Source organism: Mauremys mutica, chromosome 7, assembly GCF_020497125.1.
Source record: "Mauremys mutica isolate MM-2020 ecotype Southern chromosome 7, ASM2049712v1, whole genome shotgun sequence".
Classification (NCBI taxonomy): domain Eukaryota; kingdom Metazoa; phylum Chordata; order Testudines; family Geoemydidae; genus Mauremys; species Mauremys mutica.
The window spans coordinates 85994306-86134094 of record NC_059078.1 but is presented as its reverse complement, the minus strand read 5'-3'; the positions used below and the strand labels follow the sequence as shown (position 1 = coordinate 86134094).

The window sequence follows — 139789 nt, the reverse complement described above, 5'->3', positions numbered from 1 at the left end:
CCTGGTATAGTCCTTGTTAGTTCCAGCAGGCATCTTAGGTGGTAAACAGGGGCCCTCTCATGACTGATCTCCTTTTGTCCTGTTCCACCCCCTTTTATAGCTTTTGCACCAGGCTGGAATCTTTTGTCTCCCTGGTTCCACACCCCTCCTTCTAAATGGAAAAGTACCAGATTTAAGATGGATTCCAGTATCATGTGACATGGTCACATGTCCTGTGAGACCCTAGTCTTCATTCTTCCTAGGCTGGCCCGCATGTTCACAGGAAGGCTTGCAAGTAAACAGAGCCATTTACAGTTCATTGATTCTGAAGCCCCCTTAATGGCTTCTTATTCTCCTAAATCCAGACATAGAAATAATACATGCAAACAAATAGGATGAACACACTCAGTAGATTATAAGCTTTGTAATGATACTTTACAAGAGACCTTTTGCATAAAGCATATTCCAGTTACATCATATTCACATTCATGAGCATATTTTCATAAAAGCTATTTTCATGTCACACTGGGTCAGACCAAAGGTCAATCTAGCCCAGTATCCTGTCTTCTGACAGTGGCCAATGTCGGGTGTCCCAAAGGGAATGAACAGAATAAGTAATCCTCAAGTGATCCATCCCCTGTCACCCATTCCCCATGTCTGGCAAACAGAGGTTAGGGACACCATTCCTGCCCATCCTGGCTAATAGCCATTAATGGACCTATCCTCTGCTGGAATGTTCTCCTTACCCAACCAAAGCTTCAACTTATTTCTTCTGAGCATTCATCACTCTGGGTAATGGGAGCTTTGCATCTCAAAATTCTGCACACAGGAACTTGGGTATATGCAATGTTGCATACAGAAGGTTGCCAACCCTCCAGGATTGTCCTGGAGTCTCCAGGAATTAAAGATTAATCTTAATTAAAGATAATGTCATGTGATGAAACCTCCAGGAATTTGTCCAACCAAAGATGGTAACCCTATTCATACACAAAGCTGTAGGTTGAGTTGAAGTCACAGGAGTGGGAAAGAATCCACTGATTGTCCTTCATGTGGGAACAAATGCTACGGCTAGATTCTCACTGGAACGAATCATGGGAGATTATGCAAGGCTGGGGAAGATGCTTAAGGAATTTGAGGCTCAGGTGATCTTCAGTGCGATTTTGCCTGTTCCTAAAGAAGGGCAACAAAGGTGTGACAAGATTATGATGCTCAACAGATGGCTCAGGCAGTGGTGCTATAAGGAGGGCTTTGGGATGTATGGCCACTGGGAGGCATTCATGGACAGAGGACTGTTCTCTCGGGATGGACTTCACCTGAGTAGGGAAGGAAATAGACTTCTGGCACAACTGATTAAGACAGCTTTAAACTACGAATTTGGGGGAGATGGTTGGGAGATGTACAGTAATCTCCACGCCGGATTTTAACATTGAGAGGGAAGAAAACGAAGTAAGAAAGGATACAGCCATGGGTAGGAGAATGGACATAAGGAGGAAAGGTAGTGGAGATACCAGTCTAATAGGTGATACTGGCAGTAGAATGTCAATGCCTAATTGGGTAAAGAATTTGAGCGAAGCCAAACAGCAAAAATTAAGATGTTTGTACACCAATGAGAGGAGCCTAGGTACAAAATGGAGGAACTAGAGCTACTGGTGCAGGAAGTGAAACCAGATATTATAGGGATAACAGAAACATGGTGGAATAGTAGTCATGACTGGAGTACAGATATTGAAGGGTATGTGTTGTTTAGGAAAGACAGAAATAAAGGCAAAGGTGATGGAGTAGCATTGTATATCAATGATGAGGTAGACTGTAAAGAAATAAGTGATGGAATGGATAAGACAGAGTCTGTCTGGGCAAAAATCACATTGGGAAAGAAAGCTACTAGAGCCTCCCTTGTGATAGTGCTTGGGGTGTGCTATAGACCACCAGGATCTGATTTGGATATGGATAGAGACCTCTTTAATGTTTTTAATGAAGTAAATACTAATGGGAATTTTGTGATCATGGGAGACTTTAACTTCCCAGATATAGACTGGAGGACAAGTGCTAGTAATAATAATAGGGCTCAGTTTTTCCTGGATGCGATAGCTGATGGATTCCTTCACCAAGTAGGCAAGAGTTGTAAACCAAGCTGGATGAGCAAGCATCTCAGAGAGGTGATTAAGAAAAAGCAGAAAGCCTACAAGGAATGGAAGATGGGAGGGATCAGCAAGAAAAGCTACCTTATTGAGGTCAGAACATGTAGGGATAAAGTGAGAAAGGTCAAAAGCCATGTAGAGTTGGACCTTGCAAAGGCAATAAAACCAATAGTAAAAGTTCTATAGCCACATAAATAAGAAGAAGAAAAAGAAGGAAGAAGTGGGACTGCTAAACACTGAGGATGGAGTGGAGGTTAAGGATAATCTAGGCATGGCCCAATATCTAAACAAATACTTTGCCTCAGTATTTAATGAGGCTAATGAGGAGTTTAGGGATAATGGTAGGGTGACAAATGGGAATGAGGATATGGAGGTAAATATTACCATATCCGAGGTAGAAGCCAAACTTGGACAGCTTAATGGGACTAAACTGGGACTAAACTGGGGGACCCAGATAATCTTCATCCAAGAATGTTAAAGGAACTGGCACATGAAATTGCAAGCCCATTAGCAAGAATTTTTAATGAATCTGTAAACTCAGGGGTTGCACCGTATAACTGGAGAATTGCTAACATAGTTCCTATTATTTTTAAGAAAGGGAAAAAAGTGATCCCGGTAACTACAGGTGTGTTAATTTGACATCTGTAGTATGCAAGGTCTTGGAAAAACTTTTGAAGGAGAAAGTAGTTAAGGACATTGAGGTTAATGGTAATTGGGACAAAATACAACATGGTTTTACAAAAGGTAAATCATGCCAAACCAACCTGATCGCCTTCTTTGAGAAGGTAACAGATTTTTTAGACAAAGGAAATGCAGTGGATCTAGTATCAGAGGGGTAGCCGTGTTAGTCTGGTTCTGTAAAAGCAGCAAAGAATCCTGTGGCACCTTATAGACTAACAGACGTTTTGCAGCATGAGCTTTCGTGGGTGAATACCCACTTCTTCGGATGCAAGTGCAACTTGGTGCAGGAAGTGAAACCAACTTGCATCCGAAGAAGTGGGTATTCACCCACGAAAGCTCATGCTGCAAAACGTCTGTTAGTCTATAAGGTGCCACAGGATTCTTTGCTGCTTTTGCAGTGGATCTAATTTACCTCGATTTCAGTAAGGCATTTGATACGGTTCCACATGGGGAATTATTAGCTAAATTGGAAAAGTTGGGGATCAATATGAAAATTGAAAAGTGGATAAGAACTGGTTAAAGGGGAGACTACAATGGGTCATACTGAAAGGTGAACTGTCAGGCTGGAGGGAGGTTACTTGTAGAGTTCCTTAGGGATCGGTTTTGGGACCAATTTTATTTAATCTTTTTATTACTGACCTTGGCACAAAAAGTGGGAATGTGCTAATAAAGTTTGTGGATGACACAAAGCTGGGAGGTATTGCCAATACAGAGAAGGATCAGGATATCATACAGGAAGATCTGAATGACCTTGTAAACTTGAGTAAAAGTAATAGGATGAAATTTAATAGTGAAAAGTGCAAGGTCATGCATTTAGGGATTAATAACAAGAATTTTGGTTATAAGCTGGGGACGCATCAGTTAGAAGTAACAGAGGAGGAGAAGGACCTTGGAGTATTGATTGATCACAGGATGACTATGAGTCGCCAATGTGATATGGCCGTGAAAAAAACTAATGTGGTCTTGGGATGCATCAGGCGAGGTATTTCCAGTAGAGATAAGGAGGTGTTAGTACCATTATACAAGGCACTGGTGAGACCTCATCTGGAATACGGTGTGCAGTTCTGGTCTCCCATATTTAAGAAGGATGAATTCAAACTGGAACAGGTACGGAGAAGGGCTACTAGGATGATCCAAGGAATGGAAAACCTGTCTTATGAAAGGAGACTCAAAGAGCTCAGCTTGTTGTTGAACCAAAAGAAGGCTGAGGGGAGATATGATTGCTCTCTACAAATATATCGGAGGGATGAATATCAGGGAGGGAGAGGAATTATTTAAGCTCAGTATCAATGTGGACAAAAGAATAAATGGATATAAACTGGCCATCAGGAAGTTTAGACTTAAAATTAGATGAAGGTTTCTAACCATCAGAGGAGTGAAGTTCTGGAACAGTCTGCCAAGGGGAGTAGTGGAGGTAAAAGACATATCTGGCTTCAGGACTGAGCTTGATAAGTTTATGGAGGGGATGGCATGATGGGATAGCCTAATTTTGGCAATTAATTTATCTTTGACTATTAGCGGTAAATATGCCCAATGGCTTGTGATGGGATGTTAGATGGGGTGGGATCTGAGTTACTACAGAGAATTCTTTCCTGGGTGTCTGGCTGCTGAGTCTTGCCCACATGCTCAGGGTTTAGCTGATCACCATAATTGGGGTCGGGAAGGAATTTTCCCCCAGGGCAGATTTTGCCTTCCTCTGTAGTGTGGGGCATGGGTCACTTGCTGTAGGACTCTCTGCACCGTGAAGTCTTTAAACCATGATTTGAAGACTTCAGTGGCTCAGATATAGATTAGGGGTTTGTTACAGGAGTGAATGGGTGAGATTCCGTGGCCTGCGTTGTGCAGGAGGTCGGACTAGATTATCATAATGGTCCCTTCTGACCTTAAAATCTATGATTATATGATTAATCTTTAATTAAAGATAATGTCATGTGATGAAACCTCCAGGAATTTGTCCAACCAAAGATGGTAACCCTAGTCATACACAAAGCTGTAGGTTGAGTTGAAATCACAGGAAACTTGGTCCACTGTTATTGATTTCTTAATCCCCTACTGTTCCATTTAGTTAGTCTTTATAAAATATTTGAACATATAAAGTCCTACAAATGTGCTAAATATTATTATTCCTGAGAAATTTATTAGCTCTTCAAAACAAAACCGGAAAACAAAAGAAAACAAAGCTTCTCAGCTGAGCAGCCCAACAATAACAATTATTTCCCGACATGGGTACATGAATACACAAATTGCATTATTCCTCCATTTTGCCAGATTTCTCTGTTCTCCAAAGCAAACAGGATATTAATATTTACAAAAACCCTGTTTTCAAATATAAAGCTGACTATCCAAATATTAAGCCTAAAAGACATAATAACAACTGAGTTGGTTAGAGAAACTTCAGCAGGAACATATTCTGTCAGAATATGCAGGTCTGTCTAAATCAAAATGCTTTGTGAAATTGACCTAATTTTGCTGGAATTTCATTTCAGAAGAAACAAACAAGAATAGTTCCAACAATGTTGAAACATCCCATTTTGACATTTTTTTGCATAAAATATTTTTAAATAACTTTTCAATTTTTTTTATCTTGTATATATAATATTATGTAAAAAAGTCAAACTCGAAATGAAACTTGTTAAAACCAAACATTTTGTTTGACCTGAAACAAATTTTTTTTCCAGAATTTTCCTTCAGGAAATCTCAAATTTTTTGGTTTTCATTCCAATTTAGAACCAAGCCAGATTTCAAAATCTCAAAACCCATCATGAAATGGAATGTGCATCATCCACAGAGCTTTAGTAACTGTACAGCAGTGTTTCATGAGTTTAGCAATATAGCCTGTGCAGTTGACAGTTAGCTGTTTTAAGACACTATCAACACAAATATTTGAGGCCAAATTTTCAGCTATACCCTCTGCTTTTCCCACCAAAAATATATACATTAATGTTTGCACCTAAAAACTACATCCACAAACACAGGTACACATCCAATTTTGTGAACATAAACATTTAGAACATAAATGTATTTTTGTGATCTAAAATTTATGGGTCAGCTTGAGGTCAACTGAACTTGGCCCCACATATTTGAAATCTTGTAAGCACAAGAAATTTACTTCAATGGGACCACTCGGTGCATAATGCTAAACATGTACCTAAGTCTCTGTAAAATAGGAAACTTTGATTGTAAGTTCTTTGGAGGAGAGACACTTCTTTTGTTAGGTGTGTGTAAAATGCTTGCTCCAATGGATCCTCTAAGCACTAATGCAATACAAATAACCATTGATCTTTCACTATTATTGTGCATTATAATATGTAATAATGTTTGCTACTCTACATAACAAATAAAAGGCACCAATCCTGTAATTTACAACATGTGGGCGCAGCAGTCCACCAACACCTTGTAAATTGAAGGATTGGTGCCAAAGTTACTAGTTTGGAGCCACAGCAATTGTACTGAGGTCGTGTGCTCTAGCATTCTGGGCTAAGCAGATGCTTTTCCAAAGGCTTACTAATGTGAGAAATAGCAAGCATTAACAGTTACACAATAGGCATCCAGTGCTGACACACCACATAACTACTATACATAAAATTGAGGAGAGAGATTAATACTTTATTCCAATTGCCATACAAAAGACTTTTTTGGGGAGGAGGGGAGAGCATGGCTCATTCAGAACTGACAATCATCATAGAATTTGTTCTTGTCCACTGGCCAAGAAACAGAGAAAGAATAATAAAGGATAAAGGATAAAGGTCTCACACTGCAAAAGCTGAAGTTTTAAGACCCCTTCTGAAATTAAAAAGGTTCAATATTTTCATAATCTCTTTCCCTTTCATCAAGATTTGCATGTCAGTCATTATCACTGTCATATACTTATGACAAACTGGTAGTATTAAAGACCTTATCTGTTAACGCTACAAAATCATTAGCTATGTATTACGCTGTATGTTTATAGATTAATCAGTAATGTAAAATCTCAATAATTTCCCTGGAATCCGTTGGTCCTAGCTACAATACTGAATCATGTTTGCTTCTGGAAGAAGAACAACCCTGCCTGCATGCCAGCCAACGAATAGGTCATCCATTTATATAGATCTATCAATAAGATGTAATACAGCTTTTTTATAAGCATTCATCTAAAATTTCAAGAACAATAATTTTCAAACTAATGCACAAAAGATTTACCTGTATTTCTCCTATTATTTTTAGTGGAAATTACACTTTGAAATCTCCCATACATTTTTGGAAAATATGTGAAATGTAGCATTGGTATGTATGTTAAAGTTCTAGTATTATTTTAACCATTATGTTACACACACACACACCCACACCCCCCACAAAAAGTAAGGCTTCCAGATCACATTCTTAATCTTTTATTCAATTATTATGCCTGAAATCTGCCAGTCAGATGCTGGAGGTGGGGGCAGTGTCACTCCCTGTCACAGTGGCAGGACAACTGGTGCAAGCCCAGGATGCAGCAACAGCTGTCAGTCAGCACCCCCCTGCGGGACCCCTTCCTCAGGGCTGAGAGCTGGGGCAGGATGGGGGGTGGGATCCGGCAGCTGTGGCTTGCAGGGGAATGGACCAATTAGATGCAAATGCAAGGAAGGGACCAATCAGGAAGCAGACCAATTTGGGATAGCTTGTCTGGTCTGCAAAAACCCTGGACTTTGCCTGTTATTTTTAAAATCCCTCCCATACCTCCACCTCCACCCCCCGCCCTGGACAGAGAAAGGTGGCTACAAAAAGAGGCTGTGTCTGGGAAAACCCAGATGTATGATAACCCTATCTGTGACATAAGAATACCAAGAATCACAGCAATTCAGGTTACTCATAATCCTAAGGACCAGTTACTTACCCCAGCTCAACTGTGTTTTAGTCTCACACCAAAGATGACAGCGGTAGCCAATCCTATAGTAAATAACATGAAAACTTATTAAATAGGAAAAGGAAATTAAGGAGTTATTTATAACGTTAAAGCAAGCAGACACACAAATAAGTTATAGTCTTAGGGCATGTCTACACTGTCAGAGTTACGGCGCCAGCAGTTACAATGCCGCTCAGAAAGCACTGAAGGGAAACTGCTGTTGTGTGTTCACACTGTCAGCTGCCTGTGCAATAGCATGTTCACACTTGTGGCACTTGCAGCAGTATTCAGAGCGGTGCATTCTGGGGAGCTATCCCACAGAGCATTTCTTCCTCATCTGCCGCTAAGAGTTGTGGGAAGACGGGGTTTGTGTACTGCATACCTTGCCTTTTTGGGCTGCAAGAATGGATCCTGAACTGTTGACCAGTATGCTGCTCACTCTGACCAACACTTCACGAGTGGCAGTGGAATTATTCCTTAAACTACAGAGGCAAAAGGAGTGTTACATTGATCTCGCCACACGTAGTAGCTATGACACGAGGTTGCTTGTGGCATTCACAGAGGTGTTGACCACAGTGGAACACTGCTTTTGGGCTCGGGAAACAAGCACTGAGTGGTGGGATCACACTGTGATGCACATCTGGGATGACGAGCAGTGGCTGCAGAATGTTTGGATGAGGAAAGCCACATTCATGGGACTGTGTGTTGAGCTCGCCCCAGCCCTGAGGCACAAGGACACGAGAATGAGAGCTGCCCTGCCATTGGAGAAGTGCATGGCGATTGCACTGTGGAAGTTGGCTACTCCAGACTGCTACCAATCAGTCACTAACCAGTTCTGACTGGGAAAGTCGACCATTGGACTTATGTTGATGGAAGTGTGCAGGGCCATTAATCGCATCCTATTCCGAAAGACCATGACTCTGGGCAACGTGCATGACATTGTGGATGGCTTTGCACAAATGGGCTTCCCTAACTGCGGTAGATGGCATGCACATTCCAATTCTAGCACCAGAGTACATTAATCGGAAGAGGTATTTCTCTGTGGTTCTCCAGGCACTTTTGGATCACGTGGGTGTTTCACAGACATTAATGCAGGCTGATCTGGAAAAGTGCATGACACACGCATCTTTCAGAACACTGGCCTGTTCAGGAAGCTACAAGCAGGGACTTTCTTCCCAGACCAGAAGATCACCATAGGGGACGTCAAAATGCCCATTGTGATCCTGGGAGACCCTGCCTACTTCTTAATGCCGTGGCTTATGAAGCCATATATGGGGCAATTTGATAGCAGCAAGGAGCAGTTCAACAACAGGCTGAGCAAGTGCAGAATGATTGTTAAGTGTGTTTTTGGCCATTTAAGGGCCCTATGGCATTGCCTCTAGGGGAAGCTGGACCTGGCCAATGACAACATTCCTATGCTGATAGCCACATGCTGTACGCTCCATAATATTTGTGAAGGGAAGGGTGAAAGCTTCATTCAGGCCTGAACCACAGAGGCTCAGCACCTGGAGGCTGAGTTTGAACAGTCAGAGACCAGGGCTATTAGAGGGGCACAGGGGCAGGGCTATAAGGATCAGGGATGTCTTGAGGCAGCCATTTGAAGCTGAAAACCACTAATATTTGTTGCTATGCTAGAAGGTGATTGTGATTGGTGCAGACGATGCAATACGAAGGTTTGCAGGGCTCTGTTTGCTTTCAATTAGTAGAATAAAGCTTGCTTTCAAACCCACACAATTCTTTTATTAAAAAACAACCGGAGGAGAGAGTCAAACAAAAAACCATCAGCAGTAAGAGGGACGGGGGAAGGGAATGTCCCAGGAGGAGGTGGGGTCCCGAGACGGCTAAAGATTTGTATATGTCCAGGGATCATATCCAAACTTCTCCTTTAGAGTACAATGCAGTGGGTGCTGTACTTCAGCAGGGCCAAACTTCAGAGGGATGGGTGTTGAGTGCAGTGGGTAGTGGGAGTCCACAGTGCTGGACTGTGAGGGGGAGAAATGGAATGCCACGGGTATAGACTGGAGCCAGGAGGTTGATAAGAGAGTGGTGGTGGCAGCACCAGGGTGGGGGAGGGGGGAAGCATGGGAAAGAGTTTTGCGACAGCGGCTGCAGGGGAGGGCGGGCACAGAGCTGCTCGGTTTGCAGAGCTAGTGGCGCCTAGAGCAATGGTCCCCAACCTTTTTCATCTGGCGGGAGCCAGATGACAAGCCACCGAGGACTGTGGCCGGTGGACGAGCATCCGTCGAAATGCTGCCGACAAGCAGCAGCATCCAGAGGCATCGCCACTGAAATGCCGCCGAAAATCAGCGGCATTTCAGCGGTGACGCCTCTGGATGACACTGCTTGTTGGCGGCATTACAGTGGATGCTTGTTCACTGGACAGTACGCAGGTGCACACAGATGCCCTGGCAGGCGCCATGGCTCCTGCAGGCACCACATTGGGGACCACTGGCCTAAAGCATGTCTACTTGGCACTCCATAACCTTTAAGAGCCGCTCTGTGGCTTCATCCTGGTGTGCCGCGTTCTCCTTTCGGTCCCTCTTCTCACTGTCCTGCCACTTCTTCAATTCCTGTTTCTTGGCGGCGGAGTGCATCATAACCTCACACAGAAAGTTCTCCTTAGTTCTTCTTGGCCGCTTTCTAATTCTGCACAGCCATTCAGCCACCGATAAAGAGGGAGGCTTGGCTCCCAAGGTCATATCTGTGAAGTTTAAACACAACCTTTTTTCAGAAGCAGTATTGTTTGCAACACAGAGAACAGTGATTCACTGATTTAAAACACAGCCAGAACTCACACACCTGTCACTAACTGGCTGACCCCAGGCAAGCACACATGAGCCACAAAACCCCTAAAATGGTGAGTAGCTGCAGGGGCAGAGAAAATCACTCTTCCCTGACCCTGTTGTACACTGGGCACGTGGCTGTTGGGGAGAGCCAGCACTGTAGGGGCAGCCTAATAATCATTCCTGTCCTCACACTTTCCACAGGATGTGATCATTATGGAAGATATCTTGCTGCTGAGGGTGAACAGTGAATCACAGGAGGATCTTCTCCAAGACTGCGGCTTCCGCCCTGGCCCCTATGCAGCTCAACTGTGTGCAGCAATGGGTCCCTGCCACCATGACTGCACAATGGTGTGGGAAAGTTACCATTAATGTGGTAAGAAATAAAGCAGCTCTGCCAAAGAACCTGCAGCAACAGATTGCCCAGTCTCTCCAGGAGAGTTTCCTGGAGATCTGAGGGAGATTCCCATGAAGTGAGGGAGTCAATCAACAGCCTGTTCCACTGCTAAGAATAGGTGTGTGGTGGGAGACAAGCCTGCTTTCTGCAACCCTCTGCCCCCAACAACTCACTTCAGCGATTCCCAAAATCAAATCCACTTACCGAGGGCCTCCTCTCCTGTTTGTGTTTTGCCAACATCTGACAGCTGTGACTGGCTAACCTCCTCTGGGGTAGAGAAGAGCTCCTGTCTGTGTGCATCTCTGAGTCATCCTCTGCGTCCCCCTTCCCCTCTACATCCTTGTCCAAGATTTCCTCTTCCTGTCTTGGTCCACTCTTGACTGGCATGTGAGCCACTGAAGTATCCACAGTAGTTGTGGGGTTGTTGCTGAGTATTGAAACATAGAATAACAGGGTTGGAAGGGACCTCAGGAGGTCATCTAGTTCAACCCCCTGCTGAAAGCAGGACCTATCCCCAATTTTTGCCCTTGATCCCCAAATGGCCTCCTCAAGGATTGAGCTCACAACCCTAGGTTTAGTAGGCCAATGCTCAAACCACTGAGCTATCCCTCACCCCGCCCTTTATCCAGCTCTTTGTAGAACTGGCAGTTTGTGGGTGCAGCACCGGAGCAGCGGTTTGCCTCCCGTGCCTTGCGGTAGGCATTCTGCAGCTCCTTCACTTTGACCCTGCACTGCAGTGTGTCCCAGTCATGGCCCCTTTCTGTCATACATTGTTAAATCTGTCCATATAGATCACAATTCCTATGGCTGGAGCACAGGTGGGACTGGACAGCCTCCTTTCTCCAAATGCTGATGAGGTCCAGCAGTTCAGCATTGCTCCAAGCAGGGACTTGCCTGGTGCATGGAGCAGGCATGCACACCTGGAAAGATGCGCTGACACCACTGCATGCATTACTGAGCAAACAGGAAGGGGACTTTCACAATTCCAAAGGAATTTACGGGGTTGGGATGACTGTTGGTCACCTGAGGGCAGGGCAGTAGAGTTCCAACCAATGACCAGAGAGGCAAGAACAAGCATTGTGGGACACCTCCTGGAGGCCAATCGCTACACTGTAATGGACCACGGGGTCTACATTGGCACTGCAGTGCTGTAGCCCCGGTGCAGAAAGCTGTATGCCTCTCATTGGGGTGTTTTTTTAAAAGCATTGCAACTGCGCAGTTTCTCCGTACTAAGTGGCTTGGCAGTGTGTACACCCCGGGAGTTACAGTGCAGAAAGCTGCTTTACTGCGCAGAAACTTGCCAGTGTAAACAGGGCCATAGGCTTCAAAAGGTAATATAACCTTTAATCAGACAGCTCTATTGAAGCAGCTGGAGATCTCTTGCTTATCCCTAGAAACACCTTGCCTCTCCACCCCCCCCACACACACCCCCACCCCCCGAGTCCAAGCAGCATAGAGATCCTTAGTTCCTTTGGTTGGGAGGAGAGCAGACCAGCAATAAGAATCTTGATTCTTTTGTTGATGGTTTCTCAATCCTGATATAGGGAGTTTCCAGTTGAAAGATCCAGCCATAGCCTAGTATTGATAGGTCTTCTCTTTCAGGGCGGGTGTGTGTGCATAACAATTTCTGTAGAAGAGCTGCTCTTCACACTAATTAATCTCCCTCTCCTGTGTGGCAATTCATACAGTTGCAGAGGCTCACAATACAATCACTCAAATATTATATTACAATATGGAACACAGAAGTTACAAGTAAGATCAATTCATGCAATTCACAAGCATTCAAGAGAGTCTCAACAATAAACACTTTCTTGTAATTCAAATACCTATTTTATCAATATTAACCCACTCCAATTACTTATCTGTTAGTGTTCAGCTGAGACGTGGGGACCTTGGCATGAGCTGGCACCTGATCTGCCAGGGTCACAATTTTGAAGTACTTTCTCCTCATTTAAATTGTCTCAATCTTATCCAGATTAAGAATGAGCCAACTACTTTCTAGTGAAATGCTTATTGTCTGTTACAGATATTGGGGCAATTGTGTCATGTTATTGTCTGCTCCTTATGAGAAAGATATATATGGCTGGACACCATTCATAGCCTATTGGCATTTGAGCTCATGATCTGATAGTTTTCCCTGCTAGCCTGTATTGGATGTGAATAGCCAAAAAGCTATGTTTAAGCTTGGAAGGATTAGATTTTTAATTGGTAAATGTCAATAAATGTCAATTTCACTGTACACTCACAAACTGATCAACAATATTTCCAGTGATGATCATCAAAAATTACAGCTAAGCAAAGTAAGAAAAATGCTGCTTGAAAACTTATTAGAGTTTGAGTTAAGGCTATTAACGTTACATATTTTGACATATTATGACTATTTACTTTAATGGTTATAAAGCTTTAACTTTCTGAATCTCAATATATACTGTAATTAAATAATTATAGTCTGACCTCCTTCCATTATTTCCCACACCTGTCAAAATTTAAATTGATAATAAAAAATGCTTAAAACCCATAATTTTTCAGTGAAAATTTAAATTGATAAAAATTGAAAAAATGCTTTAAAATCATCAACTGTCAAAATTATTTAAAAAAATTAAAATTGAATTCTGCCAAACCTACCTTCATTCAAGCCTTGTGGGACTCCACATGTAAGAACATTCAAAGTGAAGAAGCAGCTGTCAGTCAAAGCCTTTGGCATTTGTCAAAAAGGAATAAACAGAATCAATTTAACTTCATCCATCCCTGCCGTATAGCACAAGGATTGGCTGTGTTAAAAGAGGTTAAAAAGTCTAGTAATATCACCATGAGATTTTGGTGGAGGGAGGGGTTGCCTTCCCTCCATGGCTTGAGGTCATTGCTAGCACATATTCTGCATGGCACAATCTGTAAGGGCATCCAGCATAAGGAAATGATCAATGAGTTTTTCTGACCCCTTTGCCATCTGAGATAAAGCTTGCATGCCCTTACCATTTATGAAATGGCTCCTGGATGTTGAGAGAGCTCCTGAAATATTATGGTCAAATTGCAGCTGGTCCTTTGCTAGTGAACAAGTGTGGAAGAGGTCATCAGGGGTGCTCATGACCCTGTTCCTTGTGCTGGCACAGTTCAAGAATAAGGGGCAGTGTTAGTATTGCCAAATGCTCCAAAAGAGGTATGGGCCTGGCCTCAACTTTTTCTACAATGGCTGATAGACTCAAGGGGAGGAGCACATGGTACTCCTCAAAACGTTGTAGGAGCAGCCTATTAGAACACTGTGGTAGAGGGCACAGTGGTGCATAAGGGTTACAGGGCTCCCCTGCGTCTGCTATTTACACACTTGCTCACCAAAGAGTCTCATGTAAGGTCTTTATTATAAGTCTGTGTTGCACTGGTCATTGTAATCTTTGCAAAATGTACATGCAGATAATATGTAAGGAGATTTTATATATATATATATATATATATATATATAAATAATGGAATTATGTTCTTAAATCCTTGAAGTTAAAGGCAGGTCACCCAGAGGTTCCACCAGACAGGAGAAAGGAGACACTTATATATTATGTGTATAGCATGTGTCTTAGAGTGGAAGTCTATTTGCATACTGAGTCAAATGCAAATGAAGAGATTGCGGGGACTCCATGAGAATAAATTAACAGGAAGAGGAAAGAGGTGACCAGTCAGGACGGGAAGGGGACAGTTTATAGGTGAAGAACAAAGGACTGGTCTAATATAGCTAGGGGGGTGCAGAGCAATGGCTTGGCTTCCTTCTGGGGATACAAGCTGCCAGTGGGCTCGGTTTTAGGAAAGGATGGTCTCCGCCATCTTGTTGAAAACATTATGAGATGGCCTTTGTGTAAGCAGTACTTTATTAGACAAAAGGGCATCTTGTTAGATAAGTTTAGATTCTAGAGTGCATGTTATGATTTTGTTTTATATGTAACCATTTGTTTCCAGTATTTCTACTTGCTATCACTAGTATCTCTGAACTTTGTTAAATAAACTTATTCTTGTTTTTGCTATAAACAAATCTAAGTGCTGTGTGTTAAGCAGAGCTCTGTCCTTTGGTGTATCTGGTAAGCTGTGGTGTACTGTTCCTTTGGGAACAGAGGATCTGGAAATTGAGTATCTAGTGCAACAGGGGCTGGGCACTTTAGGGAAACACTCAGAGAACTCACGTGTGGGAGTGTGCCAATTGCTTAACTGAAGCGCTGCCTGGGCAGTGTTTGTGTTCCTTGTAGCTGATATAGTCAGGGAGCTGATCCCTGGCATGCAGACAAGGCTTCCTCATGCCAAGGGCAAGTGGTAGTGAGGTGCCTCTCAGCCCTGGGTATCACTGGAAAGCATTACACACAAACACACACGTACACACATCTCCCTGCTAGCAAAAATACTCTGCCTGTCCTCAGGAACTACCGGTAGTGCAGTGGCTCGTCTACTGTCTTCCCCCCAGCACAGCTCTGACTCAGACAGCCACAATCAAACTCTATTTTGCCACACCCAAGGTGGATTTCGGCTGATAGGAGGTTAATGTTGCTTAGGTCCTGCTTTTGTAGCTGCTACATGTACAAAGTTCTCACTGAAGTCAACAAGAGTTCAATGTGTGTAACAGCTATAGGAACAGACTCTACTTCCTGTAATATCTTGTATTATTTTTCCAGAATAGAAAACATGTAAGACACATGCTTCACGGCTCAACCACTAATCTTTTTACAAGCTTGCAGTTCTTTTTCTTGAGATAATCTCTAGAATTGTTACTTATTTAATACTGTTCAAGATTTAAACATTCTTGCAATGAAAATAAATAAATACTACTACTACTACCCAGCTGTTATGGCTCTTTTCATTAGTAGATCACAAAGTGCTTTACAAAGGAAGTAAGTATAATTATCCTCATTTTACAGTAAATTTTCAGTTCTTCTGAGAAGGACCTTCTTTGTGTTATAAATAATATACTAACCAGGAGGTTTGGGCTTCTGTGAAGAATTTAGAGGCATGTTTTAAATTAATTACTACAGTTTTCAGTGCACAAGCCATAAGAACATTTGGTCCATTTAAAAAAGAAACAAAAAACAATCTATGCAACTGGCAGGACTCTTGTGTGATAATATAGGCACTATACAAATAGAAAATGAATGAGAAGGCGGGAGTGTACTAATGAGAATAAAGGTATGAGGTGGCTAATATAATATGCTGAAGTGTTGACACAAGGATGGGTGTGATCAGATTAAAAAGCTTTGTAATGGAGCATTATGTGGGCGGAAGAAGTCTTATCATGTTTGTGGAGCTTAATGAGAGAGACTGACACCATGGTCACTTTAGAATTTCAAGTAATCCATATGGATTTAGTTTCATCTTGAAATTGCACTGTCTCTTTTATTCTATTCTGCAATCTGTAGGTACAATTAACACAGCACTTTTCTGGGGTTTTGTTTTTTTTTGAGAGGGGGTTGGGTTTTTTTTTTTAAATCAGGAGAGAATCTTGCTCAGATTATCTTTGGAATTTAATGAGACTACAATCAGGCCATGAAAAACCTTGAGGAATACTATTAACAGTTGAAACTATCTTGCAGAATAGATAAAAGTTATGCTGTATGGTCTGCAGAGAGTTGTGGGTTGCTAAGTTGTTTGGTGAGGTTTGAGTAGAACAGGTTTTTGAAAAGCCTGGGAAGGGTGTGTAAAACTGTATGATAGGACATCTAAAAATGTATTGTTGTATATGTGTTCCTATAGAAGGAAAGGGAAGGAGTGAATTAAGGTAGATTTCATTATGAAGAGAGAGTGATATTTTCTTGGGAGTATAACAGATACATAGAACCTCAGAGTTATGAACACCAGAGTTACAAACCGGCCAGTCAACCACGCACTTCATTTTGAACTGGAAGTACACAATCAGGCAGCAGCAGAGACAAAAAAACAAACATATACAGTACAGTACTGTGTTAAATGTAAACTATAAAAAAAATAAAGGGAAAGCAGCATTTTTCTTCTGCATAGTAAAGTTTCAAAGCTGTATTAAGTCAATGTTCAGTTGTCAACTTTTGAAAGAACCACCATGACGTTTTGTTCAGCGTTACAAACATTTCAGAGTTATGAATAGCTTCCATTCCCAAGGTGTTCATAACTTTGAGGTTCTACCATAACAGCACAAGGCCTGGTATGCATAGTTCGGTAAGCATTTTTTTATACATAATTATACTTTTCCTTCATACTGTCTCACAGAACACCTGCTTTAAAAATTTGCTGTGATGATGCAATGAGTTAAATGGAGGCTTTCTTCACATCTTAATGCAGTAAGAGAGAGATCATTTGATTCTATATGGTTGGCTCTGCTGGTAAAAAAGATCATGAAATAATACCAACTGCTCCATTGCAGAGGAGCCTGAAAGGGGCATGTATGGAACCTCACAAACTATTATTGCTTGGATAGTATCATTATGACAATGTGGAACTCAAATGGAAAGTTTTTCTTTGCATTTCCCCACCGTAAATGATTATCCAAGGGAAGTGTATGCTGTGGAGGGACAGAAGGACAACAATTTCTACCTGCAGGCCTATTTACATCAAGGGGAGCAAAGTTAGGCCAATGCTGAGCCCTCTTTAAAATCCCATCCTACACATGTGGTGCCTTAAGATTGAAGGGTTTTTTTGAGGCAGGACCTATAAAACACAATAAGCATATTGTCTCAGTGTATGCCTACAGTACGAGCGCTACAGCGGCAAAACCACTGTAGTGTAGCCACTACAGTGACAAAGTGTTTTTCCATTCTTGTAGTAAATGCACCCCTGCACGAGGGGATAGCTAGGCAAACAGAAGATTTCTTCCATCACTCTAGCAGCATCTACAGTGGGAGTTAGGTCGATCCAGCTACATCACACAGTGCAAGACATTTTTCATAGCCCTGAGTGATGTAGCTACGTCAACCTAGGTTTTAGGTGTAGACCAGGTCTCAGTAATGTAAAGTATAAACCATTTGAAAAATATAAAGTACTGAACATTAAGATCAAGATAACTCCATATCAGGCAATAATGGATGGGTTTTATCCCAGCAGTGTCTGGGTTCATTCTGGGACTCCTATTTTACAGATCGGGAGCTGAGGCACAGAGAGGCTCAGTCACACATGATGTCCCTAGTGGCATAGAGAACTGAACCCAGGTCTCTCATACCCCAGGCTAGTGTCCATCAGAGACAGATACTACCTTTCACAAATTATTGTTCCCCTTGGCTAATTGTATTGAATTAACTTCCCATAACTTTTAACTTTCTTCTTTTGGCTACAAAACTATTCTAATGTCTTCTGTAGATTTTTGCTTTGGTATTGTTCACTTCCATTTACATCTGTAGTATTCCACTGGCTCATTTCTGCACTCCTTGAACACTGAAGTGACCACTAACGTCAAGAGAGTTTTGGAAGCAAAAGGAATGCAGGATTAGTAAAATGCTACCATCTACATCTAGGGTTATAAAACTTGACAGGAATAGACTAATCTCAGAGATTATTTGAAGAACCCACACAGAAAAGTTTAAGCACCACCTCATGAAATTTCATTTGATGTCAAATTTTTTGTTTAGCTCTTGTATGCAGTAGACTCCACCTCCTCTCAAAAATCCTTTTAGCCCTTGTAGAAAATTTATAACACAGAGAGATGACAACAAAATACCATCACTCCTACCACAGAGTCTTTGTATTTCTATCATTCTCTAATATCAAGGATTCACTTTTCAGAACCAGAAGGATTTCCATTTGGATTAGAACTTTTGATGATTTGACACTTTTTTTTTTTTTTACCTCTGAAAATCTAAAGAAAGTAAAAGAGATTCTCAACCACAGGTCTGGAATTGTTAAAAAAAATACAAAAGAATCTCAAATCGCCTTGGACTTCCTTTTTTTTCTTTTTTTTTTTTTAATATCTTTTCAAATATGTCATAAATTAAAGGGCTGGGTAGGAGGTATTTCATATATAACATTTCCTCTTGGAACTATATTATATTACTTGTAAATCAGGGCAAAAGGATGTTGTGTATTGAATTCTGATACATTTTGTTAATTACTTCTAATTATTATCTAAATAAGGAATTCAGAACACCAATGACTATTGTAAGAAATCATCAAATGCTAAACAGGTTTTCTACATTTAGCTGAAGAAAGAAATGAGCACAGCTTCCTTTTTAAACTTGAACAATACTTTGCTGGCTGACTCTCCTGAGGATGATGGCAATTGGACTGCAACAACGTTTACCCAGCCTGGATGGCAAATAGCCCTTTGGGCTATCACTTATTCTTTCATAGTTACTACATCAGTTATTGGCAATGTGACTGTCATCTGGATTATTGTAGCACACAAAAGAATGAGGACTGTTACCAATTATTTTATTGTTAATTTGGCTCTTTCTGATCTACTTATAGCTGCTTTCAATACACTTTTCAATTTTATTTATGCCAGCCACAACGTCTGGTATTTTGGCAAGGAATTCTGCAGGTTTCAGAACTTTTTCCCTATAACTGCAATGTTTGTGAGTATTTATTCCATGACTGCAATTGCTGCTGACAGGTAAGAGATGCAATGGAAAGGTAAATAAAAAAAATTTAAGATAAAGGAAGATTATTTTATTGCAAGACTTTGATTATGGAACAGTTTCACAACTGGCCACTTCAGTGGTTTATTAACAAAAAGGATTAATAGCTGCATATTTACTGAGGGATTAGATGGTTAGGAGATTGGTAATGGGATATAGACCCTTTCACCTCTAGGTCACTGATCTGACTCAAACCTGGGTTAATGTAATGAATGAAAGTGACTTGTATTTCTGAGTTTTGCTTTGTTTTAAATGTTAAATATCATAGGAGGTTCCTAAATCTTCATGTAAATAGAAATAATTTTTTTCACCCCAGAAAGACCCATCATTTGTTTGGAGGTGGAATTTATATAATCTCTTACTGAAAATGTCATAATCCACAATGCTATTTCTGAATCAAGATGCAACAACAAAGAAAAGGCAAAGAAATATACTTCAGATACTAAACTTAGCATCCACAAATTGTTAGGATTTATTATTCAAGAACAAAACATAGATTATATTCATTGTGATTTTGCATGTCTTCGATAAGTAAGAGGCAATTTAATATTTTCAAAATGCTCCATTAGATTTGCAAAATTTATTTCACAACAGGAGCAACTTGCAAGATTTTGGTACATTTATGGTCCAAATGCTAAATGAGAACACTTTTCTTTACTAGGAAATAGTCTAAATTCAATGGAAGTTATTTTTCCTTGTCTGTAAGAAAGGAAAAGGAGTGAAAGCAGCTAAACTGACTCTCAAACTCTCCAGTTCCCTCCGGGCCTTCTCCAGCCCTATTTGATCTTCTCCTTGATCCTTTTTCAATCAATCTTCTCCCCAATCTCCTCCATTCTCCACCAGGCACTAGAAACACCTTTAATCTTTCCCCTTCTACCTTCTCTGACTCTCCAATCTTCCCCAAGTCATCTCAAGGCAGTGACTCCGAGTTCACAATTCAGGAAATATCTGGGTTTCACTGATTCTTCTCAATGGAACTGCAATGTCCTGACAAAAATTTTTCTCCTATCAAACAAGGGCAACATATAAGTCTCTTGCCAACTGTCTCTGCCAGAAATATCGTTTATCTGCAAGGGTAAGACATGCTTCCCTCTGGAACCCTTCCAAAGGCATTATTTAATCAATCACCAGGAGTTGCAGTACTGTTCAGAAGTGAGAGTAACTGTTGTGACACACTCAGTCCCCGCCAACCTTGTGATAGAAAAATCAAGTTCAGGATAAACAGATTTGCTTGCATAATATCCTGCAAAATAAGTCATTATGCCCTTGCAGTACACATTGCACATTCAATGTATGCTGAAAATTATACTTGAAAATAGAAATATGTCCTGATTAACCGTTACCAAATTTTAACAAAGAATGGTGCTGTTGATAATTAGCCCAGAGTTAGTACAAATAGAAGTAAATATGATTTAAGAGGGAACAGTATTTTGATTTTAGAATTCAGACACAGGTTGCTTTTCTGGCTTTAAATCAAAGATTTTTGATAACTCTTATGTACATCCTTAGAACTGGTCAAAAAACACTTAAAAATACATTCCACCTCAGCCCATTCTCATCTGTATCTACTTTTACTCCTTAGGGATTCTTGGTAAAAATATCTATAAAGCTAAAACCTTTTTAGTCATATGGTAAGGTTCAAAAACAAAACTTGGCAGCTCTGCCTAACCATGTTTAGCTGTCCTTTACTTGACCTTAAATAGATCCTGACACTGTCGCCTGGAAACTGAAAGATTCTGTTTCCATTTATTGTTATAGATGTTAATGTTTGCTCAAGCTCAGTTGTCTCACCTCGAGGAAACACACTAATTTAAGACAGTTTATCCTAAAGTAGCAAGCTAAAAGTGGCATGTCTAAAAGTCACTTACCTTACTGCTAGTCATTACTATGGGGAAAGACCCCAGTCATTTTGCCTTTGTCACAATGATTAGCACTGAGCTGTTTCTTTCTTGCCAGCCAAAGGATCTGCTGATATTTCCAGCTGCACTGTATATAATAATACCTGAAGAACCTGCACAGTATCACTAATGCAGACAAGCTACATGTAGGCCTTCAGGCAGAGATGTATCAGTAGCTGGAGATTCAAATTCCAGATAACAAACCCCTCCAGGCTCCCTTGGAAAAGTTCATAAGCACATAATGTTCATACTACAGTTTGTGCAATTGATCCAGTTGTTTTGTCTGCGTAGGGAGGAAGTCACATAGAGTGAGGCATGATTGAAGCCTGTAGGAAGTGGGAGAAGAGAAAGAGAAGGGGACCTCAGGGACGTAGCAAGGAGGGAGGGAGAAGAAATCTCTAGATTTGGGATGAGTGTCTAAACTTGTTGGTGCTTATCTAAAACCATCATCTCACTCATCTGCTCTGCATTGCTGTAATACCTTCCTTAGTTCCAACTCTTGGTTAAATTTCAATTCCTCATTGACAGCTCAGGCAGTGCCATAATTGACAGTTATATTTCAGAGTTGCTTTTCATCATGAGAAATGGAATAGAACACAGATAGATGCATAAACTTTTGTAAGCAAACACTTAGGGGATTGTTTACTGGTTGACTCTTTCCCGGCCAGGTTCTAGCAAAGTATAACTCAATATACTGTAGACTAAAGAAACAAAGTATCACAGGAATTGTACATTACTTCTCGCTAAATAAGGCTCTGACAGATATGCAATACTTATGGTGCTTGTGTTCATGTATTCTTTATCATGTCTATATTATATGAAGACCTGGACAGAATTCTCTTCAATAGCCAATTTTTCTTTGCTATGAAAACAAGGAAGTAATTGGAGTTTTCCACTCTAAGGGTAGGTTTACACTTACCGGCCGGGCCGACGCGGTGAGTTCGACTTCTCGGAGTTCGAACTATCGCGTCTGATCTAGACGCGATAGTTTGAACTCCGGAAGCGCTGCAGTCGACTCCGGTACTCCACCACGGCAAACGGCGGTGGCGGAGTCGACGGGGGAGCCGCAGAGTTCGACCCCGCCGCGTCTGGATGGGTGAGTAGTTCGAACTAGGGTACTTCGAATTCAGCTACGCTATTCACGTAGCTGAATTTGCGTACCCTAATTCGAACCCCCTTTTTAGTGTAGACCAGGCCTAACTGGACTTTGAAACAACCATGATAAAGAATAAGGCAGATATGAATAATTGATTATATAGTCTCTAGGATACAACTGCATTTTTACACAGAGAAGTTAAAAACAAGGCATTGCTCTTCCAAGTAATTTTATAGTCAGCTAGATACATGACATGATTGTTCTGAACAGGTGTGGGAGAAAAGGATCAACAGTATACCACTTAAACTGCTAACACAAGTGCTAGAATGGTCACAGAAAGAGGAGGAGGGTGACACAAGGAGCTTCCAATGCTAAAATCAACAATTCAGATCCATGACAAATGACTTGCAAGACCACGATCTGTGGCTGAGAATAAAATAGGAGGCTTTGGTGGAGACCCTGCTTTAATTTAATCTTCCCGGATAGCGGGAAATAGATTCCCTGCAACAAAGCAGTATGTAACTCAAAGCTTTAATAGGAATAATATATATACACATTTGCTACTGAAAGTGTGAATGCAATTCATGCTACCAAAATTCAGACCAAACGCATATCACAGTTTCAGTACTTTTTTCTGGCTTCAGTGAGAGACAGCTGCAACGATGTAGCAAATCATTCTTGTGGACTGAGCTGGCTTTGCAATTATTCAGCTGGGCCTAACACCAGTTCCACAACAGCAGCACATTCAGCTGTCTTCGTTATTTAAGGTGGACTGTGTTCATTCCTGGACAATAGTTTGTTTTAGTCTTTGCAGAAAGTTTCATTTATCTTAGTTCATTCAAGCTTTCCAAATTAGTAAATTATAACATACAGCGAGGAAGCAGTAATTAATTATGCAGGTACTCTTATACAAAAGAATAGCTCTCTATGAATGTTATTGTACTAACTAAGGCTAAGGGTCGGCGGGTAGCGTTCGACTTCTCGGAGTTCGATATATATTATAATATTTAATATATATATTAAAACATTTTATAACAAGTCACTGCTAGTTTATCCCAAGGGAATGCATTATTGTGTGTAAAACTTCTTATACCTTGTATCAACAGTGTCTAAGGCCTGGTCTACACTGGGTGGGGGGGTCGAACTAAGGTACGCAAGTTCAGCCTCGAAGTACCTTAGTTCGAACTACTCACCCGTCCAGACGCCGCGGGATCGAAGTCCGCAGCTCCCCCGTCGACTCCGCCACCGCCGTTCGCGACGAGACGCGATATATCGAACTCCGAACGCGCTCCTGTCGACTCTGGAACTCCACCACCACGAACGGCGGTGGCGGAGTCGACGGGGGAGCTGCGGACTTCGATCCCGCGGCGTCTGGACGGGGACTTCGATCCCGCGGCGTCTGGACGGGTGAGTAGTTCGAACTAAGGTACTTCGAGGCTGAACTTGCGTACCTTAGTTCGACCCCCCCAGTGTAGACCAGGCCTTAGACACTGTTGATACAAGGTATAAGAAGTTTTACACACAATAATGCATTCCCTTGGGATAAACTAGCAGTGACTTGTCATAAAATGTTTTAATTTTTCCTTCCAGTGGAAGTTACTCAACCAAACCAAACCTAACAAAAAAACCCTGCACCAATTGAAATATGTACAGTTTTGGTTATTTATTGATACATGATTTGGGATATTTTTGCCCTCATTATATTTTTTGACTAGTTTATTGGTACAACAATAACAATGATGTTACCCCATTTTTCTCCTAGGTACATGGCTATAATTTATCCCTTTAAGCCCAAACTTTCTGCTGTGAGCACCAAAGTAATTATAGGAATAATATGGTTGGTGGCTTTTGGACTCGCCTTCCCGCAGTGCTTTTATGCTGAGATCATGACTGATAATGGAATGACTAAATGTATTGTTGCCTGGCCAGATGATGTTGGACGGAAGCATCAACTCACGTAAGAACTCCTCAATTGTATAAAATAGAAATGAGAAATCTATACAGCATCACTTGAAAGTTTGCTGAAAGTTTTTTTTAATTTCAGTACCCTTGGTTACAAGAGCTATAAGCAATAAGGAAGTAATATCCTTCTGACTCCATGAGGCAAAGAGGAGGACAACTGTAACCTTAAGCACCCCTTGTTAGCCAGCAATAAAACAGCATTGCAACCTAGGAGAAGGCTGTTCATCTCCTTGATCAGAGAATTTGTGCTGTAACCCAGCTGATGTTGCAGAGGGAGACAATCAAGGGGATGGAAATGGGGGTTATATTGTGTGAATGTGATAAGAGAAAACTGAATGTAAAGTCTGCTAAATAGACAAATCTTGGTTCCAGTGAATCCCCTGCACCCCCTGCTTCAGGCAGGAAGAATCCAAGTATTTTTATAACCTGATGACCATATAATTAGCTAAACACATAATCTACTTTGATGTAGCAAATAAGTACATAATGTCATCATTCCGAGAAGACACACATACATAGCCTTTTGTGGTTAATGCCAGAAATGTGTGCCAAAGGCTTCGTGCATAATCCTCCTTTTACAGAGTTTATGTGAAAATGACATCTGCTGTAACTGAGTAAATCAGTTGTTCCCTCCCCATAAAAGGTGGTTGCTTAAAATAATCATACCAAGCATAACATTTATATTTTCCTTACATGAGATGAAGCTTGTTGGATAACATTAGATAGCTGTTATTGCCCAAAAGGGTCCGAGGTACTCTGCAAGAACGAGACCGACTCCACACTGAGAGTAATTGGCTTTAATGAAGGTAAAGTGACACATCTGCAACGGGGACCCCAAGCGTTGCTGTCACTGAGACGGGGACCCAGCACCCTGTAGCTCGGCCTGGGGTGAAGTCCTAAAACAAACACAAAGCATGCTCATTTTATACAAACAGCAGCATATCAGCTCATACATAATGCAATAGACACTCTCCGCCCTCCGGGGCTGCCTCCCTGGCCAACAGCCAGGGACTTACCACACAGCAGTCCCAGCCGGCTACAGCAGGTCAAAGCTAGCATGCTGTGTCCTACAATAACCGGAGGCCGAGAAAGCGGAATTGCCTGAGCTAAGCCATAACAAAATCTTCCAAGGTTCCCTAGACTGCTACATTAGCTGGGGGGGGGGGGCAAGGTGGAGGGCTGGTTAACCTCTCCCTTGTCCACTGGCAGCCCCCATTGTGTCATTGGATTCTTTTGAAAGAAGCAAAACCATTACAGGGTGATGTGCTGGTGACCTTACCCCTGAAGAGACTGGAGCTGAACCACGACTGTGTTGGGAAAGAAGGAGAAACACCCAAAAAACCCACGCCATTGAAATGACTGGAGCCTCAATCCAGCACTTTCTGACCAGGAAGGACATTGAGAACTGACCCTGGTGAAGAAACGAAGAATTGTACACAGGCAGGCAGGCAATAGACAGAGAACTTGGAAAGGAAAAAAGGATCGGGCCCAAGCGGCCAGGCTACAGCCAACAGCTTGGGAATTTCAAATATTCAGGGGGATACTTGGAATGGTGATTTAGCTGAAGAATGTATATAGTGCTATGTACTTGTAATTGTATTAGGCTTAAGAGCATATAAGTAGTGATGTTTTCCTTTAGTGTTAAAAAGTAGGAGTTAATAGTAAGAACCCTTAAGCTGTGAATAGCTTTGAATTTAGAAGTAAGCCAGGATGCAATTGTATTATTGTAAATGATTTAATTGATAATGTAATTTTCCTTTTTTTTGCCTGATGGTAATACGGGTATTTGTATATTGTATGTAATGATTGTTTGCCCAGTAGGGGTAGTTTTGTTTTTGTTTTTTAGATATTAAGAAAATTAGTGTTAGCTGTATAGTATTTAATGTATTATGTATTTATTTAGAGTTTATATTTATGTTTTATGTTTGTTTTGTGGTGTTTGTTTTTTTGGCCAGAATTATTGTTGTGTTGTTAAGGTTTTTATGTGGTTTATGTTGTATTTTCTTTAGGATTCCCCCCCTCCCTCAGTGTCAGTTTGATCACCTGACACATGAGGGATGGATTGGTAACAGAAATTTGTCACAGTTTGGTGAGCAATAGAGAAGGGGGGGAACCCTGCAGAATTTATGTTATTTATTTTGTTTTATTTTTGTTGATTTGTGTTTGTTGTGTTTGATGTTGTTGGTGTTGTATGTTATGAATTGTATGATTAAAGGTGAGCCCTAATAGATTAAGGAAATATTATTTGGTTTTGGTGCACTATTTAGCTTTGGCTTTGTTTTGTTTAACCGGTTATTGTTGTTTTTTCTGCTCTGTTCATTTGGGCGTTGGGGGTGTGAGCGGAACTGAACTTCTCGTTCGTAATTCCTCAGGGTGGAAGCCATGTGTGCGATGAAGCTCTGAGGTTGTCCTGAGATTTTACAGTCCCGCCCCCCCCCTGTAGCGGATAATGTAATGGAAGTAGGAAAAATCTGGCTTAGACTGTAATTTTTCTCTGCTCTTTGTGTAATTTTTTGTTCTGTTTAAGCGCAAGCAGACAAATGGGAATGCTGGTGTTTGTATTGCTAGATTAGCTCAAGGTTATGCTGCTGTTGTGGTACCGGAGCGCTGAGAAGGCGAGGGGGGGAATGTAGCAGTCTAGGGAACCTTGGAAGATTTTGTTATGGCTTAGCTCAGGCAATTCCGCTTTCTCGGCCTCCGGTTATTGTAGGACACAGCATGCTAGCTTTGACCTGCTGTAGCCGGCTGGGACTGCTGTGTGGTAAGTCCCTGGCTGTTGGCCAGGGAGGCAGCCCCGGAGGGCGGAGAGTGTCTATTGCATTATGTATGAGCTGATATGCTGCTGTTTGTATAAAATGAGCATGCTTTGTGTTTGTTTTAGGACTTCACCCCAGGCCGAGCTACAGGGCGCTGGGTCCCCGTCTCAGTGACAGCAACGCTTGGGGTCCCCGTTGCAGATGTGTCACTTTACCTTCATTAAAGCCAATTACTCTCAGTGTGGAGTCGGTCTCGTTCTTGCAGAGTACCTCGGACCCTTTTGGGCAATAACAATAGCGCTCTCATATACAGTCGAACCAGATGCTATTGGTTTTGGTGGTAGCGACAGCTGGGTAGCCTGCTTTGACAGTTGGTTTAAGTATTTATTTTTGTGTTTGTAAATAAAAAAACAATATAAATAATAATCTAAGTTTGAATGCCATTCACTTATCAAAACTTTACAAAGAAAGATTCCTGGTTATCTTTCTTAAAAATCCAGCCACACTTGCTTCCAATACATCAAAATTTGAAGTATTTAAACCAACAAAATTCCCATTGACTTCAACAGGAGTTTGCATGATTAAGAACCTCAGAATTCAGCCCAGTGTCCTTGTGCACTGGAAGGTACTTTATGATTTTATAGCATTTTGATTTTATATCTTCCATAATTTGTGGCTAACTTTTTTATAGACACAAATGCTGTAAATCCCTCTGTCATGACCCCAGTAAGGCAATGAACCCTGAACAAGATGACATGAAATCTAAGGCACTGTTAAAAAGATAAATAATGTTGTCCTTAAAAAGAGCCAAGACTTCAGTTTGAGGAAAGATCACTAGAACATGAAAGAAATGCATTTTTACAGTTTGTGGAAGTTCCTTCCATCCGCATTGAGGCTTTAAGGTGAAATTCTGTTCTCAGATGCAGGTGCACAGCTCCCATTGAAATTAATGGACACCATGCAGACACATCCATGGCAAATATTTGACACTTGGACAAAAGCTCTTTGAGACACACATTAAATGTGAAGATGAATCTGTTTTTCTTTTTCAGGTATCACATCATAGTGATTGCCTTGATTTACCTGCTGCCTTTAATAGTGATGTTTGTCGCATATAGCATTATAGGAATTACTCTTTGGAGTAGTACAGTCCCCGGAGACCACACTAATAGAGTCTATCATCACCATCAAGTTACTGCCAAAAAAAAGGTTAGAAGTGAAACTTAATAATTATCTTTTATCTTGCCAGCGATTTTGACATATTAAGGATGTATGAAAAAGTGGCAAAATATTTTAGAAGGAGGGTGTGACATTCCCCTCTGGTGTTATCTGGACCAGTGATCTGCTAGGTCACTCAAATCCTTGATGCTGGGAGCCAGCCTTACCCTGCTCTGCTGTGAGAACCCCCACTCCTGGGCTGTTCACACACAGCCTCTGACATGTAAGCTGCTCCTTGGATTTGCAACTGAATGACACTAGCCAATATTTCTGGTCCCAGACACAACCCTAGAAACCTCCATCTTGCAGTGTCCAGTTATGCCCGCTGGACACTAATATGAGTGTCAATTTAACAAAGAAATTGATATGTACCAGGCTTGTTATCTCAAAGGGGGGGTCTCTGACATGCTTCAAACCAAATGCACTGCTTCAGGTAGACTAAACAAACAGATTAACTACAAAGATAGATTTTAAGTGATTATAAGTCAAAACATAAGTTAGATTTGGTCAAATGAAATAAAAGCAAAACACATTCTAAGCTGATCTTAACACTTTCAATGTCCTTACAAACTTAGATGCTTCTCACCACAGGCTGGCTGGTTGCTCTTCAGCCAGGCTCTCCCCTTTGATCAGCGCTTCAGTACCTTGGTGTGGTGTCTGTAGATGTAGGTGGAAGAGAGAGAAAGAGCCTGGCAAATGTCTCTCCCTTTTATCATGTCCTTTCTTCCCTCTTGGCTTTGCCCCTCCCACCCTTCAGAGTCAGGTGAGCATTACCTCATCACAGTCCCAAACTGACCAAAGGAAGGGTAGTGACTCCCTCCAGAGTCTAACAGATCCTTTTGCTGCTGCCTAGGCCAGTGTCCTTTGTTTCTGTGAGGCTGGGTGGGTTTGTCCCATACCTGCCCTGATGAGGTGTGAACAGCCTCTCTGCTCTTGGAGATTTTTTTGCCTGGGCTTGCTTTAAGCCATGAGGGTACATTTTCAGCCTCATAACTATATACATGAAATTATAACCTATACCATTACTATAACAATACTGTAACAGTTACTATAACATCACTATAACAACCATGCTCAGTGCATCATGAGCCTTCCAAAGACACCCAACATGACAAACTTTGCATTGAATTCCACACAATCATTTTATAAAGATGAACATGGGGCTGGAGGGTGTTCCCCCCAAGATACAGAGTGTCACAGAGGGGGTGAGGTGCTCTTTTCACAGACTTCCTAACGAGTGTGAAATGCAATAATTTGTCTACAAGAGAGAGCTTCCAATCAGGAGAATGTACTGATTTGCTCAACACTACATTGAGTGGAGGAGGTAGTGTCCAATGGATTCATGCTTCAAGGAATAGATCTATGTATGCTGCAGACAGGAAGAAATTTCTCTTCCCATTATACACCACCACCAGTTCAACTGATGGTGTCATTACCTACCCTTTCCCTAATATTTCCAATTTGACTGTAAACAATTCCTATGGAGCAGGCTACCTTAATATGCTAAAATGTATTAATGCAAAGAAACATATAAAATCTACTGTAACTATATGCCCTTGCACTTTCTGCGCTCAGAACTCCCATCAGCATCAATAGTGTAGGAGTTCTTCTCATTGATCTAGGGCATAATAAGGCCCCTAATATATGATAAAAATATGCACTGATTTAATAATTCAGGAGGAAGAACAATATTGTTTTAAATCAGTTAAACATGAAACTTCAGATAATTGCACAGAGACAATGAAGTAAAATATTCCTTTTATTTTTCTAGTTTGTGAGGACCATGGTCATTGTTGTGATAACTTTTGCTGTCTGTTGGTTACCTTATCACCTCTACTTCATCCTGGGGAGCTTCAGGGAAGACATCTATCAGCAAAAGTATATTCAGCAAGTATATCTTGCAGTCTTTCTGCTTGCTATGAGTTCTACGATGTACAATCCAATTATTTACTGCTGCCTTAACCAAAGGTTAGTAGCAAAAAAAAACAAAACACCACCATCCTATAGACAAGTGGCTAAATTCTCTAGGTGTGAATGGGAGGAATTCTATTGAACTCAGTGGAGCTGTGCCCATTTAGACCCACAGAGAATTTAGTCCGGTGTTCTCTGAACACGCTCTGCATGTTACCAGCCATTTTAAATCAGCTTTAAAACGTTTGGCCCTAGGGAAAGTTCAGAAAGTTACTATGTGATCAAATGATCAGAACTTGCATCCACTCCCGTGGTGCAGGATCATTCCATAATAGGCATTTGCATTATCTGCCTCTTGTTTGCCTACCTGATGCAGTAACACCTGACATTAGTGTGTCTAGCTATGGGCTGCCTACAGCATAAATCACAATTAATTCTATAACAAAGCTTTCCACATTTAAAATTAATTATTAGTTTCTTCTGACTAGCAAAAAAAGAAAGCAGGCAAGGGCAGAGAAGCAGTAGTCATCCTGATTGCTTATTCAGGTATCCACGTAAGCAGGCTTGCAAAATGAAGACCTAATGAATTAATAACAACTCTTCTTTATTCAAAACAACTCCTCTAACGTACTAACTGGAATTTTCTCAGTACAGCTCACGGTCATTTAGCATTTACTAAGAGTGACTATATTAAACACACAAGGGACCTACATGAACATCCCATCTGTAAATATCAGAATGAAAAACTAGCTACCAAGTACAATCTTGCCACAGCCCAAACTTGTAGGGGTTTTTAGGGGCTTCTGTGTTGGGAGGAGCACTCTTTTAGGCTCTGATAGTGCATTGCATAAAATAGAAAGAGACATGATCACTGCCTCATACTGCTTTGTCCATCTGAGCAGTGAAAGTTTCTCTTTTTATGCATTCAATCCCCCAACAGCCAAATTCTTCCCTCAGACAAGTGCATAGGGCTCTCATTGACTTCAATGGAAGCCTTTCATATCCCCATGCTCATTCAAGGGTGGAACACGCCCCATCTCTCTCTCTCTTTGCAGTTAGGATGATCATTGTATCATTTAATTTCCTTTTTGTGTTTGTGCACATTTGCAGGTTTCGTTCTGGCTTCAGATTAGCTTTCCAATGGTGCCCATGTATAAAAGCAACGGAGGGAGACAAACTTAAACTTATTTACCCATCAACTTCACAGCTGATCCGCAACTAGCCAGCCAAACAAAGCTAATTGAAAAACAGACACACACTGAAACGAGAAACAGAAGACATCATTAACCTGCATGCATTTAACACTTGGATTTTTATTTTGATGCTCTGGAATATTGTTCAAAATATAGTCTCTAAAAGATAGTGTCGTAGATTTTAGAAGCCTGGGATCGATTCTTAATTGATTATTTTGTACCATGCTCTGCCAGGTGCCATCAACATTGAAAATAGGATAAGAGTAGTTGGTATTTATCAGTTTCAGAGCTGGGTGGACTTTTTCAGCCAACCCTTTCCTCTGCCTTCCCATCAAAAAATGCAGGTTTGAGTCAATCAAAACATATCACAAATTTATGTGGATTTTGTCAAATTGTTTGAGCTGAAACAAACAAAAAATATGTTGGAAATGTCTAAGTAGGTTGTTTCAGCAATAGTGAGACAGAGGGGATTTAGGCATCATTCACAAAATGGAGATGATGGCAGGAGCAATGGTACCCTTATACCCAGTAGTTAGGGCACTCACCTGGGATGTGGGAGATCCCACGTTTGAATCCCAGCTCTAGAGAAGGGATTTGAACCCAGGTCTCTCCCACCAACATGTGAGTAGCTACCAGGCTCTACAATCATTCTCTTGTGTTCTCTCTCTCACTCTCTCTGGCTAGTCAAGTATTTAATACAAAGTGGGCAACCAGTTGCCTGGTATTTAGCTGAGAGAAAGCAAACCTGGGTTCAAGTCCCTGTTCCAGAGTAGGGATTCAAACCTGGTTCCCTAGGTAAGTGCCCTAGCCACCTCCTCCTCTCTTCTGTGACACTAGCCCCTCGCTTTCTTTGCCTTTATCCAAATTAAATAAATAAATTTGTTAAAATGCCTGAAATCAAAACAAAAATTTCATTTTGTGTCAAATAAAACATCTCCTTTGCTCCAAAACAATTTTTCTGAATTTCTCCATACACCAAAAAATTCTAAAAAAATTCAGTCTTGGTTTGACCCAAACTGAATTTGTTTTTGATATTTTTAAACTTCCAGTGTTACTGAGAAATCAATTATTCACACAACTCTACTTGCACCATGATACGGTGTCCGTAAGCTGTACAGGCACGTATTTTCCAAATACCATCTTCGACTTAAGAATTTCATATCAGCCCATCCCAGGATTGAAAATCATAATAGGGAAGAATTAAATAAAAAAATAGAAATAAATAAATTGGGTTAACAAAAGGGTTAAATAAAAATGTCCTGATGGAAATGTCCTTTCTTTTTCTGTTCTTTAAGAAACTTTTCTATGGAAAATAACCAACCTACAGCTATAGGTCCCAGTTCCACAATCAGATCCATTCAGCTGGACTCTCACTCACACAGATCAGGAGTACACCCACACAGATGAGATTGCAGGATTGGGCCATAGGACATATTTATAACTAAGACAAATTATAAACCATAAATTAGAGCTTGACCCAGGCTGCAAAGTTTGGCTTTGAACTTTTCCAGAGTTCTGGGGTGTTTGGGATTTTGTTCTGATATGGCCTTATAGTGTATCAATAAAAATTGGGAAGCCATTCCTTAAAGAATCTTTATTGCTGGAATTCTTATTTATAGGAAGTAGGACCAAAATCTCAGCATTATTTCTTTATAAACTTATCACCGAAATTAAACATTTAATAGACCTTATTACACAAGAAAAACATAAGTTACCAACATGGACTTTAATTAACACCCATGTTAACAGAATAAAGTACCAAGATCCTCTATAGATCTCAAAACATTTTGCAAATGAAAATATAATTATCCCAAATTTATAGGTGAAGACATGGTGGTACAAGAAGCTTTTACCCACGGGCACACAGCCAGTTCAGTGGCAATGCTAGATACAGAACACAGATCTCCTAACCCCCAGTCCAGTGCCCTATGTATTGGCCATGCTGTCTCCCATGCAAACATCATATGGGCTTGTAACAGTACTTGTGCACTGAAGGAAGCAGGTGAAGCTTGAGTGACATTGGCTGTTATCTTTCAGTTTAATACTTCTCAGGAGCACAATAGTTCTGTCTGAGTCCTTCACAACTAGAGGAAGAAACCTCTCTAAGCAGAATCTGTACAGCTAGAGCCTCTCTCTCCTTACTAGCAGTTATTTCAAATGTATTTCATCTGATTCATTGGCTGAGAATTGCTTGTATGATTAACAACATTTAGTAGGAATAGTATGTCCCCAGCCCATGCCTCAAGCTAACACATACATGCAAATGCAACCAGTGCTAGAAGCTAGGTTTAATATAAAATGAATAGTCCATGCAGAGAACTGTTTTAATCCTTCGAACCCAACGTGGCACTGGGACAGACTGACCATTTCCTACAATACCCTGAATGAACTTGATTAGGTTAAACCTTATTGAATTAGGGTTCATACCTTTGGAGTCCATTGAATTAAAAATACAATAATGTATGTACTATTGTGGCATTGTATGTACCTGCTCTAGTAGGAGGGGGAAAACTGACCAGAGAAATTACATTTCAGCCCTTTAAAGCCAGCCCCCCTGGAGAGATTTAACTTGATTCTCCAGCGACCAACAGACAGACAAAGGATTTTTGGACAAATAGCCTGGTTTTAAATAAGCTAAGGAGCTTTTTCCTGATCCACTGAATGGACAGGACCCCTATCCACAGAAATCCCCAATCATTAGGGAAGGCTTGGCACGACTTGGCCGACTGAGGCCCCGTTAGACTGTGTGCTTCTTCTGACCCCAAGCTGTAATGAACTTGGAACCACAAGGACTCCCCTTGGGTGGGGAGTTGAAGGTCTGCTGCTGCCAGCGTCCGTGTTAGGGGGGTGATCTCTGGTAAGCTTATTAGCATGTGTGTAGGTTCTTTTTCCGTTTTTAATCTTTTCTCTGTAATCTTTTTACCTTAAGAATAAAGTAGGCTTGCATAGGAAGTGCTGTGTGGTAACTTGTAACTGTAGCAATTACACCTGTTAATTGTCTCTGAAGACACAGCAAGCAGGTCTATCTAGGCACTCTGTCTTTGCTGGGAATAACACAGTGAAGGCAGGGACCTGTGGGGCCTGGAAATATCCCAGTAAGAAGAGAGAAAAACGTGCATCTCCAGCCAAGAAAGCCAACAGCTGCAGGAGCAGGAAGCCTGAGATTGGGTGCCCGTGCTGGACCACTGAGGGGAAATGCATGTGTAGTTGCCCTGAATTGGCATATCCACTTTAATCATCCAAGCGCCTGGACTGCCTAACTCACTTACTCCCACCCCTACTCACATCTCAGCTCCCTTCCCATGTTAGTTATTCACACCATTTCTCCTCCCCCATATTAAAAATAAAAGCAAGGGTGAATAGGGGAATGATGTCATGTTAAAAGTTTGAGAAATTAAGCACAATAAATGCAAGACATACAAACACAGTGAGTGACTGATAAGGGTTTAGAATAGACACACCTTCTCCATCATAAGCACAGTGTTCTCTAATATTAAAGAGCCTTACCATGACTGTAGATGGAACACCTGGTGAGACTTAGCTCCTTCTTTTCTATTACACCCTCCTTTTGTCAGTCATTTGGAAATATTCCACCTTTGCTCTAAGAGCTTGGTAGCTATGAAGTGTTGGGCTGGATGGGAATTAGAGGACCAGCACCTCCCCTTCCTCCTCTGCTCAACTGGAGCAATGGGAAGAGAGAAAGGAGGAGAAAGAAAGAAAACTTCAAGGCTTAGTGCAACGGAAAATATGAAGACGTATTTCCTGAGGCCCCTATAAGCAGTGGAGATAGGACACATACCTAGCTGGAGTCCCTGAATGTGTGGGGAGGAAAGAAAAGATTTCTGATGTACTGCCAGGTCCCCAACATTCACAGTGATAAAAGGTGACATCAGAGATGCTCACTTGCAAGCAGTGTTTGAAGAGCAGTTTGAAAACAAGGTAGTTCCAGGAAGAGGGTTGAAAATCCACACCCACAAACAGTAGGCTAGTGAAATACTTAGACTTCACTATACATTTCATCACACACTACATTAATCTGTAGTTTCATTGCCTGTTTATAAAAGTCAATATATGCAACTGTCTTGAATAATGTTCAGATTTTCAGTTACTTGTCTAATCACCATTTTTGAAATTTGGTGAAATATCAAACATTTGAACAAATGACTAAATGTTTCAATCATTTAATCAAAAGACTAGTTTGCGAGTAAATGTTGTACAGATATATATTGTTTATATTTATATAGTCACATCCAGTTACATTCATGATTTTTTTGGGTGTTTGTTTTGGTTTGCTTATATCGTGTGCAATGAATGGATGGATGTTAACTTTGGAAAATAAAAAATAAGAAAGGGAAAAAGCAATCTTATTTGCTACTTTAATTTGTGTTACCTCCAAGTTTTACCAATCCCTTCATTCTGCAAAAACAGAATTACTAAATTCATCCAAAACCCATTTGAGTCAATGGGATTTCTTTCTATTGACTTTAGTGGGCTATAATCAGGCTCATAATGAATAGAGAGTAATAAAGCCATGTTTGTAAATAAAATTGAAAGAGTAGACAGGGACAATTGTTCTTCCCAGTTTTGTTTTAGGCAGGGGAATGGATGGGTAACTCTTCAATATCTGCCTAATAATCCCAGTTATGCACCCTATAGAAAATTCTGCTCAAAATTATACCAGTGTGACCCCATAGTTCTGTGGGTTCCCATCACTTTAACTGCAGTTTGGCACTGTGTATCTCTTTCATCTTTCAACAGTTCCATTTTGTTTTTAAAGATTTAAAAATATTCCCAAAAGCTGTTCCTAGTCCTGACACTAGTCAACTGTCCCTTGACTGTACAGCTTGATTTTTCCAGAGACCGCATTTCTCATCCACATGTGGCAGTCAGGGCTATTTCTGGTGGCACTAATTCCCAGAAAACTGTAGCACGTGATGGGCAACTGCAGTAAGGAACAGGGTTTTAAAACAGTACAATACCATTCAGATGTTTAATCTGGACATTATTTAGCTGGTTTTTGGGGACACGCAAGGGTTTACCATTATTTTAAGAAAATGAATGGGAGTTGGAAAAACTGAGAGCACTAGTTCACTTACTGTGCCTGCCAACCTTTTCAGATTCCAAGGCCAGAAGGAACCATTGTGATCCAAAATAATTCCTGGAATGTATCTTTTAGAAAAACATCCAATCTTGATTTTAAAATGGTCAGTGATGGAGAATCCATCATGACCTGTGTCCATTCTTCCAGAAAGCTAGTTCATGTTCCATCTCTTCTTGACATATAACCAGATTGTTTCACTTTTGGTGACTACCTTGAGTTCTCCTCCCACTAAACAGCTCTACAATACCCTAGTAAGGAACTGAAAGGTTGCTGTATTGAGGGATATAGATTACCCTTCTGGGCATCAGGCTGTTCTTTTTCTTGAAGGGCTGAGATAGCATGTTGCAGAGCTAGCATCACCATCCTTCCTTGACCTGTATGGCTATGAAGGTTGCAGCTATTTTCTGATCGATCAGATCACTGACGTTTTTTGTTAGCCTGTTTCTGGTTCATATTTGGAGAAGGTCTTCTAAAACTGAAGAAATCATCACTAAATTTCTATGCAGGAATCAGAATATGATCTCTGGTAAGATCTGTCATGTCACTGATGCAGTAGTTGAAAGTGGAGACTCTTTCCCCATCGGTTCAGTAGGCACAGCAATAAGACGGTGGAGTGTAAGGCAGGTTGCATTATTTAGAGCAATTCATGAAGTAACAAGATGGCTCTCCATAATAATAAATAAAATCCTTCATAATATATATAGAAATGATTAAATATTAAACTGTAGTTAAATATCCAGCTACTGAGAACTGCCATTTAAAGTTATTTTTGTTTTTAAATACCAAAAAAAATGAGTACCCTGTATTCATTAAGGAAAAATTGTCTGAAGAATCTCATCATTCCAACAAAAAGAACAAAAAGCACAAAATAGTTTCAGAAATTAGGAAAACTTTATTTTTACCTTCTGCTAATTTAAAAAGAACGAAAATTGCTTGTTTTAAACCATTAAAATGCCAATGAGACCATTGTAAGAGAAACACTAAAGGACCCTCAACTCAGTATGAGCAGATGACAGCATAACATAGGTATGTAAATGACACTTTTTCCATGAAATAAGGTTTATATGATCATTTTTAAATAAACATCTTACAAAGCAAGGATCATAGTTTTATTCTTCAAGCCACAAACCTTTAAATAATGCACTGTCAGACATCTCAATTACTGCTTGGTCAACATGGAATTTAAGACATTTTTTAAAATACAATCAAGACTTGCGCTTCACTCTTAACACACTTCTCATGGGTAAGAAGCAGTTTAGAGATTAAAATCCTGCATACGTCTATCTTCTGCTTCGAAAAGAACTAGGGCTTCTCATCTCACGTCAACTATCCTCCATGACAGAGAAAGTTCCAGTGTTATAAACACAAAGCCACCTCCATGCTTATTGTCATCCCCTTTTTATTTATTATAAATTATGAAGATTGGCCCAACCAAACATCCACGTATCCAAGCACCTCCAAATTTAGTGGGAAAAGGTTTCACAATCTAAACTTTGATCCAGATTTGAATTTTGCTGCCATTCAGTCTCTCTATACTGAACCAAATTCTCAGATTCAAACAGACCTAAATTTACTAGTGCTCAAAAGTCAGATCCAAATTTTATGGCTCAAGCCATCTCCAAAAGATTGCTGACATCATAAATAAGATTTGTGCAATTAAAAGGATAAAAATGTAACATACTAACAAGCAAACAAAAACCTTGTTCAGCATAGCAAGCTTCTCACTTTATTTTGTCTATCATTTTGGATTACAGATGCATATCTGGGCCTTGGCAGGCTGACAGCTGTGCAGAGATGATGAGTAGTAGTTTCAGCTAGAGGCACAATTGGCACACCTCTGAGAGCACAACATTTGTGCACACAAACTGACATTTCAACATACAAATCAGGTAACTGCATATGCAAACCAGTGGATGTGTGTAGTTACCTGACATATGTGGGTGTACAAATGTCAGATGGTGCGCACAAACAAACAAGGAGGTTGTGGATTCCTCGAGTATGTGCAGTTTTGCAGAGGTGCATCTATCGTACCCTGGACTGAACAGCTGGCCAAATGTATTTCTAAGCAGGTTTGCTTTAGTACAATAGGCCAAGTCTTTGTCATGCCTGTGGACTCCTTCTTAGTAATAGAGTATATAGGAATAAAAAAACCCTGACATTGCTGTGATTAGGTTTTATACCTTTATAAAACAGCAGAGCTTTGCAAAGTACCAAGCCATCATCCAACAGAGCCTCTTCCAGAAAGAATCACGGGACACCAGTTAACACACATCAAAAAAAGTTTAATATTTTCACAAATATCACTTAACACTAGTATAACTATTACTAGTGTGCAAAGTAAAGACTTTCTACCTTTGCAAAACCAGTTAGGCATGCAATTCTTCAGGTAGACACACACACACTTAAAGCTGCAAGTACTGCTTGTGACTCACATGTTACCTTACAACATTCAATCACAGTGCATCATAATGCATACTGAAATGTTATCAATAACTAGGGCAATCCAAATCTTGGGGGGGGGGGGGGTGACACAAGAAGAGGGAACAGCAAGCTGCATATCCAGATTTTTGCAGGAAAAAAAAAAAACATGCAGAGACCTCAATTCATTTCTGGTAGAAAAGGAGGAATTAACTACAAAGGACGCTCCTTTTTTTGCAGGAGAAAAGTGTGACATGCAAAAGTTATTTAATGTAGACTGGCTTAACTTGCTTCTCGGTTTAAAAAAATAGATGTGCTAAATACTTATAATGACAGAATCGATCCAACATGGGAAGGGATACTCACTATGTATATAATCTTTGTCGTAGTTGTTTTAGTCCATGGAATAACTGGGCCTGGCGTTTTTGTGGTTTATTTGTTTTATGCACCTGGGTCCTTAACGTCCAAACCAAAGCCAGACCCTGGTATTTCCTTAGGATCATTAACTTTAGCTGGGTGTTTGTGTTTTGAGAAGGTGTTTAAACATTAAAACTTGCTTTGAAGCAAAAAAAAAAAAAAAAACCTCTTTAAAGTAAGAGGGGGAATTTTACACTTCTGTATGATGCTGTTCCAGTCTGTTTAGCTACAGACTCAGCAAAACAGCAGCAGTGTGCTGATTTATTTAGTTTAAAAAAAGGATAGAAAACTTTTACAAGAAATCTTAGACTCTGAACAATACAGCAAAATCTGCTAAAGACCACAGATTTCCCATGTCCAGAGATTTGGATTACCCCAATCAATCACTTGATTTTACTAGAAAAGATTTTCCTCTTTAAACAATACATATTGTACTTGGTAACACAACACTATTCACAGAAGCAATGGGAAATGCCAGTGATACCAGATTTGTGGGACAGAGCCATTTACTTTTACTGTAATAAAACATGAACTGAGGAGGCAAAAAGGTCATATTCTAAATCCCACTATAGAGTTACATGAGCACCCAGTGCTGACACACTGTAATATTTCCAGAGTCATTTTAAGTGAAACAACGTTAGGCAGAAATGCAGGGGGGAATTACTACTTCTGCTTCTATAAGCATAAACACCTTGATTTTATGTTCAGCATATCAGTGGTGCATTTAACATGGACGTAGTATCTGCTGGAGAGAATACATTTCATACAAAGTAACAGTAGCTCTCATTAATGTATATCGTTTGGCTGTAATTTTATCTCAAACAATAACTTATTTTGACAGCTGAATAAATAATAAACTGATTTTCATGACCTAGAGATGGGGAATGTATGTACCAACCAGGTGGAAAAGAAACATGCAGATTGGGGGTCCGGAGATGGGTGATATTATCAACGCACACACTCTATTTTGTATCCTATTTTTTACGTCATTAGTTGTACTTTTCAATAAAGCAGTGAATTCTGGTCTTCTACCAGTTCAGACTACAGAGTTGCAGCTTTATAAGAAAGTGCTCAAAAGGCAGAATTAAAGCCAGTGTTCTGGAGTTTAGTTTTGCTCAGCATCACGAAGTCTACATCCCACAGCAGTAATGAGAGCTGCCCCTTTCCCACTGCCATCTTCCGAAAGGAGGAATGTCACATTGCATTTCGGTGCGAGATCCTTTACTGTTTGGTGCATGATCCTTGAAAAGCTACAAAACAAACAGATTGGGATGTAAGTGTAATCCAGCAGCATCGCTACAGGATTCTGCCATGAGGAACACAGTCCAACAAAATTCTGAACACGGGCTAGGCACATAAAAGAGAGATGAAGAACATTGCTGGAGAGTGCAGATGATTGGGAGACAATATAACAATGGTAGTTATGAAAGGAAAAAGCAGTTTAAATGATAACTATTTAGTTCTACCCCTTAGCTGTAGGGAGCATGGTTGCCTGAACCTATGCTACCTCTGCCCTTCCCTCCTACCATCATTAATGCAAGACTGAGACTCAGGAGTTTATCCTACCTCTCCATACACTCACTGGCTCTGGGAGGTCTACGGGGAAGCTCCCTTAAGCCCCACAGCTGATGAAGAGTCGTCTTTACCACCTGGCTGCTTGCTTCTCCCTCCCACCACTGCTATGAGGTAACTGTACCAAATGCACCCCTGTAGTCACACCCTACACAACACTACTGTAATAATCTTTGTACAAAATACGCCTTTGAAAACTTATAACTCACTGGTCATTAATATCATGATGAAATGTGTGTAGTAACATTATGTGTAAAGTTATAAACAGAAGCTGAAATTAACTCTGAAATGTGTTTCTCTTTGAGAGACTTGTCTGGTAAAGAACAAGCTGACGCCTCTAGCCAGGTGTCATCAAAGCTGATGAGCAATCACCTATCAAGTGGCTATTTTTTGGCAAGGAGGAGAGTTCAGGAACAAATGGATCTGCATGGAACCTCGTACCACAATACTCCATGACTCCAACCCCACAGCGGGAATTAACTTTATCTAGGGGTAACCGTTGGAAAAATGCATTTCAAAGGAGGACTGAACTATAAAAGGGGGGGGGGAATACCCCAAGGTATCTCTCTCTCTTTCACCTAAGATGACAAAAGAAACAGCCACTGGACTTTGGGAGCAGGTCCTGGCCTGAGAGTTTTTTCAGCAACGTTACTGGAAATGTGTGGTATTAGACTTAAACTAGACTTGGTTTCAAGGTGAAGTTTTAGTCCTACGAAGAGTGTTTTCTTTATTTCTCTTGTAAGCATTTCTGGATTTAATACCTTACACTTGTACTACCTTAAGATCTCTCTCTTTGTAGTTAAATAAATTTATTTTATTCTTTAATCAAAATGAATCCACTGTTGTGAACTGTGTGGGTAACTCCATTTAGGGAGATAAACTGTTGTATATGGATCCCCTTAAAGAGGCAAAGCTCAGTGGTTTGAGCATTAGCCTGCTAAACCCATGGTTGTGAGTTTAATCCTTGAAGGGGGCATTTAGGGATGTGGGGCAAAAATCTGTCTGGGGCTTGTCCTGCTTTGAGCAGGGGGTTGGACTAGATGACCGCCTAAGGTCCCTTCTAACCCTGATATTCTATGTATGTGTCTGGACTGCCGAGGAGAGGGGTGGACAGTGCAGAACACACATTTGGGGAGAAAACCCAGACTGGGAGTATGTTCGGGTCACCCTGCAAGTGGTAACCAAGGCTGGTGGAAGCCAGAGTGTGGCTGTGTATAGCTGCAGCCTGCCAGCCACACATCAGACACTTAGGGTATTACCTGCATGCTGGAAGGCTGTTCATGAGCAGCTTAGGTGGGAGCTACAAAGCACTGTGAGGCACCCAAAGTTTGCAGGGCAGGGGTGACAGCCTCTCATTGGTCTGGACTGCACCCTGGAATGTCACAGTAACCCTAGGAGCTCTCCTCTCTGATGTCACAGCAGGGAGTGGGGTGATGGAAGCAGGGGATTTGGGAACCCATATATGTACATATATTTTCAAAAGTATACAAGATATGGGAAATATACGACCTAGACCCTAAGCTACATGTTTCCACAAAACATGGGTTGAGAATCACTAGTATTTTACTAATTTATTACCTATCCCCACTATCAGATACTTCATATGATAATCTGTCAGGCCCACACTTGACTGTCGAGATGTACTGAATCTACTGGTTCCTCACAGCCCTGCAAGAGTCATGACGTTTTCCAACACAATTTATCTTTCACAAATCCACAGTGACTTACACACTGTATTATCTCTAAAACCTTTTCCTAATATATACATTAGACTTGCAGTGTGCAATGTTTAGCTTCTTTTAAATACTGGAACTATATTTACCATTTTCCAGTCACCTGGAATATTCTCAATATCAAATGATTACTTAAAAGGCTCTTTGGAGCAGGGACTGTCTCTTCATTCCATGTGTGTGGACAATGCCTAGCACAATGGTGTTCCAAACCCTGACTGGGGCATCTAGACACAACTGCAACACCATTATTAACTTAGCAGCAGTCAATGGTTGAGCTATTTGATAGCTTATGCCACATCTTTCATGGAAGTAATCTTTATTTTTGCCTACCACTGTTTCATTAATGTCAGTCTCTATAGTTCTTCCTCATTACTACACACAAACACCCTCCAAAGTTGCAACATCAAACACTGATGCAAAGAAACCATTCTTCTGTAATTTCTTTTTCAGGACGCAATAATTCTTTGCTTTTCTCCCCTATTTTGCTCTCACCTGTACTTCTGACCTCCACCTTATTTAATGAGTTTCATTACTTTTTATTTGGCATACTACTGCTAACTATTTGTGCTTTATTATTCCTTCTACAGTCTCTTATTCCCCTTATAAAGCTACAACCATAATTGTTTTTCAAGCTCTGGTTTTGCTTAAATGACTATTTTTCCTCTAACAGAGACCAGAATCTGACACTTCAGAGAAAGGCCAAACCTACATCAGTGTAGCACTCATTACAAACAAATGCAGAAAAAAAATAATACTTACTGTGGATGTAGTTTATACAGAGTCCCATCTACACCAACTGTTACTTCCAGGTGGTCTAATCCTCTGTTCTCTCTTATTTTATCTACAACTGCAGCCATTCCAGCTCCACACACCTGAGCTGCTCTTCTCGATACTGCTCCACAAACTGTCTTTACAATTATACTGTCATCACAAGTACCGTTCAAGCCCAGCTGCTGGAGGATTGTTCGTACCTGAAGCAATGCTAACCTGTCACTGAAAAAAAAGGAGAACAAGATGTTTGACCAGGTCACTGAATGAAGCCTTTAACAATAACAATATTTAGTATTTATACCACAATTAACACCTAATAAATTCTCACAACCCCTCTGTGAGGCATAGTGAGCTTAGGAGCCCATGAATGCCAATGGGCAGAGGGCACACCATACCCTGGCTTACATTAGGCCTGACACATTCACTGCTGCAACACACTATTGTCATAATCTGTATCTAAAATATGTGGAAAATACCATATACAAATTGGTGACACACTGGTTCCAAAACCATTGTGTGATGTATGTATGGGGTGAGTACAATGAGTTATAAATGTAGGATGAAACTATGTCCTTAAAATGTGTTTGACAGGCAGCCCATAAATCCCAGCCTGCCCTAGACAAAGGAACATGTATTTACTTGTCTACCCACTTGATCACAGAGGACAATGAAAAGAACATTTACATGTAAGGTAAACAAAGCCACCAAACTAAAGTTGGGGAGATGACAATAGGAGATAGAGTCTGTACACCCAGGAAGCCTTCCTGGCTCTTGAAACAGAGACAAGGAACTTTGGGGTAATATTGGGGGGGAGAGGGGGAAGAAGGAAAGAAACATTTGAATAATCTATCACCCGAGAGAACAAAGAAGCCAGTGCTTTGTATCTATAAAAGCTAGATCCTCCTGTTAAATCAGGGCCGAGAATGCTGGCAGTTTGGAGTGAGCAAGAAACTACATAAGGCCGCGCTATTTCTTGCTAGAATTAAGTGTTATTTTTGTTTTGTTTATAACCCTTTGCTATCTTTTGCTCTTAAATCCATGTTCTTTGTTAATAAACGTATTCTCACTTTGACTACAAGCTATCTCAGTGTGTGTATAAACACAGCTCGGCTAACAAGCTGTTATGTGTACTGGAACTTCGGAGGCCACAAACTTTGTGTTACCTCTGTGAGCACCCAGTAAGAGGGACAGGACACTGCAGGGTAAACAGTTTGGGGGAGACTCAGGACCAGAAGAATCGTTGGTGTCACTCTGCAAAGAGTAACTGGGCTGGTGGAAGCGAGGATGAGACCACTGTGCTATGGGCATGCTGCTAGTGTCAAGGCTCTGAATCATAGCTACATTAATACAGAGGTACCCACGGTTACAGAGCAGGCAATGACAGAACCTCTTATTGGTCTGGGTGAACCCACAAATCATCATAGGCACATCTGGCAAATATTTGCTGTTGGAGCCAGGTTAGGACTCACGAGAGTGTCTCACAATCTTGAGCTCATTTCTCCACCCTATGCTGCTGCATTCAAGCATCAATCATCATATAAAGAGTCAAGGCAAACACTGAAGCATGTTCTATTTAGAAGTAATATAGGTTCAACAGACTGGATTTTTTGCATGTCTCTTCTCTCATCATTTGTTCTAAAGGATATTTCCACGAGAAAAGTATTTATAAGTCTCTATTATACTAGGCTTTTCCTTGAAACATCAAGTGGCCTTTAAATCACTTTACAATATACTACCTTGGTACTAATAGTACAATACAAATAAATGATCAGTGAGTAGCTATTGCTAGTATAGCTTAATAATTATATCTCTACTACTACATACTACCGTATGTATTCAATAAGAACAAGGAAATTGTTTGTTTTTATTTTTAAACATACAAACAATAAAATGAAACAGCAAAAACATCTTTGATTACTATCACTATGACTCAGGCTATGTCTACACTAGAGAGCTTACAGCTGCAGCTGTACCAATGCAGCTGTACCACGCTAAGATCTCGTGTAGCCATTCTATGCCGACTAGAGAGCACGCCCGTCAATAATTACAGCATCTCCTACAAGCAGCAATAGCTATATCAGCGAGAGAAGTTCTCCTGGGCTGACATAGCGCTGTGCACACTACCATTTATGCTGGCGTAACTTACATTGCTCAGGACGGTGTTTTTTTCACACCCCTGAGCAACATACATTTTGTCAACATAAGAGGTAGTGTTGACATGGCCTTAGTTGGAAATACTCCTATGAACTGAGAAGACATTCTAAAGAATTCTTCTTGCAGCCCTTATAGGCCTCCGGTACAGATAAAAACAAAATATTTTTCCTTGTATTTACAGAAGTATTTGAGCACAAAATCATTTTTCTGTTTCCTGACCCCATTATTTCCCTACTTAAAAGTCATATAGTTCTAAGGTGAACATCCCATTTCATTATTGTGGTCTATAAATAGTTTTGCTAATCTGGCATGAATCTTTTTTTCCCTTCCAGGTTATCATGTGCACACTCAATTGGACAGGTAAAACTACTGTATGACACTTAAAAATGAAAAACGTTGCATTTTATAAATGTTAGAATTCCTAAATTGCTAGAGGATCTTATTTTCAGAAAAGGTAAAAGAAGCCAAAACACATTATTAAGTTTTAAACATATGTTATAAGGGCAAGTTAAACAGTTTAAAATTCTGTGAGCTGAGGCAATTAGCCTGAATCTCACTAAAGTATGAAAAGGAAAACAGTAACATCTAGCTTACATAAATATACACAAAAGATATAGGTCAAATCTGTAAGGCTATCCACGACCACTGACATTTGTGCCATTTAACAGTTACCAATGGGTATAAGTTTTGACATCAAAGAATCTGAGAGCAACACAATTTAGGCCTTGATCCTGCAAACACTTGCTTAGGGATCAACTTTACTCATGCAAGATGAGACACTGAATTCAGTAAGGCTACTCAAATAAACTTAACCAGATACGTGAACGTTTGCAGAAGCAGGGCCTTACAGTTTACAAGCCAATGCCAAGCAGTTGCCAAGCAGTTGCTCAGATTTAGTTAGTGAGGACACACGTTGTATAATCTATCACAGTTTAATTCTAGAAAAATTCGATCTGCTGATATTAAATTGCTCTTTAATGAAGATCATGGTGCAGATACCTTCCAATGACAAGCAGAGTTGAACTGCACTCCTAGATGTTTCCTCCCCTTAAACACCAGTACTAAATTAGACATGCGCTATTTCAACTGGAGCAATTCTACCGGGCGTCAATCTTACCTCTCAATCTGTGAAAGGAACTTGGTTTCAAAGATACCTCTGGTCTTCAGTGACTCTGAAATTTGACCTCTGAACAGGAATCCCCTTTTAGTGAAGTCAATCAAAATATTGCGAACGATTTCTCCCAGGTACATTCCACTAATCATTTTCTCATACCTGGAATTAAAGACAATGGTACAGTTCAGAAGGAATGTTATTTATAAATAAACCAGTTAGTTTACATGAATATGCCAAACAGTAGTGAAGAGTTTGATAACTGTCTCATAACTGGAGTTTTAGAACATTAAATGGAGCTGCCTCGGTGTTAGTAGGTTACACAGACAATGTGCGTTTAGAGCTGAGTTTCAATCCCTGGAGCATTACCTATTTTCATAGAGGAGTTCTACAAAGAGCAGAAACTACTGGATAACACACATTTTAAAAAAGTATCAGAAGGGTAGCCATGTTAGTCTGGATCTGTAAAAAGCGACAGAGTCCTGTGGCACCTTATAGACTAACAGATGTATCGGAGCATAAGCTTTCGTGGGTGAATACCCACTTTGTCAAAGCTTATGCTCCAATACGTCTGTCAGTCTATAAGGTGCCACAGGACTCTTTGTCGCTTTTTACACTGAAAAAAGTAAGTGCATGAACAATGGCAAAAGTAATAGTACATGTTCATAAGTATTTCCAGGAGTATAGCTTACTTACCATTATTTATTGGTTTCATTATGGATGAATTCATCAGTACAGAGAGTAGGGCTATTTATACTGTATCATTGAAGGTTTTATTTCATTGTTTGGCTGCACTTAATCTGTTGCACGTGTCCAGATGTGGAGGCAACAGTAAATGTGCCAAAATGCATAACAAATCCTTGCATTAAAAAAACAACCCAATACATCTTGATCCAAACATTGCATGTTGGGACTTGCAATTTCTCAAGGACATGCCTCTATACCAAAGATTATGGAAAATGCAATGTGTTCCATTTTATCCATATTATCTTTGCCTCCTTAGAATTCTGGCCAAGTTGTTAAGATCATGCTCAACTGGGCAGAATTTGAGCATTTCTGTCCTAAACTAGCTATTTAATAATATTATAGCTGTTTACAATAAACAGTTGTGACAGACCTTGAAAAGGAATAACTGAATTATCTGAGGAAACTCTTTTGTATTAAATTTGATCCCCCTTTCTTTGGATATACACACAGCCAGAGCAGTATTTTATTTATCCTCATCCTTCACACGGGTGTTGTGAAGTGTAATTAGGTGTACTCAAATCATGCTAGGTTCTTGAGATGAACGGTGTTATACAAACTCAAATACTGTATACTATTGGAATCTATGCTTACCAACCCTCTTTGCCCAGCTCCTGTAACTAGCTGTCAATTTTGCCCCCAGACGCGAGTACGACAATGCCTGTTAACAATTCAACAATAGCTAGGCGAGCTAACATGATTCTCAAACGTTTAATGTATTTGACAATTACTAATTTGTTAGAATTTTGCTAATTCACACTTTCTTCATACACAAACACAGAAGCCAGTGGTCAATTCCCATTTCTCAGCATTGATACAGTAACAGAGACAATGGAGTACTGAGGTCCCATATTATTAAACTTTTCTTTTAAAATGCAGGGGATCTGATATACATCTCTTGATTTGTAACACCATTTTTATTGCTGTCAGGTGCTCAGCTGATAGACATTGATAAACATTTCTAAAAGAACATTTACTGGTTTAGAATGAAGTATTATTTTAATAATTAAAACTAAACATAGGAACACAGGACATAGCACTGGATGGGACCTCCTGGAAGGCCACTCCCATGCTCTCTCATCATATAATCCCATTAATTAATTTTGAGGCAGAGCTTGATAAATTTGTTATGTTATTTGCCCCCACTAGTGCTATTGGGAGGCTGTTCCAGAACCTCATTCTTCTCATAGTTAGAAACCATCTTCAAATTTCCAGTCTACGCTTGTTCATGGCCAATTTATACCCATTTGTTTTTGTGCCAACATTGGCCTTTAGCTTAAACAGCTCTTCTCCCTCCTTGGTGTTTACCACCTACCCCTTGTGTATTTATAGAGAGCAATCATATCCTCTCTCTCAGCCTTTGTTGTACTTGGTTAAACAAGCCAAGCTCTTACAGGGTAAGTCTACACAGCAAACAAAGGTGTGATGGGGTGTGAGTATACTCATGCTACCTTTACTTCAGCTATTAGCAGTAACAACAGGCCTCAGCTATGGGTTAGCTATGGCAGCACAGGCCTCAGCATGGGTTAGCTACCACAGCACCAGTGCACTGGGGATTCTGGGTATGTACTCGGATTGCTAGCCCATGCAGAAGCCTGGGCCACCAAGTCTTCACTATGATTGTTACCCGTGCTAGATAGATTAGCACTGGTATATTTACTTGTGCTACAATCACACTTTCATTTGTTTTAAAACATACTGCCCAGTCTCCTCTTGTAGAATATTCTCTCCATTCCCATGATCATCCTAGCCGCTCTTCTCTGCAGCTGTTCTAGTCTGAATTTATGTTTCTTTAACATGGGTGACTAGAATTATACACAGTACTCCAGGCTCCACATCTGTTAATTCACTGCAAGGTACATTTCGCTTTTCTTTGTTTAATCAATAATTCACTACATTACAGTGTCTTTCTCAGTCCTTTGTGCAAATCTGAGATTTTACTGGCTCCTCTATCCAAACCTAGGTACAAAGTAACATTTCACATTGGAAGGGGGCCGTATAGTCCAATTATGTCCATGAACAGTCTTGTATCCTATACATGGCCTCTCTCTTAAATGTCTAACTCTCTTTGAATTATATACTCCTTTGGCAGTTCATTCCATGCTCTCTTTGCTGTCATTGCAAAATGCATCTCCCAGCTTCCTCAGTGCCTGATCCTTTATGGACTTCAAATTGTACCCTCACATTTTGGAGCTTCCCAAGCAGTCTGCCACCTTCTCTGTATTCCTTGTGTGTTTTTACACTTCAATTATATTTTTATAAATTACTGTATGTTTATATGATGGCTTGTGTACACAGCAAGTTAGTGTGCAGCAAGCTACAGCGTGAATCTGCAGCGCACTAGCTTGCCACATGTTAACGCATTGTGCAGACCCTGCTACTTAAAAGGACAGTACAGCATTCTGAGCTCATGTTCTGGGCATGTAACAGCTCACCGCACTTAACAAGCAGACAGCTGCATTCTCAGGTAGCTGAAATTTCCAGATAATCGTGAAAAGCTAGTCCCAAGCAAAGTGCGGTGCAGTTTAACAACTTGGGAGGTGACGAAGAAAAGGATGACCAACACAGAGTTGACATTAGAGAAAAGACTGCAACCACTTGACCTGTCAGAGATGGAGAAAGTCATCCATCTGGGAAATCAGGAACAAGGGAGCTCCAACAGGGGACAGTGATGGTGCAAACTATTATGTCCTCTTAATCCCTCCATTTTCCATAAATGGAGATCTAATTACACCACTTTTAAAATCAGCTGAAGGCAATATCACTTATTCCTAGCACATCAGTATTCCATAAATTTTGCATCAGATTTCTTGCTAGATTTCAGTATTAAATACCTTTGTTTTCCAGCATTTAATGAATAATCATCGACAGCTTTGTCATAAATTGTCCTGATGTCGTCCAAGCATCCACTGTCTCCAAACGCACCCCATTCCATGTTCACACACATTCGTCCTTGATCTCCCTCTACCATCTCTACATTTCTCATTTCCTCCATGTAACATGCATTGCTGCCAGTGCCTAAAACAAGTGAATGAACAGATTATTTTTTTTAAATACCAGAACAAGCATCAGAACCCTTTATGGGCTTTTTCCATATTTATAAAATAATTTCATATTGTAATAATGATAAATCTTCAGTACTTATAAAGAGATGGAACTAAATAATCCCCTCACTGGTACAGTGAGGTGCAGGGATATTACCCATGCAGTGCCTCCTCTGCAAGAAGTCTCCGGCTGGCCAGGGCTGAATTGCATATGGGAAGGCAGAGAGGAGCACGCTTTGTGCAGTACAGGGTACAGTTAGCAGAAGATGAACCTATGCTCTTCAATTCCAATTGGGCTAGTGCTTCCTAAGAATTTTTAATACACCTCTACCCTGATATAACGCGACCCGATATCACACGAATTCGGATATAACACGGTTAAAGCAGCGTTCTGCGGGGGCGGGGCTGCATGCTCCGGTGGATCAAAGCAAGTTTGATAAAACGCGGTTTCACCTATAACGCAGTAAGATTTTTTGGCTCCCGAGGACAGCGTTATATCAGGGTAGAGGTGTACAAGAGGGAAGCAGCACAATATCTGACAGAAGATTAACATGCAACTCTAATTAATGTGCATCTGAAACCAAAATCGCAATCCTGAAATTATTAGGTAGCTTTGACTCACTAAGCCAAAACTCCCACTGGATTCAATAAGAATCTTGCCTGAATAAGGACCTCAGTATTTGGCCTAATATTAGGATATTTCCCCAAAGTTCTGACATCCATCTAAATTTAAAAACAAAAGAAAATTACAGGGATTGTACACCTGCCAATGTTAATGGATAACTGTTGGATTATTCTGTAGCTGCAACCCCTTCATATTGCTGCCCAATTCTAATTTGAGAAAGAAGAGAAAAAAACATTTTCAAAAAGCCCACTGCTCAGTGAAACAAAAAAGAAATCCATTTCACATGTGGTAGAGTTTTACTGACACTCATAGAATACAACTCCCATAAATCCCATACCAGAGAACGCCATGTGTTAATGTTTCCCTTTTCTCTCTAGTTAGCCTGACAAAAATCATAATATTAAACTTGACCTGCATAACTCTAAATATATTAATAATTTGTCTCTGATTCATCTAAACAATCTTTCTATGGGTCTGCATGACCCACTGAGATTGTATAGTTCTCCTAGCCTCATTGCACTCTTTTATTGTGTGAATCACCTTTTTTTCTCTATCATATTACTGACCAATTCTTGATTTTTTTTTATTTTTATTTTTTTTAAAAAGAAAACAATGGTAGTTCCAGAAGCAACTGAGAGGCAGTTCCACTCTATTCTCCCATAAAGCGCCACTCTCCAAAAGGCTCCACCTGCAAAGAGTATCTATCTTGTGATTGCAACCCATATTAGTTTCCATTTTAAACAATCAAATTGGCAACACCAGATATATATAGAAGCTCAAAAGGTCATATCAATATGGAAAGAAACCTGCCCTACAGGTCTGTCCATTTCTAGTTCTGGAAACCACACATTTTACTATACATTCAACCACATATTTTACTATACATTACAGAATGACTTGACAGAGGAAGTAATCTGATTGGCCGATGGGACTGTATTAACAGAGATGGAATAAGTTAGTTACATTATGTTGCCCCAGAGTCCAACCAACACTGAAGAAACCCATCCTGGATACTAATTCTAATCAGTTCTAGCCTACTAATGTCCAGTATCAAACTCCCCTTCCTGAGCAAGCTAATAGAGATGTTAGATAAAGGCCGACTGCAAGCCCATCTAACTTAATCTGATATTTTAGACCAGGCACAATCTGGATTAACACAAGGCTACAGGACTGAAACCATTTAGTGGCACTGATGATCTCCTGTTGTCAATGGATAGAGAACAGATATCTTCCTGAGTTTCTGCAGCATTTGACACTCCTGCCCATTTGACACTCCACTGCTTGCTGCCCTGCCTGAGAGTAGTGACAGGAGTCCAGGGGAATGTGCTAATATCATTTGAGTCCTTCCTGGAGGGATGCACCCAAAGAATAATTTCCCATTACCAAAGAGTAGTAATGGGAAATTGCCTCTCCACCACTTAATCCCTTCATTTGTGGATTCACAGGGATAAGTTCTTTCACCTATCATATTCAATATTTACAAGAGTCAATAGGTGACCTGCCTAGCAAGATCTGCTGAACTCCTTCTGAGCAGACCCATTCTTCAGAGTTCAGCCTGCTATCAGAATAACTTGTGCATTGTCCTGTTTGATTTTTAGGAGGACCTTGTGAACCAAGGGGATCGGGAAAAAGGAATAAAGTAGGTGGTCTGTCCATGAAAGCAGGAAGGCATCGGAAAGGGAGCTCAAGCTGTGTCCGCACAGCAAACAAAACTAATGGCATTTGCTGTTCTGCCTGGTGGCAAACAGGTCCACTTGGGAAGGCCCCCACCTTTGGAAGATGAATCTGGCGACTTCCGGATGAAGGGGCCAGGATCTGCAGAGGTGATCCACCAGTATATTCCAGGCTCCCAGGAGATGTGACGCCGCGAGATGAATGGAGTGCTTTTGCACTGTCCCACAGACAGATGGCCTCCTGACACAAGCATAAAGATCGAGCCCCTCCCTGCTTGTTGATGTAAAACTTGGCCGCAGTATTGTCTGTCAGGACTTGCACCACCTCACCGGAGATCCTGGGGCAGGAACACTTGGCATGCTAAGCATACCACCCTGAGCTCCCTGACGTTTATGTATCTTAAATAGTGACAGGTACAGCGCTCTCAGGCATACCTTCAAAAGGTCTACTTGGGACCACCAGAGTCTCTCTGGAACCCCAACTGGGAAGTTGAGGTGGACAGGATGGTGAGCGCCATTTTCTTTTGAAGGGCTCCTGTCTTGGAGCTGCCGAGAACTGAGGAGGCTGAAAGCTGATGGAACATAAAGGCCTAAGGATCATAGGGTGGCCCTCAAGTCCTTCAGGCCATGAAGTCTCATGTCTGTCTGCTCCAAGAAAAGAAAGTGGCCTTCAAAGAGGAGTTCTTGGATGGACTGTTGGACCTCATGAGGAAGGTCAGAGGACTGGAGCCAAGAACAGTGCCTCATGGTGGCCGCAGAGGCCATTGTCCTGGCTGCCAAGTTGGCAGCATCCAGAGCCACCTGGAAAGAGGCCCCGACTACATTCTTATCCTCTTGCAAGAGGGCCGCAAACTCCTTCCTTGGGGGCAGGAAGTCTTTGAATTTAGTCAGGGAGCCTCAATGATTAAAACTGTATCTCCCCAGCAAAGCTTGCTGGTTGGAAACGCGTAGTTGAAGGCTAACCATTGAATAACCCTTTCCTCCAAAAATGTCTAGTCTCTTAGCTTCTTTTTGTTTCGGAGTAGCGCTCGACTGCCCGTCTTTTCCCTTTTGTTCGCTGCAGATACTACCATGGACCCTGGGAAGTGTGGGGAGGGGCGAGAGTACAGGGGCGAACCTACTTGCCAGCACATAATACTTCTTTTCTGCCCTCTTTGAGGTGGGGGCAGAGAAGAAGTTTGCCACAGAGTCTTGACTGGTCCCATCATGGCCTCATTGACGGGCAGGGCCACCTTGGATGGAACTGCTGCAGCCAGGATATCAACAAGGCTGTGTGATCTCTCTTTGAGATCCTGAATTTCCAGGCCCAGGTTCACAGTGACCCACTTCAGAAGATGTTGATGGGCCCTGAAATCATCCTGCAGAAGCCGTCTCTTAGGATCCATGATGGCCTCATCTGGAGAGGATGAGAAGGAGGCTTGCACCATAGGAGGGGCTCCTTCCTCTTCTTCTGCCTCAACTATGTCTACCAGAGCCACCTCCTGGATGTCGGGACCAGGGTCAGTAGCAGAGTCGGGATCCGGTGCTGAGTGGGAAGGTGCGGTAGCCTGTCTCTTGGAGATCATCGAATAGGAGCATTGGGAGGGAGGACTTGGTACCAGGGGAAACCGCAGGGATCCCAGTAAGGCCACTGGATTGGCCAGTGACCCGCTGGCCAGGTGTGGGCTGAGGAACCGGTACCAAAGTCTGGTGGTGCATACACTGGGTACCAGTGATAGGCTTTCAGCGGCACATAAGGTTCCCCTTCAGACTCTGAAGAGGAGTCTTCTTTCGGTGACCAAAGTGGAGCAGCACCCACTTCCACCTCCATATGGTGCCAGGGTTCCAGGGACAGGTGACGCACCAGAGATTAGGATACTGGAATCAGGGAAGGTTTGCCCCTAGAAGGTCCCAGAGGGCCCAGTGCCAGGAAAGCACCCAATGTTCCTTGTTCCCTCCTGCTTCCGGATATCAGAACTGACAGGTGTCCCATTGGGGTTGGCGGGACCAATAGAGAAAGAAAGTCCCTAGCTGCCTGGAAAGCCTCTATGGTCAATGGCACCGTCAGACCACTGGCACCGTGGTAGCTTGCTGGTGTCAGTGAAGGGTCCCACTCCAGACTCAACACTGTAGGCAGAGTTGATGGTGCCGATACGATCCAGGAGCAAAAAAGAGTGGCCGAGCACAGGTCTCACTATTCTGCCTTTTCCCCGCTTGTCTCTCTTCCGCATCAGTGAGCGCTCTCTGTTGTCGTGCTGCTCCTTGTGCTTCTTCCTTGGCACCGGAGACAGAGAACGGTGACAGGAAGAGCTCCATGCTGGGGGAGCACTTTGGACCGATGCCGAAGTACTCGGTGCTGAATCAGAGCCGCTCGGTTCTGAGACTGGTCTGAGGGTGGCTTCCATGAGGATAGCCTTCAGCCCAATGTCCCTGTCCTTTTTAGTACAGAGTCAAAGTCCCAACAGATCTGCCACCTGTCGCTCACATGGGTTTCCCCAAAGCACTTTAAGGAGCTGGAGTGCAGGTAACTCATGGTTTGCCACAATTGGCACAAGGCTTGAAGCCTGGGGACCAGGGCATGCCCAACACCTGGAGTGAAGAAGTCCTTCAATGACAGGGACTAACTATATACATTAACACTACTTTTAAAAACTGTATCCACTGAAGTACATAAGAACATAAGAAAGGCCGTACCGGGTCAGACCAAAGGTCCATTTAACCCAGTATCTGTCTACCGACAGTGGCCGATGCCAGGTGCCCCAGAGGGAGTGAACCTAACAGGCAATGATCAAGTGATCTCTCTCCTGCCATCCATCTCCATCCTCTGACGAACAGAGGCTAGGGACACCATTCTTACCCATCCTGGCTAATAGTCATTTATGGACTTAGCCACCATGAATTTATCCAGTCCCCTTTTAAACATTGTTATAGTCCTAGCCTTCACAACCTCCTCAGGTAAGGAGTTCCACAAGTTGACTGTGCGCTGCGTGAAGAAGAACTTCCTTTTATTTGTTTTAAACCTGCTGCCTATTAATTTCATTTGGTGACCCCTAGTTCTTGTATTATGGGAATAAGTAAATAACTTTTCCTTATCCACTTTCTCAACATCACTCATGATTTTATATACCTCTATCATGTCCCCCGTTAGTCTTCTCTTTTCCAAGCTGAAGAGTCCTAGCCTCTTTAATCTTTCCTCGTATGGGACCCTCTCTAAACCCCTAATCATTTTAGTTCCCTTTTCTGAACCTTTTCTAGTGCTAGAATATCTTTTTTGAGGTGAGGAGACCACATCTGTACACAGTATTCGAGATGTGGGCGTACCATGGATTTATATAAGGGCAATAATATATTCTCAGTCTTATTCTCTATCCCCTTTTTAATGATTCCTAACATCCTGTTTGCTTTTTTGACCGCCTCTGCACACTGCGTGGACATCTTCAGAGAACTATCCACGATGACGCCAAGATCTTTTTCCTGACTCGTTGTAGCTAAATTAGCCCCCATCATGTTGTATGTATAGTTGGGGTTATTTTTTCCAATGTGCATTACTTTACATTTATCCACATTAAATTTCATTTGCCATTTTGTTGCCCAATCACTTAGTTTTGTGAGATCTTTTTGAAGTTCTTCACAATCTGCTTTGGTCTTAACTATCTTGAGCAGTTTAGTATCATCTGCAAACTTTGCCACCTCACTGTTTACCCCTTTCTCCAGATCATTTATGAATAAATTGAATAGGATTGGTCCGAGGACTGACCCTTGGGGAACACCACTAGTTACCCCTCTCCATTCTGAGAATTTACCATTAATTCCTATCCTTTGTTCCCTGTCCTTTAACCAGTTCTCAATCCATGAAAGGACCTTCCCTTTTATCCCATGACAGCTTAATTTACGTAAGAGCCTTTGGTGAGGGACCTTGTCAAAGGCTTTCTGGAAATCTAAGTACACTATGTCCACCGGATCCCCCTTGTCCACATGTTTGTTGACCCCTTCAAAGAACTCTAATAGATTAGTAAGACACGATTTCCCTTTACAGAAGTACATACAAAGTATGATAACTACAACAAAGAAGGAATCCAAAAACCATTGGGAAGAAGTCTTGCCGCAGCAAGAAAGGTTGTTCCAGCAACCATCATGGGCGGTAAGTGTGCGGCATAAGTGTGTGGCTCCAGAGGGCACTAGAGCTGGCCCAACAGATACCACTGAGGGAAAAATCTCCATCAAGGGTGCACATGGCGCACGCACATCTTACATGGGATGGACATAAGCAAGCACTCGAACACATATTTCAAGGGACCATTCAAGGTGAAGTGGCCCATTAACACGCCACCAGTCATAGGGGAAAAGGGGGGGGACAGGGAAGACAACTGATGTGTGGGGGCGTGTTAGTGGGTTATAGATTGTTGTTATAAACCATAATTCCAGTGTCTTTATTCAGTCCATGATTTTTAGTGTCTAGCAAAGTTGTGAATTTAAGCTCCCAGGCTCATCTTTTGAAGGTGTTGTGCAGGTTTCATTTGGTGTGCATTGCTTTACAATTCTGTCTTGGGCAGACCACATGTTCAAGGAAAAGTTGTGGGTCATCATACTAGTGAATTAGGGATACGTATTACAGAATAAACTAATAGGTAACCATGTACTGGCAACTTTATGTGCTCACTTTTGCATTAATTCTGTGAAACAGATTGATTTTCAAGTTAAAATATTCAGTATTGGTTCATATTTATTAGACAATATTTCTGATGCTCAAACAAAAAAACTAATATATTTGTTGATTTTTTTTCACCTAACCGACTTAAATAGATGTTCTGGGGAATGTCTATTAGTCAAACGCTATATTTCACTTCTGTATTCTCTGAATTAAAATGAAACTGTCAAAAATAGTAATGGGGGAAACAGAACATTTTTCCTGTTAATAATATATATCCAGGTCTAGGTTTTAAAACTATCGTATGGATTCAGATTACACTTTTCAAGGAAACTATTATCCTATTCATCATAAGAAGAAACATTAAGTCAGGTTTGAAGAAACTCCACAAACATCCCAGATACAGGTTTAGTTAACAATAGGAATTAGAGGAAACACATCCGATCATGTGTCCTAATAGTCTTAATTGAACAAAATTATTTGTTTATAAGGATATACTACAGTTGAAATAAAAATAAAAAGTAATTAATACCTACCCACAATGAGTCCTATTTCACAATTTGGATCTTCATATGCACAAGTCATCATAGTGCCAACTGTATCATTCACCACTGCCACAACATCTAAGTCAAATTCCTTTGAAGAAAAAAAATATATTTCTATAGAAAAAAGTATTGCTTTGTTTGCAATATATCAAACCAACCCTTGCAATGTTTGTTAGATTGCAAGGAATTAACAAACTGTCTAAAATGTGTTGAGTACAAATGAATAAAAATATAAACTTAATATGCAAGAAACAAAAGATTTTTTTCTTTTAAAACAATAAGTAATATAATTTGCATGCAGGTATCATGACTTACTGGCATACTGTGCTGGAGCTGTACAGTATACTACTTTATTGCAGTGCAAATACCAATTTAGGTTAGGACATGTTTAATATTAACTGCTTATATAGGAATGAGATAACACTCACTAGTCACACACGCACGCACTCTATAGGCAGTCACATAGTCAATGTTGCTCAAAGCTTTTCATTATAGGACCCTATTTTCAGTTGTTTGTAACTGTGTCAAGCTTAAACCATGCAGGCTGAAACTTTCCATGCCTGCTGGTTTTCTCAGGCTGAATTGTTCTGGAAAATTTTGCCTAGAAAAGTTCTGCCATTTCCAAGAATACAATAGGGAAAAATATGTTGTTTTGCCTAGTAAAGAAAAAAAAAAACCACCACAACAACAAAAAACACTCTTACTAGAGTTTCTCAACAAAATGCTTGTATCTCCATTCTTTGGAGCAGGGACCTGAAATTTGACAGGGGTATTGCGTTGGTGTCAGGGATGTGCCTTTTGTCATCCCAATGAAAACTCACATAAATTTAGCCGAATTACATGCCTCTGAAAAATGTCAGTTCACACATGCTCAGTAGAGATGTGTTAAAATTTGGCAAATAAATTCCCTGAAGATTCCATCTGCACTGAGCATGCTCCATCCCCTCATAGCTCCTACATACCAACTGCACTCTACATACGCTATCCCCACAAAGCAACCAACATGGAGAAACATGCAGTTTTGTTTGGCAAGAATCTTTCTTTTGTGTATTTCCTAGCCCCTTTGTAAGATGTGTACCATTTGTGTAAATACAAAAGCAAAGTGCATCCAAATTCATCAATGACAGAATGCCAGAGGCATAAGAATTCTATCACACACAATCAAGTTAACGAATACATTCAAGAAAATAATAAAATATTGAAATGTCACCTCTCTCCTTCTAATTCCTTCCCTAAGCAAATACACTACATCCTCTCCTTCACAATCAGTAGCTTTAAAGCCTTTGGTCCAGTTGAGGAGGATACCCTAAAAAGAAGAAATTTTCATTACTAAGTTTCTGAGTATGTCTTTCATTAGAACGTATACGTTTTTAAAAAAACATTCTGAAACACGTACACAGGTTTAAAAGATTGAATACATACACGTACATAAAAGCACACACATATCAGTTGCAAACTGCAGTTAAACCCTTGGGACAAAACAACAGTGTTCCACTGCGAGAGGTTGTACATTCTAACCCTAATGCCACATTATATGCAGATGGCAGTGGTGATCTCACAGACGTGACCATGACTCTTACAGATTGGAACCCAGTTGTTGGATTGTACACCTGTGAACCACAGATATGGAGCGCTGAAACAAGGAAGAGCATCTCCAGCATTCTCTGGGAAAATATAACACAAGTATAGGAATGTACCACAACCCTCTACTGAACAGCATATACTGTGTATTTCAGTCATGCTCAGGTTCTCTCTCCCAGCTGGAACAGCATTTTTAACTCATTTGGTAAAAGGATCATTTTTCAAGCTGAAGGTGATTAATTCTATTCCCTGATACTGAAGGTGGTTCACCCCTCAACCATAGTTTTTGGACAGAGCTCACCACGTTATGGCTTTGTTTTTAATTTTAAAAATGCTTACCTGACATAGACAAATACTCACTTTACATACTGTAAAGTATGTACTTTAGAGTGAAAAAAAAGTCTCTTAAAGATTCAAAAGGAGTCACGGGGCACCTATTATTGGTGCACTCCTTTACATATGAATATTACTCTTATTTTCAATATGAATTTTCTACTTATTCCAAATTTCAAATATTTTACTGTGAAGCTACATTTAGAGAGGTGGTCTCTTTGCTTCTCCAAAATTTGCGTCAACTTTTTAATGTGGACTAAAGCAACTAATTCTAATTGAATGACAAAATCTCCAGAATTAAAAAGCAATCTGCTAATTAAATCATTTCATATTCAGCTCAACACTGAAAATGCAAGTGAAAAAAAAAAGTGAAATGTGGGTGCCATTGTCCCAGATAAAGGACCATTTGCACTTTGAAGATGCTACAACCTTAGCCAAAGAAAAATCACATTACAGGGAAAGAATGCTACTACCCAGAATGTTACCACACGCAGTAGATGTTGAATTCAATATGAAAATGTGATAGAGAAAGCCATCTTTCTAACACAGTGTTGAATAGAATAAATGTTACTCTACTATAGAAGTCAATATTATATTCAAGGCACATAATTCTGCAACTCTTTCCACAGACTTAGTCACACAAGCATTCCCACTGCAACCTTTAATAGAACTGCTCATGTGAGTAAGTATTATGCAGCCTGTGTGAGGGTGGAGAATCAGGCCCAGAAGAAGCTCTAACGGACAGATTCAAAAGATACAAGATATTATAAAACTTACAGCATCTAAACTGGTCTGCTTGCAAGGGAAGGAAAACGTAAAGCCAAGGGGAAGTCGTGCGCCTTTTATTCCCATGTAATCCAGGAAGTCTGAGATACAGCTAACAATGTGATCAAACAGCTTAAAAAAGAAATATATAAACATTATTACAATTAGTCATATTTATTTAAATATATATTTATACATTCTTTGCAAATAAGTGATAATGCTAAAAAGAAATTGAAATGCTCACTTCTTCTCCAGTACCCTGCATGACCTCTATAGGAATAGCGTATATTTTATTGTGCATTTCAACTGTTCTCCTTTTACCACTACGGATCTTCACAAGCAAAACTCTGAAGTTTGTTCCTCCCAGATCGAGAGCCAGAAAATCTCCATTCTCTGTAACAAAATATGTATACATTTTAGGAACACAAAAACAAAGCATAAGCAGGTGTCCATTTTTCATTTTCCAAGCCGGCGTTTTGGCATAAGGCTCTGAAAGTTCTCTCAATTGTCTGAAGGCTTTTAAGATTTTTCATGTTCATTCTAAGCCCTCTCTCTGCTTATTGAAAAGAACAGAAGAAATACATTGCCATATAGCTGCCACTCCTTCAAAAGGACAACAATGACTGGGTGGTCTTTGCCACTGCACATGCTCAACTCAACTACACATTCTCTAAAAAGTGAAGAATTCTCCAGGAAGTCAGCAGATGGTGCTATGTTCCTGCTTCAGCAATTGCAGAGTGTGGTCTTGAGCTGTACATATACTTGAGACAGGCATGGGGAGGTGAGGAAAGAAAAAAGGGAGTGGCCATTCTCTCTCTGCTGTGTATGGAAGACAAGAGAAAGCATGAGGCTGCCTCATATCTATTCCTATATATACGGTGACCAAATGTCCTGTTCTTAAAGGGACAGTCCCATTTTGGGGGACTTTTTTGTATATAGGTGCCTATTACCCCCTACCCCCATCCCATTTTTTCATAGTTGCTATCTGGTAACCCTACCTATATAGGAACGATGAGAATGGAACCAGCCACTTTTCATGGACTGGAGTCAAAGCTCTCTGAAACACTCCCACTGTTTTTTTGCACCAAGTACTAGATGAGGCAAAAGTACCTGTAAGCTCTCAACTAGTCGAAAGCAGTGGGGCAGGGAGCTGCATTTATATTTATGTATAGGCTCACAACTGCCACTCTAACTTACAGAAGATGTTGTGTTAAAAGAGGACTTATAACCTTGACTCAGAATTTCTTCTTTTTGGTGGTTTAAGAGTTTTGTAGTGAACACAGACTCTACTCCAGACACAAATCCATTAGCTGGATCCAATTCATTAAATTACAAACTAGCATTTCAGCTCCAAGTTTATGTTTTTTGTTTTCTTGCACCACAGCATCCTGCTTGGCTGGAAGTACAGTCTGCTATGTAGGGCTTTACTAGGCTGTCAAGCAATTAAAAAAATTGATCACGATTAATCGCGTGATAAAAAATTAATTGCATGATTAATCGCACTGTTAAATAATAATAGAATACCATTTATTTAAATCGTTTTGGATGTTTTCTACATTTTCAAATATATTGATTTCAATTACAACACAGAATACAAAGTGTACAGTGCTCGTTTTATATTTATTATAAATATTTGCACTGTAAAAATCAAAAGAAATAGTATTTTTCAATCCACCTAATACAAGTACAGTAGTGCAATCTCTATTGTGAAAGTTGAATTTACAAGTGTAGAATTATGTACAAAAAAAAAAACTTCATTCAAAAATAAAACAATGTAAATCTTTAGAGCCTACAAGTTCACTCTGTCCTACTTCTTGTTCAGCCAATCACTAAGACAAACAAGTTTGTTTACATGTGCAGGTGATAATGCTGCCCGCTTGTTTGCAATATCACCTGAAAGTGAGACCAGGTATTCGCATGGCACTGTTGTAGCCAGTGTTGCAAGATATTTATATGCCAGATGCACTAAAGATGCATATGTCTCTTCGTGCTTCAACCACCGTTCCAGAGGACTCTAAAGTTTTACACTGTAGACTCTAAAGTTTTACATTATTTTGTTTTTGAGTGCAGTTACGTAACAAAAAAAACCTAGATTTGTGAGTTGCACTTTCATGATAAAGAGATTGCACTACAGTACTTGTATGAGGTGAACTGAAAAATACTATTTCTTTTGTTTGCCATTTTTACAGTGCAAACATTTGTAATAAAAATAATATAAAGTGAGCACTGTCAACTTTGTATATTGTGTTGTAATTGAAATCAATATACAGGTATTTAAAAATGTAGAAAAACATCAAAAACGTAATACATTTCAATTGGTATTATGCTGTTTAACAGTGCGATTAAAACTGCGATTAATCACAATTAATTTTTTTAATAGCAACTAATTTTTTTTTAGTTAATTGCGTGAGTTAACTGCGATTAATCAAGAGCCCTAGTATTTACCATGCTGCTCTTGCATCAATTATAATGAAACTACCTGTTCCATCTGGTGTGCTGCGAACAAAGGTAGGCAGCATTTTTACTTTTGCATTTTCATGAGTTTTCTTCCTCAGCCCAGCTTCTATTTCTGTTCGCATCCTTTTTTTAATCTGCAACAGCTGCTCGTGAGTAAGCTTGAATTCAGCCAGAGTCTCATCTATCAGCCTGTGCTGCTCGGACAACCTGTATGCTACTGCTGTGACCATTGCAGCACCCTTTCCGCTGCCACTCTCAGACAGAAGGAATCGCACGTCAGAGTCAGGAACTAATCGCCTCGTTGTTTTCTGCAAGCGTCTGGCATATCTGTAAGAGAAGATCATAAAACCGTAATCTCTCTCTGGTCAGCTCAAAAATCTGCACTGGTCACCACTGGCTATAAAACATGAAAGGAGCATGGGAAATAGCTTTTCTATCTTTGAAATTTACCAGTCCCTGTTTTCTGCTGCACAATGGGTTTTTCCTTGCAAGCGTCCCAACCAAGCATGCACCAGCCCCAAACCTCCTTGGGCAGTGCTTTCCTCATATCACACAAGCTGACGTATGTCTTCCCACGTAAAAGGAATCATCATGACAAAAGGGTAGAGTGGAAAAGTATTTATCCCATAGACAGATTTTTTTTCCTGAATTCAGATAAAATCCTAGCAAAAGCCAGGGAAAAAACCCTCTCAGAATACCATCCTCCTAAGAGGACATATCAGGGTCAAACTGCATCACCCTACGGTGTGAGCTACTATAGCATCTCTTATGTTATTGCAGATTCCCTTTAGCTGGAATCACAATATTCTTGATTTTTCTTTTTAATACTTAAGTGGAAACATATAAAATTAATTTAAAAACTCAAAATATTAGCTTATGAATTAAAAACAACAGAATAAACAAACAGCATGCACTAGATACCCAATATCTAGTAGAGGTGATAAAAATAATGGTGTTTTTCCCATAACAAAATACTTTCAGGGAATATTTTCATTTTGAACAAAAAATTAAAAAAAATATTCACCAAAATACCAGAAAATTTCCACAAAAAAGATTTAAGAAATGCAAACATTTTTGTTTCTTCCAAAAATACTCCACACAAAATATTTATCCTCCTCCATAGGTGGCGAGTTCTATGGGCCGGTGGTGCCCATGCTCTGCCAATATTTAGGAACATGGGCCTGGCTCCACCAATGTTTGGGCTTACTGCACATTGGGGGCCACGCACTTCATGGGGACGTGGGGTCCAGGGCAGCCTGGGGGGCTAGTGGGTGTCCTGGCACTGGCAGCAGTGAGTGACCTGGCCCGAGCCCACCCCGCTCCACTGGTTCCTGGCATCACTTGGGGGAGGGGACGGAAGCTGGAAAGAGGCAGGGCGGGGCTTCAGGGAAGGGGTGGAATGAGGGCAGGGAGGGGCCAGAACAGGGATGGGCTGGGGCGGGTCGCTCGCTGCTGCTGGCATCAGGCCCCCCACTAATCCCTCAGGCTGCCCTGGACCCCACATCCCCCTGAAGTGTGGGGCTCCCCAAAGTGCCCCGGTTATTCCTATGGACAGGACGGCTCTGCTTGGACCCGTTCTGGGCACTACCAAAAATTATACAAATCTGGCGCCCATGTCCTTCTCCTTTATGTTCCATCTACAATAGATCTATACTATATGCTCCACCCTCAAAGCAGTAACAAAATATTTTAAGTAATTAACTTTTCCAACTAGATACTGTTCTTTAGAGGTAGTACACGCTTCCAGCTTTTGTGTACACCAAAATTCTGATGTGTGATGACAATGGTATTGAAGACCAGAGTAAAACCATTTGTTAGGACTAATTTATGAAACAGATGATCACTTCATTATGAAAAACATGCTAGCCTCTGCACATGAAGGATACTAAAGAAATTAAGCCTGCACCCTTGTTATTTCTGTCAGTTTTGTGGTTTTGGTGCTGATCCTGCAAACGCTTATGCACATGCTGAACTCTAACCCATGATGTCACAGGTAAGTGTCTGCAAGACCAAAGCCTTGGACATTGGTTTAATTGTTAGAACTAGAATATCTTCAAGTGACTAAACAAGCCAAATGGTAACTTTGATATGCATTTAAAAAATAAGACTGCCTCCTCTATGAAGTTTACATAAATCTGAACTAGTACATTATAAAAATGCAGCTTAGAAACAGAGGAAAAAAGTAAGCTGTTTTTATAAGGACAAGGAAAGGCAGACACTATTTTTTCCTTCTAACTTCCAAGTATAAGCAAGGGAACACTGGAAAAATGGGGTTATCAAAGTCATTTTCATGACAATTCAATTTAAATGGGTAATAAAGAATAACATTCTATTACTGGGGTTTCCTCCTCAGAGCCCAGCCTACAGGCACAAAAGTACAGTCTTTGGATATTTAACTATATTGTTGATCAAATAAATTGTCCTTTACAGCTGGGACTTTCAAAGGCATATAAGTGTGTCAGGCATCCAAACCTTACTTTCAATGAGAGTTCGTTACCTACTTCCCTTAGACTCCTTTGAATTACTAACGTAATCCTACAGTTAAAGGCAACAACATTTCTCCCTAGAGATTTTTACTTCTCAATATACATATGCGCACTCATAACTTCTGTTTCCTTATCTCATTCGTGACTGCACGTCAAGATGCTGGCCTCATGTTACATGTCTGACCTTTGCAAAAGATGAATCCTAACAGATGCCAAATGTTAATTATAGAAAGAGCAGGACTTACTGTGGATGCATCTTGTAAAGGGAACCATCCACACCCACCGTGGTGCGCAGCCTGGTTACTCCTTTATTATCACGCAATTGATTCAGAATTGCGCCCAGAGTACTAGCCACCAGATTAGCAGAACGGAATGAAACAATTGTACAGACGTGATGGACAGCAATGCAGTCTTCATGGGATGGTTCTACCCCAAGGCGTGTCAAAATTTCTTTGGCTTTATTCAGACCTTCTTTGCTTCTACAGACAGGAATTTAAACAGTGAACTCTTTAATATTAAATTATAAAATGCATAATTAAGTAACATGATCTGATGTCAGGTGCTTTGCCACATGACAATGTTCTGAAAGTCTGAGAAGGGTCTTAGAAAAAGCAGTTAAGGGCAATATCAGCCCATGTCAATCTCTCTATTAACTGGACTACAAAATCACAAAGTACAAAACAAGGGAGAGCAAAGCCAAAATAATGTTTGCTAAGAATATACAGCTTTTCAGTCAAGCCCAATGGAAATATACAGTCTATGAAATCATTTCTATCAGTGGTATAATGTAGTTTCAACAATTTTGTTAGCACCAGTTCTGTCAGTACTATTCTGCTCATGAGTATAGATATGTAAAATGCTGGATTACTCACGTATCTATATTTAAGATGCTGTTCATCCCCTCAAAATTTGTTTGCCATTGGGCATTAAGTACATTTTTTGACAGAAAATGTATCACGTCTTAATGAAGATGAGTTTATAAGATTCACCTCCAACAGCGAGCAATTTTGTTCACTGTGCCAGATTGTCTGAGCAAGTCTACTTTCTAGTGACTTTGCCATAATTCAACCACATGTGAAGCCAAACCAAAACTGCGGACAATCATATTTATATTGCTATTGCCAAGTGTTACCTGATAACATGGCATGTACATGTAAGAGCAGGATGGTAAAAAGATATGGAGAAGCCTGTGGAAGCCAGTCATTTGTCACCTCCAAAGCAAAAAGAAAGCAGCAACGCCATTAAAGTTCCTTTGGTTAGTTGCCCCAGGGAACTAGTAAGCATCTCAGCTGTACACCTCTACATGCCTGGAGAAATTAAATTTCTTTATGCCTTGTTGACTTTTTTAAATTATAAACTAATTCACAATTTTGAATGATAAGCAGAGGCCACCATTCAGCAAGCTACTTAAGCATGTGCCTAACTTTGAACACACGAGTAATTCCATACTCACATGCTTTAAATGTCTCCTGAACTGGGGCCAGGGTGAACAGAGATAGCTATAGCTAAGGGTGTCTAAGCGTTTTTCATTCTAAAGCATGTTTTTCAGACTTTTATAACTTTGCCAAACTTTTACCTTTTGTGCTGAAATTTTCTACAGTGGTTCTCACTGATGGTTTTTAAACACCACAAAAGCTTAATTCTCTTCACTCACCTTTCTATTGACTATACATGCACGTGAATGTAAGTTGGATCCATTTTCACTTTTAATGTGGAGTTGCTTATGGAGTATGATGTAGGGAGGTGTGTAGGGAAAGAGGGTTGGCTCCACAGAAGTTGCAGAAATTACTGATTGTTCCCACAATATCGCACCAAAAATTGTAGACCCAAAAATCAGAAACAGATTTTTAAAAATTTGGCTTAAGGAGAGTATTATGCAGTAATACACATTTTTAAAAAATCGGTAGTGAAAGCCATAATTATCAACTGAAAAGGTGCTGACATTGTCACATTCAACACCTCATATTTTACAGGTCAGTGTAATATTTATTGTTCTTTACTGGACAGGATGCTCTGTATACTTTTCACATTTATTTACTTTCTACATGACAGTAATATGGAGATGGGAGGGGGTGTCACAGAAACATTTACTGGTATGCACTAAGCAACGCTTTTAGCAGGTTTAATTACATGGTAGGAGAATATGTTTCTGGTACACCACGGTGGAATACATGGTAGTTGCAATGTTCTAGATAGTAGAGATTAGGTTTTAGTAGAAACACCATCGCCAGACAGGACTTGATAGCACTTCAAAAATATTCACACCTCCACAGGCATGCCGACAGACCATGCGTCACTATCATTCCTACCCCAGAAAGCACAGTGGTTTAGAATGGCAAAGTGCATCAGCACATCGGTATTTCTAGTTTCTATTTTTGACCTCTCATTCCTGAAAGGATGACAGTCAGCAAACTGCCAGATGTGCTGTCAAAAATGCATGATGCCAACACAAACAAGAGGCGGCACTGGTAGCAAACCACTCACTCAGGTAGTCAGGTCTGGGAAAAGGCTCTGCTTGGAAATAGTGGAGTGCACCAGGCAGCAATAGCTATTGATGGCAGTGGTGCTTGAGCTCCCAATGAGATTAATAAATGCCCTTTGAGTTAAAAAAGTGGGTTAGTAAACTGGAGCTTCCATATCAAGTTGGTGAACAGATTTGAAGTCTGATTCTCATATACACTAAGGTCCCCTTTACACCATTCAGGCAACGTAAATGGACTTTAAAGTGGATGCGAATGTAATTACCTTTAAACCAACTTTAAGGTCCCTTCGCACTGCCCAGAGTGGTGTAAAGGGGGTCCTCATGTAAATAAGAATCAGATCCTAGATCTAATTTTATACTTAAGTTTTAGGTTCATTTGAGATCAACGTCCCACCTTCACTTTACACATTTGGCAATTGCGACCCAGAACTCTAAGTGTAGGAACATTAACCAATAGGTTAGACTAAATACATTTATAGTCTACTGCTATTGGACACACTACTTGTTCACACTGCAGTAAGAAAGCGGCTGTTTGCAACAGCTCATCTAAGAGCCCGCCCTGAAGCTCCTTGTTCACACAGCAGCCATCAAGATTATTATATCCCACTTTCCTAGCCACTGCCAAATAAAAAAGAGGCAGCAAAGAATTAAGAAAGGAAGAGGTGGCCACAAAACTGCAACATGTGCTGATGCCTTTACAAATCCCAGAAAGAAAAAAGGAGAGAGAAAGAAAGCAAGAAATGAGTTGCTCACTTTTCTATGGCAGACACATGTTTCGTTTCAAATTTTCCTTTGGTTAAAAGCTCTGGAGTGATTCGCCCCTCAAACAGTAGCCCCTCTTTGGCCATCTTTACAAGGATAAGCCTGACCAGCTCACCCATGTACAGTCCGCTGACCATCTTCTCGAACCTGTAACAACAACAAAAAAAACACACAAGTTAAAAGTTTTCACAGTGAACTCTCAGATTTAGACTTTTTATCTAAAGTTCAGAAGTAAGTCACCTTGGATGCTTTTCGACCTCCCATCTTTTCTGCTAAGCAGAATATGGTTTCCCCTCTATTTGCTACAACTCTGGCAATATCATTTATTGAATTAAGACCGTTCAAATATGCAACAGACACAGGATCAAAGTTCTGAGTGAAAAGTGCCCTCATTATACAGAGAAACCTCAGAGAGGCCAAAAACGCATCTGCAAATAATGGTGGGTGAAATTCTGTCACTTAGATGGTTAAGTACAGTACCTGATTTGCATCTATAAGTCACCTGCTTGATCTATAATGCTTAGTGGTATGGTACGGTATGGTCTGCACCTGCAAATACATGCAAAAGTAGAACTGGTCTTGCTAGAAGAGAAGCTGGGCTAAGGTCCGGCTGAAAATCTGGTCCGTTAAATACATAAATGCCCCCACCATATGACAATAAGAATTTTTGAGTCAAGTAATAGTTCTGAAAATAGCACTAATAATGTCACTGGAGAACATTCAAAAGGAAACTCAATAATTTCTTACATACAAATATTAGTTTCAGGCCTTTATCCACTTGTCTGCTCTGCAACAGACCAAGTAGGAAAAGCCAAAAGACGGACAGTGCTGCCTAACATACTAGTTTCTTTCCTTTTCAAATAAGAAGTCACTTTTCTTGAAAAGTGGCAAGTGCCACTGCTACACAGAGGTTGCAGCAGCTGTCAGGGAAAAGTAATAAATGTAACCAAATACCCCATTTTACATATAAACTTAATCTCCCCTTCTTACTGAAATGCACAAAAACAGCTCAGAATGTAAATCTGAAGATGCTTCGGTAACATGACATGTTGACTGTGAACTTTCCACTGCGCTCTGGTATTTATGCTAGTCTATGGAAGGGACATGTCCCCACCACAACTTGGTAAAATCTTACTGCTGCCCCACTCAGTGCACTCGTGCATACTCGTCACCTGATCCCAACTAACTTTTGGATGCAGTTGCATATATGACCCAGTGTGTGTACACTGTAAAAGACAAAAAAAATGTCGAGAACCACCAAGAGCAGAAGTTCCAAAGGCAACATCTGAACACATCAGCAGAACAGCCAAGGAGGATCAGGATTCAGGATAGGTAGTGCTGGCTAACTTTGGACTCTTAATGCAGGAAATACTACTAAATTAGAGCTGACAAGAAACAGTCAGCACAACATCTGATGATACTGAGGATAAGCACTGTCAGCAAAGGTGAGACAAAAGCAAGGTGAAGGATTCAGACAAGATTCAGGGTAAAGTAGCAGCAGGGGGTGCTAACAGAACCTCACAAAATCGTCATGAAAAGGTACCTGTTCAGGCAGTGTCTACTCATCCAACCTTACCAGCATGATAATTCAGATAATGAACAAGCTAATATGATTTTATTTTAAATTAGCTGCCTCAGACAAGACTGGGCAAACAGAATTTCACAAGGTTGTGGTGATACAGGCTGACTGCAGGAAATTAGACTGAACTGAAACTGACAAGTAAAGTCAACATCAGCAACAATGATATCCATAACTCATGCTATGTCTCCACTTCAAACGCTGCAGCTGCACTGCTGCAGCTGCGCCACTGAAGTGCTTCAGTGTAGATGCTTACTACAGTGACTGGAGGGGTTCTCCTGCTGCTGCAGGTAATCCACCTCTTCAAGAGGCGGTAGAATTCTTCCACTGACCTAGCACCATTTATACTGGGGGTTAGGTTGACTTAACTACATCTCTCAGGGGTGTGGATTTTTCACATCCATGAGAGATGTAACTGTGCCAATGTAATTTTGCAGAGCAGCCCAGCCCTCAGACAAAATCCTGCACCTCAAGCTCACTGGGAAGTTACCCTTTCCAATGGCCTACAGGATAGTTTTGAAGTAAAGAGAAAACTAACTGGGTTTTATGTGATCCAGTTAAAATACTGATCTGAGTAGCTTTAAACAAAATCACAGAGGCAGATTTTACTGAACTCTCACTGTACTCTTCTAGCAAAGAGACAAGTGCTTCTTCATTCCCCTTTTTAACTATTGTTTTATAACCCTTCCAAGTGCATGGCAGTATGCAAAATGTTTCTCTAACTTCTTAAGCCTAGACTAAGTACCAACTATCAAAACAGAAATTTATAAATATTCTTCCATATGAAACCAAATAACTTAGGAGTCATTCTAATTAACTTTAGCACATTAGCCAGCATTCTATACCAAGTATTGTACTGTAACAGGGCTGTTTAATACTGTAAAATGGACTCCTTCAGTGATCACTGAGACAAGCCTGGAAAATGAACATGCCAAGACAGAAATAAAGTACTATACCCATTATTATTTATCAAGGACCAACCCTGACAATATTGCTATTACCAAGGGGGTAGTAAAATGAATGAATAGTCTATTCCAGTAACAAACTCTCAAACAATCAGGCTGGACGGAGTGCTGTAACCACACCCAGCCCGTCTAGTAAAGCTACTTGGGTGGGTGCGCACACGCGTGTTTACAAAGAATCCTATTGCCTGAGATTTTTCCATCTGGACCAAACCACGATCAGTTCTGAGAACCAAAAGACCGTGCAGTAATGAAAGGGAGGAAAGGCATGGCTTTGTGGTAGAGGGCTTCCAGGCTACAGTACAGGGGAATCAGAGATATTCCTGACTAAAAATGATGCTGAATACAACATCAGTCTCAGGCAGTGATTTCACAGGTGGTAACAAAAGTTCAGTGGATGGAGTGTCCCCTCCTCCTTTTCTATGGTTCACAAACATGCAGTGCTAAACCTCCCTTAGCCCCCCTGCTCAATGGGCATATTATCAGCTAGCTCCAGTGCCCCTGCTCAATGGGCATATATAGCTAGCTCCAGTGCCTCCACCTACTGCAGTCCCCATCTTAAATTAATTACCAGATAGTAAAACAGAGCTATCTTGCTTCCCTCTGCCCAGTTCAGACAGCCCACATTTGTTTTACGAACCATGACCCAAATCCTCTGCTGCTCCCAGTCTCTCCTGGGAGTCATAACCAGCTGGGCAAGTTTAGAGCAGCCAGCAGGCAGCAATAAATTCCAGCAGGAAAGCTGTAAATCCAGCCCGAAGATCAGAGAGACATCAAAAGCTAAAAGACCTTAGAGCCAGACAAAGTACAACTTGATTTGTTCTCCTTCACCAACCTAGACTCACCGAAATTCTCACATCCTGCTGCAGAGAGGTGATTTACATGGGACAAAGGTTCAAGAGCCTGCTGAAGGTGCAGGAAGTTTGAAAGGGAAAACAGTTATATGGGATAAGCCATATACCTGTGAGAAGAGAGGTGGTGTTGGGGACGGAGAAGAAAAAAAAAAATCACTGGTTTCACTGAGAGCTCTCAGTACAAGATATTTAAATTCATTGGAGTCAAAGCACAGCAGCAAGTGCCTGAGTTTTTGGGCCTGTAAACCAAACTTTAACAGGTTAACGGTGTGGTGAAGTGGGAATTTGGGCCTACTGAAGTATTAAGGGAAGAAAGGAGTTGAGACCTGTTGGAAGTTCACAGCAAGGGAAGAGGAAAAAAGGGGAATTTGCTTGGAAACTTCTGGATTGGAAAAGAATGAGGCCCAATCTTATTGAAGACCTGTGATGGTGAGGACAGCCAGTGTAAGAGCAGGACTTTAGAATAAAAAGGCTTTGGATCAATTCACTTGAGCCACAGGCAAGAGTCCAGGGGTGTGTGGGGGGGTTATATTTCCATTTTGTCCATCCCTCAGTAAGATCTCAAAGTTTCCCCCGGCCTATGGTTTGTAGACTACAAGGTGGAATAGTTTTAAATGTGACAGACTTCACAGGGCTGCTTCCCATAATTGCCTCACTAAATTGCCTAATCCTGAGATTGCTCTACTATTAGTTTATAGATTAGTCTCAATCATTTTGTGCCACTAAATAAGCAAATGAAAGTCTCACTTACAGTTGTTTTCCAGGATTGAGGGATCCACGGTCAATCTCCCTGTCAAACTCAGTTCTGATATCTTCTAGTGACCCATCATCTCCAAAGGCTCCCCACTCAGTGTTAATGCACATCCTCCCCTCATCACCTTCCACCAAATCAATATGCCTCATTTCTTCCATGTAGCAGGCATTTGTGCCAGTACCTTTAGGAAAAGATACTAGCAGATATTAACAAAACAAGCCAACAAAAACCAAAATGCAATATGTCCACTGTAGCAAAGGAATGAATGTCACCTATAATCAAGCCAACTTCACAACGCTGGTCATCAAACCCACAGGTCATCATTGTTCCTACTGTGTCATTTACAACAGCCATGATGTCTGCATCATAGTCCTGAAGGACAAAACAGAATTTTACTTATATCACACACTTTCCTTAAAAAAAAAAAATTTAATATCAATACGTCAATGTAAAATGTCACTGACCATAGAACTTTGAAAAACATTATATTTAAAGACAACTCTGCTTATACCAATCAATTTCTCTATTACTACAGATACAATATTTGCTTGTAAACAGGAATTTTGTTAGTAAGAAATCACCCCTACTCTTCCTATTGTCCATCTGCAGTCACAATCTTGCGTTGGTAATAAAGTTTATTTGGAGAAGATTGCAAGAGCACTAGAAGCAGATTAATGTTCCAGGTGAAGAATAAGTAACAGTAACAGAGTAATTCCTAAGGAATCAAGATTCATCTTAATATAAAGTCTCTAGTAACTGAAAAGCAGAGATCAAATTGTCTTACAATAGAATGTTTTGCTAAGTTTTTCTTGAGGAGTCCGTGAGTCTCCAAGAGTCCTTTTGAATGTCTGATGTAAAGATTTCTTTAATTAATATTAATTGAAAACTTTGAGTAAAGATTTTAATGTATGCATGTAATCGGTAAATAATAAAATAAAAAGAATTTACCAAAATTACATAAAAATCAAACCATTTCCATTAATCAGTTAATTTGGGGTGTTATTTATCTTTCCCAAAGTCTGAAAAAGTAACTGATTACATAGTGGCATGTCTTAGTGAAGATAAAATCAACTCAAAGGTTTTCCTGCTGCTGAAATAGAACAAAAAGTGTCCAGTTCCAACAGAGAGTTCCATTTTCAGACCAAGTCACACTTTATGACATCAACAGGCTCACCTGATTGTAATAGTCATATGATCTGTAAGTAGTTGCTCAGGAAGAGAATTTACAGAGCTACAGGGTGACCTTGCTAGAGAACTAGCATGGTGATACATGTAATTTCACATTTAACGAGAGTGATAACATTACTTGAGCTTTCAGGTTAACTATTGTGAGACACAGTAACTTAATTTGCTTCATGGGACAAATGGTGTTATGATGAGATGTGTAACCTTATTAAAGTTGTTGTAAATTTCACATAGTAACTATGAAATTATTCTGTTTCCCCACTGTATATCACATTACGGACTCTAGAAAATCTCTCTCTGTCTGTGTGTGTAAAAAACACACACAGATATTTTCTAGAGCCCATAATGTGATATGCATATGCATGTATGTAAAAGACTAAACAAATTTACCCCACGTTTCTTGATTGCCTTGTTGAGCAGCTTTACTACATCTGCTCCCTCAACTCCACTTGCTTTGAAGCGTTTTGTCCAGGTTATCAGAACACCCTAATGAAAAAGGAGAGTAATATTAAGTACAATATTAAACCAAAAACACAAAAAGATTATCTTTTTCTCTAAAACAAAACATTAGCACTCCAAATGAATCTACAAATCCCTGGGTTTGGATGGTCAATCTTTTTCCCCCACAATGCCATCTTAATCTGATGCGACTGGCAGTCTTTGTTTCTTACTATAGCAGGTTGAAAAATGGGGAAAGTTTTTCATCAAAGATCTTGTGTGAGAGAAAGAGTGAGACAGCGTGGCTGAAGTTTCAAATTTTCTACCAGCTCCACTGATTATTATTGTTCCTGAATGGTTTGCTTCTCTAAGACCCATTCGGTTTCCCATTTCTCCCGTTAAGGAACTGGGACCCTGCAGTTCCTAAAGAGGCTTCATGTGGAGGGAAAGAGAAAGACTAGATCAGTGGAGATGGTGCCAGGAATCAGACTGGTCTGCATCCGTCATCACTGATTCGCATCAGGAGGGAGAGAGGAGGATGAGCATCTTGCAATTGTAAAGAAAATGTTCTTCAACTGAAATATTAGAAATGTGGCAAGGGTTAAAAACAATTTTTTAAAAGGTAATGGGCTAAAATATTTTCAGAAAGCTAAATATGCACGGATCAATTATAAATTTTAAAAAAATCACAAATGACTATGCTAAAAAATCATTTAGAAACACAATATGCAAGGGTTACTTAGAAAGAAAAGCCTTAAAACAATAAGGGTTAAAATAATTTACACATTGAAAAGGAATGGACTCAAGAGGAATAAAAAAAAATAAGAAAAAAGGCAAGGGTTAAAAATAAAATATTAAACAGAATTAAGCAAGAATAAGGTATAAAATACATAGATACATTTGAATAAATGTTAGGGTTAAATTATTTAACAATGGACAATTGTCTAGGCTCAATAAATAATCAAGGCGGTGATGGCTAAGTATGGGATAAAGTAACAAAAGTGGTAATGAAGCAAGAATCAAATAAATAATAATAATAATAATAATAACAACAACCACCCCTCCCTTGTATTGCATTCCCTAACCCATCACCTTGTCTGCAATTGCATTAATTAGACTGTAAGCTCTCCTGGGTAAGAACCATGTCTAATTTTTTGTATCTGGATGGCGCCTAGCTCACTTTGGGGCATTCAATGAATAAATAATAAATAATAATGAAAGGAAGGAAGGAGACAAGAGCTGCTGATCAACAGAAGAGAAAAGAAGATACAAATTAGCACCATTTAATTTCCCCTCTCTCTCACATGCCCAAGCTATCCAGGCTTTTATAACAGCACCCAACACAGCAGAGTCTGAGTGCCTTCCAAAGAGTTAAAATACAATCTACAAATGGCCTGTGATCTAATACTCCTGCATGTTTGCAAGGTTCTCCTCTTAAAAGCTGGCTACCACTTCTTCCTATAAATTCTTTCAGAAGGTTAATTTTTCTCCCCTCAAAATTGGACAGTATTTATTTCAGTGGATACAGGAGAAAGGTTTCTCGTTGTGGCTCTGCTTACATCAGTGCTCTTTTCACAGCAAGATGTATAGTCTGTCTCTAACTCCTAAATAATTGCTCTTGCCCACAAGTCATTAAGGAACCTGTGTGACTTAGGGAGCCGTTGGTGCCAACAGCAGAGGGCACAGGGATGCATAAGGGTTACAGAGATCAGTAGTGAGGTGTCTCAGAATCCTAAGAAGCATCACAACCTGCGACAAAATCCTCCAGAACCCAAGTAAATGGGCCTCCACGTGAGTGCAGGGGTCCAGCCTTGCATATTCCAATGCAAGACCACAGCCTGTAAGTATACGCTCCTCAGTTCTTGTTCAGGTACTCTGTTCTCGGACTCGAACTATACAGCACCATGTACAACACTATATAAATAATCCCACCACCCTCCGCCCTTCTGTTGTGTCTCATGGGTTATACATTCCTACTATCCATTTTATTCAGTGCCTTGCCGGGGGAAGCACTGAATATACAGTTGACATTTCTCAAGCTCAGATACTATCCATGGGACTCTTCAGTCACATGCCTGCTTCTAATTCTCATTTGATGATTGACATAGGATACAGCTTGATGCAGTTGCTTCTTTTATTGACAGGCTTCCAGCTGCTGTTTGAACTCCATAAACCCCTTAAAGCCTGCTCTCATTACAAGGACATTATCTGGAAAAGTATATTCCTTCTGGACCTTCTAATTATACCTAAACTCAGAGACTAAATGATCCTCTGCCTGCCAGCACAGGCCCCATTCTGCGATGTGAAATGCACTATGAATATTAAAAGTAGGGCAATTTCCATCCAAAGAGCTCTTAAAAACATTAGTGAATAACCTTCACAACAACAGCCCTGAGAGATAAATATTATCCCCATTTTACAGATTGGGGACATACACAGGAAGGGTAAATTACTTGCCCAAGGTCACACATTGAGACCAAGTCTACACTACAAACTTCTGCTGGAACCTCCACATCCATGAGGGATATGACAAGATGTGTGATTTGTTGTATTCTCCATAACATTTAGCCCCTTAGAACTAGTACTGATGTCATGTTTAGAATATTGAAGGCCTATCAATATGTGCACTCTCATTGCTTCTTAGTACACGGTTTCTATAGCAATACTGTATTAGCAAGTCGCTGAGTCTTTCTACTTATCTGAAGTAAAAGATGGGAAATAATACAGAAATACAATACTGCAGAGCACTCTGTGGTTCAGGGAATCACATAACAACCATTATGCATTCAGAGTAACAACACAACCAGACAGATTTCATTTTGTAGCCATGTTTGTTTTTGGGTTTTTTTTGTTTTTGTTTTTGTTTTTTCAATCTAGTGGTCTGATTCTCGGCAGTGCTGAGCACCTCACGCTCCAGTTTTTGCTCAAAGAGAGCTAAGAGTGCTCACTACCTCTCAAGATTAGGTCCTAAATTAGGACCCATTTCTGCAATTTTTACTCACAATGAGTAAGTGCTAGTCAGTATGAGCAAGCATTGGTGAATTGGGCCCTCAAAATTATAACCTGTATACTATACTATACTTTAAATTAAAGCATCATCAATCAATCAAAATGTTAACACAAAATAGTAAAAACTGTTCATTTGTTAAAAAGCATTATTAAATAATTTTGAGATGAAGTATTACAATGAAATATACAATAATTGATTCTTACACTGAAAGTCAGGCCAGCTAGAATACTGCTTGTTTGCTGACACGGAGGAGAGGAGGGAAGGGTTAATAGCACAGTGTCTCTGCTGTACATTAATAAAATTTTGAAATATTCTTACCTCATCTAGCTTGGATTGTCTACATGGGAAAGAAAATGTAAACCCAACTGGCAATTTCTTGTCCTTGATTTGTTGCTTCTCCATGAAATCTCCCAGGCATTCAGCAACATGATCAAAGAGCTGTAAGAAAAAGAGGAACATAAAACGACACTAGTCAGAAAGACAGTTTTAAGAAAAAAATATGCCTTGACCCTCACAAGAAACACTAGAAAGAATTAAAGTGACTATTATAAACAACCAATTCCAAATTTAGAGAGACATTTTCCGTGTCATTTAGAACTGATAACATGTTAAAATTAAGGCAACATAAATACTTCAATATTTAATAAGGAAAAGAAATTGTTCTTTTAGCAAATTCTACTTAACTTATTTTTCCACCGCCCTTTAAAAAATGCAAAACCTAAAATGATGGTAAGTGCCTCTTTAGCATATTATAACACATCTATTAATAATTTGAGGAAACAAAAAATCAGTTTCTTTTAAGAGATTATTAATAATATATTATGAAAATGCAGCTACCTGAAAGGGCTTATATTTGGTGTTTGATCATACAAGAAGCTGACCCAGCAAATCAATACAAGCTTAGCTTTAAGCAGGTAAAACAATCGTATTAGTCAGTTAAAATATTCATATTCCTTGAAGTGTTGCTAGATTGAGACCATAAAGAGAAGAACCTTGCAGGACTGAACCCTTGAGTAACATCATCTAATTTAAAAAAAAAAAAATGTATGAAAAAAACAGATTTTTAAAATACCGCACATGCTTCAAGGGACAAACATCGATGGAAACACAATTTTTAAAATGCGAAGCTACGCAGGCAGGGTACATTCTGTGAACTGACTAAATCTCCAGTACTGTAGCATCTTAGATGTGACAAGCACTACAGCATTACTGCAGACCAATGAGAAAAGCCAGGACAGCACAGCAAGACAAGATGGCCAGGGCAGACAACACTAGAAAACCTCTCTTTCCCCCCTTAGTGGGGTTCTTACTCTGATAGTTCAACTCTCCAATCTCAAACCAGGTAACACCCAAAGCACTTCATAGGCTTTTCAAAATAAAAAGCACTGGTGCTCCAGTCTGGCTTGAGCATACCCATACACCCGCTCCCTGTGCTGCAAAACAGGCCAGTGACTGATGCTCCATCTTTTAACAGATCTCTCCTTTTCAGATGACACCTAACAAGAGAGCCCAGAACACTATCAGTGGCCAAACTCCATCTGCACGCTGAAATGATTAGCCGACCGTATCAGTGGTCAGTCAGTTACAAAGAGGATATTATGAACTTTATTGGTTCGAGTGTCATTTTCTGCAGCAGCAATGATATCAGCAAACAAATCTACATCTAATACAATGGCTTAGCTGCTAAAATGACAGTCATTTGGGACTGCTAGCCAGGATGCAGGACACCATAAATGAACATTCAGGTTTGTTTGTCCCAGAAAAAGCCAGAAAAATAGGAGTAGATGGGCTGAAAGAGGTGCAGCATTAATGAAAGCGGCTCTGGAAGCTTTAACTTACACTGGGCTTTTTTGAGGGGATAGCAGGTGACACTTGCCGTTGCCATTTTCATCCCCACCCTTGGCGTTACTCGCTCATTCTTGTGGCTCCTGCGGCTATTTACTTCTGGGTTTAGTGACATCAGAGTGTGTGTGTGTGTATGTGTGTGTGTGTGATCACTCTTCAATTACTATGAAACCTCCAGTTATATCATCAAACACACAGTCTACTAAGGACCATTGCACCAGCCACAGTGACTAACTATACAGCACTACACAAAGCATACCACAGGGCTGACTTAAGCCCCTTGGATTGAACTGTAAAAAATACATTCATATCTACCAGTACAAAAGGCTGGCTGTGCCTCAAGTTGACCTATAACAAATCTCTCTCCTTGTACCAGCTGATTATATTTCTTTCACGTTGTGACTCAAACATTGTGACACAAACCTAGAAAAATACCAGCATTCTAGGGCTACTGACAGACTACAAAATAGCCTTTTTATCACTCATGGGTTGCCATGTACTTACCTAGCTCTAATCAAAATAATTTACAAGATCCCACAATGATAGAGGAAATATTACAGACAGCAGCAAATACGAAACTTAAAAGGGGTTTTTTGTTTTAAAAAAACAAGACTAAAAAGTGGTTTACATGACATTTCTACTTACTAGACCAGTGGTTCTCAAACTTGTTCCGCCGCTTGCGCAGGGAAAGCCCCTGGTGGGCCGGGACGGTTTGTGTAGCTGCCGCATCCGCAGGTTTGGCCAATCGCGGCTCCCAGTGGCCGCGGTTCGCTGCTCCAGGCCAATGGGAGCTGCTGGAAGCGGCGCAGGCTGAGAGACATACTGGCCCCCGCTTCCAGCAGCTCCCATTGGCCTGGAGCAGCGAACCGCAGCCACTGGGAGCCACAATCGGCCGAACCTGTGGACGCGGCAGCTACACAAACCGTCCCGGCCCACCAGGGGCTTTCCCTGCACAAGCGGTGGAACAAGTTTGGGAACCACTGGATTAAACTAAAATAAGAGCTAATCTGATTAAGCATTACTATGGTAATTTCAGAGAGGAAACTGCAATTTATAGTCTTTTGCAATTGAGAACACCAGTACCCTCATATACAACTAGAAAGTGAAGGAAATCAAAGAGGCTTCACTTTTGTAACATCATGCTCAGCGGTCCAAATGAGAGATAAAAAGTTATAAAAAGAGGAATTATAATTAAACAAAAAGTATGACAGTTCATATAAAATGAGTTGTTACAGTAATAATACATTATACATCTATATAGTGTCTTCCAAGTAGAAGTGCTTTGCAAACTACACATGCCACCACTAAAATGTTGCCCCACTAGGGTTAAAGGTGACAGTCAGATGAACAACAAACAGAAAGCCCATTAAATTACTGTCCAGGAAGAGGAAATTTTAGCCAAGGACACTGGTGCAAACTTAGGGTGAACAGGTGTCTGGTTTTCGGCCAGAACACCCCATTGAAAAGGGATCCTGGCAGCATCACTGAGCAGGCCGTTGATTGTCCGGTCGTCGACACTGCACAGCCAGAATGTCCCCCCTCTGGCTCCTACCCGTAGGGGCAGCCAGGGGGATCCGCACGCTGCCCCCACCCAAACACCACCCCCATAGCTTGCATTGGCTGGGAACTGCAGCCAATGGGAGCTGTGGGGGCAGCGCCTGCGGAAAGGGCAGTTCACAGAGCCGCCTGGTCGTGCCTCTGCGTAAGAGCCGGAGGGGGGACATGCTGCTGCTTCCGGGAACTGCTTGAGGTAAGCACTGCCCGGACCCTGCACTCCTGAGCTCCCCTCCTCCATGCTCCAACCCTCTGTCCCAGCCCTGATCCCCCTCCTGCCCTCTGAACCCCTTGATCCCAGCCCAGAGTCCCCTCCTACATCCCAAACCCCTCATACTTAGCCCCACCCCAGATCCCACACCCCCAGCAGAAGCCCTCGCATACCCCCAGACACCAACTTCCTGCCCAGAGCCCCCTCCCACACTCTGAACCCCTCAGCCCCAGCCAGTGAAAATGAGTGAGGGTGGGGAGAACGAGCGACAGAGGGAGGGGGAATGGAGTGAGAAGGAGCGGGGCCTCGGAGGAGGGGCAGGGCAGGGCAAGGGTATTCAGTTTTGTGCAAGTAGAAAGTTGGCAGCCCTATGTCAACTCCTGCTCTCAGGCAAACAGCCAGGGCCACCAGGAGGAGACAGGCCCTGCTTTTTAAATTCTAATTTAAAAAGATCCCCTACTGTAGACGGTGAGTTTTGTGGAACTCCGTGCATTGTCTTGGAGAAGATGAAGGACAACCTAACAGGATTTAAACCTGTGGTTCCAAGAAGTATAGATATATCGTATATGATGGTTAGACTGCTAAACTATCCACCCTCACTCAATGCCTGAGTGAGCTGAAACCACAAAACATGCACCAATGACTCAAAGCATATCTTTACAGCATAAGAGGTATTTTAATACATAAAAACTAGACAGGCAAATCAAGTGAATTAACTAGCTATTAGCTATGCTTTTATGAGTATGAAAGCACAGTCAGGAGTGTCTTTAATTTATATTATACAGGCTTACTGTACCAGGTTAAAAAAACTAAACTAACGAACTATAGGAGAGAGAAATTGATTGTTAGGCAGAGTAATAAAGCGAGAGATACATGCTTACAATTTTTGCTACCATCTTTATTTACTACTGATTTTATTATTTTTTTCTTAAGTGTCCCTGTGACTCATACACAAGTCCTCCTAAGGATTCATTTGGCTGGAAGTTTGCAAATTGATATTTTTAAGGGTTAATGTCTAATTGGAAGGAATTTACAGATCTGATAGAGTAAATTCAGGAGGAAGGAACCCAGCAGAAAAACAGTTAAATATGCACTGCTCAGACTCAAAAACTATTTCGATAGAACGTATAGCACAAAGATTAATACAGAAATCAGGTTTTAAATTAGCTCTAGCTCTTTAGACTGACTTGGAAGAGTGTCTAGAAACTTTGGGCCTGATATTGCACAATTGAAGAAAATGGGAGTTTTGCCCTTGACTTTAATGGGAAATGAAAAGGACTTATATAAAAGTGAAATATGTTTGTATCTGACAGATGGAAGAGGATAAAAGTCTCAATACACAAACATGGAAAAATCTCAAAATAAGCTCTGCCAGCTAGACACAAAGTCATAATTCACAATTCCTCCACTGATCTGAATGGGATTTAAGAGGATAAATCTTTGAGATTAATGAGTGTTAGTACCCAATCCTGTTCAGAAGGTCAATGGAACAGCTATTCAGGTAACTGTGACAACTGGTTCACAAATTTAAAGGAATTATTAGCATAAGAATCAGTCAAAAGCATTTAATCATTAACCACCTGAGTGCCTATCAGTTTCCTCAGGTGTCCTTGTAGAAGAACAGCACGAATTCTGCCACTAACATACTACCACTGAAAATTTTAGTCATGTTTACATTGTAATACAAGAACTAAGGAAATGGATCTAATTCTGATGATCTTTCCAGCTTATTTCTCTCTTTACCAGTATCTAGATACTAGAAGGTATCTAGTCATTACAGAGTACAATTGTAGCTACCATTCCTACCTCTATTCCCAGTTTAAACCCCTCTTGACAATTCCTTTTAGTTTTGAGCCCAGGCAGCTGGTCTCTTAATATATGTAGGGACTTCTAATATTTAACTTGTTTATCTTTTTTTTTTTTAAATCATATTTAACTAGCCTTAACCATCTAACCGTGCACACCACTAGCCCAACTAATTAGAATACACATTTAGTATTTCCTGACCATATACTAAATGTTTCTCCATAGGCAAATTTGTATTCAAGGAACACAGGAGACTGAAAAAATTACACCTACCTGGTTTCAAACAGCATTCACCACCAAGTCAGATTTATGTGGTGGTAAAACACTTTGCCACCTACAGTATAATTTAAAAAACACACTACAGTCCTCATACTCTTTCATGCAAAAGTCCTCTCGCAGGGGAATGAATACTTGGTCTTGTCACCAATCTTCATCTGTTTCTAGGCACCGCCCTACATTTCAGTTGCAAGCTAGACTGAATTAATCACTTACAGAGACTGGGAGGTTTTTCAACCCTCCATTCCCATACATGGAAAGTGATTTTTAGAACATGATAAGACACAGAAATTGGTTCAGAACTGTAAAATTCAAACTCAGCAGGAAGTGACTTGTGCAGTGAAGGCTGCATTCTAGTTCCCTTGGCTAATTACCAAGACTGCTTATTTATTCTTAATATCAATAAGAATTATAGATTTCAGAGTGGTAGCCAAAGGAGGAGTCCTTGTGGCATCTTAGAAACTAACAAATTTATTTGGGCATAAGCTTTCGTGGGCTAGAACCCACTTCATCAGATGCATGGAGCAGAAAATACAGGAGCAGGTCTAAATACATGAAAAGATGGGTGTTGCCTTACCAAGTGTGTCCGTCTAACAAGACAATTCAATTAACTAATTTCCCCCTACTGTTACTCACACCTTCTTGTCAACTGTTTGAAATGGGCCACTCTCATTACCACTACAAAAGTTATTTTTCCTCCCTTGGTATCCTACTGTTAATCGAATTGTCTCGTTAGACTGACCTCACACTTGGTAAGGCAACTCCCATCTTTTCATGTATTTAGACCTGCTCCTGTATTTTCCACTCCATCAGTGCTGGCTCCAGCTTTTTTGCCACACCAAGCGACGGGAAAAAAAGAACCACCCTCCCGATCGAGCTGCCACCAAAGTGCTGCCGAAGAGGAAGACAGCGAGTGCCACCGCCGAATTGCCGCCGATCCAGAGCGGGCCGATTGAGCTGCCACTGAAGTGCCGGTGCCATCGATCCGGACGTGCTGCCCTGACAACAGACGCACTGCCACCCCTTTCTATCGGCCACCCCAGGCACCTGCTTCCTTCGCTGGTGCCTGGAGCTGGCCTTCCACTCCATGCATCTGATGAAGTGGGTTCTAGCCCACAAAAGCTTATGCACAAATAAATGTTAGTCTCTAAGGTGCCACAAAGAATTATAGAGTTCAGTAGATAGTTTTGAATAGTAAAGCATTAATAATAATTTTCTTTCTACACTTCTTTTAAATGGTAATGTAAAACATCTAATATTGAGAGAAGTATCTCTGAGAAAAGAAACCTACCCGGGTTCCACTGCCATGCATGATATCTTCTGGTGTGTCATAAATCTCAGTTTCCATTTGTACTGTCTGCTTTTTCTCATGAGAGACCTTCACTCGCAGAATTCGAAAATAAGATCCGCCAAGATCCAATGCAATGAAATCTCCTTTCTCTATTTGGGAGACAAGATTCAAGTAATCAAAATTGTTAAATGGCTCTGACCTATAAAACATCGATCTATGTATAAAGCATAAATACATGTACTGTGCTTATAGCAAATAAGTTCTATCTACAGCATTCCTATACACAGTATGTCACGCTAATTCACTGTAATTCAACCTAAGAGTAGTGCTATAGCAACACTGAACATCAGTGATGTAAAGTAAATAATAGTGTGGCTTCTCCAGAGAGAGGGCAGTGGAGTAGTGGTCAACAATCAGGGTTCAGGCATCATGACTAAGCTGGCTCACCAGACTCAGTGAGGAAGATCTGAGGAGCAAGCTGCAAACATTGTAAATCTGGATGGAATGGAATCATGGTGTGTGGGAAATTAAAGAGTGTTTCTCTGGGGGAGGGCACAGACTGAGAGGAAGAGTCTTTCCAGGGGGACCTAAAGTATTTCTGGGAGAACTCTGAAGTTTTGATGGATCTGGATACAATTTAGCCTTAAATCACCCCAATTTACGCGGGAACATAGTTAACTATAAACCAAGAGTTTTATTCATGGGAGCTAAATTTCAGTGAAAACTACAATAATGCAATGGATGTCAGACAGAGAGAAGTCATACTACAACCTGTTTCGACAAACGGATAGCTGTCGCAACAGATGAGTTCAAAATTTGTGACTTCTGCTGAATCTGACACAGATATAGCTGCCTAAAACAATTTCCTCCTGCGAACCAGAGAAAATATTAGAACATTTCTGTCTCTATCAAGGGAGAGGAGATGGGTTTCAAAACTTTGAAGCCAATTCAATTGATCATGTACCTCAAGGGCAGTTCAAAAAGCCTTAAGGATGTGACCCAGCCATGCTACAGAGACTGGCATATATCTGAAAAGTCACACTTTCAGTGCTTGTTTTACTGCTGTGTAAATATACTTGACTGATCCAGGTGATGACACTTGTGCTGTCTTGTCTTATCAGACAACGGAACAAATAAAGACAGTGATCATTAACGGTTTGAAGAAGAGATAACAATGGAAACACTTACATAATCTTTATAACAATGAGCTACAGGCCTGTGTGTGCACAATACATGAACACTGAAGCCCTTGAGCCCCTCTCCTCCTCCCTACACACACACACACACACACACACACACACACACACACCCCAGTGGATTTTAGAAGGCTGATCGCAGCTTAGCAGCACAGTTAGTGTAACACTGCACTTTCTAGTGCTCTCCCAAATTCCATCTCTTCACTGATTTGTCACTTTGGTTAAACTTCAGAAACTACACGGATACTGGGTGAAATCCTGGCTCTGTTGAAGTCAATGGGAGTTTTGCCACTGACTTCTGATGGACCAGGATTCCTTGCCACATATTCTACCATTCATTGAGATTAGCACAGAACCATTTGTACCACTTGTCCTCATTACTATGATGCCCCACAGGATTCAATCCTTGATCCATATAAATATCTATCTCACCTTCCTTTTGAATTCAACCTCTTGTATAATTCCTATGAAGGAAATTCCCAACTCTCTTGACATTGCTTGTTTCAGCCATGTGTCTGTCTAAAATCAATACTGATGCACTTTTAACTGCTAAGTATCATCCCCAAAACTTCATTATCTCCAGCTTCTCTTCAATTCAAAACTCACATCCATCTGTATAGTCAAGAATCTAGTTTGACTGACCCCAAATCTTCATCCCACAACTCATAGGTCTGTAATTTGCCTACTGCTACCTTCAAACCAGAACTTGCATCTGACATTATTTCAAACCACTCCTCCGCAAAAATTAGTATAGCCTTATTTATACTTCCACCTCTCCTCATCTGTCCCTCTTTGATGTTATGTGTACAGAGTCTTCCAGAATATTGTCCTGCCTAGTAAGCTTCCATAGGCAGTGTAAATTTCAAGAAGGAATGATCTCACTGTGATAAAGTGGGATATGACTGCATCAAAGGGCACATCTACACTGGCAACATTAAAGCGCTGCCATGGCAGTGCTTTATCGTGGCTTGTGTAGTCGCGGCAGAGCGCTGGGAAAGAGTTCTCCCAGCGCGCTAAAAAACCCCACCTCCACGAGGGGCATGGCTCCCAGTGCTGGTGCGCTGTCTACACTAGCACGTTACAGCACTGAAACTTGCAGCGCTCAGGGGTGTGTTTTTTCACACCCCTGAGCGAGAAAGTTGCAGCACTGTAAAGTGCCAGTGTAAACAAGCCCAAATTGTGAAATGTGTTTTGTACTTGTGTTGATATATTGGCACTGTAGCTGCATTAGTTCAGACTTGTCCAGGGGCAGCCTACTCTGCTGCATTCCAGGCAGCTGCCCTGCCTAGGAAAAGCATTTGACACCTTGCTGAAGGACCATCACTGAAAGTCATCCAGGCTATGACCTGGGGCTGTTGACTTGGATTCCCCACTCCTGGCCCACCCTCATGAAACAATGGTCTTTCCACAGAGGCTGCAGTGGGTGGGCAAGCAAGACTGGTGAATACAGAACCTCACAGTTTGAGCGTACCACATGGAAACAAGGCCCTACGTAAGGGTGGGGGTTGACCATCTGCTCTGTGGGGGTTGACCATCACCACACATAAGGAGGACTTGCAGGAAAGAGAGGGCAGGAGGGACTCTGCCCCGTTTGAAACACTGAGCCCTGGTCTACATTACAAATTTATGTCAGTATAACTATGTCGCTCAGGGGTACGGAAAATGCACATCTCTGTATAACCGCGTTGCTCCAACCGAACTCCTGGCGTAGACAGCGCTACGTCAACAGGTGTGCTTCTCCTGGGGAGGTGGAGCTCTTCCGTCAGCATAGGTAGCATCTTCACTGAAGCACTACAGCAGCACAGCAGTGTAGACAAACCCTGATGAACCACAGACTCACGTGAAAGGATGAGCTCAAACTAGGAGAGCGGGCATGTCAGGACTTGTTATTTTCAAAGATCTTAATGGCTTGTCTACACTGAGCGCTAGTACATGGCAACATGGGTAGAAAGCTAGAGCACACTAGCATGCTGTGCGCTAACTGGCTATGTGGACCCTGCTACCACACACATTGTCCTTCTAGACAAGGCCTCAAATGACAGTTATTAGGCAATTCCTCTGCTACGCCTGAGTTCCTTGCTTTTCTGCAACACCGTTTCTCAAAGGGTTAAGTGAGAGAACCCAGAGTGCCTGCAGCCTAGAGGGAATTCTGGTGGGGAGCATGTGTAAGTGACTCGGGGACGTCAGGAGGTCTCACACACTGGTTCCAGCATCTAGGGTGGTTGGATAGCAGTGTTCCATATCTCAAGGAAGAATGTCAGACAAGAGGACTGACCCTAGGAGCATGCTCTCTAGAGTCCCAGAGCTAGAAATAGTGACTAGATTCTACCCAGACCAGCTGACTCGGAAATGACTGGGTCCCAATGACTGGATTCACTTGCAACAAACTGGTGACTGTACAGGGGTTACTGGGCCAGTCTAAGACACCTACCAGCTGCCATTTTCCCTCCTGGAAATTAGGAACTACTAAAGGGGGAAGTAAGTTCCCTACAGAAGTTGTTATAGGTCTCCCAAATTGCAGCATATAGCAGCAAACAAACCACCATATGCGAGACACCAAAAACAACTCATGCATAAAAAATAAACTATAACTGGTAAAGTTGAATATTAAAGACAAAACTTATAATCTAAGTCTCTTCTAATACTTTTACCAAATAACTTTAAGATTTCTTTTTCTGCTGCCTCAAACATTGGGCTGACCCTGTTTCATTTACTGGAGGAAAGCTCCCTTAGTACTTTCATATGTATTTTAAAACTACACAGTTTTAGAAATTATTTTTAAGTTGTACAAATGAACAATTTAAAATCTGAACATATCCTCAAAATTCTGCATGTAGCTTCTTTTATCATATTTAACACAGTAAACCGGGTTTTCATAGCTCTCTTCATTGTCACAGAATCAGAAGTTAAAATGTTCATCCCGGTCACCTCATTAAATGAAATACCTGAATAAGCCATAACATAAGAGAACATCATTTGTCTGGTACAAGCCATTACCTTCAATAAATAATGATAAACAAACACTAGAACAGATGGTCCTTTTTCAAGCTTAAATGCACCCTGGAATATACTTCAAACAAATACTGCACTTCAGAAACGTCTATTCTGGCAATAGGTAACAAATTAACACATTTGTTTGCAAATATATTTGGCTCTCCTTACAAACCAAAAGTTTAATGAGAAATTCATGCTTTTCCGCTAAAAACAAACAAACAAAAAAACCTAAAACATTCCATGAGTATATTAATGTTTCAGATTTAGATTATTTCACGATTTAAACAAATCTAAGTAACAGCGTTTAATCTAAGTTTTGTAACACAAAGATGCAATTAAGCATACCAGAAGTTAATTCAGAAAGATCTTTTTGTAAATCATTTTAACTAGCTTCAGATGCTTTTCTGACCATTATGTCCAAGAAAATTTCTACATTCTCAAATTAATGGCTTCAGAATTGTAAAAAGTAATAATAATTCTAAGAACATCTCCACAGTCTTTAAAAGATATTACTCAAAAGGTTTACTGTTAGCAGTACAGAAATGTAGATTACTAACTACAAAACAGCATTTCTTCAGAATATTCAGCTTTCATTCTTCCTTCAAGATTTGGGATTTACAGCTAATTCATGCCCTGAAATAATTGTCACAAAATTATTTTCACAGTTGTTACAAGATAGCAAGATTGTTCCCATAGGACTGCATTCTGCTCTTAGGGCTTGTCTTCACTACTGGGGAGATCGACGCTACTGCAATCAATGCAGCAGACCAGGGCCGTCCTTACCCATACTCAAAGTATGCAGCTGCGTGGGGCAGCAGGCCTGCGCAGCTGCGTGCTGCTACAGCCCCTGCTGCAACTCTTCCTCAGGACCCCCAACTCTGCTCCGTCCCGCCTCTTCCCCGCCCAGCCCCGCCCCCACTCCCGAGGACTCCAGAAACGGTCAGGCCTGCACTCACCAGTAAGTAAAGCGACCCAGCCCCAGCCTGCTCCGCTCCCCTGGCTCCCAGCCGCGCCGCCGGTGAGTGCTGGGGGGCAGTTCCTTCCTCCCCACAAGCCTGGGAGCCAGGGGAGCAGAGCAGGCTGGGGCCAGGTCACTCCACTTCCCCGCAGGAAGTGGCCAGCCCCACTCCACCACCCCCCGTCCCCCACTGAGGCCTGGGGCCAGCCCCCTCGCAAGCCTGGGGCAGGGCCCCACACAGCCCCCCCCAGCGGAGGGGCTGTGTAGGGCACTAAAATAGCTATCTGTCTCTGGTCCGAGTCCATTAGCTTCTAGGCCGCAGAAATCCATGAACTGCTCAATATTTTCCCATTTGCAGTTTCACCTGGTACCGCTTTTTATTGGCTCATCCAATGGGTGAGTTCTTATGTCCAGCATCTTTTACTAGAGTCTAAACAGAGTTATAACAGTCACATTTCCATGACTATGGTAAAGGATTTTGTACAGAAGAGCCAGGGCAAAAAGCCTTCATACAGCATTGTATCGTTAAAAATGAAAGGGGCACTCTAGTCTCATTAGTTCAATACTGGATTTTTCATTTGTGGGGAATGTAAGACACGCGACGAACAATGTATTTGCAATTTCAGGAACCCAGATGCCAACAGTTATGTACAGAAAATATTGTATTTTTCATATTTTAAGTCAGGCATGCATTTATACAAATATTGCACAGCATAATCATTTAGTTTTTCGATTATTATCCAAAGATAGATACTAAAAACCTGCACTACTTCAAGAGTGCACAGTCTACTTCTGTGTCTGAACTGGATATAGCCTACAAGCTCCTTGGGGAAGGCTGGTGTCATCTTCTATTTTTGTGCAGCAACACACATACGAACACCACTTTCTTTGTGAACCAATGAAGTCAACGGGAGTTTTATTATCACCAATTTAAATGGGAACAGAATTGAGCCATAAAAGCAATCCATGAATAATATTTGCCATTTCTTTTTGTAAGTCGTGTAATATTTATGATGAAACCGATATTTTAATTCATTTGTACTCCTGATGGAGAGAGAGACTAAATGAGACACTTTTTCCTATCTCGGCTCTGCCTAAGGATTGGATTTTGATGTCACTATTTTATTGTATTTTATTTTTTATTGCGAGTTAAGCTATTGTTTATGAAAGTGAGACGCTAACAGCACTGCCTGGAACCAGGCTTATTGCACCAGGTCCAACCCCGATGGTTTTCAAGTCTTGATGCCCAACACCTCCCACCTATTCCAGGCCTAAGCCATCCTGCAGCATGGTGCATTGTGCCTAAAGGTCTTCTGGTTCTGTATTTACGTCTTTTAATAATTCATAATGTTATTTGTTTTACTTACTCAGTGTGCTAGCGACTGAGTGCTGGTGGGATAGGGGATATATTTGTGCTTGACTGGAAGAAGAGAAGATGCAGGAAAATCTGAAGCTCAGGGTCATCAAAAATGTTAGAACTGCCATTGGGCACCAGGAACATACATTCTCTGCACCAACAAACAGGAGCACAGAATGCAAGCCCAGTCAAAGCCATGTCATTCCTTCCTTCTTAGGCCAACATACAACCCAACACGTACACATACAGTGAAATTCACTCCCTCTGTAGAACGTCTAAGTATTTGACTTCAGTGTGGTAGCTTGCAGGGGGAGTGGAAAAATGAAATCCATTCCAACCCATTCATAGCCAGAGTGCGGAACTACTGAATCACCCCTCTATGGCAGCCATGTACTCTCCATATCCGTTGCATGAGGCATTGGGGCTACTGAATCTACATAAACATGGACCCCCAACCCAGGATCACTCCCACTACCCTGGCAAAACCCATTCCCATAGCAACCATACATGGTCACTTCACCAAGGGTCTGCTACAGCAGTTTCTATGCATGGCTTAAACAGAAAAATGGCTTTGGGCTGGCAATCCGCACACTAGAAAATTTCATCAGAGTAGCCAACAGCACACAAGTGGGGGACTTGAAAAATATGTTTAACACAGTTCTCTAATTTCAAGCATAAAAAATTAGTATTAAGCTACAAGAAGCAAGAGCAGAGCAGAACCATAAAAGATTCCCACTCACAATACAGCTTAGCGTTTCACTGCCTAGTATTAACTTGGTTTTAACCCAACCAGTTCTCCCAACACGACTGCACAACTATGCTGCAAACAGAGATTTAAAACAACTGCAGAAATGCAGTGTAATTACTAACTCATGTATATTAAATAACACAGAGATTGAAAATGAATCACTGTGAGAATCAAAATAAGAGCAAAAATTGCTATCAGAAACTAACACACCATCTCCTTGGGTTGTGAGGAATATGTGGTATTTTTATAAGACACTCACTCATATGTTCACTTTTAAAACCCCTAGGCCACTATAGACCACTGCTAATCGTTTAAAAAAAATCTATAATTTTACCTACAACAATTCTGTAATGAAAAGAAGGTTTTCAATCCAATTAACAGTGTGGGAGTGTTGATGGATAGAATACCTAGAAAAGTGTGGGGGGAGGGGGAAATCTCTTTTCCAGCTTTAATGTGACCCATTTTGCATAGGTCTGTAAAGAAATTACACAAATTAGTTCCATGCATTGGAATGAATACATGCATATGAGGCTCTCCAGGGAGTAAAATGCTTTGCTTGGTTTCAAAGTATTTAAAAAGACATTTTCATGCAGTGCGTTACATTAACACATCACACAATATTCTAATCCTTACCTGAGCCATCAGGAATTGACCTTACAAATGTAGGAAGCATTTTTACTGTGGCTGTTGGATTGAAGTCTCTAGAAAGACCATTTTGCATCTCTCTCCTGAAGCGAGCCATGATATCCACCAGCGTTTCATCAGAGAGCCGCATGGAATAAAGATATTTATCAATCTGAAAAAAAGAAAAGAAACGTTAAAATCCTGCATTTGCTTGTGTGAATGCAGATACTCTTTTTTCTTTAACTGGATTTTTCCAGCAGATTAAATGTTTATATACTGAACATGTGACTCTTCTAGTTTGATTCTGGGATTCTCCAGTCAAATGAGAAATACAACCAATACCAACAAGTTTTCTATTCTTTTAGCTCAAAAAGAAAAAGAAAAGAACACAGTAACTGACATACCAAATTAGAGCAGAGGCACATCTACCCTAGCATCCTTCCTCAGGTTTAAAACTAGGTGAAACTCCCTTCCCCCCCACCCACCCCCCCCCAGCAAAATAAGTTAATGCACTTGGTTGTAGTGAAGGTAATCAGCTTATGCCCTGAAGCATGGGACTTGTTTATCATCATCATTAGCCTAGCTTAAGGACAAGCAGTAGTTTACAGCAAAGAGGCTCTAATTTCATTATGAAAAGGTTTCACTGCAATTTAGGCCCCATAAATACTGGGCTGGGTAAACAATGGGGACCAAAGGAGAAAGATCTGTGAAAAAGAGAATTAAACGTGTGGAAAATACTTTGAGATCCTTGGATAGGAGGCTGTGAACCTGAGGCTATGTCTACACTACGCACTGTTTAGCGACACAGCTGTGCTGCTACAGCCATGCCACTAAAAAGTGTGCAGTGTAGCCACTGTTCGTCAGTGGGAGAGACCTCTCCCACCGACAAAAAACTTTCCCCCTCAATGAGCGGCGGTAGCTTTGTAAGCAAAACGCTGTTCTCACCGGCGCTTTTCGTCAGTAAAACTTTTGTTGTTCAAGTGGGAGGTGTTTTTTTTCACACCCCTGAACGACAAAAGTTCAGGTTCCAGTGTAAATAAAGTCTATGAGCACCTTTTATGCCCACTGGCAACATACAGTTGATTTAGTCAAACAGTGCCTTGTAAGGTATCATATAAGAACTGGTGATATGCTAGTCATGAATTTCATTGCCTGATGTATGTATGGGTTGCGTATAAAGAATTATGTATATGTACTGGAAATAAGTTCTTAAAATATGTTTTAGAGGCAGTAGATAAATGAGCCTGCCTCAGACAAGGGAATGCGGATTTATTTGTCTGCATGGCTTGACTACAAGCTAAGGACAAGTAAAATTACACATAAGGTAAACAAAGCAATCAAGCTAACAAGCAGCAGAGGAAAGCTTGATGAGCACACTGGAGGGAGTGGGCAGGGGGGAGACACCAGATTCTGAATTTTCAGGAGGCTTTCCTGGCTCTTGAGACAAAGACAATGGATTTTGAAAAAGCAGCAAAGAATCTTGTGGCACCTTATAGACTAACAGACGTTTTGCAGCATGAGCTTTCGTGGGTGAATACCCACTTCTTCGGATGGATTTTGAGAAATAAGGGGAGCAAAAAGACAGAGGCCATGGCTACACTTGCAAATTTGCAGCGCTGCAGCAGGGTGTGAAAACACACCCTCTCCAGCGCTGCAAATTGCGGCGCTGCAAAGCGCCAGTGTGGTCAAAGCCCCAGCGCTGGGAGCGCGGCTCCCAGCGCTGTACGTTATTCCCCACAGGGAGGTGGAGTACGGACAGCGCTGGGAGAGCTCTCTCCCAGCGCTGGCGCTTTGACTACACTTAGCGCTTCAAAGCGCTGCCGCGGCAGCGCTTTGAAGTGCAAGTGTAGCCATAGCCAGACATTCTAGTTATCCAGCACCTGTGGGAGGGAAAGGAGGCAGTACCCTCTGATTCCGTGAACACTAGATCCTCTTGTCTGGAGGGCTAGAGATGCAGGTAGCTTGATGCAAGCGAGAAATCATTTTAGGCAAAGACATAGCTTGCTAAAATTAAGTTGTAGGCACCAGAAAGTGTGTTATTTTTGTATTGTTTGTAATTCTTTCCTATCTTCTTAATTCTTCCTTGGTATCACTTAAATCTGTTTCTTTATTAATAAGCTTATTCTTGTTTTATTACAAAGCTAGCCCAGTGCAGGGATTTCAGCCAAACTAACAGACTGGTGTGTGCTCTGGCTCTTTGGAGGTAGAAAACTTAATTTCTGTGAGTGCTCAGTGAGAGGGAGCGGACACAGCATAGAGACATCCCTGGAGAACTCAGGAATTGGGGCTCACTTATGCAAGGCACAGTTAGGACTGGCAGAGTCTACTGGTCTGTCTCCAGCAAAGCACTCTTATTAAGGTAAAAAGAACAGGAGTACTTGTGGCACCTTAGAGACTTGTGGCACTGTAGCCCACGAAAGCTTATGCTGAAATAAATTTGTTAGTCACTAAGGTGCCACAAGTACTCTTGTTCTTTTTGCAGACACAGACTAACACGGCTGCTACTCTGAAACTTATTACGGTAGTGAGGTAACTGTGGCTTGCAGATCTGGTTCCCAGAGTAGAGTGTCACAAAGGCATTTAAATACATTATGTAGTAGCAGCAGTTCCAAAAACCTTTGGAATCTGAATTCTTCATAATCTTGTGGAGCATAGCTCAGAATGAATCAAGGGTACACAGGGCCAGCTCTAGGTTGTTTGCCGCCCCAAGCAAAAAACATTTTGGCTGCCCCCCACCCCAGCCCTGGGTTCTCACACACACCCCCACTAGTGCCCTCCCCCACCCGCATCCCCTGCCTCCCCAGCAGTGGGTTCTCCCCCCGACCCCACCCACACCCCCTGCCGTCCCAGCCCTGGGCTCCCCTCAACCAGGGCTGACTCTGCCCGCTCTCCCCTCGCCTCCAGCCAGTCCAGCGCTGGCAGGGTCGGGGTAAGCAGCGGGGCTCCTGGGCCGCGCCTCAGCCCAGGGTCCCTCCAGTTAGGGCTCCCGCCTCCAGGATTGGCCGGGACCTAGGAGGGCAGAGTGGGGGATTGCCCCAGCAGAGGGCTGAGGAGCCGGGGCAGGGTAGCCCCAGAGGGAGTGGAGCCCCGGAAAGCAGGACGTGGGCCCTGCATGGCAGCGCTCCACCATCTATGACCCCACTGCTGCTGCTGCTTCTGTTCGCCCTGCCGCACCTGCAGGCGGCTCCGTGTGCCCCACAGGGCAACCCCCAGCCCGAGTGTCCCCCGCTCGGAGCCTGCCCAGCCCAACCACAATGTGCGGGCGCTGCTCCCCGCGGCACAAACTGCAGTGGCCCCAGGGAGCCCCCCGCACAGCTGCTGCCAGGGCCAGCTCTAGGCTTTTGCCGCCTGAAGCAAAAAAAAGATGGCCGGAATGCCGCCCCTGAAAATGTGCCACCCCAAGCAGGTGCTTGGTTTGCTGGTGCCTAGAGCCAGCCCCGAGGATACGGTATAAACTACTCTCCAATTCACCAGAGTATCTACCCCAGAAGCCACAGGACTGTAGACTCTATTATATACATTTTGCAGAAGGTTGACCTGAAGTAGCAGAGTTGTTAAGAGCCCACTGTAGACAAGGTTAGAAGGCTCAAACGGATCATTACTGATTTGGTTAACATTTACAAAAACAACATGGAGAAAATCTTGCAAGATCACTGATCACATCCAAACTATAACCATAGTATATGTCCAGTCTGGTTTTGAATCCAGAATGGAACCAAAACCACTGGGACACATTTAGAACTATGGAAACAAACCCAATACCAACGAGGTACTGAGATTTGAATTCAATATTCCAGATTTGGATCATTTCTAGATTCAGGTATGTGCTGCTTCTCTGAATACAAATATCAGTGTTTTAAAATTATTCTGCACAGAAATGTTAATGAATAACTCTCTCTGCTTTGCTGCTTCTTATTAAAATATTCTCCCTCGTCCACAAAAGCACCTGCCTCAAAGACATGACATAAATCCCCAACAGGCTTCAAATTAATTCTTTTACAATTCAGCAATTACAATATTAAGATGTCAAGTATCAGAGGGGTAGCCGTGTTAGTCTGGACTTGCATCCAAAGAAGTGGGTATTCACCCACGAAAGCTCATGCTGCAAAACGTCTGTTAGCAGCAAAGAATCCTATGGCACCTTATAGACTAATATTAAGATGAGCAAGAAAATAATCAACAGAACTATTCAATAGCTTATTTGATCAGAAAATAGCCAGTGAGCAGAGTCCTCATTTCTCTGATTCTCTCCCAAGAAAAAATGAAGTAGTGCAGTAAACTACAGTAGCATTCAAGGCAGTGATAACTGACAGAGACAAAGTCACAATTTTTGCATATCCACACTAAGGAATACAAGCATTTCAACATAATAGACCCAATTTTGCCCTCAGTCTACAACATCTGCACACACAACTGCTGGAAGGATAGAATCCACTGTCCAGCATGCAGCACTATATGGGCTTCTGCTCCCATCTGCTATGCCAAAGATATTATTTGTACAAACATTCCCCAGAGCAAGAGATGTCAGGAGACAACAGCTACTAAGACAGCTAGACAAACTGTCAGCATTTGCCATGTGATCCCAAGACAAAATGTGTGTAGCATCAAAAAGCAACACATTCAAACTTCTGTGGGAACCACAAAGGAGCCAGTCTGGCTAAGCTTCATCCACCCTGCAAGACTCGGGGTTACAAAACTTCCTGGCCACATCTGCACACAGCTATGAGCTGGCATTGCCAAACAGCAACAGAAACAGCTGTAATTATTAATGAAACCACCTGGATTAATCTGAAGAGGCAAGGAAAGCTCATTCCCAAGTTATTTAACTCTTTGGACTGTTGATGAACTGAAAGTTTAGGATAAAAATCTCCCTTTTTAACATCTATTCTCATCTTAGTGGTTGGGGGGATTTATTTCCTGTATATATTATCCTCTCATATTTAGTGCCTTTCATCACAAAGGATCCAAAAATGTTTTTATACACATTTATTGTATATTATATAAAAGCATAAGAACACATCTAATATGTGGAGGCAATATGATCAATTAATTTCATGGATCTGCAGGTTATCACGCACCCTCTGACTGACTCATCTGCTCTTGCTCACTAATCCACGTCTCCAGAATTTATTCGAGCATTCTAATCCTTGAGCAACTTCAAAGAGCCACATCCCCACACACCCCTCTAAAATTACCCCAGCCCAAGGCCGGGGGTAACTCAGCCCAGGGTCATTGCCAGCTTTTCGGTACACAAAAATGTCAGTTTTACAGTTCATTGTTTCACAACCCTAGATAGTTAGAAATAGGAAATTATACCACTGGAAAGAGGTGAGAGTTCCAGCTTCCCCTGACGCCCAGCACTGTTTTGTTCACAATATTACACAAATCCTCTTCATCTTCAAAGAGGATAACAGCAGCAGTGATGCTTCAGAGAAACAATTCAACCTTCAGAGATCTGGTTAAAAGACATCTGTGTCCCATTCCTGTTTACCATCAGCTTCTACTCTAGCACAGTTTACTGTCTGGCTTGTACATATTGGCCTAGAAATTCATCAGCCTGAAGCAACTCTTTCCACATCACATGGCCTCTTTTACCCTCTGTACTAAGCATAGCTTACTATATGGTCCAGAGCATTAAAATGCAACCCATGTACCTGACAATCAATGTGCCTGCAGTGGCAAACACATGTCAGACACATGAGGTTCCTTTGTCAAGACCCTCTCCTTTAATCTTGTATATAATTAGGTAATATTAATATCTATCATTCAAAAGCACGGCTTTGATTACCACACCAGCACCATAATGTACTCTCACACATCATATATACATATGAACATAAACTGTTGTTTAGTGTGTGGGTGTAAGGCAGAAAGTGATGAAGAGTACTATTCTCCAGCTTAAGGAGAATATAGCTAGTCAGAATGTAATTAGGGCCCAAAATACAATTTGGCCAGGAAACCAGTCCCAATGCAATTACTCTTGCAAAAAGTATTTCAATCACAAGTGATCAAAATCTCAATTGGACATCTCAACCTCAGATGGCACATGTGACAGAACAAGGCACCCTAACATAATGACCAAGCATTCATGTAACAGTGCTCTGAACTACTGAACCACCAAAAACACTTCCTGTAGCACCTTAGATTTCTCTTGCACTGACCAGGTCTAACCATAATTTAGCTTGCCAGATCTCACTTGGTCTCATCTTAAATTGATAGGGCTGCATCCTAATCCCTCTGCGTCAAAGTTAGATTGAACCCTTTTTATTATCAATCCTTGAATGTTGTAAAGCATATAATATGAAGCTTATCAGAAGTGGAAAGTTATCCAAAGATAAATTGGAAAAAAAATTAGACACAGCAATTACAAGAAATAATACCACATAGTAGCCCATAAGTGGCAGATTATATTAATTTATCCAGGGTTCTACCTAAACACTAGCCATCTGATCTTGAAATCATCTGTCTGAATCCAGCCCATATCAGTAGTGGGTGGATGCTGTTACAATCTCACGTTCGGAACACTGGAATGAGTTGGTGCTCAGTCCCGCTCCTAGTGGAGGAGTATCCTCATCACAGAAACCACCACAGATGGCGCTCTCGTGGGCAGTTTCAATAAACAGACCAAGAAATCATTGATTCTGGAGACTGCTCAAGGCTGTCTCTCCAGAACAGCTGAGGCATAATGGTGAAAGGGTGAGGAGCCCTGCCCTGCTGCTACCCATGCCACAGGTTTTCTGAGAATAAACAGAAGGCATCAGTCTCCAGCACTCAGCCATATGCAAGAGGCCTGATGTACTGTCTTTTTAAAGTGAAGAGGGGGGGACACTAATTAAGGCTGTACCGTCATCAGACTACACTGTCATTCTGAGTCTCGACGGTCCATAATCTCCTTGCTCATGTAATGATCTAACTGGCTGTTAGATACTTTATAGTATCTTGTCATGCATCTAAAATAAACTCTGTAGACGCTCCACCTCCTGCCTCCCATTTACAATAACGTGTTGAAGGCTAAAGAAGTGATCCACCAATACTGTTTACATGAACTTTAGCGAGGGTGTTCGAAGAAAGGAAATCAAGACCGAACTAGCCTGAGCTGACAACCTCTAGGACAATGTACCATTGCTACATAAAGCTAAACAAACACCATGTACAGTAAAAGGTGGATATTTTTCTCATTCTGAAAAATCAATGGCAACTTTTCCTGCAGTTACACAATTAGGGTAGGGATCTTGGGAGTACACAGAGATGCACACTGAGATCCATGGAAAAATCTCACTTCAAAACAGATCGCTCCAATGCATTCCACTTCTAACAAACCAGCCAGCTCTCTTTGTTGAAGGAAAATGATTACAGTCATTCTACCAAGTATAAGGGTGTGGCGGGAGAGGAAGGAGACGGGCACTGTTTTCTTGAATTCATTCCCCTTACAGGGCTACTAATTAAGCAGGAACTACAAGAAAAATCACTACAAATAATACAAACTCTCCATTTTTTGGTTAAGTATCAAGTATTAAGTAGCTCATGCACAATATCCAGTTAAGGGACACTTTGGAAAATGTTTTCTAAGAGGCCACAATTAGGAAAGTGGCACTTTGCTGAATAGGAGGTTTAATAAGGTGTTCCCAGCCAGACCTCATCTGGAAACTATTTAGACCTTCTCTAGACTGGCAATGAAGCAACCTGGGTGGAATTAGGAGGCAGGAGCACAGGCTGCAGGGACAAACATTAAAGGCGGCACCAAATGAACACCTGGGGAGGTGCTGGTCTGATTTTAGTTTGTTTGGGCTGGGAGTTTTTTGTTGGCTTTTTGGGTATTGTAGCTCAGCTGTTAGGGAAACACCAAAAACGTTTTCTGCCCTGAGTTGCAAAACACTGAGGACCAGCCTTGAGCTCAGGTTGCAGAAGAGTTTGGAGAAGGCATCGGCAAGCCAATCTGTATGCACATGGCTTGACAGCTAACTGAAGCTGCAGCATCTCTGTAAATAGCTCTCTCATTAAAGAGCCTGTTTAGTTTTACAAGTGCGGCATCCTCTCATTATTGCCCAACATACAATACTTGAAACAGAATTTGCCCAGATTACACACCCATTGGTGCAGCTGCCTGGCACAATCCCTAGTGCATACAGGCAAAGCCTGTACTTGCACCAGTGGAGCTTATCCTGATTTCAAGCAGGGAAGACCTTCTGTGAAGATCTGGCTGCTGCTGCTGCCTGGGCACACTGGGAGATAGTTCTGAGGAACTTATAGGGAAGGGAAGAGAAGTTGCCTTCCAAAGGGTTCGCAGTTAGTTTTGAAGTGAATGGCTGCACTGATGCAAAACAGCAGAATTTGTCCCTTTATCAACAGCTGGCACGTCCTGAAAAATGCCATAATTCATGATAGTGTAAACCTGGAGCCCTACAAAAGACTTAATAGTTTCCGTTTGATTTCAAAAGTATATTAACTATTTTTTTAAATGGAGGGTGCTATAAACAAAATAGTATACATGTAATTTTTCTTCACTAAAACATGTAATGCTGATTCATTTTCATACATTAGAAAAGACTTCTTGAATTCCAAGAACTGAAACAATCATGCAGTGGATTTGTAGATAAATATAACTAATTGTATGTGCTCACATTTCTACGTAAACACCTACTCAGCTACTAAGGACCAATAACTGCCCTTAGATGCACGTCTAGTTTGCAATGACACTAATGGGAGTCTCATGCATACCCATGGACAGAGAGAGGCCTCCTTCTTATAAAGATTTCCAAAGATCATTAGCACCTATTTTAGTCACACAGTCCTTATAGGGAAGTTATTAACTTATGCATACACTCCTACCATACAGTTGTTCATGCAGCATGCTCATTTAAATGTGAGGAATATTCATCAGGAGTAAAAAATGCATTAATAAAAATAGTTTAAACGTTGCAAGACTTTTCCCTTTTCAATTACATATTGCTCAGTTTGTATCTCCTATACAGCAGTGATTCTGGGTAGTTAATTCTATTAATTTTATTATATCCAAACTATTGTCATTTACATCACACTGCCTGCATTTTTAAGGAGTTTTTTTCTTTTTTATTTCATTATCTATTTTGAGATTTTGTCAGGCACCCAATGAGTAAAAATTAATAGCTCCTTGACTAGATAGAAAATTGGCAAAATCTTAAACTTCACACATAGATTTACAAATGCAGTGGTAAGCTAATAGAAAACAAAAGTACTCAGCCTTTTGAAAGACCAGGCCCTGATCCCGCAAAGACTTATATACCTGCTCAACTTTCTGTACTGTGAGCTGTTACACTAAAGTCAATTAGAATGATCACAAAGTTCTTTGCAATGTTGTTGTGGCCCTAGGATATTACAGAGACAAGATGGGTGGGGTAATATCTTTTATTGGACTTAGGATTGCCAACTTTCTAATTGCACAAAGCCAAACAGTCCTGCCCCTTCCCTTCCCCAAGGCTCCGCCCCTACCCTGCGGCCCCGCCCCCACTCACTCCAGCCCCTCTCCCTCTATCACTTGTTTTCCCTCACCCTCTTCACTGGGTTGGGGTGGGGGATGAGGGCTCCAGCTGGGCAGCGCTTACTTCAGGCAGCTCCCGGTCGGCAGCACAGCAGGGCTAAGGCAAGCTCCCTGCCTGCCCTGGCTCCGTGCTGCTCCCATACGTGGCTGGCATGTCCGGTCCCTAGGCGGAGATACGGGCAGGTGGCTCTGCACAGTAGGCGCTGCCCACACCCACTGGCGCTGCCCCCGCAACTCCCACTGGCCACAGTTCCTGGCCAATGGGAGCTTCAGAGCCGGCGCTCGGGGTGGGTCCAGTGCGCGGAGCCTCCCTGGCCTCTGTGCCTGGGGGCTTCAAGGACATGTCGCTGCTTCCAGGAGCTGTGCGCTGCCAGGGCAGGCAGGGAGCCTGCATTAGTCTGGCTGTGCTGCCGACTGGACTTCACTGCTGACTGGGGCCGTCAGGGTCCCTCTTTGACCGGGCATTCCAGTCGAAAACCGGACGCCTGGCAACCCTAATTGGACTGCCTTCTGTTACTGAAAGAGAGATGCTTTCAAGCGACACTCTCTCCACACTTTCATCAACAGAATGTGGTCCAATAAAATATATTACTTCACCCCTCTGGTCTCTCACAGTACATAAGATCATAAGAACACAAGAACAGCCATACTGGGTCAGACCAAGGGTCCATCAAGCCCAGTATCCTGTCCTTTGACAGTGGCCAATAACCGGTGCCCCAAAAGGAATGAACAGACTGGTTATCATCAAGTGATCCATGCCTTGTCACCCAATCCCAGCTTCTGGCAAACAGAGGCTAGGGGCACCATTCCTGCCCATCCTGGCTAATAGCCATTGATGGACCTATCGTCCATGAATCTATCTAGCTCTCTTTTGAGCCCTTTATAGTACTGGCCTTCACAATACCCTCTGGAAAGGAGTTCCGGAGGTTGACAGTGCGTTGCGTGAAAAAATACTTTCTTGTGTTTGTTTTAAACCTATTAATTTCATTTGGTGGCTCCTTGTTCTTGTATTATGAGCAGGAGTAAATAATACTTCCTTATTTACTTTCTCTATATCACTCATGATTTTATAGACCTCTATCATATCCCCCCTTAGTCACCTCTTTTCCAAGCTGAAAAGTCCCAGCCTTATTAATCTCTCCTCACACAGAAACTGTTCTATACCCCTAATCATTTTTGTTGCCCTTTTCTGAACCTTTTATGCTTAATTCTTTGCAGGATCAGGTCTTAATCAGCATATGTGCACAGAGACAAACTTGCCATACCTATCCTAAAATTTTGCCCTAGGACTGCCACCAGAGCTGCTATCAGCAAAAGGCTCGTCAATACCAATTATAATGAAAAAGTGAGTTTTCAAATTCATTTCAGTTTATCCCACATGGAACAAAACTATATGCATCTTATATACCTATTAATGCTACTGTATACTTTTAGCTTGGTTTACATATTGGACTTGCATGAGATCATATATTGACACATGATTTTATATGGAAGTGGCTCCTTTTTCATATATTACAGCCCCACAAATTTTGTTCACATATAACACACTATTTCTGCCCATGAAACACACACTATGTTCTTTCCACATCATGGTGATTCCTAACTTTAAAATTTTCCAGACACTACTAAGCAAAATTAGTGGAGCTCTCCTTCAAGGGCCCATCTTAAACAAAGAAAAACAAATTTTATATCTATATTCAAGTTAAGCTGGAGGCGGTATTCTTAACTCATTATACCTAGGTATTCCACATGTCTCAGAATCATATCATCTCCATACTATATCTAGCCACAATGAACCGCACTATGCAAAGGTAACTGCTATAGTACAGATCCTTAAAGTTACTGACTCTGAGGAAACTGGTTAACTACCAGGGGAATGACACTAGAGTACTGCCTGTATTACGTGACCACAAAGATTCTGTGGAAGAGGGAAAATTTCTATGCTCTGTATCTCAGTGACATGTGGAACTCAGGCTGAACAAGTTCCAGCTTACCTTGTCCCTTCTTTGCTGATAATCCTTCCTTATCCTCCATGCCCTATGGTGGCATTCAGTGTGACTCACCACCTGCACTACCGGCTGTCACCTAAACCTCAGGCCAAGAACTAGTGCAGAGGAGACTCAGATTAACAGTTCAGGCCTGCATTCAGGGTTGGAATGATATGGATGTGCAGCAGTAAAAAGTTATAGGGGACGCAGGTAATAGAGGGGTGGTGAGTGAGGGGTGGAAACAAATCAGTCTGAGTGGAATAAAAGAGACCTCCCCCTTTTGGGGAGGAGAAAGCACAGCTAGGAGGGAGCTGAAAATGAGAAATGAATGCAAGTATTCGTCTGTGCAATATACTAAGGATAAGTACAATTGTACCACTATCACAGGTCAACATAGTGCATAGTTCACCTTCCACTATTTTCAGGCTCAGAACAGGACTAGAATTCTGATCCATCCAGCACCCTCATAAACCTTGCAAAACTGATTATTTATTTATTTATTTTTAAAAGGAGGCTGGGAGGGAGGGGGGGTTGTTCTTAGCTTCAATATCAATAGATTCTGAGTAGCGTGCACATATAGAAATATTTTACTTATATGCTTAGATTTGTGTGCAATCTAAATGGGATTTTAACTTATACAATAGCTATCTATATTTCTAAAAACCCCCATCACAATGGTTTCTTCCACTATATCAGCATGCACCATAACAAGCATTTCAGATGCAGTAAATGTAAAGCTTGTGACATCTTGTGTACGAACCACCTCCACGTGGTCGTGATTTTTTGTTTATATTGGATTGTTAAATATAACAACAATAAAACAGATTATGCTTTACTCAGGCATGTTACTCTGGAGCAGTAAGTGGTGTGTAAAAGTGTTTCAAGAAAACAAATATACATGTCGCATAGATTCAGGTAATAGAAAAATTCTGTGAGAAGGCAGATCCAGGATCTTCCTCCAGACTAAACAGTTATTCCTAATCCTCTACTTCCTACAGGGATTTTTGATGGGGAAAACCCAATCAAACAATAGACCTAAAACTGCAAGAAGCAACTTTTAAAAATAAAGCACATTCTTAGGCCCTGTCTAAGTTTGCAGTTTTTGTTGGGAGTTTTTTATTCTCTTTTATCGTGGGAAGAGGAGGAATAGCTTTTTGATGGTTTTGTTTTTTGCTCACTGGTGTAGTTACCTGTAACTACACAGGAGAAAACCCCAGCATGGATGTGATACACCAGTGTAAGATGTGGCATGCACCAGTGTGACTCATCTTGGCTAGTTACTGGGGTAAATTGCACAAATGCAGTGCATCTTTGCTGATCATTTACACCAATGTAGCAACATCAATCTAGTCACACAGGTGCAAATTTCCCTAGTCTAAGCAGACAAGCTCAGATATTACTACAAAAATGCACATTTGCAACATTAACAGAAAAGGACACAGCCACATTATTCAGAGTTTTACAAAAAATCTTACATGCACCTTTAGTAACATTCCTCTCTCCGTCTCCCCATTTCTCCCCTCAAATCCACATAATATGGACAAATGTGGCACAGAAAGGGTCAGTGGAATCTTCCAGGGTAGGGCATCTGTTTGTGAAAGGCCACTGAGCTTCTTCAGAAAGTCAAACTTTTTTTTTTTTTTGGTCCTAGTACCAAAATCTCCAGCATTGCTAACTATTCAGCTAAACTACTGTGCTTTTCCTTTTCATGTTAAATCACCACGCCCAGGCAACTAGTAGTACTCAGAAATAAGGTAATACTATTTTACAATCTATTTACCCAGAACTCCACACCCATTTTGTACTATGCTGTTAAACAGTAAAACCATGCAACTAACTGGCACACAACAATATTCCCCTTAACTGCTTAAAAATCATGCTTTTTAACACAGCCTCTGTCAATTCACTATAAAAATATTACCGTTGCCCCATACATTCATAAGGCACAACATAAAATCTAAAATTGTTTGTGACTTGAATTCATTTTGAACTCACATTCTTGTAAGACACGTCTGTGCAAGGACTAATAAAAAAGGAGTGATCACCTCTATATATGCTGTTGTTTACAAAGAAATAAAAAGAAACATATTGAAGTGATGCAGGTGGAAGTGACTTCCTCACGGGGAAATGACTTCCTGATAATTAGAGCTCTTTTTGTTTTCAAATGCGGCTGCAATAACACTGACAACAAAACTACATCAAATGTAGTTAAAATACCTTACAGTCATTACAAATTCTGCAGCATAAGGAAACTTTTATATTTTTTCTTTAATATTTCTGCAAAGTCTGTGTTTATAGCCTACCCCCACAGTGGCACTACACCTAGTGTGATGAAATGTTGGGCCTCCTCCTGTAAGAGGCCTAAAAACATGATTCTGATGATACTAAAAACAGAATATTTCACCTCTATATAGAGGCCCATCTCAATAAGGGACCACCTATGAGACATGAGGACACAGCATAACTATGTAAAATAACCTTAGGGGAAACTAGTGTGACCCCTATTTGTCACTTTAATAAGAAAATAAATAAATTGTTTCAAATTTGTGAATAAATTATCAGTCTACATTTTAAATGTTACATTCAGCTCAGTTCTTTCACTCAATTGCTAGCTAAAAAGATTACTTTAATTAACAACAAGAAATAAGCAGTTTTTTTGGTTAGGACTCTAATTTAAAAATAAATTACAGTTAAGAGAACTTAATTTTTAAATAATAATTGGCCTGGGGCCTTGAATTCCCAGTGTAATAAAACATTTGCCGTTCATTCAGTTACATATTATGAGACTGACTGACCGTATTTGTCTATTTTAGACTATTCTACAAAAGGCCCTGGAGGGACTGCTCAGTGGAGAAATGACATCTACATCCTTCTTTCAAGGACACTGCAGCATATTACTCAGCTTTTTAGGGGTTATACCTCTCAAATTTTACAAACTCAAGGCTCCACCACTTTTCTAAAACACCACACATGCACTAGACAAGATGATTCATTTTATTAGAGCAAATATTTCCGATTTTGCTACATTCAGCTTTTCTAACAAATATCTTTTCATCAACTGGAAGCACACGACGGCCACTGACAACACAAAGACATCTTTATGGAAAATAAATCGGCCATTGGGGTGCAAATATTCGGTTACTGACTTACCTTTTTGATCTGATCATCCTTCAGTTCTGTGAAGAAATAGGCCAGAAGCTGGGCAGCTATCATCCTGTCTGATTAAGTAAAATAATTAAACGGTTTGCTGAACACCAAAGCAGTCAGGACACAAACACAACTCTCACATGAACGATTTAAAGGCTGGGGTTGTGTTGTTTTGTTTAATTTCCTCTTCCCTTGCACGAAAAGCGTTTAAACTGCAGGAAGCCTGCTTCTTCCTCCTCTCCCCCCACCAAGCAAAAAAAGATGCAGAGGCTTTTTCCATACAGGGGATAGTGACAGAGTAAAACCTGCCCACTTCCTGCGTTGGGATTGGCTGTTACAGGAGGGCTCTGCAGCATTAGGGAAGAAACAGTCTCCTAGGCACCGTGATGGACAGTCAGTGGGCAGACAAAGAAGGTGGGCTTTCCAGCGCCCCCAAAATGCTACATCACTGCACGTTCCCCATGTATGTTACTTATTTCAAGCGCCTTAGAAACCCGTTTGTTTGGTAGCAAGAGAAGATCCAGCCAAAACTCCGGCGCCTGCTGCCACCGCGTCCTGCAAAGGGCATTTCCAGCGAGAGCAAGAGCCGGAGACATTCCTGCACTTAAAGAGCGAGTGGTTCCCGGTACTCCGGGCACATAAATAACCGGGGCTGCCGGGAAGGAGTCAGGGAAGCAGACACGGCAAAGGGGGATTAGCGTTCGGGTTACAGGGATGCTTAAACCCCAGACAGAGCCTGTTCTTCAGCATCCCCGCGGAGTGTTTAAACCGTGACTCTCGTAACACGCCTGCTTCCCCCAAGGCGCGTTGCAGACACAGGCACGTGGGGCTCAGTGCGGGGCTGGGCTTTTGCAGTGAGCGGAAAAGAAAACTGCAGCTGCAGCCGCCGCCGCCGCCGCCTTCTTCGCGGCTTGCACAGGCTGCGCCACTCACTGTCACGTGACCCGCTGACGCTACGGCATCCCCTCCCCCTCCCCCTCTCTCTGGGCCTGGACGTAGGGAATCATTTTTCCATCACTACTAGGCCATATGCTGCTTTGTATGGGCCGCGGTGACAGCGTGCCCTGCCTATAGGAGTAGGGCTGCTGGGCGTGTTGGAAGATATTAAATGGGATTGCTATGATACAAGTGTAATCAAATAGCAGTAAAGTCCCTAACGTGGATGTTGACCTTCCTGGGGGGGTCCCGAGGCTTCACACACACAAGATTTCTCAATTTCAGGGCTGTCTTCCTGCAGCCATGTAAATAATTACAGAAAAGAAAGAAATACATAAAATAAACTATTAAAAATAAAACTACTGAAAATAGTTCACACTACAAAACCATGATCACAAAAGTGAAGTATTTTAGAAATTGCATGAAAATTACTCCAAAAGAAGTATTCTTAGCCAGTGAATGAATCTTGGCAAATTTGCAACCATAGTTAGTCACACTTGATAGCTCCTGCAAGTCATTTGGCTAATTCTGAATAGTTGCTAAACCACATTCCTTTGCTCCCTCATTTATCAAGGCCTTGTATTCAATTCAGAGGGCAGCTACCTTCTTATGCTGGACACATTTTACAATCAAGGAGAAGAATAATTACAGTTTTGTCCTAACTAGCAGTGTTAAAAATCTAGCCGATACTGTGAAACATGTAACTAAAACCTCACACTGTCTGCTCCTAATGAGTGAAGCCTTCTAGCCACTAGTCAGAAATCATTTGTCAAAGATTATTTTGGGTATTTGTTCAGATAGTATTTATAAATAGCACAGACCAGGCCAGCTAATGTAACCAACAAAAATCAGATATAAAGATGGCTTATGTTCTCAGGTTATTCCCAATAAAATGGAGAACACTGCAATGCAATTTCTAGAAGAATTTAAAAGATGACATTTGCATGGCTACAATAACTTTATTTTCAAAACACAGCCACTCTAAGGTAGAGGGAAGCAAGCAACCAGCATAAGAGTTTGATGTAAGAGGGAGTTTTGGTCAAGGACAGCAGGACAAACCCTTACCATTATGGAACGTGCTGTAGGATCTGTATGGACCACAGAAAGCAGACAAAACTTGGATTTGTAATGCCTCATATGACCACCACACAGTAAAATAGCACTCTACTGGCCAGATTATTCACCAGTATGCTTCAGTTTTGCACCAATCCAGTGACACAAACCAACCCTAAACTCAGTTTAACCAGACAGATAGACTGGATTTATGGCTGCTTAGGCCAGTTCTTTCCTGTTAACTTCTGCTAGCACAGCTGTGTTGGTCAGAGATGTGATGAGGTGTGACGTGACCAACATAACGTGCCAGCAAAAATGCACTTTTCCAGAAGTTTATTTCACTCGGAAGGCTGAAAAAAGCTGCACCGCCCAATGACAATTTGGATCAATTTGCCGGTATAGTGTACTGATACAGCTCTCCCAGCAAATCTTTCCATATGTACACCTGGCCAGCTGTAGAGCCACTAGAATAGTGCAGAGCAGCCAGAGTGCACAAGCAAGTCCAGCCCAATGTACCTAGCTCCAAGGATGTAGGGCTGGGATATGAAGCTGAAGCTCTTGAGAGTCTAGATATTTCAAACTTGTTGTTCAGACCTGTGTCCCAGCCCTTCAGATGTTATCAATATTTTTACAACAGCACAGAAGAGGGTAATCTATTTTAAGCTTTGGGTTTTTTTATAAAATTTGCCTTGACATCAGAAGAGTAAAAGTACATGTTAAAAATGAACAGTCACAGCTATTTTTAGAAAACCTTCACTTCAAAATCTCTGAAGGAGGTAGCAGGGTTTCAGCCAGTTGGAGAGTGTGCTAGAAGAAAAATAGCCACTAGAGTTAATTTTATACTCCATTGTGTTTTGACAGTTTGCTTTTCACCTACACACAAGGCAATGTAGTAGAGGCTGCTACCATGAAGGAGTTAATGCCAAAGAGTGAAAGTTGCCAAGCTGGTGGCCTAATGCCAGTACTCTGCTCCTCATGGTGATTGATTCCTAGGGCCAAACTTCTTCCCTGGATTAAAGTGGCACTATTCTAAAAGTCCCTGGAAGTTGTGCCCACTTACTTAAAAGAGTCCTTCATTGCTGCCCCTTGTTCTGGCAGGGACTAGGGAAGCTGCTGAATTGGAAGCTCAACTTTGTTGGGAGCAGGCTGCCTTGTATTCTTCATCAATGACCAATAAACCAATGTAAGAACAGCATAGACAGACTGAAGGGAATCCTGTAGACTAGAGTCATCAGTCAGAGACACACTGGCTGCAACACAAAGATCTGAAAATAAAGAAGCTTAAAATAAGCTGAGGGAGACTTGAGGAATATATAGCCAGGATTTCACCAAGGAAATGAACAACTGCCCTCCCATCCTGCGAGAAAGAGTGATCCTTACCCAAAAATATAATCTAAAAGGGTGATTTTCAGATGTACAAATGGAAGCTAAATATCTAATCCTCCTCCTACTCCTACATTGAAAGTCAATAAGAGTTAGGCATCTAACTGTCATATATGCCTTTTAAATATCTCCCCCTAAGCTATTAGAATGGTTGCAGCAACATTTAGCAAGCATCAAAAGAAAAGTCACTAAGCCTCCATTACACATGCATGCTCACAAACAAGCATTTAAATACATGACAACTGATACCTGATTTTGTGCTCAGAGATCTTACTACACATGGAAATAAGAAGCTCACTTAAATTTATATTACAGCAACAGCATAATATCTGGCCTTGTGGCTTGCTAGCAATATGTTGCTCAGCATGAGACAAAGATTTGGGAGCAACACTGTGACTTCTGCTATGGCTAGGGGAATTGCTGGTGCATTACAGAGGCAATGTATTCTAGTCCAAGGAAAAGAGTTGAAACTGTATCCCTCTTCATCACTGTCTGCAGGCTGATTTTCCAAAGCAGTATTGCTAGTCGGGTCCTGCTCTGCAAGGCAAAGCAGAGCTGCCTTTGGTGGCCTAGATGCCACCATTGACCAGACAGGAAAGGAAATGAGAAGAAAACAAATTTATTTCTCATTGTTCACTATCTAGTGGAGGTCATTATGTAAATAACCCAAAATACTGGCCATTGATAGAACAGCAATATGAAACGAAAGGGCTATAGGAGGGGACATCATCCCAAGCTCATTTCAAATTTTGTGAGGCTTAAAATGTAAGCAATCAATGTTTACAAAGTCTTTTGAGATCTAAAGATACTATATAAGCTACATTAATTACTAGCTAGCTAGTTCTTATAAGCTCCTATCACCACAGTATCTGAATAATTCATACGTTATCCATACTGAGAAGGAAAAGGTTTCAAATTTACCTATGAATAGATGCTTCAGTCATAATTACTTAGACTGTGAGCTCTTTGGGGCAGAGACTATATTTTGGTCTGCGTTTGTACAGCGCCTAACACAATGAGGTCCTGGTCCAGGACTGGGGCGCCTAGATGCTACGGTAATACACATAATTATTATTAATTGTGATTTGAAAAACATTTTTAGAAAGAGTATGTTGGAGAGTCAGAGCCTTTTTACATGCTGAAGGGCAAATTCACTCTCCAATGTGCATGCACAGCTCCCACTGACGTTAAACTAGAACAGCCTCCAGTCACGAAGCCAGAGTGGGTGCACTGAATTGACTGCTACAAGAGGCAGAAGGAGGTTCCCTGCAATTAACAATATGGAGACATCCACTGAATACATTAGCTGTTATTGAGAAAGCCTGTAATTCCCTAAAGACAGCCTTGACATTGAAAGACTGCCTTGACAATGTTTGCATTGAAGTCAGTTACTGCAGCCAAGTAATTAAATATTTGGCCTGCAGGTGTTGGCTTCCTTTTCAGAGCTATTCTGGTGCAATCAGTTGTTTGCATTAACCAAAATTCTCAGGCTCCTTTGCAAGGCCTATCTTCCTTTATCTTGGGCAAATCAACCTCAATGAGTGGGATTCCATTCCCTAGATTTCTGTATTTATTTAAGCTCAGTTCTTTACATTTCCATCAAGTTTCACTGATCTGCATACGTTATTCCTTTCTCTTTTGTTTGGAGGGGGTGGGGCAGGCATCCTTGATTTTCCCTAAGCACGCCTAGTCCCTGCCCAATCTGCAGCTGTACAGTATTACTGAGCAGCCAGCAGCAATCTTTTGTTTAAGGAGCAAAGGATTCTTTTTTCATTCACCAGAGCTTTCTTGTTCCTACTTGCTTACATGGACTTGTAGAGTCTCCCCAACTCTAGAGCAGTTCTTCTCCCAAAGACTCCGCTCTAGCTCAGAATTTAGTGCCAGATAATCAGATTTCTAAATTTGCAAAAGGAAGTGATCTTTCCCCTTCTGCCCACCCATTTTGTTGCTGCATTTATACGTTCTAGTAGAGGGAATATAATGAGCTGCTTCACATGTGACAAAATGTTTAAGAGTGGCTACCTGAATTAATCCTTCTTTGTTCAGATAACAAGACTGGCACATTCACTATCAGCCCATTTCCCTCCCTCTTTTTTGAGTTTGATGAATAAAGAATTATTTTTTGAGTTTGCATGGAGTCCTTACTTATCAACCTCAATAACGATAATAACAGTGAGACAAGAGCTCTGTGTGGCTCAAAAGCTTGTTCTCTCACAAACAGAAGTTGGTCCAATAAAAGATAGTATCGGGGGTAGCTGTGTTAGTCTGTATCCACAAAAACAACAAGGAGTCTGGTGGCACCTTAAAGACTAAGGGCTTGGCTACACTTACAAATTTGCAGCACTGCAGCAGGGTGTGAAAACACACCCTCTCCAGCGCTGCAAAGCGCCAGTGTGGTCAAAGCCCCAGCACTGGGAGCGCGGCTCCCAGCGCTGTCCGTTATTCCTCACAGGGAGGTGGAGTACGGACAGCGCTGGGAGAGCTTTCTCCCAGCGCTGGCGCTTTGACTACACTTAGCGCTTCAAAGCGCTGCTGCAGCAACGCTACCGCGGCAACGCTTTGAAGTGCTAAGTGTAGCACAGCCTAACTGATTTATTTGGGCATAAGCTTTCATGGGTTAAAAAACCCACTTCTTCAGATGCATAGATAAAATAAATAAAAATATTACCACATCCACCGTGTGTCTCTAATATCCTGGGACCAACACAGCTACAGCTACACTGCATGCAATAATAATAATAGCACTTAACAGGTTATTTTCCTCTTTTAAATTATACTCAACACCAGGTGAGATAGGTGCTGGAACAAGAGGACTGGTTTCTGGATCACCTACACAGCATTCAGCACTGTTTCTGGAACTGGGAAATCAGAATGGACTAGTGGGAGAGGATTGGTCTGCAAAGCTGGGAAGACCAGGTGAAGCAAGAGAATTTCAGAATGGGGAAGGCTACCTTTTTTGAGATCTGTGCAGAACTGACCCTGAAGCTTCAGTGACAGACTACCAATATGTGTTGTCCTGTACCCATGGAGAAACAGATTGCCATTGTTAATGTGGAAGCTGGCCACCTCAGAATGTTACTGGTCTGTAGCCAACCAATTCCGGGCAGGGAGATCAACTGCTGGGGCCATTCTTATGCAGGTCTGCTATGGCATTGATAAGGTGCTGTCTAAAACCAAGGTACTGAGGCTGGGTAATGCTCAGGAGATTATGTCTTTGCACACATGGCTTCCCAAACTCTTGTGGGGCAATTGATGGAACCCATGTGCTTATCATTCCCCAGCCCACAATGCTGGGATCCTTCAGGGTTCAGTACTATTTAAATTAGAATCATAGACTATCAGGGTTGGAAGGGACCTCAGGAAGTCATCTAGTCTAACCCCTTGCTCAAAGCAGGACCCATCCCCAGACAGATTTTTACCCCAGATCCCTAAATGGCCCCCTCAAGGATTGAACTCACAACCCTGGGTTTAGTAGGCTAATGCTCAAACCACCGAGCTATTCCTCCCCTCTTAGGCCTTGTCTACACTACAAGATTATTTCGAATCTACTTAAGTCGAATTTGTGGATTCGACCTTATGAAGTCGAATTTGTGTATCCACAGTAAATACACTAATTCGAATTTCTGAGTCCACAGTAACGGGGCTGGCGTCGACTTTGGAAGCGGTGCACTGTGGGAAGCTATCCCACAGTTCCCGCAGTCCCCGCTGCCCATTGGAATGCTGGGTAGAGCTCCCAATGCCTCCTGGGGGAAAAATGTGTCGAGGGTGCTTTTGGGTAACTGTTGTAATTGAACCGTCAATCACGCCCTCCCTCCCTGAAAGCTCCGGCGGGAAATCTGTTCGCGCCCTTCTCTTGTCGGTTACAGCGCGTACGCCACAGCACTGCGAGCATGGAGCCCGCTGCGATCATCGCTGCACTTATGGCCGTTGTCAACTCCTCGCACCTTATCGTCCACCTCTTCCACAGTCAGCTGCTGAGAAATCGTGCGAGGAGTCTCCGGCAGCGCGGTGAGGACAGGAATTCACAGAGTGGCGCAGACCTCTCACAAAGCAGGTTACGCCGCGCCGTGGAGATCATGGTGGCAATGGGTCAAGTTCATGGTGTGGAACGGCGATTCTGGGCCCGGGAAACAAGCACGGACTGGTGGGACCGCATACTGCTGCAGGTCTGGGATGAATCACAGTGGCTGCGAAACTTCAGGATGCATAAGGGCACTTTCCTTGAACTCTGTGACTTACTGTCCCCTGCCCTGAAGCGCCAGGACACCCGGATGCAAGCAGCCCTGAGTGTGCAGAAGCGAGTGGCCATAGCCCTCTGGAAACTTGCAACGCCAGACAGCTACCGGTCAGTAGCGAACCACTTTGGCGTGGGCAAATCTACCGTGGGGGTTGCTGTGATTGAAGTAGCCCACGCAATCGTTGAGCAACTTCTCTCAAAGGTAGTGACTCTCGGAAACGTCCAGGACATCATAGATGGCTTCGCCGCGATGGGATTCCCAAACTGCGGTGGGGCTATAGATGGGACTCACATCCCTATCCTGGCACCAGCCCACCAGGCCAGCGAATACATTAACCAAAAGGGCTACTTTTCAATGGTGCTGCAAGCACTGGTAGACCATAGGGGACGTTTTACCAACATCTTCGTTGGGTGGGCGGGCAAGGTTCATGACGCGCGTGTGTTCAGGAACTCTGGTCTGTTTAGACGCCTCCAGGCAGGTACTTTCTTCCCGGACCACAAAATAACGGTTGGGGATGTGCAGATGCCTACAGTGATCCTCGGGGACCCAGCCTACCCGCTAATGCCCTGGCTCATGAAGCCCTATACAGGCGCCTTGGACAGAGAGAAGGAACTCTTCAACTACCGGCTGAGCAAGTGCAGAATGGTGGTGGAGTGTGCTTTCGGACGTCTCAAGGGGAGATGGCGGAGCTTACTGACTCGCTCGGACATCAGCGAAAAGAATATCCCCGTAGTTATTGCTGCTTGCTGTGTGCTACACAATCTCTGTGAGAGCAAGGGCGAGACCTTTTTGTCCGGATGGGAGGTTGAGGCAAATCGCCTGGCTGCAGTTTACGCTCAGCCAGACACCCGTGCCGAGAGAATATCCCAGCGGGAAGCGCTGTGTATCCGGGAGGCTTTGAAAGCAAGTTTCCTCGGAGAGCAGGGTAACCTATGACTCTCCACTTGCTTTCAAGAGAAACTGACCCTGGGCCTGTGTCTGTATGTGTCGATTTCGATCTGCGGTTACATACCCCGTTCTCCAAGTTTCCCCCACTTCCAAAGCACGTTTTAAAGCAAATTAATTGTAACACTCATTATTAATAAATCTTTGTTTTACTTTGCATTTCTGTTCAGGTGTTGAAACATGGACGCATACTGTGCTGGGCACGGTGTGCACTGATGTACAGACCGCTTGTTCCATAGAGGAATGACATCCTCCTGCTCCTACATAGGTCTCTGGGGTGGGGGACGGTTGCAAGTGGTGGTGCATGAAGGGGAGGGATTGCAGGAAGGGGTGGGTTTGCAGGAAGGGGCGAGTGGTGCCTTCTTTGGATAGGGGTTTGGATGACGGCAGTGGGCTGCGGGTTTGGGCGTAGGAAGGGGTGAGGGGTGTGGGGGAAGGGTGAGTATCTGTCCGTGGATGAGGGCTCTTGTTGGGGCTCAGGGCAGCGGAGAGGCTCGTTGCTACGGTGGAAGTGCATGGTAAGGGCAGCGTGCCTTAACTTTAAGGGGGTGGCAGGCGCTAGGACCCTGGACAAGCATACACATCACAGAATGACCCGGGGCAGCATACACCACACAGAGTGACCCTGGTGCCTACTGACTGCAGTGTGTGTGTGCCCTGCAGTTGATCATGGCCCCAAGTCTGTACCCTGGTAATGTAGGCTATACCGTGCAATTATAAATCCCCTCCCCCCCCATACACAAAAAAATCCTCTGACATGAAAGACATGACCGAAACAGTGAATAACAGCAAACAGCTTTTAATAATCTAATACACACTCGGGGGATGAAACTTGGATTTGGGACTGGGTGAGCCTGTAAGGGAAGCACTTCTACAAATTTATAGCGTGAGAGGTGTGTGGTACATTAGCGCTATGCAGTGGTGCAGTGACAGTTCTCACGGCCCCTACCGCCCCGCCGTCTTGTACTTTTGGGTGGGGGGGGCAGGACTTCTTGGCGGGGGAGGGCCGTTGCAGATACACTGCAGGGGGGCTCTGTCCTCCTGCCTGCGGTCCTGCATAACATCAACAAGGCGCCGGAGCGTGTCCGTTTGCTCCCTCATTAGCCCAAGCAGCGTTTGAGTCGCCTGCTGGTCTTCCTGCCGCCACCTGTCCTCCCGTTCGATGTGTGTGCGATGCTGTTGACATAGGGTCTCCCTCCACTGTCTCTGCTCTGCCGCCTCGGCTCTGGAGCAAGCCATCAGTTCCGCGAACATCTCGTCCCTAGTCTTTTTCTTTCGCCGCCTAATCTGCGCCAGCCTCTGCGAGGGGGATGCCGGGGCAGTCCGGGAAAGAGCCGAAGCTGTGTGATGGGAAAAGTAACTGATTTCCTTGAACAGATACATGTTTGCGAACAGTGAACACAGTCTAGTCAGTTTCTCTGAACAAGACCATACAGGGCAACAAGTCTCACGAGATCTCAGGACAAGTTCGAGATTTCGGAATACGCTCTCATTGGCTGCGGCATTGCACAGGAGAGCAGACAAGTGGGGAGAGACAGCTGAATCCGTCTAGCAGACAGTCCTGGTAAGCCTTACAGTACATTCTGCTTATCAGTTAATGGATAGCTGTGCCCTCCCGCTAAAGGCAATCTGGAAATCATATACTCTGACCCTTTTCCAGCCACTCCCGCCAGTGCACGGGAAAGATCAATGTATGCTTTTCCTATGTGGCCTACAACACGTGGCTGTTAAGCGAGGGTCATTGTTATGCAAAGTAAAAGTCAACCATTCACAACAGTAACAATACACTAATTGCCCTAATTAGATGCAGCATTTCATGAACGAGATCACCCTGATGCGGGTCCCTCGGAGTCACAAAGAGCGGATGCTAAGGGAAGCCCTGCAGAGACCAGGACCATATGCGGCCATGCTTGTGGAGGCGATGATTACCATCTACATAAGGATGTCCTGGCGCGGAAGAGTGTGCTTCCACGGAGCACCCAACAAGGCACCTCTCCCCAGGAACCTCCTGCGGAGGCTTTTCGAGGACCTAAATGAGACCTTTCTTGAATTGTCCCTGGAGGATTATTGTTCAATCCCTATATGTGTGGACCTACTTTTCATATAGTTTTTCATTGAAAATTTTATATATAGTATTTCTATTTTTTTATACCTGTTTTATAAAAAATAAATGTTTACATGTTTCTAGCACTTACCGCCTGATCCTTCCCCTGATTCAGAGTCCGGGTTAACGGCCGGGGAGGGTTGGTAGGGGATCTCTGTGAGGGTGATGAAGAGATCCTGGCTGTCAGGGAAAGCGGTATTGTGTTCGCTGTCACCTGCACCGTCCTCCACAGACCGTTCCTCATCTTCCACATCGGCGAACATCGAGGAGGAACTGTCCAGGTTCACTATGCCATCCACTGAGTCCACAGTCACTGGTGGGGCAGTGGTGGCAGACCCACCTAGAATGGCATGCAGTGCCTCGTAGAAGCGGCATGTCTGCGGCAGGGCTCCGGAGCGTCCGTTTGCCGCTCTGACTTTTTGGTAGCCTTGTCTCAGGTCCTTGATTTTCACGCGGCACTGCATTGCATCCCGGCTCTATCCTTTCTCTATCATTGCTTTGGAGACCTTCTCGAAGGTCTTTGCACTCCGCTTGCTGGAGCGCAGCTCCGACAGCACAGACTCCTCACCCCACACACCGATCAGATCCAGGACTTCTGTCCATGCTGGGGACTGTCCATGCTGGGGACCTCTTTCTATTCTTGGATTGGCCGGACTCCTCTGCTGGAGAGCTCTGCATCGTTGCAGGTGCTGCGGAGCTCGCCCCGATGTCCAGCCAGGACGTCAGATTCAAAGTGCCCAGACAGGAAAATGAATTCAAATTTTCCCGGGTCATTTCCTGTGTGGCTGGTCAGAGCATCGAAGCTCGGACTGCTGTCCAGAGCGTCAACAGAGTGGTGCACTGTGGGATAGCTCCCGGAGCTACTAAGTTCGATTTGCATCCACACCTAGCCTAATTCGAGCCATGTCGAATTTAGCGTTACTCCACCTGTCGGGGTGGAGTACCAAATTCGAACTAAAGAGCCCTCTAGTTCGAATTAAATGGCTTCCTGGTGTGGACGGTTGAGCGGTTAGTTCGAATTAACGCTGCTAAATTCGAATTAAAGTCCTAGTGTAGACCAGGCCTTAGTGGAGAAAGGACTTTTTGCCCTGAGGAGCAACGTGGACATTAATGGTGTGAAGGTTGGTCCAGTTATTCTGGAAGGCCCAATTTATTCCCCTGATGCCCTGGCTAATTTGAAGCCACATACAGACTGCTTGGGCAGAAGGAAGGAACATTTTAACTATTGCCTGAGTAGCTGCAGCACGGTAGTTGAGTGTGCACTTGGCCATTTGAAAAGCAGATGGCACTGATAATGGAATAGGTTGGAAGTATCAGGGTGCGGGGGGGAATGTTCCGCTGCATGTTGTGTTTTACACAATAATTGTGAGAGTAAGGAGGAAAGCCTTGCCCATCGCTGAGGTGCAAAGACTTGCTCGGAGGTTTGAGAAGCCAGCAATGCATCCCACAGAGAACAAACACCAGCGGGAACTCTGTCAGGGATGCCTACTGTTAATATTTTGAGACTCCTGCATAAACCTGTCAGCCAATGGTGGGTGTGTTGGGATGCAGACATTGGGTGCACTGTGGTATTGTGTTTAAACTTCCCTATGTGCTTTTGTAAAGCCCTCTGAATTATTTCAGTTTTATTTAAAGGATTTTCTGTGTTAAGTGCAAAGACAACTCATAGTGGATGTATTGTAAATAGTTTTATTATGAAAGAACAATAAAAAAGATAACATTTTAATGACACCAATGGAAGAATATACCTTTGTATTTGGAAATGTATTTAATCAATTGTCTTCAGTCACCAACTATATGCAACCTTTAATTTCTGCAACAGTGCAAACAAAACTCAGAGTACAACAGTGAGAACATTTCAAATACAGCAATCGGCGGGATAGGGTATCTCTAAAGTTAAGAGTGAGTACACACCTTGCCTCTGGCACTTCTCGTCTGCATGCGTTCTGGGGTTGAGTGCTGTGGCTCAAAAGAGTTGGACTCCCAGGTGCTGGTGTTGTCGATGCCCAGAGGTTGGATCTGAGAGGTGAATGGGAGCCTCTGAGAGCACTGTTGTAGGGGTACAGTGGTTACAAGTGCTGCTGGTCCCAGTAGCTAGCATTGTCTGGGGGCTGAAGAGCATAACAGAGTCCCAAATTATGGGACTGCAGAGCCACTGGCCTAGCAGCAGCATGTTTTGCAGGAGAGTGTTTTGCAGGAGGCTATTTTGGCTTATGAGTTGCCTCTGCATCTCTCTGCCGTTTTCCATGTTCTCTTTCGCCATAGTGATGCTGTCCTTAGCCACAGCCACGCTTTCCCTAGTCACTGCAACTCCATCTTTGGCCACTGCCATGATCTCCTGGGGGAGGTGCATTTCTTTCTCCTTCTGGGTCCTCATGTACAGCCTCCAAACTCTGAGCCAGCCTGGTTTGCCTCTGACTCTGCCATGAGTTCTGCCAACACCTCATCCCAAGTCTTCCTTTTTCTCCCCTTCAGGTTGGCCAGTCTGTCAGCAGTAGATAGATGTTCTGTCCTTGGCAGCTTGGCTATTGCAGGTGTTGTGGCTGTGGCTGTGGCAGTAGGGGGGGAAATAGTTTATGGTTCATATCCCAAACAAGTCATGATAGCTTTCTTTGGTATGTATATGTGACTATACCTCTGAGACTCTTCCCATTCTTTGGAACCCAGAGATAAGTGATCTATGTGTACAGAGGGTGCTGGGTGCATTGGGATTTCAGTCTATTGTGCCTGTTTTCATGCTGTTAGGGGTGAGATGGGGTGATTGGACCTATGTTCCAAGTTTGGTTTTGCAGCTTTGTTTATGCACTGGAGGTGCTACTATGGCCTCAGAGGCATAAAGGAGGAAGATTATGGGGAGCAAAATGGACAGTAATCCCCTCTACATCCCCTTTAAGCTGTTCTGACACTCAATGATGTTACACTGAGGCATGTAACTAGGAGACAGAAGATGGTCTTATTTAAAAGGCAAAGGGCAGACCACCAAGATATGCTGTGAAGTTATTCACCAGGATTGTCCCCCAGAAGTGCTGCAGGAGTGGGAAGGGCTTGCAAGCTATACTGGGGACATGGCGGGGAGGGGCTATTCCCTGTAATGTGCAAAACAAAACCAAGCTGTTTCTCAGTGTTGAAAGTTTTGCTACATCTCCCCTGCAGATACAGAGAAAGTGCAGAGGAAAATAGATAGGGACCTGCAATGACTGTCAACTACGGTTGTGTGTTACAGAGCATTTGTACCCATGGCCGGCCATTGACCAGCCGTGCAATGTGCACTGAGACCTCATGTAAACTATGAAAATTAACCACATTTCTTTCCCTGTAAGCTCTGCCTCCATAAACTGTTGAATTTTGCACAAATAAATGCTTTGTTATTCAAATCTGCCACAGGGCAGGGCAGGAGGAGGAGGGGCCACAGATTGTGCCTGTGCCATGCTGAGGGAAGCCATTTTGAAGCAGCAAAAAGGGGGAAGGGAGGTGGGACTCCTAGTTCACATCTGCCAATAATAATAATAGGTACTTACATGCCCAAGTTCACTCCATGGGATCTGATTCTTCAGTCCCAGACTGGGTTTCTGGCCTGGATTCAGGATCAGTTGATGCAGGACAGGAATCAGGGTCTGTTGTAGCAGGGCAGGACTGGGGGTACCTCTCCACTTGGCCATCAACAGGTTCCTGAGTCCCAAAAAGATCCTGGCTCTCAGAAGGCAGCTCCTTTCCTACATCCTCCAGTGAGTCTAGTTAGTCATTGGTGGTGTGGGGAGAGTGTGGGCAGCAGGGTCTGAAGAAGACCTGGGTGGGTCGTACTATAATTGTGCAGAATCCTGAATGCTTGGGGTTGGCAATCCTGCACTGAACTTGGGCAAGCCAATGACCCTGACTGGCCTTACTAAAATGGTTCCAGTACTTACTTCACAGGGTGAAGAATCTTAATGTTTGTTTGTATCTTACTTTAATCTCCTTGGATGAATGGAGTTTACTGTAGTGTCAGGATTGAGGAGAGAGAGAGAGTAATCCTGTCCTTGAGCACCGAATTAGCTCACAGGTAGAAGTACCACCTTGTGATCATCCTGAACTCTGGCTGGGAATTAACCTCCAAAGTCCCAAATCATTGTGGTCAGCAGCCCTCCTCTTAGGTGCAACACAAGACCAGGGTGGCAGGACTGCAGTCTGCTCCACTGGGCACTAAGCACTAAATCCATAAAGAGACTTAGGCAGCTATGTCCAATGTTTACATGCCACTGAGATCCTCAAACCCCCCACTCAGCTGCCATCTAAACCTGGGGGTGCCTAAATTCCTGCCAGTAAAGTCCCCTAGATGCACAACATTTCAGTTGGTGGGTACATGCAAAACTGCCCAAGTCCTGACAACGCCAAGCAGCTGAGTGTCATCCTAGCTCATGCATAGGCCCCTGCATAGTTCTCAGACTAGGTGTTCCCCTGCCTGCCTGCCTGCCTCACCTGTGGGGTCCAATCCAACAAGTGTTCTCAGAGCATGCCTACTGGACTGGACCTCACATACAAGGCAGCCAGAGGTGACCAGTTCAGGAATTTTGGGGGCTGACTGACTGGCACGATCACATGTGCATGTGTATCCACCAGAATAACCAATAGCCCACTGGATAGTCACTCACCTGGGATGTGTAGGCTTGTTTGCAAATCCCCACTCTGCTTCGTTCAGAGCAGGGACCCAGGTCTTCTACATCCCAGGTGAGCACCCAAACCACCAGGCTATTGGGTATTCTGGCACAGGTCTCTCTCAGTCTCTTCTGTTGAAGCTGGTTCACTTTGTATAAATCATTAACTAGTCATTGGGCCAGAACAAGACTAACTGTATATGCCAGTGGTTAGAGCACTCCCTGGGAAATAGGAGATGCAAGTTCAAATCCCTGCTCCAGTGAATATAACATATACAAAGTGGAAAAGCTTCAACAGGAAAGTCTGAGAGAAACTCGTCCCAGTATAGCCAATAGCCCAGTTGTTAGGGGTCTCCTCCAGATAGGTTATTGGCTATAACTCGGGGTGGGAGGTGTGGGGGGGGTCTTTCTGTCTTCCTGAGGAAGGGCTGACCTGGTTTAGGTGCCTAACTCCTAGAGAGGGTTCACAGCTGTGATTACCCAAGACAATATGGGTGCCCAAGTACCTTGGTGGGGCAGGGCTTAAGCCATACCCTTCTCTCCTCAGCATCTCATACCGGTTAGCTTTGTCAGCTCCCCACTCAGCTTGCTGGCTGGCTTCTGAGAGTCCCTTACGTCTTGTTTTCCTCGTAGATTCCAAAGCCAGAAGGAACTATTGTGATCATCTAGTCTGACCTCCAGTATAACTCAGGCCATAGAACTTCCCCAAAATAAGAGTAGATCTTTGAGAAAAACATCCAACCCTGATTTTAAAATTGTCAGTGATGGAGAATCCACCACAATCTATAGTAAATTGTTCCAATGGTTAATGATCCTCACTGTTCAAAATTTACACTTTATTTCTTGTCTGAATTTATGTAGCTTCAACTTCCAACCATTGGATTGTGTTACATCTTTCTCTGCTAGACTGAAGAGCCCATTATTCAATATTTGTTCCCCATGTAGATACGTATAGACTGTCATCAAATCACCCCAGTTGGATGTTCTCGTTGTTAAATTAACTAGATTCAGTTCTTTGAGTCTATCATTATGAGGGATGTTTTCTAATCCTTTCATTATTCTCGTGGCTCTTCTCTGAACCCTCTCCAATTTATCAACATCCTTCTTGAACTGTGGGCACCAGAACTGGACACAGTATTCCAACAGCAACCACACCAGTGCAAAATACCGAGGTAAAATAACTTTTCTGCTCCTATTCAAGATACCCTGTTTATATATCCCAGGATCACATTAGCTCTTTTGGTCACATCATCAAAATGGGGTCTCATATTCAGCTGATTATCCACCACAACCCCCAAGTCTTTTTCAGAGTCACTGCTTCCAAGGATAGAGGTTAGGCACCCTCTGCATTGTACAGGAAGCCTGAAAGTTACATGTTGCAACACTGAGCATTGTACATCTAAATCCTGGTGTGGATCTAGGCCTAAAAGACCTGCAACACCTATCTCGCTTCTCCAAGCCCTCACATTCTGATTAGAAAGGGGGGGAAACAGAACTCCTTGAAATAAAATCGTGTGCAACAATTACAGCTTCCATACTGTATAGCAAAGTTATGCTATATGGGTTCACAGAGGAGGGTTCTAATCATTCTGAAGGGCCTGATGGTAACCTCAGGCCAATACCTCAAATGTCTAACAGTTTTTGTACTGGCTGTTTTTACAAAATTTCTACCATCTTTAGATTAAGTCAAGAAAGCCAATTCATTTAAGACACTGCTAAATGTCACAGATCTGATGATACATTATACATTTTCCAGACAGGAACAATTTCATTGTTTGTGCACAAGCCTCCCCTGCTGGTCAAACATAAAACAGCATCAGAGGATCATTTGCCAACGTTCTACAGAAAGAAAAAAGCTATTGCAGAGCAGCTAAATGTAGAAGAGGTAAGGGAGGAATTAAATTAACCATGTTTTTCAGTGGAGATAGCCTTAAGTAAAATATCCAACTCATGAGCAGTCCTTTCTAGAAGAATTGTGTCTACTGCAAAATATGCAGGTTGTGCACAGAGAGTTCACAGACTATTTTAAATCAATTGTACATTTAAAAAGAATTAGATGGCCTATGTAAGGTGATTCCTGGGTCAGCATTACTGATTTAGTGACATTGGAGTAAGGTATACAGCAAAACTGATAATTAAGTTACAATTAAATCACAACAAACCTCACATATTGAAAATTTTCTGTTAAGCCAAAAATGAGGGCAATTGTTTGATCACTCCCTAGTCCACATAAATAAGACATAATTTTCTAACACCGCTAATCAAACCCCTTTCTCCAGAACTTATTCACTAGGTATATGTATATTTAAAAGGAACATTGAACCTGAAAGATTGGTCAGTAATGGCCTGTTTCAGACAGCAACAACAACAAAAATCACATACCAGATTCCCTGATGCATCCAGCTTACATGGGTCACTCTTGGGAATCTAGTTATAGTTCCCTGACTCTCTGCTTGGTCCCATGTGCATGTTAGAGCAGCTCCCATGCCCTGAAGTGACCATCTGCCAGCTAGGGATAACCGGAGTATACCACAGTCTGGCCATGCACATCCCCTACACTGTAGGCTGCAATGAGGATGGTGTAAGAACCATCTGTGTCAGCTGGGGATGACGACCTCTTCCCTTGTCCTCCCAAGCCCCCATACAAAGGGACCAAAGCGGGAGTTAGAATCTGACCCCCATATCTCACATGTTAGTCAAAGATCATACCATTCCATTGACCAGCACTGCATCCATTCATGTTCACCTCTCGCAAAGAGGTCAGTTTGCAAAAGCGAACAGCAACAACAGCTTTTATTAAAGCTGCATGCATGTCAATACAATGAAAGTTTTGTCAGTCTAAATAGCATGTTGCACTCAAAAAGATGCCCTTTATTGCATGGATACATGCATATACCACAGGCCCCTTTCATAATTTGGATAAACAAGTTCCATTCAGTTGATTCTGTCTATCATGACCTTCAAAAAAATTGCAAGAAGTCTCAACCCACAACCCAGAAATCTGGTAGTTCAAAAGGGGATACCAAAGGAAACAACATATGTATGTCTGAGTTTTTTAATGCTTAAATGGGAATTGAGGGATCAGGAAATAATTGTAGGAGACGACCTAGGTCTTGCAACTGCTTTAGGCTCATGATCTGGAGCGCTTTTTCTTGGTCAACACAATGGTGAAGCAGAGCTCTCTCCTCTATCTAGAGCAGGCAGTTTAGAAATTATGTTTAAAAGCTGGCTATGACAGAATACAACCCTACCCCACCCCCATTCATACCCTATAAACTATTGTAATATTTTTTGTACAAGGCATGTCTTGTAAGGTATCATTTGAAAACTCATAATTTGCTGGTCAGTTTTGTCCTGATAAAATGTGTGGCAACAGTGTGTGTAAAGTTTTAAGAGTTCCCTGTATGATGTTATTAACCCATACTCCATACCCCACAGTCCTCCACAAACTGAGGTTGGCAAACAGGTCTGTCCTAAACAAACGAATGTGCACACTGCTTGATTTGCATTTAAGCAGTAAACAAAGTCATCAAGCAGAAAGAGAAACAAAAAAATCTCAAGCAGGTGAGAAAAAGCCAGCAGGAAACATGCTTCCACATAGATTCTTTGTCTGCTAGTGCCCAGCTGGAAATGTTTTTCAGGAGAGGAACTGAAACTATAAAAGGAAGGGCAAACACCCCAAGGCATCCTCCCACTTCTCCGTGCCTATCGTATTCAATACACCTGACATGACAAAGGAAGCATTTGTTGGTCTCGGGGGCGGATCCTGACCTACAAGGTTTGGTCAATATGTTTGCTTAAAGCATGTGGTGAGAAACTTTGCTTGAATCTTGACATAGTTTGTTAATTTAGGTATTAGTAAACATCTTAACTTCATTTTCTTGTAACCATGTATGACTTTTCTGCCTCATTACTTGTACTCACTTAAACCCTATCTCTCTGTAGTTAATAAACTTGTTTTACTGTTTTATCTAATCCAGTGTGTTTAAATTGAAGTGTCTGAATAACTATTTTAGATAATAAAATGGCACATTTTTCCCTTTAAGGAATAATGGATGTAAAATATTTTGCTCTGTCCAGGAGAGGCCTGGGCAGTACAGGACATACATTTCTGGGGGGAAATCTGGGAGTCTTGGGGCCACCCTGCAGTATAACCAAGAGCCAGAGTGTAACCCAAGTGTGGCAGGCTGGTTGCAGCTACACACAGACACCTGAGGATGTGGCTTGCATGCTGGAGGCTCTTTGTGAGCAGCCCAGGTGGGAGCTACTTCAGCAAGGCTTTGTAAGGCACCCACAGTTGCAGGACAGGGGTGACACAGCGGCTCATTAGGTATGTAACTCTGGGATAGGACAAATTCTACTTAATTTTGACAATTTCAAATACCGATATGTGCCAGAATAGGTCTGATGTTACTACCAGAAAGAGTTGGCATTTGATTTTCTTTATTAATAAGGCTTAAAATTCTAAAATGCAATTTTTTTTCTGTTTTGTGGTTTAAGACAAAATTCTATAGAGATGAAAATATTCCAAGTCAAGGAAGTTTTTCCTCTTCTATGTTACTATAATCATCATCTTGCTTCCTCTTTACTCAATGAAACTGAAACCTCTAACCTGTACAATGTACTTTACCTTGTATCTTTTTAGATTATTAGTCACTTACTTTGTATTCTGAGGAACAGCAATAGTAAGACTCATGTAAGGCATTAAGTTCTTCCTCTGTGGCCATAGCTGGAGCACCTCTTGTGATGTCACATTATAATCCCAAGTGGCTGTGAAAAAGAAAGTAGGTAACAATATAGGTTTTCAACACTTCCTCTTACTCCAAAATACACATATATTCCTTTCCTATTAAATACACACACGTTAGAAACAGTAATACAATTAAAAACACAAACAGAGGCTTTATGATCCAAATAGACATTAACTGGTCAATGATGCATTCAAAGATCTAAATGACAAATCAAATCAATCAATGTATGTCTTTTGCCTTCTTCTGAGGAAGTTTACCCAAAACAGTTATTCCAGAATAGTTAATTCAGTAAATTACCCACAGGGCTTGTCTACACTTGGTAAGAGATGCTTCACTGGATAGGACGCTTATGGAACTAATTTCTCTTATATTATTGTTATGGGCTAAACGAGGGGTCAGCAACCTTTCAGAAGTGGTGTGCCGAATCTTCATTTATTCACTCTAATTTAAGGTTTCAGATGCCAGTAATACATTTTAGCATTTTTAGAAGCTCTCTTTCTATAAGTCTATAATATATAACTAAACTAATGTATGTAAAGTAAATTAGGTTTTTAAAATGTTTAAGAAGCTTCACTTAAAATTCAATTAAAATGCAGAGCCCCCAGGACCAGTGGCCAGGACCCAGGCAGTGTGAGTGTCACTGAAAATCAGCTCGCGTGCCACCTTTGGCACATGTGCCATAGGTTGCCTACCCCTGGGTTGAACCTTACTGAAACCAGTAGGTGTAACAGCCACCCTTTACTTGGGATAAATGTAGGGCACAGGTAAGATCCTTTATGGAACCAGATAGATGAAACCGTAGCAGACTCCACCCAGAACACAGGCAAATACAAGACACATGTGGGAGGCAGCATTTCACTGTGTGCTGTTTAGTGAAGGTTTGTGTATCTGTAGAGAGGCAGAAAGACCAGAAAAGCAGAGAGAGAAAGCAGCAAGAAAGCTTGGAATTTGGCCTGGGTAGGGAGATATTTTCCGTATGTCCCCTTTGGTTTAACTGATTGGGTGGTGATCTGGAAGGAGGAGATGGCTCCTGACAGCCACCTATTAACTAACACCCAAGAATCATTAGGGGATGATGCCAGAACTGTTAGCTTTTATGATTTTGCCTCTGTCTCCAGCGAGCTTACAAAACTAGTTTGACTAGGAATGAGAGTGCAAAAAACTCTGGCAGTAGTGGAATCAATGCGAGTTCTGCCATTAACTTTGATGGGGCCAAGATTTCACCCATAAAGTTTTCTATAGTCTCAGCATCATGAGGTTTCAATATTTCTCATGTCAGTTTACACAGTGGGTTAACTCCACATTTAGTTAGGACAAAGATTTGGGATTCAATAAGTGACATATGTCAGTGTAAGGCACAGCTGAGAGGTACAATGAGGAGAACAAGTGCCAACAGGTAACAAGAATTTTATTTTTCACTTAAATTTTAAAAATTGAAATATGCCTATAGAAGCCAGTGATTAGTAGTCAGAAAGGCTGAAGAATAAGAAAATAAACAGAGGGAGAACAGAGAACTGTGAAGCAAGGGAAAAATGCATGAGTCAAGGTGATATTAGGAAAACAGAATGTGAAAGTGATAAAATAAACAACGTACGATAATGGGGATGGAAAAGAATTTCTGTGGACATCTGACTGGTCAACTTACTGTTGAAATGACTATTTTAATGCTGCTGGGATTTAATTGTATTATTAATGATGTGTTAGGGCACCTGGAGCCTTAAATAGGCATCTTGTGTAAATCATTATAAATAAGTTTTTGTCACGGATATTTTTAGTAAAAGTCATAAACAGGTCATAAGCAATAAACAAAAATTCATGGAAGCCTGTGATCTGTCCCTGCCTTTCACTAAAAATATCCCTGACAAAAGGGGTAGGCGGGTTCAACACCCACTGCTGCTGGGGCTCCTAGATCCCCCACTGCTGTGGTGTGTGGGAGGTCCAGGGTCTCCCTGCTGGTGGAGCTGGGCTGCTGCAGGGTCCTCTCATCCCTGGGGCAGCTGGGAGGTGTGGGGGTCGCCCCACCAGCCACCACAAGTGGACAGCTACGGGGGGTCCCCCCGCCAGCCACCCGCCCCACCTGGGCAGCCCCCTTGCCACGGCTGGGTAGCTGCAGGGTCCATCAGCCCCATGCTGAGGGTGGGCAGCTGTGGACTCCACCGGCCCTTTGCCCAGCTGGGCAGCTGCAGGGTCTCCCTCTCCCCAAGGCAGGGGCTGGGAGCTGCAGGGGTGAGGGCTGGCTGGAAGTTCCAGCCCCGGGGCAGAAAATGACATGGAGGTCAATGGAAGTCATGGATTCCGTGACTTCCATGCCATAATTATAGCCTTATTTATAACAAAGGACTGACACAGGGCATGCACAGTAAGTACTCCATCTTCTCTGCTCTTCCTTTCTCAGGCTGCAAGGTCAATACTGGCTTGTATCTTTAGTTATGAAGGCATCTAGCAGCGGGAACTGATTGTACATTAGGTATGTAGCTGGCAGAAGAAATATAATCTGCTATGGAGAGGCTGGATTCCAAGCTCTAACTGAAATAGAGAGAGTGTCACAGACAAGCAATAGACATCACGGCACAAATAAGCGATGGTCACGTTAACACCACCCTATATCAAAAACCCACCGACCGCTATACCTACCTCCATGCCTTCAGCTTCCATCCTGGTCATACCACATGATCCATCATCTACAGCCAAGCGCTGAGGTATAACCGTATTTGCTCCAACCCCTCAGACAGAGACCAACACCTACAAGATCTTCACCAAGCGTTCTCAAAACTACGATACCCACACGAGGAAATAAGGAAACAAATCAACAGAGCCAGACGTGTACCGAGAAGCCCCCCTGCTTCAAGACAAGCCCAAGAAAGAAACCAACAGAACTCCATTGCCCATCACCTACAGTCCTCAGCTTAAACCTCTCCAACGCATCACTGATCTACAACCCATCACTGCAGACTATGTGGCTCTGGGAAGAAGGATAAAGGAGTTTGAGGCGCAAGTGGTGTTCTCATCTATCTTCCCTGTGGCAGGAAAAGGCCAGGGTAGAGACCGTCAAATCGTGGAAATCAACGAATGGCTATGCAGATGGTGTCAGAGAGAAGGGTTTGGATTCTTTGACCATGGGATGGTCTTCCAAGAAGAAGGATTGCTAGGCAGAGACGGGCTCCACCTCACGAAGAGAGGGAAGAGCATCTTTGCAAGCAGGCTGGCTAACCTAGTGAGGAGGGCTTTAAACTAGGTTCACCGGGGGAAGGAGACCAAAGCCCCGAGGTAAGTGGGGAAGTGGGATTCCGGGAGGAAGCACAAGCAGAAGACTGTAAGAGGGGAGGACTCCTGTCTCAGACCGAGAAAGCGGGACAATCAGCGAGTTATCTTAAGTGCCTATACACAAATGCAAGAAGCCTGGGGAACAAGCAGGGAGAACTAGAAGTCCTGGAACAGTCAAGGAATTATGATGTAATTGGAATAACAGAGACTTGGTGGGATAACTCACATGATTGGAGTACTGTCATGGATGGATATAAACTGTTCAGGAAGGACAGGCAGGGCAGAAAAGGTGGGGGAGTTGCGTTGTATGTAAGAGAGCAGTATGACTGCTCAGAGCTCCAGTATGAAACTGCAGAAAAACCTGAGAGTCTCTGGATTAAATTTAGAAGTATGAACAACAAGGGTGATGTCGTGGTGGGAGTCTGCTACAGACCACCGGACCAGGGGGATGAGGTGGATGAGGCTTTCTTCCAGCAACTAACAGAAGTTGCTAGATCACAGGCCCTGGTTCTCATGGGTGACTTTAATCACCCCGATATCTGCTGGGAGAGCAATACAGCGGTGCACAGGCAATCCAGGAAGTTTCTGGAAAGTGTAGGGGACAATTTCCTGGTGCAAGTGCTGGAGGAACCAACTAGGGGAAAAGCTCTTCTTGACCTGTTGCTCACAAACAGGGAAGAAATAGTAGAGGAAGCAATAGTGGATGGGAACCTGGGAGGCAGTGACCATGAGACGGTCGAGTTCAGGATCCTGACACAAGGAAGAAAGGAGAGCAGTAGAACAGAGACCCTGGACTTCAGAAAAGCAGACTTCGACTCCCTCAGGGAACTGATGGGCAAGGTCCCCTGGGAGAATAACATGACGGGGAAAGGAGTCGAGGGAAGCTGGCTGTATTTTAAAGAAACCTTATTGAGGTTGCAGGAACAAACCATCCCGATGTGTAGGAAGAAAAGTAAATATGGCAGGCGACCAGCTTGGCTTAACAGTGAAATCCTTGCTCGTCTTAAACCCAAAATACAGCTTACAAGAAGTGGAAGATTGGACAAATAACCAGGGAGGAGTATAAAAGTATTGCTCAGGCATGCAGGAGTGAAATTAGGAAGGCCAAATCACGCTTGGAGTTGCAGCTAGCCGGAGATGTTAGGAGTAACAAGAAGGGTTTCTTCAGATATGTTAGCAACAAGAAGAAAGTCAAGGAAAGTGTGGGCCCCTTGCTGAATGAGGGAGGGAACCTAGTGACAGAGGATGTGGAGAAAGCTAGTGTACTCAATGCTTTTTTTGCCTCTGTCTTCACAGACAAGGTCAGCTCCCAGACAGCTGCACTCTGCAGCACGGTATGGGGAGGAGGTGACCAGCTCTCTGTGGGGAAAGAAGTAGTTCGGGACTATTTAGAAAAGCTGGACGAGCACAAGTCCATGGGGCCGGATGCGCTGCATCCGAGGGTGCTAAAGGAGTTGGCCGATGAGATTGCAGAGCCATTGGCCATTATCTTTGAAAAATCATGGCGATCGGGGAAGGTTCCGGATGACTGGAAAAAGGCTAATGTAGTGCCCATCTTTAAAAAAGGGAAGAAGGAAGATCCAGGGAACTACAGGCCAGTCAGTCTCACCTCAGTCCCTGGAAAAATCATGGAACAGGTCCTCAAGGAATCAATTCTGAACCACTTAAAGGAGGGGAAAGTGATCAGGAACAGTCAGCATGGATTCACCAAGGGCAAGTCATGCCTGACTAACCTAATTGCCTTCTATGATGAGATAACCGGCTCTGTGGATGAGGGGAAAGCAGTGGATGTGCTATTTCTGGACTTTAGCAAAGCTTTTGATACAGTTTCCCACAGTATTCTTGCCAGAAAGTTAAAGAAGTATGGGCTGGATGAATGGACAGTAAGGTGGATAGAAAACTGGCTAGATGGTCGGCCTCAACGGGTAGTGATCAATGGTTCCATGTCTAGTTGGCAGCCGGTATCAAGTGGGGTGCCCCAAGAGTCGGTGCTGGGGCCGGTTTTATTCAATATCTTCATTAACGATCTGGAGGATGGTGTGGACTGCACCCTTAGCAAGTTTGCAGATGACACTAAACTGGGAGGAGTGGTTGATACGCTGGAGGGTAGGGATAGGATACAGAGGGACCTAGACAAATTAGAGGATTGGGCCAAAAGAAATATGATGAGGTTCAACAAGGACAAGTGCAGAGTCCTGCACTTAGGACGGAAGAATCCCATGCACTGCTACAGACTAGGGACCGAATGGCTGGGCAGCAGTTCTGCAGAAAAGGACCTAGGGGTTACGGTGGACGAAAAGCTGAATATGAATCAACAGTGTGCCCTTGTTGCCAAGAAGGCTAATGGCATTTTGGGTTGTATAAGTAGGGGCATTTCCAGCAGATCGAGGGATGTGATCATTCCTCTCTATTCAGCACTGGTGAGGCCTCATCTGGAGTACTGTGTCCAGTTTTGGGCCCCACACTACAAGAAGGATGTGGATAAATTGGAGAGAGTCCAGCGGAGGGCAATAAAAATGATTAGGGGGCTGGAACACATGACTTATGAGGAGAGGCTGAGGGAACTGGGATTGTTTAGCCTGCAGAAGAGAAGAATGAGGGGGGATTTGATAGCTGCTTTCAACTACCTGAAAGGGGTTCCAAAGAGGATGGATCTAGACTGTTCTCAGTGGTAGAAGATGACAGAACAAGGAGTAATGGTCTCAAGTTGCAGAGGGGGAGGTTTAGGTTGGATATTAGGAAAAACTTTTTCACTAGTAGGGTGGTGAAGAACTGGAATGGGTTACCTAGGGAGGTGGTGGAATCTCCTTCCTTAGAGGTTTTTAAGGTCAGGCTTGACAAAGCCCTGGCTGGGATGATTTAGTTGAGTTTGGTCCTGCTTTGAGCAGGGGGTTGGACTAGATGACCTCCTGAGGTCCCTTCCAACCCTGAGATTCTATGATTCTATTCTATGAACCCCTATGTAAAAGGATAAATTGACACAAGTCGGATATTAGGAATGGCAATATACAAAAACCTGTAGGAGCACACTTCAACCTCCCTGGACACACAATAGCAGATTTAAAGGTAGCCATCCTGCAGCAAAAAAACTACAGGACCAGACTCCAAAGAAAAACTGCTGAACTTCAGTTCATTTGCAGATTTGACACCATCAGCTCAGGATTAAACAAAGACTGTGAATAGCTTGCCAACTACAAAACCAGTTTCTCCTCCCTAGGTGTTCACACCTCAACTGCTAGAAGAGGGCCTCATCCTCCCTGATTGAACTAACCTCATTATCTCCACAGGGGCAGCTCCAGGCCCCAGCACGCCAAGTGTGTGCTTGGGGCGGCACGCCACGGGGGGCACTCTGCCAGTCGCCAGGAGGAAGGCAGGCAGCTCCGGTGGACCTCCCGCAGGTGTGCCTGCGGAGGGTCCACTGGTCCCGCGGCTTCGGTGGAGCATCCACAGTAATTCCCAAGTGTGCCTTCCGGGATTCTCAGAGGGGTTTTGCACTTGGGTGGTGGCAGCATTTACCAATCCAAGGTCAGAGAAAAGCTATAACCTTGGGAGTTTAATACAAGCCTGGAGTGGCAAGTATTAATTTTTAGGGTCCTTGCAGTTCTGCACTCAAAGTGCTATAGTGGGGAATCAGCCTTAATAGTTCCCTAACCAACTCCGCTGAGAAGTCCCTTTCCTCAGGAGTTTCCTCTGTGTTTTGGGAGCTTCTGACTGAGCCCTCAACCCTTTATTAGGCCCAGATGTTTCTTAACAAATTAACTGCCACCTAGCCAGCTAGGTATTCACAGATGGATGTGGGCTGGCTCATTCTCCTCAGCAGAGCCTGTCACATATAGGCTGAGTCTCCGAGCCTTTCAGAGGGCCAGCTGCCATGTCACAAGTGAGAATTTAAAGAGCTGGTAGAAAATCAGTTACTTTTTTATGGAGTTACTATTAAAGCTTCACTAAAACAGGCACTCTCAGTTCCTGCTATAATAAGTTGCAGAGCACTTCCTTTTATTTCCTATTTCATATGCTTATAACTCTCCCAAAAAAAAATCACTTTGGGGGATTATATTTTCCATCCTTGCTTGCTTGCTTCCTAGAGAAGATTTTTTTTTAAGTGTCACTGAGTGAGGGGCAAAAATCCTTTCCTAGTGTAGAAAACTCACATATTTATGTTTCACAAGCAGGAATGAGACCTAAGATTGAACAACCAATCTTACCTCTCTGTCTTTGCACGTATACATAATGTTTTAGGCTTGCTTCTCCGTGTCCAAGTTCTGCTTTGTTCAGAAGGAAATTAAGGCCATCAGGAATCCAGTTATGGTTCCCTGAATCAGCACCAGCCCAGCCTTGGCATTAGAGCAGCCAAGGAACTGCTCTAACTTACACTACTGGTGTGAGGTCCATACAGGTTTCCTAAGGGACCTACACCAGTGGAGAATCAGCATAACAGAACTCCATGCCACCACACCCCTTCTTCTCCCAACCACATCCCCGCCAGTAGGTGAGAGAAGCAAGAGCTAGTGAACACCAAAAGTTGTAGGGATATAATGGAGTTTTTAAATCTTTGCCTTTGTCAATTCAAGACTTCTTCACAACATTTGAACCTGCAGAGTCGTACAGAAACTTTGCCCAATCCAGTGTTCCTTTCTGGGTATTTAACTTTTAAAAATTACCATTTCAGACTCAAATGAGTTTTATTTTGTGTCATTCTCAAAAATATTTAAAAAAACTTTGCAGGGAAAAGTCCCAGAGTGATGTTGTAGCTAATTCTCGTCACATGAAAGGCCCATTACTCAGAGTTCTCAGATCAACTGGCGATTTCCCATGCTATATGTTTTTTAATAAATAGGCACACTAGTTTTCTTATTGGATGTGGAGCTTGCCAAGCCAATTTGGGGCAGCCTCATCAGTGAAATGCAGAGCCCTCAGACCACCATCAAATCTGGTCAGAGGACAGTCATCAGTGATGTATGACATTGTCTGCCTTTGGCCACACCTGCATGTGGGATCCTCTAGCTGGCCCCAGGTGTGAAGGCTGACTGACCCTGGCCCATTCAAAAATCTGTTCACAAGGGCCCATGAGCAGCATGGCAAATCAAAGCCGGGTATGCACATGGTCGGGTCAGTTATAACAGGTAGTTTCTGATGTCAGCTGCAGACCATTCTTGATGCCACATCAACATTGCAGAGAAATCTGGACAGGGCAAGTGGGCCCACAATGGGTGCTCAACACAAAGCGCATTCTTGGGTGGTCTGTGTACAGTGGCAGGCTTGGATTTACCCATATCTTCTCAGGCATTCTACCTGTAGCATCCTCACGACAAATGTGTGGAGGAGAGTTGTTGCTTAACCCAGGGAGCCACAGTGCTGGTGTGGGTCAAATCATCCCAGTTACAATGCGCATGGTTGAGTGCACTTGTGTGTCAGCCAACTTGACATGAGACGAATGGAGCCAGACTGGAGCACAATATTCCACTGCAGATTAACACAGGGCTAAACCAGGTGATTGGAGAGTTAGCACAGTAGTGAGAGTTAAAGAGTGAAGAAAATGGAGGTTTATGCTTCAATTCAACATGCTGTGTGTGTGTCTTATTAACATTTATGCCTAAATATGCATAATTCACATAATGCAACATCAAACAACAAATCAAGAGATCTAAGATTATATCTGGATTTACAGTTACTCTATCAAGGTTTTTACACTGCACTCATTACCATGTTATTTACTTTCCAAACAGTAGTTGGGCATTGAAAAAGTATATGCAGCGTTTCCAGTAGCAAAGCACTAGTTTTGTCACTCACTGAATTCACTGACAGGACATTCAAGTGCATTTAAAGTGGCTTTGGTCCTACTGATAACAGATGAAGGTCAAAAGACTTTTTTTTCTTTTGTTTTGTTTTTGTTTTAAACAGCTTCAATAAAGTCCATATAAATTTGGGTGCTTATTGGAACCCAGTGGGTCTGCCGATTTCAGATGTAAATCACACAACAATAGGCTTATTTTCGCTCTCTCTTCTCTCCCTCCTACGAGGCTTCTGGTATTTCCAGCCCAAACAGAAGCAGGAAGAGCCTTGTGCTTAGTGTTTTCACACTTTCAGTCCCAGCCAGATCCTTGAGATACAAAAATGAAGTAGAATGGGAGAGAAAAAAATTTATTGAATCCCAGAACCTGGGTAAGTGAAAGGGTTGTTATCTAATCTAAACTGCTTTGTTTGTCCCTGCCACCAGTCTTGCATCCTGGGAACAGGGGGGCACAATGCAGCTACAACAGGGGAAGGGAGTCTGGGAAATAAAAAGAAGGAACAACCAGGATAAAACAATCTCCTAAGCAGTCTGACTTTGGAGAAAGAATGAAAACCCTATGCCAGAAAAGTGGAAGGTGAGATGCATACGAGAATATTCTTTTCAGAAGTGATTTGTTTTTTGTTGTTGGGTCAGAGGGTGACTTTTTTAATGCTACCTATTTAATAATAATATCACTATCTACACTCTGGAATTAAACACCTCAGTAAAGTTAATGACTGAGGTGCTCCTATTAATTGGAGACAATCCTGCTCTGCAAAAAGAATACATATGCAACAGTAACATAGTTAAGGCTGAAATGAGTAAAAACTCTCCTGTTGGGCCTGACTATGTCATAACACCCACAGAGCTGGATGCTGACTGAAACATCTAGGAATTAGGGTTAGGGTTCCTATGGGAAGGGTTGCTAAGCGTAGGGCACTTGGAGATAGGGATAGCGTTCCTATGGGTAGGGCACTTGGAGCTAGGGTTAGGGTTCCTAAGGGTAGGGCAAATGGAGCTAGGGTTAGGGTTCCTATGGGTAGGGCTTCCCGTCCTAGCTTTAGGTTTCCTAAGGGTAGGGCACTTGGAGGTAGAATTAGGGTCCCTATGGGTAAGGCTTCCCACCCAATGGTTAGGTTTCCTAAGATTAGGACACTTGGAACTAGGGTTAGGGTTCCTATGCGTAGGGGGCCCAGCCATAGGGTTAGGGTTTCTATGGGTAAGATCCTACCCATAGGATCCCTAACCCTATCTCCAAGTCCCCTACCCTTAGGAACTCTAACCCTAGGGTGAGAATCCCTACCCATATGAACCCTAACCCTAGCTCGAAGTGCCCTACCTTTAGGAACCCTAATCCTAGGACAGGAAGCCTTACCCATAGGAACCCTCACCCTAGTTCCAGGTACCCTACCCTTAGGAACCCTAATACTAGCTCCAAGTGCCCTACCCATAGGAACCCTAATCCTAGCTCACAGTGACCTACATATAGGAAACCTAACCCTAACTACAAGTGCCCTATCCATAGGAACCCTAACCCTAGCTACAAGTACTCTACTGATAGGAACCCTAACTCTAGGGCGGGAAGCCCTACCCATTAGAACCCTAACCCTAGATCGAACTTCCTTACCAATAGGAAACGTAAACCTACGGTGGAAAAACATACCCATAGGAAACCTAACCCTAGCTCCAAGTGCCCTAACCATAGGGACCGTAACACCAGCTCCAAGAGCCCTACCCATAGGAACCCTAACCCTAGCTCCAAGTTCCGTACCCATAAGAATTCTAACCCTAGGGCGGGAAGCCCTACCCACAGGAACCCTGACCATAGCTCTGAGTGCCCTACCCACAGAAACCCTAATCCTAGCTCCAACTTCACTACCAACAGGAAACCTAACCCGAGCTCCAAGTGCCCTTCCCATAGGAACCCTAAACCTAGCACCAAGTGCTCTACCCATAAGAACCCTAACCCTAGGGCGGGAAGACCTACCTATAGGAACCGTAACCCTAACTCCAAGAACCCTACCAACAGGAACCGTAACCCTAGCTCCAAGAGTCCTACCCATAGGAACCGTAACATTACTTCCAAGTGCCCTAACAACAGGAACCATAACCCTAGCTCCAAGTGCCCCACAAACAGAAACCGTATCCCTAGCTCCAAAAGCCCTACCCATAGGAACCGTAACCCTGGTTCCATGAGCCCTACCCATTAGAACCCTAACACTAGGGCGGAAAGTCCTATCCATAGGAACCCTAACCCGAGCTCCAACTGACCTACACATAGGAACCCTAATCCTAGCTCCAAGTGCCCTACCAAAAGGAACCCTAACCCTAGCTCCAAGTGCCCTACCCATAGGAACCATAACCCTAGCTCCAAGAGCCCTACCCATAGGAACCCTAACCCTAGGGAGGGAAGCCCTACCCATAGGAATACTAACCCTAGCTCCAAGTGCCCTACCCATAGGAACCGTAACCCTAGCTCCAAGAGCCCTACCCATAGGAACCCTAACCCTAGGGCGGGAAGCCCTACCCATAGGAACCCTAACCCTAGGTACAACTGCCCTACCCTTAGGAACTCTAATCCTAGGGCAGGGTACCCTACACATAGGAACCCTAACCCCAGCGCCAAGTGCCCAACCCATAGGAACCCTAACCATCGCTCCAAGTGCCGTACCCATAGGAAAAATAACCCTAACTTAAAGTGCCCAACCGATAGGAACCCTAACTCTCGCTCCAAGTGCCCTACCCTTAGGAACGCTAACCCTAGGGCGGGAAGCCCTACCCATAGAAACCCTAACCCTAGCTCCAAGTATCCTAACCCTAGGGCAGGAAGCCCTACGCATAAGAACCCAAACCCTAGGGCGGGAAGCCTTACCCATAGGAACCATAACCCTAGATCCAAGAACCCTACCCACAGTAACACAAACCCTAGGGCAGGAGGCCTACCTATAGGAACCCTACCTATAGCTCCAAGTGCCATACCCATAGGAACACTAACCCTAGGGCGGGAAGCCGTAACCATAGGGACCCTAACCCTAGCTCCAAGAACCGTAGCCCTAGGGAGGCAAGCCCTACCAAAAGGAACCTTAACCCTAGTTGTAAGTGCCCTACCCTTAGGAAACCTAACCCTAGGGCGGGAATCCCTACCCATAGGAACACTAACCCTAGCTCCAAGTACCCTACCCACTGGAACCCTAACCGTAGCTCCAAGTGCCCTTCCCATAGGAACCCTAACCCTAGGGCGGGAAGCCCTACCCATAGAAAACCTAGCTCTGTGTGCCCTACCTTTAGGAAGTTTAACTCTAGGGCAGGAAGCCCTACGCATTAGAACCCTAACCCTGGGGCGGGGCACCCTACCCATAGGAACCCTAACCCTGGGGCGGGGCACCCTACCCATAGGAACCCTAACCCTAGCTCCAACTGCCCTAACCTTAGGAACCCTAACCCTAGGGCGGGAAGCCCTACCCATAGGAACCCTAACCCTAGCTGTAAGTGCCCTACCCTTAGGAAACCTAACCCTAGGGCGGGAAGCCCTACCAAGAGGAACCCAAACCCAAGGTCCAAATGCCCTACCAATAGGAA

At 42.3% G+C, this 139789-nt stretch overlaps 2 protein-coding genes across 4 annotated transcripts; one reads left to right on the top strand and one right to left on the bottom strand.

The window, feature by feature from the left end:
- The first annotated feature begins 18977 nt into the window (after positions 1–18977).
- TACR2 (tachykinin receptor 2) lies at positions 18978–31602 on the top strand. Its single transcript, XM_045024595.1, has 5 exons — positions 18978–19378; positions 24160–24354; positions 28168–28324; positions 30105–30301; positions 31355–31602. The coding sequence occupies exons 1-5, from the start codon at positions 18978–18980 to the stop codon at positions 31464–31466; spliced, it is 1062 nt and encodes a 353-aa protein (XP_044880530.1). The 3' UTR covers positions 31467–31602.
- Positions 31603–37410: 5808 nt separating this feature from the next.
- Positions 37411–107962, bottom strand: HK1 (hexokinase 1). Of its 3 annotated transcripts, XM_045023850.1 has the most exons (18): positions 107136–107962; positions 92490–92652; positions 84604–84752; positions 77939–78058; positions 74563–74658; positions 73260–73359; positions 72985–73168; positions 68830–68985; positions 65840–66073; positions 63131–63435; positions 60896–61044; positions 60664–60783; positions 59183–59278; positions 57964–58063; positions 50293–50476; positions 46721–46876; positions 43438–43671; positions 37411–40623 (listed from the first exon to the last, which is right to left on the bottom strand). In XM_045023850.1, the coding sequence occupies exons 1-18, from the start codon at positions 107196–107198 to the stop codon at positions 40479–40481; spliced, it is 2754 nt and encodes a 917-aa protein (XP_044879785.1). In that variant the 5' UTR covers positions 107199–107962; the 3' UTR covers positions 37411–40478. The 3 variants fall into 3 exon arrangements, with proteins under 3 accessions (XP_044879785.1, XP_044879787.1, XP_044879786.1); XM_045023852.1 differs by lacking the exons at positions 74563–74658; positions 77939–78058; positions 84604–84752; positions 92490–92652; positions 107136–107962 and adding an exon at positions 73936–73960; XM_045023851.1 differs by lacking the exons at positions 74563–74658; positions 77939–78058; positions 84604–84752; positions 92490–92652; positions 107136–107962 and adding an exon at positions 73772–73831.
- Between the last annotated feature and the right edge of the window lie 31827 nt (positions 107963–139789).

Excerpts from the sequence above, each read along its gene's own strand:
- TACR2 (XM_045024595.1), top strand. The coding sequence starts at position 18,978 with ATGAGCACAGCTTCCTTTTTAAACTTGAACAATACTTTGCTGGCTGAC. Across the intron at positions 19,379-24,159 it reads ACTGCAATTGCTGCTGACAG|GTACATGGCTATAATTTATC; the intron begins GTAAGAGATGCA and ends TTTTTCTCCTAG. Across the intron at positions 28,325-30,104 it reads AAGTTACTGCCAAAAAAAAG|TTTGTGAGGACCATGGTCAT; the intron begins GTTAGAAGTGAA and ends TTATTTTTCTAG.
- HK1 (XM_045023850.1), bottom strand. The coding sequence starts at position 107,198 with ATGATAGCTGCCCAGCTTCTGGCCTATTTCTTCACAGAACTGAAGGAT. Across the intron at positions 92,653-107,135 it reads AGGATGATCAGATCAAAAAG|ATTGATAAATATCTTTATTC; the intron begins GTAAGTCAGTAA and ends TCTTTTTTTCAG. Across the intron at positions 60,784-60,895 it reads TGCAGGGTACTGGAGAAGAA|CTGTTTGATCACATTGTTAG; the intron begins GTGAGCATTTCA and ends TTCTTTTTTAAG.